The 121,896-nt window shown below is 36.9% G+C and overlaps 1 protein-coding gene across 3 annotated transcripts; it reads left to right on the top strand.

Moving 5' to 3' along the window:
- The first annotated feature begins 20,376 nt into the window (after positions 1-20,376).
- Positions 20,377-114,876, top strand: Snx13 (sorting nexin 13). 3 transcript variants are annotated; one of them, XM_051175098.1, is made up of 26 exons: positions 20,383-20,526; positions 45,754-45,866; positions 49,330-49,432; positions 52,177-52,266; positions 53,292-53,413; positions 60,182-60,303; positions 60,388-60,489; positions 61,620-61,708; positions 69,243-69,326; positions 72,459-72,597; positions 72,977-73,065; positions 75,287-75,386; positions 77,540-77,733; positions 79,007-79,111; positions 79,632-79,764; positions 82,976-83,013; positions 87,027-87,096; positions 91,716-91,855; positions 96,130-96,237; positions 97,827-97,937; positions 102,236-102,397; positions 103,477-103,548; positions 106,511-106,656; positions 106,869-106,937; positions 108,992-109,104; positions 111,456-114,876. In XM_051175098.1, the coding sequence occupies exons 1-26, from the start codon at positions 20,512-20,514 to the stop codon at positions 111,701-111,703; spliced, it is 2,877 nt and encodes a 958-aa protein (XP_051031055.1). In that variant the 5' UTR covers positions 20,383-20,511; the 3' UTR covers positions 111,704-114,876. The 3 variants fall into 3 exon arrangements, with proteins under 3 accessions (XP_051031056.1, XP_051031055.1, XP_051031054.1); XM_051175097.1 differs by having other exon boundaries at positions 91,683-91,855; XM_051175099.1 differs by lacking the exon at positions 49,330-49,432 and having other exon boundaries at positions 20,377-20,526; positions 91,683-91,855.
- The last annotated feature ends 7,020 nt before the right edge of the window (positions 114,877-121,896 follow it).

The raw sequence follows: 121,896 nt of genomic DNA, 5'->3' as shown, positions 1-121,896 counted from the left end.
TATGGATGAAGTATGAGTCCAATTTTGTGTTTTGTTCTAAAATTCTAAAATTTAAACATTTTCTTAAAAATTCATCGTTTCTTCAACTTATTTAATTTGGTATGGTTTTCATTTTCTCTGTTCTATATGTACTTGGACCTATTTCTGGATCTGATACTCTGTTCCATTGGTCTCTCTATTCATGCATACACACTCATTATTTTTTAATTATGGAAGTTTGTGGTATAATTATATCATGTAAGGCTAGCCTCAACTCATTAGATTTTCTTAGTTTAGAATTCTTATATTTTTCCTTATGAAATTTATGATTAATTTGTCTTCATCGAACAATGATAATTTCAGATTATATTTATTGAAATCAAATTAACTTTAATGGAATTTGTGCTTTTGTGTTTTGAATTTGTCTTTCCAAAACAAGGAATGGCTTTCAAGTATTTCAGGTCTACTTTCTGAATATAGGAATAGTTAAAACCTTTTCCTTAAGTAAATTTAGCACATTTTTTTCCTTAAGACTTTTAAATATTTCATTTCTTAAATTATTTAAGGGGTTATTGCTTCTATCTGTGCAAACTATCAGTTCTTAGGTTAATCTAATGTCTGCTTCCTCGTTTTTAAATTTTGTATTAGCCTTAGCATTGTCTTGGGTTCTAGATTACCAACATAGTTTTTGTAACTAGATAGTTTCATTCTTTTCCCATTCATATGCTCCTTATTTTTTCTCTTTTGATAGGATTAGCCAAAAAGTCTAATTCTGGTTGAATGGCCATCCTTGCCCTGTTCCTAGCAGTGACAAGAATGCTTCTAGGGAGTCTTTATATCTACACACATGCTCATCATATTATGGAAAAGTCTATCAACTTGTAGAACTTTCTTTTTATTCTTTTTTATTAATAAAATTTATTTCATGTGATTGTCACATCATGTATTTTGATCCCATTCATTCTCCATCCCCTTACATCTGCCCTCTGCCCTTGAACCCCCTCAAAATAAAACAAAATTCAAGAGAAAAAAAAGTGAAAATGAAATGAGAAAAAAATTAAAGTGGGGGACGGGGAGGAATTAAAAATCTCATCGTGGAAGCTGCAGTGCTACCCAACAAGTCATACTGTGTACTCCTTGGCCCATCTATCTCTGCTTGAAAGTGTTCATTGCAAAGAGTCATTGGTTTGGTTAAAGATCCCTGGTCACCACTACATATTCGATGCTGGGCCCCCACTAGGATTCTTCCTAGACATCCCGCTGGAGCCCTGTGCTATGGATATCCTGCACGTACTCCAACTGATCATAGATGGCCTGGATGGATGTTTGGGCAGGCCAAGTCATAACCCTGGGTCTGGCCCTGGGTAACTGTAGGGTTGGTCCACCAGATGGAAAACAGAGACAGCTGTCCCATGCTCATGATTTCTGGGGTGGCTCTCCCACACCTCCACTAACAGGGTTGGATCTGTTTGCTGCCCTGGTGGGATACAGGGCCTGTGTTCTAGAGTGTTGCAGTTGGTGGGGATTGGACATAGCTTTCCCACTCTTATGACCGCAGGACCAGCACTCCAACCTGTAGCAGGACCCCCCCTCCCCATGCAGATTACCATAAGACAGGTGAGAAATGGGACAGCTCTCCCATGCTCACATCTTCAGGCCTGGCTCACCCACACCTGCACTATTGACTCTGTTGTGCTGGTCTGGGAAGGCGCAGGGCTTGCTCTCTCAAGGGTGGCAACTGGGAGGGGGTGGTCGGCGGTAGTACTTTGTGGAACTTTTAATATCTAGTCTTGTGTGCAGACTGTTGGGGGAACTGGGTCCGTGTTTTATAAAAATCTTCAGAAGTGATTTGAAGGTTAAATTTCAATTGAGAACAGTCCCTTAATATTCAAGGGTAAATTATGATCCTGCACAATTATTTATTGGGTTGCATTTTGTGTAGAACCTCTGCATATAAAGATAGTCATCTCAACTCAAGATGCTTAGTTTAACAAAGAGCAAATCCCTCAAAACTTGGGAGCAATGTGGCTAGTGTGTGATCAGTAGCATCTCTGCTTGAAGTTGAATGTCCCTACAGTTCATTCACAGTTTATTCATTCTATAAAACTGCATCCAACAAGCCTATTATTCTCTGCTTTACAAATAATTCATAATTTTCTTTCATTAACAGACACTGTCTGGTTTAACTTAGTATGATATCCAAGTGAAATTTTAAACTTGTCGAGATTAAGTGCTTAGAAGAGTGCTTGCCACCTGTGATGGTTTGAAAGAAAATGGCTCCCAGAGGCCCATAGGGGGTGGCACTATTATGGGGAATGGCCTTGGTGGAGTAGGTTTGTCCTTTTTGGAGTAAGTATGTCACTCACTGGCTGTGGGCTTTGATGTTTCAGATGTTCAATCCTTGCTCAGTGTCTTACTCTCTACTTGATGTCTGTCTATCCAAATGTAGCTCTCCAGCCACCATGTCTGCCTATGTGTGGCAATACTTCCTGCCATAATGACAATGAACTAAACTTCAGAACTGTTAGCTGGGCTCATTTAAATGCTTTATTTTATCAGGCATTATACTGGCCTGCCCCTGTCACCCAGCAGAATGCACTCAGGCAGTACTCTGCTTAGCTCAGGGTTCCATGATTAATAGCAGGTGCAAAGGACCCCTTTAAAAGAAGAGGGTTTTCAACCTGAAGTGTAGTATAACTTTTTTCCCCAGACAGACACTTCAAAGATCAATCTTTGGTCTCCTTTGTACTTCAGCTTGTATTAGTACAGCCTTACTAGCTCCTTCTGTTACTTGGTCTGAGGTATCTTTAGTGTTCACCCAAGAACAGGAACGGTAGAAGGCTCAGAATAAGGAATAGGAAGAGAAAATATGAAGGTGGATGCTTAGGACTAACTATGGATGCTGCACCTCAGGAAACACTGTAAGGAAGATTTCAAGATAGTTGGATTTTTTTTTCTCCTAGGTCAGTGAGATGTTTATTTATAAACAAAAAAGAGGTGCACCAGGGTTATTAAGCTGTCTGAGCTGATACTTCATAGGCGCACATGTTTGCAAATGAAGATGAGGCAGGAGTCAACCAACAGAGAACAATTCAGCAGGCCTCTAGCAGAAATCCTGCCAGCAAGGAAGGTCTGACCTGCTCCCCATTAGGATGATCAACTTTCTAATGGTTGCTGTGCTATTTGTTTTCGATTCCTTGAGACAGGATCTTTGTTTTCCTGCCTGGCCTGGAACAGGCTCTGTAGACTAAGCTGGCCTTGAGCTCACAGGGCTCACTCTTCCCATCTCTACAGGGATTAAGGGGAGTGTTCAACTATGCTGGGCCATACTTCCTTTCTATTGATATTTCCCTATACTTCCTGGGCAACTATACTAAGCTTGAATAACTGTGTGTGTCATGTACTCGCAATTTCCTCTCCAGCGGTACAAAGGTGACAGCATACTCTTTACTGGATTGTCCATGCAAGAGTGTGCAGGGGGAGTTGCAGGCTCTTTAGTATCCATAAAGCCTTTGGTAAGGGAGTTGCCACATAGATCTGTTGGTTTGGTCTCTTATCTGCATGTCACATAGAAGAATGATGGAGCTGGTGCCAAGTTCAATTTGTTTTGTTTTCATATCCCAACCACAGTTTCCTTTCCCTCCACTCCTCCAAGTTCCCTGATACCTCCCCTCTCCCAGATCCACTCCTACTCCATTTCCTCTTCAGAAAGGAGTGGGTCTCCAAGAGACAACAGCCAGACAGGACAAAACAAGATACTGGCTGACAAGGCAAAAGTCCTCATATCAAGGCTGGACAGGGTAACACAACGGGAGGAAAAGTCTCAAGAGCAGGTAAAAGAGTCAGAGACTTACCCACTCTCTCTGTGAGGAGCTCCATAAAACAGAAAGGTAACAGCCATAACATAAGAGGACCTGGTACAGACCCATGCCAGCCCAGTGATTGCTGTTTCAAACTCTGTGAGCCTGTGTGAGCCCTACTTATTTTAATTGGCTTGCCATGTTCTGGTGTCCTCCATCGCCTCTGACTCCTACAGTCTTAAGCTCATTTTTACATTCCATTGCTTAGTTTATGACAATACTGATACCACAGTAAGGTATCTTACAGAAGAAATTAATAAGTCAGTGTGTAGGTAACAAAACATAGCAACTTCCATGATGCTCCTCTCTCTATGTGTCTCTCATTTGTGTCTTAATATGGTTTCAGTACTGTGCTATCAACCTAGCCCTGTATACACTTAAATCAATGTAGCTAACAGAGGAAGAGATTGATGAAAACAAGTACACTCCAAGAAGTGGAGCAAATCTTAAAAGTCAGAGTATGTCAGCCACCCATATGTACAAATTACAGTCTTAGACCCAGGGATAGAATTTCTTTCTTTGAGACAATTAATGGTTGTCAGATGGCAACTTAATGGCTTATGTGAGTTCTGAGAGGAAACATTAAATTTCTACTAATCATACACATTGAAAGTAGCAAATTTCTTCATAAAACAGTCCAGTTAATTTCCTAGTTTTAGCTTCCATGTGCTTATCAGGAGCCTTGTTCATTAGTCTGGTATTTTAGTCTAGTTGTATTCACGTATAAGCCTTAAGCATAGCTGACTCACTTTAGGATATTTATAATGCCGTCTCTTGGGTCTGAGGAGGTAGTGTTTTAGTTCTAAAAACCTTAAATTTCAAGCCAAATTCACTTTCAATGAAAGCACTATATTATACTATTGTATACATTATATTCCGAGGGAGATTCAAAGAATTCTTTTTAGAGCAGTAGGTACAATGAACCAAAGCTACAAAGGCTGATATACTATTTCTCAGCCAGGTGATCAGGGCTCACAGAGCCCTATGTGTCATGCTTACCCAAGCAGTAAATTGCTTTTTAGACAAAAAATAACCATCTGAAATTGCTTTAGCTTTTCCTGAAGTAAAGATATTGAATGCTTAGTATTGGGAATGCTTTATTTTGCTTTTCATCAAGTTCAATTATTTTTCTGTTTGATAGCTAACATCACAAGAGAACAAGATAGGTTTCATATATTTTACTATTTTCTCACTCATACTGAGTCCACTTTTAATTTGTCCTCAATAATAATCTGTCCTATTTCATGACTTGGCCTCTTAGCATAGAAATCTGTTTATAAGTAAGTTTAAAATATTTGATAAATAAGGAAAAATTTATGGGGATTTGTTTTACTGCATAGTATAGACAGACCAGTCTCAAACCATCCTCCTGTCTCCATTTTCAGGGTGCTAGGACAACAGTTGTGTTACTCTGTTATGCTTCAAACTGGATTCTAATACCTAATATTATTTCTTGCTAGTTATTTCTAAGAATGTATAGAAGCTATTTATTAAAGTTTTGATAGAATAAAGACACTGACTTCTTATTAGATGCTCATCTTCCTTAACATTTCATAAATAAAAAGAATAAAATATGCCTCCTAATTTAGACTGTCTTGAGAAATGTGCTAACAGTGTCACACATACACAAATAGGCTAGCACATGAAGAAACGAGTAAAGAAGAAATCAAACGAAAACTCAAAGTTCCTCTGGGATTTAAAACTTTGAGGAAGGCATCAAATCTAGTTAAAAAGTCAGGTAAAGAGAGACTCAAAGTCATCCTCAAGTGTGCATAGTTACTTCTAGGCTATTGCAAAACATGGTAAGCAAATTACAGTACACAGAGCTTGTTTTTAAATTTTTTAATTTTTGTTTCGAGTCACATGAACTTGCTGAGATTTACGGATTTATAGTTCCTTCACTAATCTGATGAACCCTGTTCCAGGGCAAAAAAAAAAAAAAAAAAAAAGACCTTAAACACATTCACACACATTTACACACAGTTTTGTACAGTTTCAGGAAGTTTGCAGGCACACAGACTCATGCCACTAGCTGCACAGTGCTTTGTACTCATTAGGACTCACTGGAAATAGGAGAGAGCTTGTAGGGGGATATTCACTTTGTCTCCTGTGGCACTGACCACGCCCGTTGGGGGTGGAGCCAGGGGCGGAAGTGTGGAAGGAGGTCTGAGCTTGGGAACACTCTCTAGCTGGCTGTTCATGGAGAGGAGAGCATCCAGTGGAACTTGCAGTTGTTAATCTGTCTAGGTTATAAGTTATTTCTACCTGAATAAACATCTGTTAGGCCTATTTGTTTATCCTGATCCTTGTTTAACTGCAACAAGAGCTGGTTCATGTTTTTGTGAGTCATCTTTAAATATAAGAGTTTGGTGGCTCTTTAGGCTGGGGAGGTAGAATAGTGACAACAGGCAGCAGAGCCTACAGGAGGAACCACACCAGCAGGACACTATCTGTTGCTCATGTCTGCTTTCTCCTCTTAGATGAGTGTAGTGGTCTCATTTTTTTCCAGAGGAGACATGGTAGAAAACACATGTCAGCATATCCATCTTTGCGAGCCCAGAAAGAACATCTATTCATCAAACCCAGAGAAGGAGTCCATCTCCACAGCGGCCTGCCAGCCTTTAATTACCACCGCCATACTCGGTTTTTCATTCCTTAAGATAAACGAAAAAACAAAAGACTAAAATGTAGAATTAGAAGAGATATGATTGTATTAAAATATTTCTGAGTCCAGCCAGCACTTTTACTATCAGAACTGAAGGCAGAGGCAAACAGAGCTCTGTGAGTTTGAGCCCAGCATGGTCTACATATATCAAGTTCTAGGGACAGTTGGAGAAACATAGAGAAGCTCTGTTTTAAAATAACAACAAAAAATGTTTCTAGGTAACTGGTTTAAAACTAAAATGGATTGATAAGTTAATAAGAGAAAGACAGCATGATCAGACTTGACTGAACATAAACTCAACTTCGTGGTTTGTTCTGTTCTTGATAATGACAGCTCTCGGGGCCACCTCCTGGAGCTCAGAAGGAGTCCAGCTCATAGACAGCCTGAGCTCCTGGTTGTAGAGGATGGTTTAGGGACTGGAGACTAGCCTAAAGTGAAAGATGATGGGTTGGCTAAATGAGAGATTTATCAATATGACTGATTATCAGGTGTCTGGAGGGAAACACCATGGTTTGGGAAAGTAGAAAATTCTAGGCTCCTAAGGGAGGAAAGTAAAATAAAATGCAGCTCGTTGTTGTTATTCATTGAGAATGCAGGGTAACCTGTAGGCAGCAGACTCCATCTCCTTAGGTTATAGTATAACCTAAGGTGGTTCATGGATATGAGGCAGAAATATATAAATCATACTGATATCCTGGCTGCTTAGTCCTTTGATCAGTTTAACTCAATGCATAGTATCAAGTATATCAATAAAAACCCCAAATGTGTGAAATTAGTGATTTACAATCAAGAAAAGAAAATTTGCTTGCATTAGAACAGAAATCTGGTTAAGATTTCTATAATTGAGGAGAAGAAAGCAGAACTCTACTAGGCTCAAGCTCTTACCTCTCCTTAAATGAGAGGGGAGAAAATTTGTTAAACTGCCAAAAACAAGCCATCTCTAGACGGGGGGTAAAGAAAAGAAGTTTTTATCAAGCATTCAAAAGTCATATTAACTCATACAACTCAGAAAGGGATTGTGGGAGTAGAGTAGGAAAAAGGAGTAAGTTTTGATTCAGAAATTTCCAGATTCAAATTGGCTTGCCAGTTATTAGCAGAGGCCTCACAGGCAGAGGAAACTTGGAGTGTTAGTCTCCGTTTTAAAACTGAGATAGCAATCCCATGCCAAGAGTTTTAAAGGCAGCAGAGACACAGCTAGCATGAAGTGGGATTTGAGGCGGTTGGCACCCTTGCTTCCATCAACTGCACTCTCCTTCTCAGCTCTCTCATTTGGCCTCATCCTTCATTAGCAACTGTTAAATTTATCTTAGTAGGTTCTATTAATTCAAAATCCCTGCTCATGACTCACACTTGTTTCTTATTGATACACATTCCTGTTCTGTTATTTCCTTGGTTTGCTTCTCTGGGTAGTCAGGCTAGAGCAATACCTGAAGGTGGCCTGACGCCTCTTGGAGTTTATTTCTTCATTTTTGAGACAGGGTCTCATGGAGCCCAGGCTGCCCCCAGACTTGTTCTATATCTTGAATTCTTGATCCTCCTGTCTTTACTTGCAAAGCACTGAGATGACAGGCATAACCACCACATAGGCTTTTGAGTCTTACTCTCTGGAATGTGTGTTTAATCTGCCATGTGCAGGTTGTGACTTCTTCAGCAGGTCTCGCCTGAGAACTGTGCATGTATTATAGATCTCTTTCAGTAATGTTTCTTACATAGAGCCATCATTCTAGGAATTATAGGGTAGAAGCAGCAGTCCTTGGGCCAGATGCTGTCTACTCTCAAGTTAGACAGTGCTTTAATCCAGGGCATGTGTTTGCCATCTGCCTTAACAACAATCCACAATAATAATCTGCCACTTAAAAAAACTGCATATTAAATAATATAACCTAGTGGATGAGTTTGTGCATCTTGAACATATACATCTCAGTGTGTAGCATGCGGTGTCTCTTAAGGGGATGGCGAGATGAGGATTCCCTCACTCCATCAATGGGACTGAGTCGGACATCCTGTCTCGATAGTCTCGATAAACAGGAGAGTCAGTCTCCTTTCAGGCTCAGGAAGAACCGAGTAGGTGAGAACACAGCATAGACACATCATAGATCAATGTATGGATACATTATGGGTCACTGCAATGGCTCAGAAGTTAACAACAACTTTTTCCTAAATGTGGAAGTTACAAATTCAATATATTTTCCCAAATTAGAGGTCGTGGTTATCATTATATCTGTTGTAACTATAAAGCTCAACAAAACACTAGGAAAAACACACACACCTTAAAGTAAAAACTCCTATTTAAGAACAAATGGCTTCTGGCCAAGCATCATCATCATAGAATGTTTAAGCCTCAAACTGGGGCAAGGGGATCTTGAGTTTGAGGGAATTTTGGCCTACATGATGAGGTCTAGGCCTGCCAGAGATACAAAATGAGATCCTTTGTAAAAACTATAAGAAACAAAAACTAAGACAAAAACCAAAATTATATGAAAAACCCCTAATGGTTTTAGGACTGGCAAGATGGCTCAGTGGTTAAGAGCACTTGCTGCTCTCCCAAAGGACCTCAGTTTGGTTCACAGCACTCAGATGAGCTGACTCACAGTTGCTGATTAGTCAAGCCCAGAAGAGGTCGACCACATTGCAATCTGGGATTATTTTTTTTGGGGGGGGGCTTATTTGATCTCTCTCTCACACACATACACAAATTTTTTTTTTTAAATAGAAAAGGTCTTCCACGTTAACATACTTGAGACGATTATAATACATAATTTACTATGTATTAATTAAGGCCACAAAATTTCTTAAATTATTTATCTCTGTCTTGGTTTTTGCTTGTTTGTTTTCTGCTTGTTTGATAAATGGTGTTGTCCTTGCTGTCCTGGAACTTGCTCTGTAGACCAGACTGCCCTCAAACTCAGAAATCTGCCTGCCTCTTCCCCCTGAATGCTAGGATTAAAGGTATATATCATTACAGCCTGGTTTTAAGTCCTATGTACCCCAGGTTGGCCTCCAATCCATAGCTGTAAGCCAGACTGACTTCATACTCCATTGATCTACCTGTCTCTGCCTCTGTCCCTAGTGCTGAAATTATAATAGTGCACCATCATATGTCTACACACAGCTTGTTGTTGTTCAGGCAGGGTTCCCTATAAGCCTTAGGCTGGCCTCAAACTATGTGCCTAATTTGGTCTAACGTGTGATTTTCCTACCTCAATGTCCACCCTTACTCCCTAGTCAGACAGTCACTTTTTTCACATATATTTGAGCAGCATGTATACCTATATATTGCATTATGCTGTTGATGACATTTCCCCCATACACTTTCTTTGTTAAATAGAGTGTGATGGTTAGTATTAGTGGTCAACTGACAGAACCCAGACTTGCCTGGGAGATAAGCCTTTGGGCATGCTTGTGGTGGTTATATTGATTAAATTAATCGAGATGGGAAGATCTGCCCTCACCCTACCCCTGTGGGTAGCACCATTCCCTTGGCTGGCATCCTTGACTGAATAAATAGAGAAAGAGGGCTGATCGTGGATGTGAAGTGATCAGTGATTCAAACTCCTGCTGCTGAGACTTCCTTGCCTTGATAGACTGTACCTTGAGTTGTGAGTTACAAGTCCTTTCTCTCTTTAGTTACTTTTGTCATAGCAACAGGAAAAGAAACTTAGATACAGAAAGAAAAAAATCACACTGTTATTATAGAAAGACAAACAAGATGGCTTGTGTTTTGATTCCATGACTGTAGGATTTAAAGGAGGAGCCAGAGTCCATCAATTATTTTTCTTTATTTGAGGCTAATTTTTTTTCAGGTAGAAATGTGAAGAGCAGAAATGCCTTCTTTAAAAGCCCTAATCACTGATGACTGACTACCTTATGTGTCATCCTAGAGCCTTCATCCAGTAGCTGATGGAAGCAGAAGCAGACACACACAGCTTAACACTGAGCCACACTCCTGGAATCCAGTTGCAGAGAGGGAGGAGTGATGAGCAAAGGAGTCAAGACCAGGCTGGAGAAACCCACAGAAACTGATGACCTGAACAAGGGGGAGTTCATGGACCCCAGACTGACAGCTGGGAAACCAGCATAGGACTGACCCACACTCCCTGACTGTGGGTGTTAGTTAGGAGGAATGGGCAGTCTATGGGGCCTCTGGTAGTGGATCAGTATTTATCCCTAGTATACGAATGGACTTTGGGATCCCATTCCACATAGAGGGGCACTCTCTCAGCCTAGACACACGGGGAGGGCCTAGGACCTGCTCTGAATGATATGACAGATTTTGAAGACTGCCAATGGAAGGCCTCATCCCCCTGGGGAGCAGAAAGGGGATGGGATGGGAGTTTGGGGAGCAGGTGAGAAGGGGAGAGTATAGCAACTGGGATTGACATGTAAAACAAGCTTGTTTTAAATTGAAATAAAAAATATTATCATAAAAAAAGCTCTAGACACCAGACGGTGAGTGATAGTAAGTGTTCCCAGTATGAATTCTGCAGCCATCTGCAATCTTTACATTTAAATAGTCAGCCCACTTTAAGTTAATCAGAAATAATGCATAAACAAGTGAGCAAATTTCATGTTTCTATTAAAGAATTACCTACCTGGTAACTAGACAATCAAGTATGTCAAAGCAGGTGTTTTATTTATTTTTTAATATATATAATATATATTATATATGTTATATTATATATATACATATACATGTATATATACATATATGTGCGTGTATATATATATATGTATTTATATATATATATATATATATATATCAGAGAAAAGTATATGTTCATTCATCCAACCCCCTAGCATTCCTACCAATATAAGCAAACAAGCCCCATTCAAGGCAGAACATTTAGCTTTCTGTTAGCAACAGAAATAACGCTTCCCCAGCAACAGGAAAACCCGAAAAAGACATCTATTTTTAAAGATAAAATGTGAAACACTCAGCAATTTGCTAATTTAACGAACAAGCCAAATTATAAATCTTACCCATCCCCAAAAGGTGAGTGTCCTATAGATAGAACAGACTGACTTCACACACCCTTTAGGGGTTGCTGCTGTTGTTTGTGTGCTCTCTGTTTTGTTGTTTTATGTCCCCCAGTTCTGTTCTGTCCGTGGATATTTGCACATGTGCTTTCACGAAGCAGGTGGTGTCTCATCTGAGGTGATAATGGCAGCTCATTACCATGCACACAACAGTTCCCAGCAGCCTGTACCACTGCTCAGCAAAGGGCTTTTGTAAAAGATGGTGATGAATATGCTTGTCAAAGAAAAGTGATAGGAAAAGCAACTGCACCTTGCTTCTTGTCAGTGACTATCACAGTTTTAAAGCAGAAAGAACCCCAAGAAGATTTGATTTGTGGCCTAGGCTTTGTCCAGTGATCACGGGCTGTAGAGCAGGGCTAATTCTAACTATATGTTTCAGTCTACCTTTACAGGAAAAGAAACTAAAACTTAAGTGGTGAGCTCTCACTTCAAGGATTTCGTGCTATTAATACCAAGAGGCAGGGCCACACTGCAAACATTCTGTTCTCAACTTTATTTTTATGCCATAGGCAATAATTACTGGGGGCACATGTGTAATTTCTCTTCCGTTTAGTTGTTTATATATTTACTACAAATAGTTTTCAGTTTAAAAATTTCACTGAAAACAAAAATATCATTGATGAAGGGGTGCGGGCATGACAGACTAACTTTGTGCCGACAAACACGTTGCTATGGAAAAATGACAGAATTCTTAGTACAAACAATTAAAACAGTCAACAACCTTAGTTGTTAGGCTACTAGGACAGGAAGTAATGTAATGGCAGTCTTTGATTTCACCCTTCCTCTGTAAACATGGAAGTAGCTGAGGTAAGCCTTATATAAGGAGCCATATTAGGCTTGGTCTAGAACTGATTCCTTTTCGCATTTCCTCCTTTGAAGAAAAAAACAAGAGGTCAAAGTCCTCACACTTGGGATTCATGTCAAGTTGGAGACAAAGATGTTTGAAATATTTTAGTTTTAACTATTACCTTAGCATTAATATAAGTACAGATCCAACAATAATTAATCATATACTTCTACATGATATGTACACATGTCCATATAAAATGACATATCCATATATCAAAGATAAATGCGCATACACATTTCTTTAACTATCAATTGTACTATTATATTTATTGTATAAAGTTGAATATTTTAACTCTCTGGCTTTACTTTTCTTCTTTGTAAGACGGGGATAATAACTGTTATTATCTTAAAGGGTTGTTGTGAAGCACTTAGAATCTATCACACAATAAAAACTTAGCAAGCATTAGGTGGTTAGGTATTACAGAGAATATGTTTATTCAATAAAATCATTGGCTGTTCAGATCTACAGACAGACATGTAAAAGCAATTTTGTTATGTACTTCACCTTATGTTTTAGGGCCACAAGAGCATTTTGTATATTGTGAAACCGAGTACATGCCATTATGCATTTGTGAAGACTCATGGAACTTCACAGCACAGAAAGCGAGATAGGACACCCCCCACAGCCCTCCCCCAAATCACACAGATCTCAGGAATCAAAGCAAACTACCACCAGGAATCTATGTTATAAATACATAAAATATCTCAGGAAGGTTTGGAAATGTTTGAGATGCGTAAAAGAGCTCATGTAGGTAACAGCTTTGTACTCTGGGTGAGAGTACATGCTAATAATTCTGATATTGCTATACATACATTTATAAATGCCTATTTGTATGTGCCTTTGGGTGTGTCAGTGTACATGCGTGTGTATGTGAGCACTAGAAGACAACATCTGGGATGTCCCCCTTAGGTGCTGTCCTCCTCCTTTCAGTGAGGCAACAGTGAAGCCCACTGTTGCCAGGGGTAACTGGCCAGTGGGCTGTGTCTGCCTTCCCAGTGGCAGGATTACATGTGTATACTATCATGCCCATCATTTGTACATGGGTTCTGATGATCCAACTCAGGTCCTCCTGCTTTCAAAATTAGCACTTAACTCAGTGAAGTGTCTCTTTAGCCTATATACACACTTTGAAATTGAACACTTAAGTAAGTGCATACAGATAATGTTGTGCCCAAATCACCCTCAAATCACCAAGAGACCCATTCTGATGCAAAAACAAAGATTCTTCTATTATTAACATGTTAACTATCTTAACTCAGGCCCTTTGTCCATTCATCAAAGTGGCTGGAGTGAGGAGGGGGTGGGGGAGACAAGCTGGGGGACCAAGAGAAGGATAATTTATTGTGTAGGGTAAGGGGAGTGTTCAGGGGTACGCAACAGTCTCAGGATTTGTGTGCTTCCAGGTTTGGTGGCCTGTCCTGTGTTGATTAGTTAACTGGTTGTGATGGCCTATAGGCCCTCCCAGGGCATGCTCTGCAAGTCACTGTTATACCACTTTTACCCTAAAGTGCAATAAAACACGCCCAGAGCTCATCAGTTAACTTCTGATTGTTTCCTTGCTATCAGAGGGCTAGAAGGTATCTGAGGGCTAGAAACTATGCACATGTGTTGAGTCAGAGGCCTTTGTCTTGGTAGGTCTTTTCTGTAGCCTGTTATGGCTGTTAAAGCAGGGGGATGAATGAGGGTCTGGTCCCTTCAATAGGAAGCTGGTTTCTCACTATTGAAGTACATAGGAATTGCACATAATTAAGGAGAGGTAACAGTTTAGAATTGGAGAAATTAGTATGACCTTTGTCAGTTTATAGATATTGATTCATATACCCTCGGCTGACCTTGAACTGCCTCAAACTCCTAAGTGGTAGCAATAAAAGTTTGCACTAGCATGCCCAGCTATGCTTAGCTTAATATAGAATTGGATGGTTATATGCAAACATACATACATAGGTATAGATACATGTATATCTGTTTTGGTTTGAATGTGAAGTGTCCCTCACAGATACCCATGTTTGAACACTTGGTCCACCCAGGGGACATTGTTTTGGAAGGTTGAGGTATCTTTAAGACTATGTGGCACAGCTAATAGAAATAGGTTGTTAGTGTGGGACTCTATCCATCATTGGTTTCATTGGACTAACTGCAATCTGCTGTTGTTATAGGTTGAGCTATAACACCATGTCATGATGGGCTGTACTTATTCAAACTGATGTAAAAGTAATCTCTAAGTTGCTTTCATCAGGACTTTTTTTTTTTTTTCCCCACAGCCACAAGAAAAGTAACTCATAGTTTCTTGGCTCTATGAGCTCCACTAGTCTAAAATGAATAATAGCCTAAGCAGCAAAAAGTAACTTCTAGAGTCCAGGTTTTGTTTCTAATATTATTTCCCAATAAATGGACATGAGGTTTCTTTAATATGGTTGACTGTAAGCTAGTCCAAGCAGCCTATGTGATCAGAAGTAGAAGAAACAGACAAAAGGAAAACAAAACCAAAATAAAGTTGCAGGGTCTTAGCCCAACCACAGAAGGCTAAACTGGATCCGAGGAAGAGTAACTGTGCCTTGGGAAGTCTAGTCAAGCAGGAACTAATTTATTGCCCCATAGCAAGCATCTTTTAAAGCAAAAAACTGCAGGGTCCGAAAATAGCCAGCCAATGGTTTTAAAGGTCAACCTATCATGTGCCTATACACCCCATGCTTTACCTAGTAAACACAAGCCATTCATGCAGTGACCTTATCTGGTTCTCTCTTGGCAACCAATCACCATTTTTTGTTAACATCTCAGGACTCACTCTCCTCACTTCCCCTCAGCACCATCTTTGACTGGCTCATGTGGCCTTCAAAAACCACACACCCCCCACAAACAAACAAAAAACCCAACAAAAACAAAGAAAGTAATAAAAAAAAAAAAAACAAAAAGCTAAAATGTACCACATCCCACCCACACTGATGTGAACTTGTGAAGGGACAAAGGGCTACTAAAAGCACTACACTGGATAAAAACAGGGGAATCAGAACAATAAATTGGTATTGAACTCTAACTAACTGTAAAAGATGTATCTATAGACCCATATCTAAATAACTGATATGATGTTTCCTGTGATCCAGTACGTGACCTCCCACCCTTGCATGGGGCGAGACACTAATTAAACTGGATGGGTTAGATGCAAAAACAGACACAAAAGAGCTGACTTGCTAGAAGGGCTTTGGGGGAGAGAAAGGACAAAAGAATACTGTGACTAAAATTCATTATTTGTATGAAACTTTCAAAGAAATGAGGTTTTCAAAATAGAGAAATGACAAATCTCTCATGGAAAAGCATTCCAAGTAGCCTGTTGATGCCTTGTCCCCAGAGAAGAGCATCACACATTTCTGTTTTCTAGGAATGGGCTGCACATCATGACTTCCTCCCTGAGCATGGTCCTGGCAAGGACTTCACAGTGACAAATATCCATTCCAGTGAGGTCCTGTGTGCTTTTGGGAAGCAACCAGTGACACCTGGATCTCTAAGGGCTCTTTCACATTCTAATTCCATCCCCCCCAACCCCCAAGCTACAGTGCCTCCACTAAAAGGCACTATAAAACAGTTTCTGTGATTAAGAATAAAATGTTTAAAGTTGTCTCTAATTTTGTGGTTTTACATACACAAAACAAAATCTTGTGTTTGCATAATGTGTATGCATGTGCTATGGCAAATGTGTGAGCAGAGGACCATAAGTGGCAGCCCTTACCTTCTACGTCATTGGAGGTAAAGTCTCTGGTGCTTTTGCTGTTGCAGATACCTGGCAAGCTGGCCCTCAAATTTCTTCTCCCTGGAGGAGAAGCAGGGTTATGGATCTGAGCTACCAAGACTAGCTTTTCACAGGTTCTAGGAATTAGAACTCAGGTCCTAGGGTTGGCATAGCAAGCATTTTATCCATTGAGCCATCTCCCTGCCAAAGTATTTGTTTTGGAAACTATTGATTGGAACACCATTAACTTATTGTACTACTAAAGTATCCAGCTTTTACATATTTGCAGTATGTCCTCCCATATAGATCTTAGTGTAATTTTATTTTAGATCTATTACTGAACAGATTTATGAACATTACCATTTTGTAGCTCTAAATGCCAGTGGCAGAAGCCCCATATTATTTCCATCCGTCTTAGTGGTGGGTTGGGTCAGTATATCCTCAATAAGAAAAGCATATGCTGGGTTATTCAAGCTTGAATTACAGCTCTGAGATTTGAATTATCCTGCTAACTCCTAACAGAAGGGGTGTACCTTGCTGTCTGTTCTTAGAATGCATGTCTGTGGCTACTATGCTCTGCCAGCCCTGCTTTGCTGCTTTTGTTCCTGGACTTTGTTGGTGAAAGTGCAATAACACCCAGTAGAGGACAGTGTACATCATCAGTGGATGACTTGCTTCCGAGTTGTTAGTGATGATATTGAAGGTTTCATCATAAAGATAATATATAATTTTGCTAATTTGATTAAGTGAATACATATATTACAACAGTGCATTGTATACCGTGAATCTGTATAATCATGAATCACAAATAAAACTAAAATTGGGCTATAGTGCTATAGCACATGAGAATTGCTGGCTAGCTGCAGTTTGTTTGGGAAGTTAGTCATATACACTTTTTCAGTTTCTCAAAGTGAAATTAGATTCAATTTGTAGAGAGCTAAATCTATAGGAGTAGTTTGTTTCAAAACAAAGAAATTGGCAATGGATATTCTTAGTCTCTGGGGGCTTAGACATCAAGGTCAGTGGCCTGTTTGTAAGTATCTAGGGCCTAACTTTTGCCTTGCCCCTCTTCTGTGACTACCTCTCCAGTGTTAATCAGGCCGATCCACACAGCTGTTGGGACCAAACCTTTTGCAGTATCATGTGCTTCTTAAGAAAGCATGTTTTGTTTTAAATTTCTTATTCACAGTCCAGCACCCTCCTATCTCAGATTTCCTTTGAACGAACTGATAAGAATAGGATGTCCTTGAGGCCACTTGGAGTGAAATTGCCACCCTTTCTAAATTGTGGTTTATGTTGTTTAGAGTTTTAAAGTTACTTGCTTCTGTAAGCATTTTCTTTTGCAGCTACATAATCCAATTTCCGTAACTTTCTGCAATCATGTATTCAAGAGAAACCAGGCCTGGTGGCACAGGCTAATCATTCTAGCTACTCAGGAGCTGAGGCAGGATTGAAAACTCAGGGCCATCCTGGGTTAGAGAGTGAGATCACAGCCAGCTGGAGGAACACACTGAGGCTATTTTAAAAACAAAAACCATGAGAGTATTGGTATAGCTTTTTCCTAGCACACAGTGAGGCATAGGCTCCTAGTAGCACGTAGCTCACAAGCCTGTCCTGAACATGCTTTAGGTCTCCAGTGACTGGAATGTCTGTTCCATAACTACAAAGAATATGCAACATTAGTTTTTTTAAAGTAGTTTCATTTTCAACAAAAAGGATTTATTACTAGTTTTCATTAGGATATTTTCCTGAGGCTCACTATTCACTTAAACACTGAGCATTCACTTTGTGCCACTTCATAGTCTAGTATTTGGGCCACCAAGGAGACATCAGTGAACACAAGAGAAATTGCATTCTATCTATCAGAAGACAGAAAATAAGAAAATAATTAGCAAACATAACTACCATGACAAAGAAAACAGAGCAGAGAAGATGGTAGGTAGAGAGAGGGGCAGCAGTTTAATGGAAGCAAGGCCAGATGTCTGTTGGTATTTGGTAAAGATTCTTCCAAATAGTTGTTGTGCTAAGGTCTTGAGTAGGGAGTACACCTGTGTAGAGAGAACAAAGTACCTAGCAGAAATAAGTTGTGTTGTAGGTGTTGGGAGGTGGGGGCGTAGGTGGAGATTGGGAAGTCATACTAAAAGATTCTGGCTGGGAAATTTGACTGGCAGGGCTGGGAATCTTGATTTGTCACCAGGCTTACAAAGTTCTGAATGCTAAAGGCATGTCATGGCACAGGTTTAGGTATAACCTTGTTTTTGCCTACACTCAAATTTCCACTCCTTTTTCCTTTCACACAGGGCCTCACTTATTCTGGGATGGTCTTGAACTTGCTTTATTTAAGTTAACAGACATGAACCCTGAATTTATAATTCTCCATTTTCTACAGCCCAAGAGCTGGGATTACAGGCAATTGTTACTACACCTGATTTATGTATAATTTAGGGCTTTGCGCATGTTCAGCAAAGGCTCCTAATTTATCACTTTTTTAAAAAGTAAAAACAGCCTTTGATGGTAGAGCACATTTTTAATCCCAGTACTCCGGAGGCAGAGGCAGAATATCTCTAAATTCTACAGAGCCTGGTCTACAGAGCCAATTCCAGGACAGCCAAGCTTACACAAGGAAACCCTGTCCCAACCTCCCCCACCCTAAAGAGTGAACATATTTTGCTTCTATGAAGGGAAAACAATGGAAAAAAATAGAACAGACTACTCAGGCCAGACAACTAAATTACCTTATTAATTCAGTAGTTGCTACTTTAAACATTAATGAACCTTCTGCATTCTTATTTACAGGTTGGAACAGTATCTTCTTCCAGGTTTCTTGCTGTCTCTTCTGGTTTCTCAGTACTAATGCAGTCTGTAATTTTCAATCTTGTTTACTATTTATACATTCATCTGCCAACACCGGAAATATATTTTACTGTATTACAGAAGGCAGAATGCTCTTGTTCCAGCAAAGGAGAAATCAGATATGACAGAGAAAAAAACAACAAACAAAACAAAACAGACAAACTACTTGCTACCTCTTGGAATGAAGCAGTCAGTCCCTCCCTGACAAACTGCCCCCTCCCACCACCACCCCCCGCCCCCCAGCGACCCGTTTTTGAAAGTCTACAGGTTGCTTACATCAATTTTTCTTTGGGTGGACTCAACAGAATACAGATAACACTGGGTTTGTAACGCATTTGCTTTCACTCACTGTTAAGAGAATTTAACAGTACATCCTTAAATTACATTTAGCACAATAGTACCACTGTTAAGGTAAAAGATTCCAATACCGAGGAAGTAACTGCTGGCTTTACTTTTCCACAATCCCTTTTATAATAAAGCTTTTGTAAGAATTGAAAGCAAGTGTTTTATTTCTCAAGTCCAAACACTTCTCAGTTTTCTTGGGGCAGAAGTTCTTCAGGAAAATTCCTTCATAGCAATTCAGGAAGAAGAGGGAGCTTTAGAGGTGGGCTGAGAAAGGTGTGATGGTCTCAGCAGCTCTAGTCACAGAATCTCGGAGTTTGGTCTCATTTAATTCGGAACTACGAACAGAAGCATCTGCTGAAATGCGCTTGTTCTGACATATAGGCAAGTTATATACAGCTTTAAAAAAAATCCCAATAAAGCTGTGGACACTGCAAAAGACACTGTTCCAACCTGTAAATAAGAATGCAGAAGGTTCATTACAAGCGGCTAGGTTGTAAGGGTGTCTGTGGAAGAAACACGAAGCCTTCAAGCTTCAGCAGGTTCAGGCCAATCAACAAGGCAGCAGCCCTAACTGTGCGGGGATCCCGGTGAAGGGGATGTGCCCGATCACATCTACAACCTGTCGCGCGCCGGGCGCAGGGCTCACGGCTCATCGAGCGCTGGGAGGGAGGACGGCGACAAGTTTCTGCTCAAGTTTCGAGAAGCAGCGCGGGCGGCAGTTTCAGATCAGCGCGCCCGGAGACGCCTCGGGCGCCTGAGCACTCTCGGGTGTCCTCGGAGTCGGGGGAGATGCGCGATGGAAGGTCCCCCGCAGCGCTGCCCGTTCCCGTCGCCGCCTCCGCCGGGGTCCCGGACCCAGGCAGCGGCGGCAGAGCCGGGTCGCGTGCGTCCCAGCGCCCGCCTCCGCCCCTGCGCGCGCCGGCGCCATGGAGACAGTCACAAGACGCCCGCGCCCGGCGCGCCGGCCAATGGGAGCGCACGTCGCGGGGAGACGCGGACGTCGCTCTTCCAAGATGGCGGCGCGTCCGTCGCGAGCAGCCGGGCCGGGGGGAAGCCAGCGACGCCGAGTAAAGCCGCCGCCCGGGACAGGACTGAAGCAGCAGTTGCCGCCGTTGGCGGCGGCCCGGGTACTTTCCGCTGCTGCCACGGCTGTTGCCATGCGGCGAGGCTAGGGAGGACCTCACTCCCCCGGGGTGTAATGATGTTAACAGAGGTAAGCGGCGCCCAGTGTTTACCTGAGAGGCGGCTGAGCGGCCGGCGCCAGCCCGTCACCGACGCCGCTCCCTCCGGGCTCTGGGCCCGACCCGCTCCGCGGCCCGGCCCGCCCGGCCCGCCGCCGGGATCCCACAAGTGCCACCGAGTGGGCGCGGTGCTGACTCGGCAGAGTTCCACCTCCTCCGGCCACCGCCGGCCGCCGCTCCTTCCCCGTGCCGGGGTCCCCGCGTCCCCGGGCTGCCGGGGCCCTTCCTCTCCCGGCTAGGGCAGCATCCTGGCGGTGGCAGCCGGCCGAGCGATTCTGCCTTCCGCCTCTGCTCCGACTGCTCCGCGAAGTGAGCCGGGTTCCTCCAGCCACACTCGCTAGTCTCGTGCCCTCCTCCTCTGCCCCCCACATCCCGTCACGTTCCTGCAGTCCCCTGGTCCCAAAGTTCAGTTTGTCACCCACCACCTTCCAGACTAGCGGATGGCCCCCTTGCTTCTCTCCCTGGAAGTTTTTCTTTTCTTTTTTCTTTCTTTTTTTTTTTTTTTTTTTTTTTTCTTTTTTCTCATCTGACCTGAAATGGAAGTAGGGCAACGATGATGAACCAATCAGTTTCCCTTTTCTTAGTGCCCACTGTCCAGTGCAGAAACCAGACTTTGGAGAAGTAGAGTTCGCCTGCACTAGCAATATTTTAGGGGGAAGAACTTAATCGGTGCGACTAGTTTAATGACCAGAGGTGACATAAGCTGTGTGACCTGTCTGTGCAGGTGTGGACGTCTGAAGCTTGTGTATTTGATGAAATCCTAGAGCCTGCTGCCTTAGGTTCTGTCAGGATCCTGGCATCAGGGACTGGTTTGGACATTTTTTTTGTGAGCTGATGTGAGGGTAATAAAGGGTGTTAATGATCAATGGGAAGCAGTCCTACGTTGGCCAGCTGAAAAATATTTGAGACAACTGGCTTTTACTGTGTTAAAAGCGATGGTACAGTAGGACACACTGGACTTTCCAAGTGTTTGGAACTTGTCTAGCTAAGAAGCTGTGTGCTTTGGTGTTTTGTCTTCATCTGTGCCCAGAATCTGGCATATATGATGCGCCTGGGAGATTATTAACTGACGAACCACACATTTCTAGGAGTTAGAAGTTACCTTAGGTTTCCCAAGTCAGTGTTGTCTATAATGTATAGTGTGAAATGTCTTTTTGATAAAACTTTTTTTGAGTTTTGATCTTTTCACAATGAAAATAGTGTGCTAATACAAGCGTAACTATGTCTTGGGTTTGGATAGAATGGATAGTATTCATTCTAAACTTCATTATTTTTATATGACTTAATGTTTCAGTAAAATATTTTGAACAGGTCAGAATAATAGTATGCTGCCTTTTGTTGCTCTGTGTGTGTGTGTGTGTGTCTGTGTGTGTGTGTGTGTGCGCGCAGCACACGGAGCCAGTGTTTCACAGTTGGCAGTTCCAAAGCACTTCTTTGGGCTGCGTCTCTAAAGACTCAGATTAAGTTGTACTTTGATCTCATCTGTGATTTTCAGTAGATATTTTATAGAGAAGCTGCCTGAAGCCAAGAGACTTGTGCAAGGCCAAATAGTTATTAGTGAAATAGTAGAAACTAGAAATCTGATTTCCGGACTTAGTTCAGAACATACCACTTTGCTCACCTGCCTTTCAGTGAGAAGTTTTCAGCTTTCTTGACCAACATCCTACTTCCTTGTCTGAATATGTCAGCAGTTGAACAGAAGAGAACTCTTTACTTGAGACCTCTTACTGGAATTGGCTTTTTAAAATCGTAAACAAAGCAAAAAGGGTAAACAGTCCCATTATGAAAACATTTTAGATACAAATGACTTTGTGTGTCTTCAAGTGGTAAGTTATACCAGCCAGCAGGTCTTTGGGTTTAGGGGATATGATTTAATTAATATTAGATCTCCGTATCTACAGTGATGCACTACATCATGAAAGGTTTTTCTATCTGTTTTATTAGTCATGTTTGGGAAGCATTTTCCTTGGTCAGAAGGCAGAGAGTTAAGGCAGATGATACTGTTACCATTTGCTTCCTGACAGAACAGGTTGAGAAGGTGAAAATAACTTGATTAAAAACCAGAGACTGAGAGTCACACTTAAGTTCTCTCATTCAAAATTCTGTGCCATGTCTCCCCACAATGTAGAATTCCTCCCACTCCCTCTCCTTCTTCCCTTCTTCCTTTCCTCTCCTCCCCACCTTTTCGTATCTGATATTGTCACTATGCTGGTCTTAATTAAAAAACAATCAACGAAGTGGTCATACATAGATATAGGATCATAATATCAGTAATAAGCGTTCATATGACACTATTCAGCTTTGTTTGCATTTGTCAAATCATATATTTAATTGAAACTTCAGAAAGGAGATAATGCGTGAGTTATTCATTAAGAACATTTTAAATAAGGCAAAAGGGAAAATTACTCCATTAAGCAAACTAATAAGTACATTGAACTTTGATACCTGTACAAGAAATCAGTGTGAACTGAAAATATAGGCCTAGTTAGGCAGTTATTGTTTTTAACTTTTTGGCTTCATTTTTTTTTTTTTTTGCTTTAAAATTTTTTTTGAGGCAGTTGAATGATTTCGAGGACTATTTTCCAGCATATGTGATAAAGCTACTTCTTAATATCCATTTAAGATTTCTTCCTCTGTTATGGTTACTATTATTTTCAGTGTTTCTCCTATAACATTTGCAAACATTTATCATGATATGTTTGAAAATTATTTGCTTAATATTTTCTGGCCTTTTGCATATTACTAGTTAACTTTACATCTCAAAAATTGGGGCTTTTTAAATGTCAGAACTTGTTTTAATTAGTGTGAATTTTCTCAGTATTAAAATATTGTTAAATATCACTGAATTTCATTAGTAAAGCTTAAAGTTTTTTTTTTATTTTAGAGGCTATACTAGGGTTATGATTCTGGGAGTAGTTTATGACAGGTGAGTAAAGGTGTAGTTGATGGAGGGAAATGTGCTAAGTTGATTCTGGCAATAATATATAGGGTTGTTTTGTGTGATCAGTTGTCAGTAGTCATTTTTGAGAATGTACAGATAATGAATAGGTTAGATGGCTTAGGTCTGCAGTTCCAGCACTTGAGAAGGGTGAGCTAGAGGAACAAGGCCAACATAGAGTTCTAAAGCCAGTGTGGTCCATATGAGGCCCTGCCTCAAAAACAGACAGATAGACAACAACCAAAAGAGAGTGAGGGAGACATTGAGACATAGAAAGTGCCTGGATGTGTATATTTCGGGCATCAAGTGAATTTCAAATAAAATAGTTTTTTTTTGATTTTTTTTAGATATTAACACTGCTGCTTTACTTCAAGGTTAACAGATAGGAATTGATGGTAAAGGCCTTAATGGTTGGACATTTAGAAGTCCCAGCTTGTTAAGGAATGAAAAGGCTTTGTGGTTCAGATAAATTAGGAGGATACTTGCTCAAAGAAAATGAAATCAGTTTTCTCTCTGGAGGACTGCTCATTACATTCCAAAGGTGATTGACTCAGAAAGAAAGTGATACAGTTATAGCCTATTGCAAAGTTATATGACCATGGAGACTTCCAGAAATGCTTGTGTTTCCTGGGGACTTATTGGATGATTGTGCATCAAGGAAGGGTCTGATCTACTTAAGAACCCTTTAAGTACATGACTGTACATACTTGGCTGCAAGCTCTACGTAAAATGGGGCTGTATTTTATTGATTAGTGTTATTTATGGTGGAAATACTCTTGGGGTCAATTAATCCTTAAACTATATGAGCTGCTTCTTTAATTATTAATTAATGGCATTGTAAAGGCTGCTAACCAGAACACGAACTCTGGAAGCTTTATGGTATTCAAGGCATGTGAAGAGGTGTGAAAAGGACTTTACAAAGGGCATGGAAGGTTTTCACTGTAATGACCCTGGTTTGCTAGTGTACACTTATCCTGTTTGGCCTGTTTAGAAGTACTAAGTTGAATATTACTTTGTTTTGTTTTGTTGAGACAGAGCCTCACTATATAGACTACAAAGCCCTGGCTATCCTGGAGCTCACTATATAGACCAGGCTGGCCTTGAACTCAGAGATCTGTCTGCTAGCCTCTGCCTCTGGAGAGCTAAGATTAGGCCATTTACCTCAAAATTTCTCCCTATTTGAAACTTCGTAGCCTTTGACCAAACGTTGCCATCTCTACCTGATGAACTGTGGTAACTAAGGCTCCTTCTTCCTGTGAGTTTATGAGTTTATTTTCTAGTCTTTATGTGAGACTGTGAAGCACTTCTCCCTTGTTTGGTTTCCTTCCTTTAGCATAATATCTTGCATATTCACTCATCCTGTAGTAAATGCTCCCTGTACTCATCCTGATAGACAGTTGATTACCTATCTGGATGTTATGAAAAGTGTCATCATACACACAGTGCACAGAATCCTTTGACACACAGTTCTTTAGATGTGTATCCAACATTTCTATTGCAGGAGAATATAGTAATTCGGCTTCGTTTTTTTTTTTTTTTAAGAATGGTTATGTAGCCTATTCCTTGACAGCTACACTAGTTTCCATGTTACTGTTGATAATAGCTATTCTGACAGGTAGATATGAAGTCTATCAAATTACAGCTTTAATTTCATTTTCCTGATGGTGAACAGTTTTTCATTTCCATGTTGGCCATATATGCACATATGTGTGTGTCCTTGCCTGTGCATGTGAAGCCAGGGGTTTTGGAAGGGTGTCTTACTCTAGTGCTCTCTGCCTTACATATGAGACAGAATATCTCTTAACCTGGACCCCACTGATTCTGCTAGGCTAATTGGCCATTGAGCCCCCTGTATCTGCCTGGGTCCATTGCCCCCAGCAGAGAAGTAACAGACACCACATTAGTGGTGCTGAGTCCAACTTCTGTGCTGGTGTAGGGGATCTGAACTCCTCATCTCTGAACTTTTATTTTGGGCCCAGTGAGATGGCCCAACACATAAAGGCATTTGCCATACAAGCTTGTTTAACTGAGTTTAGTCCCTAGACCTCTTTTGAAGGCGGACAAAGATAAGTGATTTTACAGAGTTGTCCTCATATCTCAAGACTGTAGCTAACACACACACACACACACACTCAATTTTAAAGGCTAGGTCTTTTATATTTTTTAAAAGTTTTCAGAGGTTGGACATTAACATAAAGTGATTGTTTTTTATTATTTTTTAATTCACCATACAGATATTCCCCTTTTCCTTCCTTAGGCACATTGGTCTTAGAGTTTAGATCTTCTCGTCTTAGCCTTTTGAGCTGGGGTTATAGATATGTGTCATACCATGCCTCCTGTTTACACAGAGGTAATATGGTTGCTAACAAAAGCAACTCTAAACCCAAGGCCTTTTGCATGTTATGTAAGTGTTCCATCCATGACCTTATATCCCAAGTACAGAAATTGATAAAGGATCGGGTAATTAGTGTATTATTAGATTATGATGAGAAGTGCTGTGATGTTGTTACGTATTTACAAACTTCACTATAGTTTATTTGGGGAAATAAATGTCAGGATGGGAGTGGGAAATACGTTTTAAGAGTTTTCAGACTCATTGCAGAGTGTTTTGCTGTACATCATTTAATGTAAACAGTACCTGCACTTCCATGCCCAGGTTCACAGATAATAAAAGGTTCTATGTTCGAACTCAGTCCTGTTGCTAGGTGTAGTACTCATGCTTGCTGAGGATTTGTGTCATATCAGGGTTACAGATAGGCAGAGTCCATGAAGTGAGTTAACCAAACAGCAGTGAAAACTAGGGAGCATGACCTAGAAAGGAAAGAAACTAGATTCTGTCCTTACAGTTTCCGTGTGCTGGCCACTGAAGAGCCATTTGGTGGAAAAGATAAGTGATTTCACAGATTTCTTTTCCTGAGCAAGCTTCTCAGATTATGGGTTTAAAAACGGTCTTGAAATTTTGTGGTTTCATAAACTGTCATGTATTTCTCACTTGACAATATTCTAGAATTAACTTTCAATTTCAGTCATGTTTTATTTTGATAATACTGTCTTAAATATTCAGGAGAGGGAACTTTGAATTAAAGAAAATGATAGCTTTTTAAATCATTTTAAACCTTTAAAAAGTGTTTGTAATTGAGCAAATGCATACGTTGATGGTGATGTATACTTATGTCTGTTACTAATATTACAAGAGTGAGACAACATGCAAATTAACCTGTATGCTGAGCATTATGAGGGATGAATCATAATTCCCTATTTAATGATGGGATCCTGAAGTAGTCCTTTAAACTTTGTAGGCATTATTTTCCTTCTGAGTAAAAATGAAATAATAATGCCTTGGTAAATTGATAAAAAGAAAACCAAACTCATTGTTATAGGTAATATTTGTAAGGCTTTAGTTAAAATTGTATTGAAGGTAGACTTGTTTACCAGATGAGAAGATGGTTACTTTGTGTTAGAAGAATCCGAGTAAGATCTGGTGATCTGAGTCATACTAGAAACCTGTGTTTAGAAACCTCGCTGTCATGGCTAAATTTAGTTCTGTGCCAGTTTGGCCATCAAAACTGGGGCCTTAAATTCTTTTGAGATTGAAACAAGGTATCTTATTAAAGACTGAAATTAAGAGAAAAAGAAGGTTGGAGAATGTGGTTTAAAGTTAAGTGTGACTTGGTTTACTCCTTCCACTCCAGTCACAGCTGTATGTGCATTTGGAGGGTGGCAGCTCTGATTAGGCTTCCTGTAACTGCACTGCTCTGCACTGCCTGCAGGTGCTCTGAGGGAAGGCAGAGGGCTAGAGAGAAGAGTTCTAGGAGTCAGTATTTGTCTACTCTTTCTTTCGTGGGTGTTGGAAGTCTGCTCTCCACGACCACACTAAACCTGCAAGAAGTTAAGTATCCATAGAGTAGTCTTATCACATTTTATTAACAGACTGCCAAATCCCTTACCCCAGTGAAAATGATATTTGCACCCTGGTCTGGTTGCCACATACTTTATCCATTTATTCACTTATTATTATTATTTTTTCTACTGGTGTGAGTACTTGAGACTGATGATCAAAGTTATGTTACCATAATATAAACAGAACTTTAAATTGGGTACTTCACACTAAAGTTTGTAAACTTTGTGTTGACAGAATAAAAATTAAACATCCCCCCAAGAAAAATTAGTATGGGTGGAAAATAACTTATATAAAATTATCTACAATACATTTAAGGTATCACAACAATTATTTTTCTGTCTTAGAAATTTTACATAGTTAAATACATGGCCTTATTTCTAGAACTTGGATTACCTCTGCTTCCCCCCCCCCCCCCCCCCCCCAGTAAGAGTGAGGAAAAAAAGGAAACAGTTGAGCAGGGAGGGTTTTAGTTAGGAATAGAAGTGTCTTTGTATTTTGGACAGGAAAAAAAATCTTAACAGGTTGTTATTTATCTATAATAAACTATGGATTTGATGAGGTAGATTTTTATCTTGTTTCTCTGACTGCATGGAATTCTAATTTCATGAATTCCTAAATTTTTTGTTTCTGATCAGATCTGTCTATAAAGGCTTTGTTTAAATAGTACAGGCTGATTTTCATGGTATTTTGTGGAATGTTTCAGTTTGATGAGTTTTAATGCGACTGTTAACATTTTCAAGTGTAGATGAATACATATGTAATCACTGATTTCAGAGTTAGACATTTGGAGGCAGGGCACATTTCTAAAATGTGCAGGTACTACCAGATTCTCTGGATTAAAATGCTTCTTAGTTATACAGAGCACTACTGGGTCATTCCGTCCTTCTATTTACCCATTGTTTACAGAGTAGTATGTACAGGAGAGTTTGCTGTTGGTAACCCATTCCTTCTCTGTTCAGCTGTTGAAACTAGTGTGATGATCTGCATTGCATATTCTGTAGCATGGGAAGATATTATGGGTCAACTGAGATAGTTATCCTTGTTGACTTTCTAACAGTTTGCCCAGTTTCAGTCTGGTGCATTTCTGAAAACCCTAAGGTGACTCTTGACTCCTTGGCCTTAGCCTTGTAGTTTTGAAAAATCCTTGGAAGTTGCACTCTTTAATCTTGGATTGCTTTCATTTCTGAAACATTGAGACTATTTTTAGCCTGCTTTTGGTTTGGAACAGGATAGATATGTAATTCTTTGTATTGTGTGTTTTTAAGTTTTCCCATTGTTGTTATTTGACAATGAACATATGTAGAAATGGCCTTTCAGTTCACCATCTCTTGAGGCTTGGAGGTTATAAAATGGATTGAAGTGGATGAAGTCTGTTTGAGTTGTTACATAAGTTTTATAAGGTGATGACTGACTTCAGGGATATAATGATGTACTATCCAGTGTTTCTACAAGCTATAAGATACTTTGTAGTTTGTTCTTGACTTCTGTTTCTGAACTTGAGATACACTGCAACTGTTTTAAAATAATCACTGTTTTTATGTGTTACCTTTTCTTTTTCTTTTGTATGACCTAATTGTTCAACAAAAATACTGCAGTAGTCTGATCCTGTTATATAGAAGAAACTTGGAAACTTGGTTAGAGGGAGGTTGGAGAAAGCAAAAAAAAAAAAAAAAAAAAAAAAAAAAAGAATACATAGGAGAACTAAACAATAGACTTTAGAAATTAGTGCATTTTAACTACATACAGGATTTAGAAAAACAAGTAGGCTTTGAGAATATTTTATAGTTTGTTAAATTTCATTTAACAGTCAAGACCCCCCCCCATTTCCTCAGTAAAGACCCCCTCATGAATATCCAGTAGCTTAAAAAGTTAAATAATTAACACTAATGTAAAACTGACAAATGTTTATGAACTTAGATTATGTCTGTATAGTGTTGGTTTGAATGAGAATGGCTCCCATAGGCTTATATGTTTGAACTCTTGGCCTGCAGTTAATGGATCAATTTGGGAAGGATTAGAAAATATGGCCTTGTTGGAAGAGGTATGTCACTGGGGGTAGGCTTTAAAGTTTCAAAAAAACTTTCGCCATTCTATTGTGCTCTCTGCCTCCTGTTTGTGGTTCCAGATACAAGCTTTTAGCTTCTTGTGACACCTTCTACCATCATGAACACCATAAGCCAGATTAACACTTTCTGCTATAAGTTACCTTGGCCATGTGTTTTGTCACCACCATAGAAAAAGTAGCGAGGATACTCTCTACCTATCACAAATTAATTTTCTTAAGAAGTGTGTGTACTTTTGGTTAAGAGTGATGGATGGCACTGGATTATGTGGGTTTGAATGTAAGTTTTATCATTCTAAACATTTTTTGACTTTGGTGAAGTACATAGTTTTTCTGAACTCAAGTTTCCTCAATGATAAAACTTGTATTCATAGTGCTTATCCCATAGGTTTTTGATGAGTATTGATTAGGTGAAGTAATACATACTAAGTCCTGTTTAGAACTGACATTGAATAAATATTATGCTTCATGATTATTTCTTTGGTTATAAATAGGAAGTAGTTTATTGTTTTGGGTTGTTTGTGTTTCGTTAAGACTTTAAAATGCTGAACAGCATAATTTTCTTTGAGCCAGATGACCTAATGTTTTCCTTTGTCAGTTCTTAGTAACTTTTTAACTTAGGCATTATTTTCCCAGTGTGAATTTTAAGAGTTAGATTTACACTTAATTTCAAGAGGAAATAAAGAAGGATGACACCTGTAAAATGTAAGTTGGTCGTAATCATAAAATTTGGTTAACAATTAGTTCCTTGAGTTCACAAACACTTTTAATGTAGATGATAGGAAAGAGAAAAATTATAGCATATACTACACTTTAAAAGTGTCTTTGTCATGCAGTGTTCTGATATGCAAAATACAATGGTTCTTGTAAGTTTGGTAAAATTTCATGTAAAGTAATTACAAACAACTGAAATAAAAGTCTTAGAAAGTCAAGCCGATGAGTATTTTATAACTTATTAAATTATATTGACTTTTGTTATAAGGAACCATGTAGATGGAGGTTCTTGCCTGGTCCTGTAGTCCTTCAGTTCCAAATAAACACACAGATGCTTATATTAAACTGTTTGGTCAGTGACTCAGGCTTTTTATTGGCTAGCTCTCTCTTAGTTATTAACCCATTTCTATTAATCTTAGTATTTCCATGTGTTCTTAGTTTACCAGAGAATTTTGCTCCCGTAGCAACTACCTGGTGTCTGCTTCGTGGCTCTCTCTGTCCTCTCCCCAGAATTCTTCTCATCTGGTAGCCTGACCTATACTTCCTGCCTGGCTACTGGCCAATCAGTATTTTATTCACCAACCAATAAGAGAAACATATACAGAAGGACATTCCCTCATCAGAACTGGAAGGTGAGGAGCACTAAAATTAACCCCTCCAATATGTGCAATATAAAGTTATTGCAAATAACACTTTTGCTTATATATAAATAAAAATGATGGATATTTAAGCATATAAATAATTTCAGTCTCTTTATACAGGGAGGTCCGTGTAATAGTGTTCTCAGGGAGCCTCATGTGTCTGTACAATAACTTTCTACTCAGCCGTCAAGGTCCTTTGTGGTGAATCCATGCCTGACTCTTCCTTTCTATATTTAGCCTTTTCTTTCTTATCACTGTTACTGTATATGTTGTGCACCCTCCCACAATTCTGCTTCTGTGTGTTTTTCCTCTATAATTTAAGGCGTACGGTGTTCTCTTAAGAGTTTTCTCCCCAACCTTCACCCCTTTCTTCTTCTCAGATAAATTGAAAAGGCTTCACAGAATATTTAATATCTGTAATTTTTATGTTTTTTGTTTTATTTATTTGATTGAGTATAAAAACATTTTTCATGTTTATTTGCAAGCTGGAAAATAAAATAGTTTATATAGTTTTCTTAAATGGTGCAGTTTAGTGTAATTTCTTTTCATGACTCTTCCCTGAATTTATCTTGATTGAAAAGACTTTTCCTTGAGTTAAATGAAGCCTGTTGTATTTTCAAAGTTAGGATCATTGACTTGCTATTTTTTGCCTCCACACTGTACAGACAGAACTTAAGGGGTGTAAAGGAAGTTATGTTGAGCTCTGCCAGCTTGAGAACATACCCCAAAAGTTACCTTAGTACCTGCAAATTCTCACTAAAATTCTTTTTTTTTTAGATTTTTTTAAATTTTATTAATTTATTTTTTACATTCCAAACCTAATTTCCCTTCCTACTCTCCTCCTGCTCTCCCAACTCCCCTTGTCTCCCATCTGAAGAGACGGCATTACAGAGCAGGAGCTGATTGAGAAACATGGACTTTCCAGGATTTTAATTTCATTTTTGATGCTTTCTTTCTTGCCTTGAAAAATAAAGTTGAACAGTGTTTTTCTCTATTAAAACAATTTCTTAGTTACATCAAAGAATATAATGACTCAAAACCCTATTATTCAGAAATAATTTTCTAAAGAAATGATTTAAGTACAATTTTTCAAACTATTGTTAGTAGGTATTTTGTAAAAAACATACATATTTTTTTTTAGTGTGCAGGGTTATTATGAAGGACATATTTAAAATTACTAGCAACATAATTTTTAACATTTTTAATTTTAAAAAGATTTATTTTGTATGTGTGCTTTGCTTGCATGTATGTATGTATAGCATTTGTGGGCCTAGAAAGGAGGGTTGTTAGATCCTCTGTAACAAATTATAGAGAATTATGATTTGCCATGTGGATTCAGGGAATGGAACCAGGTCCTCTGTAGGAGCATAGTGTGTTCTTAGCGTTTGAGCCATCTCTCCAAACCCTGACAACATTTAAAAATTTCACAGAATGTTCATGAAAATCCAGCTCTTTTTCCATTCTTATTTTGACTGTAGGTGAGGAGGTATCATAACTTGGAGATCGTATCATTTTTAATTCAGAAACTTGCTTCTGTTTAAACTTTGTTATATAGAGGCTTCATTTCTTCATGTAGGCAGTCACAAATAATTTTATTTATGATGTGTTTAATAGCCTAAAAGGGGTTAATACATATACAAATTTGTAACATGTTTTCACTTAATGTATCTAATATAACTTAGGTTTAGAGAATATCTTACCACAATTCATGTGAAATTTCACTGGGAATCTGAATTTAGGTTCTCAAGCTTGTACAGCAAGCAGTTTACCTGTGCCATCTCTGTAGCCCCTAGTTTTTCTATTTTTACTACTTCTAGAGAATCACCTTTTGTATTATTTTCTTGTGTGTATGCATATGAGGGAATTTTCATTAAATTTAGAAAAATGACTCAGAATGCTGTGAGTTGTCTTCTTTGATAATCTTCATTTAATTTTTAAGTAGCTTTTGTTTATTATACTCCTACTCAGTAAAAGCAGTTCCTTACTAAATTGGTTTAACACAGAATTCAGTGCAAATGGAACGTCTGGAAGTACAGAAATGTTAGTCAGTCCTCAGGAGGGGAAGTAAGGTGAAAAGGTATGTCACTGGGGGTGGGAGGAAGAGAGTCTTGATTTCTGAGGCTTTGGCTTAGAGTGCTTTATTGGAGCTGTCTTTGGTTATGCTTGTACTTACCTAGCACATAGTTTTAGGAGTATCAGGCATACCACAATGAACAACAGAGCAGACGCAGTTTTAGGTCTTCGAAAAACTTATCACGTGAGGTAACCATGGGAAAACAAAAGTAATTCCAACATACAGTGATACATGAGGACACTGGCAGGAGAGTCTTTGTCTTTGGAATGGTGAACCTTGGAGTTCAGCCTAGAAAACAAAATGCCAGAGAAATGGGCTAAAAAAGGGGGAAAAATAGGGTAATATTGGAAACTCTTAATGACAATGCAGTCAGCATAACTAACTTTTAAAGCTAGAGGACCTAGAGAAAAATCAGGTAATTTTTGCATTTCCTATACAGAAAACAATGTGAAAGGGGTGGGTGGTCCTATAATGCTTAAAGTAGAGTTGCAATGAATGTTTACTAATGTCGAAGTGCTCATTAAAAATAGAGTATGAGGTAGATTCTCCGAGTGTATTTTGAGATGACTCGGGTTATCTATGGGATAAAAGAGTTGGATTCCATGTATCCATGTGCAGTGAAAGGTTAGCTGTGCGCTGGGAATCAGTACTTTTTGTATGACTACAGATTGCAGTTACCTGGAGAATGTTATAAACATCCAGTGTCCCTAACTGTGCTTGCTGTACTTTGGAAATTATGATTCCATGGCTTCTACTCTCAGTCCTTCTGATGTAATTTGTAGGTGGCATAGCCTAGTTATAGAATGTTAAAATTATTTCTTAACCCTCTCTTCCTGAAGTATTTGCTAATGTACAAGAACTGTCTGAGAGCAGGGATATTACTATTATGTACGTGTGTGTGCTTGCGCGTGCGTGCGTGCGTGCACACTCATATTTGTAGGGAACTGCTCATGGCCTGTGACTTAAAGTTGAGGTGATAATGATAAATGGAAAATGTGATAATAATGACAAATGAAAGAATAAGTAGTCTTGGAGAAGGCTTCGGAAGAAGCAGCTTTTCCTTATGCGAGATAGAGAGATTCTTGGCATTGTGGGAGTGCTTGTGCTATGGAGCAGAGTGAGCTTTAGGAAGGAGGGCAACTGGGAAATGGATGTACAGCAAGGCAGGGGCAGGATTGACAGCAATAAACTTCTGCTTCATGGTAACAGATCTCTTAGGTTCAGAGATATTGTAAAACTATGTGTACCAGTCCCATGGTGGGTTATAATTGGACATTGGATGAATAGTCTTCAGGTGCCAGTTGAATCCTTGATACATTGAAGATCTTAGGGAGTTCTAGCCTTGTGTTCTCTTTAAAGGGTGTTGATTGATTCTATGGGACCCAAGGAGAGACTCAGGGTCTGGGCTGTTGCCCCACAGCTTCCTTAGTGAGTGTAATAGTTATCTGCTTCTTGTTCTGACAAGGACCAGCAAGGACCAGCATCTCAGAGCTTGAGTTTGTCCTAGTATACCTCTCTTTACCCATTTGTGCTGCTTTGGGGTCTGTTCTATCTGTGCCAAGTATAGAATATAGTTTTGCTGTTATATTTGTTGCTTCCCATGAATACTTTAATTTGCCCAGTCCCAGATTTGATATAATAGTATGATTTAAGACAGTGAAAAACAGTCTTTATCTAGGCAAACTCCACTTATTTCTGCATTAGGATTTTATGCATGGTGATTTGAAATAAGTTTAATAAAGAAACTTCTTGCCTTAGTCTAAACAAAAAGCTATATGGAACTAGAAATTTGTGATTGATACTGATTCGTATTGGTAAAAGAAAAACAGCTTATTTATTTGGCAGAGTCATCCCCTTTGTGGTTGAGGTTGGCTTGGAAGTCTGTGCAGCCTAGACTAAGCTTGAAATTTGATAATGCTCTGGAGTGTTTTGAGTACAGGCATGTACCACCAAACCTGTCAACCAAACCATTTTGCTAATTTTACACGTAACTTGATTTTTTTTTTTTGTAGCATTAAACTTACAAATAGGAGACACTAGACATGACTGTCAGTTGCTTCAATTTCCTTTTATAAAATGAAAACTTTTAGATGTCTGCTACTTGTAGGCTTTAAGAATTGCCCTAGGTAAATATGATGATTATGAATTTGCTTTTCAATCAGGACTTTAATCAAAGTATTTTCATACAATTTCAGTGTGTTTAGTCAGAATAAGGTAAACTGTAAAACAAAATTTGAAAATAGGTTATAGGAAAAATAAGAAAATAGTACTCTATGTGAAAACACATTTTGCACATATAGTATCACTATGTTAACTAGTAATTAAAACCCATTTCCTATGCAAAAGGTATGTCATGATTGAGCATTTTACACTTAAAAACTTGCATTACATTTCCTGTGTGTGTGCACATACGCATGCTATAACATGGTGGGAAGGAGAGGAAGTTGTTAGTCTGTTTTTTTTTCTTACACAGTGTGGGTCCAGTATGAAAGCTCAAGTCAGTAAGCTTGGTGGCAAGTGCCGTAACTAACTGAAACATTTCACTGGCCCTGTTTGTTTAATTAGATGATTTTGCATATAGCTACTTAATTTTACATGTATTTAAGTTATGAAACTCAGTAACTTGTTGAGGTTGTGACACCAAGTAGATGAAACTTGTGGTGTGCTATGGAGTTTAACCTATGTTAAAATTATACTGTTATGGGTGGGTTGTGACTTTTTGTGTGTGTAAGTTTTATATTCACAGTTTTAGATATGCTCACTTGCAAGATAAAAACTGAGGAGCAATTATGCTGTTTTCCTTTACTTCTCGATTCTTTTCATTTATCTGATGCTCAGGTGGATATGGATTTTCTTCATCTTTTGAAAACCCAGTTGTTATTTGTTATAGAATTCTTTGGGGGTGCATTGTGCAGGGTTAGGGTCTTAGTCACTGTTCTATTTCTCTGAAGGAACACTGTGACACTGTGACCACGGCAACCTATAAAAGAAAGCATTTAATCAGGGGCTTGCTTACAGTTTCAGAAGGTTAGTCCATGATTATCATGTCAGAAACATGGTGCCAGGCAAGCAGGCAGGCAGGCAGGCAGGCAGGCAGGCAGGCAGGCAGAGCGGGCACTGGAGCAGTAGCTGAGAGCTCACATCTGATCCAAAAGATGGAGGTAGAGATCTCGAGACTGGGCCTGGTGAGGGCTTTTAAAACCTCAAAACCTAGCCCTGGTGACACACCTCCTCCAGCAGGCTCACATGTCTTCATCCTAATCCTACCTACAGTCAACCAACTGTGAACTAAGTATTCTAACAATATATGAGCCTATTGGCCCATTCTCATTCACACCACCACAGTCCTGCAGACTGAACCTACAATGAAAGATTTGCCTCAGGCTTTGACAGTGAAGAGAGAAGGCTCCACTAGATACTAAGGATAAAACATGGGTAGGCTTTGCTAACTGGCTAACTGGTAGGATGATCAGATTCCAAGAGGGAGGTTTAACACAATGCTGACGTTTCCTTTAGTAATGGGATAGACATTAACCCCCTTTTTAAAGGAAAGGAATAAAGGAGATATTTGGTGAATGCAGTAAATTTAATTTTGCACATAATTATCTGTATCTTAAGTACAGATAAGTGTCTTGTTTCTTTAATCAAACAGAAATAAAATATGCAGCATGACTGTTTCTCTTGAGGCTGTTGCAGAAAGCTAACATTAGGCTAGGAATTCAAGGCCAGAGTAGCAACCTAATGAGAGACCATTTTTTTTTCAAACCAATAGACTCAGCATCAAGTAAACCTTTAGAGCACATGCAGGGGCAGTGCCTCTACTACCAACCGTGCTCATTTTCCTATGGACACCACTACTGGGTTTCATCTGATTACAGCTTTGTTGAGTTCATTCATCCCAGCTAGAATTTTCTTCTTTCTCTCTCCCAACCCCCTCCTCTCTGAGAAAAGCCAGAAATATCACTTTATAATGATTTTAAAATATTTATTTAGAAGTCAGAAAATTAGGGAAGAAAAACATATATGTTGGAAAAATGAAATGGACTTTCTGATCCCTTTCTCAGTTTTTAAATTCTTTGTGATAAATACAATCCAGTGTCATCGTCATCTACTATAATATTTTGAAATATTCTTGACAGTAGTGGAAAGGAGATGGGCTGAATTCCTGGAAAGAGATTGGCTTTTTTCTTACCTTTTATTTATTTTTTTGGTGTATTTCAATTATACCACCCCTAGTTCCCCTTTCCACTCTGTCAGACACTCCAACGCCTCTGCTGCTCACCTTCGTATTATGTCTTCTCCTCTCTCTGGAACCCCGTCTGATGCTCATCTTGCTCTGATGCTCACTGTCTGGCCCCAGGAACAGTACCTGCAGGGAGTGTTTGAGCGTGATGGCCCTGCCATATCTAGCAGACAGCTTTTCACAGCACTTCTTCCATCCTCTGGCTCCTGAAGTACTTCTGCCTTGGTATGGATATCTTGTTTAGGGCTGAGTCCAGACATAGTTTGCACGAAGGTGCAGAGGTTTCTTTAAGAGGCAAACTTCTCTCTTTCTGCTATCTCTCTGAGGAGACAGATCTCTCTCTCTGTGTCGGACTCTGTCTCTTTCTCTTTGTTTTCTCTTCCCTTTTCTTAACGCCCCCAATAAACTTTCCACAGATGTTCTATCATATGTCTGTATCCCACCCTCCAAGGGACTGCTGAAGTTTTACTCTGGCTCTGTGTTCCTAACATGTGTGACTGCTTTTGGACCCTATTCCTCTTACTGAGTCTCCTTGCCCAGCATTGACATGAGAGTGTGTGCCTAGCCTTATTGTAACTGGTTATCCATGTTTGGTTGATATACATGGGAAGCCTGCTCTTTTCTGAAGGGAAAAGAGGAGTGCTTGTGGAGGAGGGACTGGGAGAAGTGGAGGGAGGGGAAATTGTGGTCAGGACATAATACATCAGAGAAGAATAAATAAATAGGTTAATTAAAACATTTGCTGTGTATATATGCATGTTGTGCATGTATGTGTGCCACAGTGTGTGTGTAGGGAGTAGATTCTCTGCTGCATGCAAGTAGTCAGGCTTCTGTAGGAAGTACTTTAGCTCACCGTGCCATCGGGCTGCCTAGCTCCTACCCTCCTTTTACTCCAGGACAGGCAGGCCATGATCTCTAGCTCCTTTTGCCTCCAGCTGCTGAGTGCTAGGATTCTGGCACAGTCCAGCATGCTAAGTTTATATTTAACTCTTTCCCTTGCAAGCAGAAGCTATTTGATTATACATTCAACATTAAAGCTTGACACATACCTTACCAAACATTGTACAATCAGTCTGAAACCAGCCCTCAAGTTCTTTAAAAAAAAAAAAAAAAAAAAAATCTTTTGAGTGTTGAACTTTATTTTTACGAAGTCTTTATTGACAGTTATTATGATAAATGTTTTTAGTAGTTTCTTGATCTGCTAAGCCTCTTTTCAAAAATCCAGAAAGTTGTAGCAAACCAGTTTTGCATTTGTGACTTAAGAGTATTTGTGGGAAGCCTGCCACAATTGTTTATTTCTGTATACCCCCATAAGCATTTTATGTAGTTTTATGTCCTTTCTGCTTCAGAGAAAACATTCAGGAAATTGATTTTCTGATTTAATTTTTATACTATAGTTACTTCTGGTCATTAATCTGTTGATTCCATTGCTTATATTGTGGGAGCAAGGAGGAAGAATGCAGTGTAACCTAGTTTGTGTTCTGAATAAATAATACACATTATGATTTTACCTGCTATAACTTTATACTTTGTGTAGGCATTCTAGAACTGATAGACTGTAGTTTAAAAAACACAGAATTTGAGCAGATGAGTTGACTCAGTGGGTAAAGGTACTTGCTGTACAAATGAGTTTATCCCCAGAACCCATGCAAAGGCGGAAGGAACAAGTTGTCCCCTGACCCTGGGCATGACATCAGGTACACACACAGTAATAATAAATGCATTCTCAAAAGCCCACTGAATCCATAGCAGCTTGTTTTCTCATATTTTCTTTATTATTAGATTCTTGGAGTCCTCTTAGATTGTGAGAGATCATTTATTGCTACTGCTTTAATAAAAATACTAAGGACTTGGAAGTCATCTACTTTTATGCAAGTGATTGCCTTAAAAGTGTATAAAGGAAGTAATTCTATTACCAAAGAACCAAAATGTATGTTTAAGGTAAAATTTACACTTATTGTAGTTACTCTTCAGTTGGGAGGAGAAAATTCAAGAGAATTCAGAGGAAAGTGCCTGACAGAAATGTCTGTCCTCATGGGTCCTCTGTCCCTGTCTCCTCTACAGTGGTCTTGAAAACTTTGTACCAAGTCACCATCTTGAGGCGTCCTTCCAGAGAGGTACACCAGGTACCTTGAATGAGGAGAGGGAAAGAGGGTGTTTACTGATCATGAAAAGAGAAGGTTGGGCTGTTAATTCAATATCAGTATTTAAGATTCTTGTGTGACTGTACCCCCAAGTCACACTGCTTAGATGGGCTGTGCAAGGGTATGTGGAGTTAGCTGGGAGATTGCTACTATTTTTATGTGTTATTCCCCGGGGAGGAGGATGGAGCTGTGAATTGGTTATGTTTGGAGGGTGGAATGTTGGCATGGGCTGTACTGGCAGGACCATGTGTTGCTTGAAGCCATATGGTCAAGTGAAGAGGAGCACTTCCATTTAGGATCACTTTCACATATTTCTTTCCCCATATTCTGCCCTTTATTTTTTCTCCCCTCTAGTCTCTGCTTTTCCTTTATAGCTAGTAAATGGATTAATATTTAGTAAACTGGCTTGTATGTACCAGACCTTGATTGCATTATAACCTTAAGTGAGGCTTAGGAGTCTTGTCAAGGTAATATTCAATCGAAATACCTAGAGAATAGCTTCCAGCAAGATGAGGCTTGTGATAGTGCCATTTTTAGGGCTGTTTTGGTTATTGAACTATATAGAATTTAAGGTGGCATTGAATTTGTGTAAGCTTTAAGCTTCTTGGCCCTATTGGTTTGGCTGCCCTCTGCCATGTAATATATTAAAATGTACTTGGGGGCTGGAGAGATGGCTCAGAGGTTAAGAGCACTGGCTGCTCTTACAGAGACCTGGGTTTGATTCCCAGCACCCACATGGCAGCTCCCAACTGTCTGTAGCTCCAGTTCCAGGGGATCTGATACCTTCCAGTCTTTGTTGACACTAGACACACATATTATGCACATGGAGGCAAAAAATAAATAAATAAAAATAAAAAATAAAAGATAAACCCACAAAAATAAATAAATTAAAAAGATAAAAAAATGTACTTGGTTTTTATAGCCCTGATAGTAGGTTGTCCCATCTAGTGTGATTCAGATCAGAGCAGCTTGTTCACCTGCTGATCTCAAATGGCTGTTTTCACTTGGCCCTGCTTCCTGCTTGCCAAGATATTCTGAGACTGGCTGTATAATGGAATATGCTTTGCATTTATGAACAAAGCTGCTTAATTAATCGGCTATGACTTGAGATGATCTTTTCTGAGAATTCTGCATTAAAAGAGTCTTAGTGATTTTCTAGAAATGCAGTTTCTAGTATCAGTTGTATGTGGTGAATTTCAAATTTTGAATCTAAGTATGCTTTGATAGGCATAAAAATCACAAAATAAGTTATTACTATTTGCTCTACATACAGAATACTTTTTATTCTATTTCTTGGTTCTGAGACTTTGAGAGAATAATATTTTTTTTGCTTTTAAAAATCTTTGGACAGTTTCTTCTTTTAAACTCTCATTCCCTTTCTCATCTCTTCCTCTTGCCCACTAACCCCTTATCAGGGTCCCACTCCTACCTTCAAACTTTGTTTTTGCGCATGTTCCACTGAGTTTAGTTAGAGCTGCTTGCAGGTGTGTGGGTGAGAGTTTGTTCAATACTGGTGTATGAGTAACATATCAGGCTCCACCTCAGTGGTAGAAAATGACACCTATCTTCTGGCAACGAATATCAGTAGGTCCTGAGGGAGGTGTAGGACCCACAGGTCCCTCCCCCATTCATGATAGAAGGTTAGGTAGGGTCCAGTTTTGGGCAGATAAGCACAGCTGTAGTGAATGCTTGAGTGTTGTGTCTAGAAGGTATCTTCTGGTTACATATCCCTACCATCCTCATGCTCCCTCTTCCGTGGTGTTTGTCCTTAGAAAGTATCACCAAACACTTATTCTTGGCATTTTGGCTGCTTAAGGATTTCTGTATTAACTACCACTCACAGCAGTGTTAGGTGTGTGACCTTGGGAATTTAAAAAGTCCTTATACCTTAATTTCCTTAGTATATGTGCATCTATATGTGCATGCCACTTTTCTTTTTTTCTTTTTAAATGAGGCATTGTCTTATGTAGTTCATTTTGTTCTTGAACTCACTGTAGCTGGGGATGGCTTTGAACTTACATCTTCTGCTTTCACATCTGGAGTGCTGGGATTACAGTTGTGTACCCTTTCACCTGTTTGTAAACTGTGCTGAGGATCATTTCCAGGTCTTTTTCTATACTGGGAAAAAATTTACCAACTGAGCTACATACATCTCCAGCTGCTCTTTATTGTTAAACTAGAAATAATAATAAAGATTGCATTAAAATTGACCAGTGGAGCATAGACTCCTTTGTTCCTCACAGTAACAACATAACCTGGATGAGGAAATGAAAGCATGTGATGATTACACAGCTAATCATTAGGAAAGTTAAAATTTGAACTTAGGTCATTTAACTCCAGAGTCACTAATTTTGTTTTAGCACTATATGCATCTACTTATTATTTTCTAGGTCATTCCATGGAATAAATAAAGTAGTATGTAAAGTGTTTTGGTTTCCAGAGCCTTTCAGATGAGACTAAATTTACTAAGATTTATAGCTATATAATCTTGTTGGTTCTAAAGTCAAAATCATTCTGACAGGTTAGGAAAAACACTGGACCCGTCTCGTCTCTGATGCTGTAAACTGCAAGCTTGACTTCTTGAAGCTTGAGAAGCCATGGATGACCTAAAAGGTTTCCAGCATAGAGTTGTGAGTGGTTCATGGATAAACCAGCAAGGAGACTTCAGAGTTGATTTATGTATTTAGCAAAGGAAATGGGAGTATATTAAGGATTATTTTAATGTAAACGAGCCCCATAGATTTATTTCTGTTTCTTAGCATCTACATTAGGTACTTTTAAAGTTAATACTTATTTGAATTTGTGAAGATTTTTGAAATAGTACAAATTATCCAAACTTTCACTATTCTTGATCATTTTAAGAAATAATTAGAATTAGCATTTTAGCTAGTATTAGATAAATATTCAATAAAAATCTTTTTTGAATAGTGCACTGTTCTGATGTTTCAATAAGAAGTTTTTAATTTGAAATTAGCAGATAGTTATAAGAGATTAGCCTCAAAGCACATGATCACTTGACTTATTTAGTTTGGACCTGCTTAATTCTGTTAGTGTCTAGGGCTTTGGATTTTTCCCTGGGTCTAGGGATACAGTTCTGGACAGCATTTGCCTAGAGCATAAGAAACACAGGCAGAGAGTGAGGCCCTGAGTATTGCAGAGTATGGCCCAGGTCTACACAAAACATACATAGACAAAAACAAGGCAGAAATCCTCTCCTTAATTAAGCAGAGCATTGCTTTGTAGACTTTTTCTTCTGTGTAGGTAGTGTCACCAATTTACTCTTTAATTTCTGGAATCTTGTACATTACAGTGATTCTCAATATTTGTTTGAATGAATAAGATTTTTTTTAAAAAAAAAAAATGATGTGCTGTCTTTCAGATGAGAAGTTAGAGACATAGAAGAATCTAAACTTGATGTCATAGTGTTGCACACTCACCTGGAATCCCAGCTCTCAGGAGGCTAAACAGGAGGATTGCTTAGAGTTTGAGCCAGCCTGGACTGTACATATATCTAGTTTGTGGCCAGTCTGGAGGATAGTCATATCAATTAATTGTGATTACTTCTTTGAAAATATATTTAAAAAAACAGATACTACATTTTATCCATCCATTCGTTCATTCTTTATTTTGTGTGTGTACAAACATGCCACAGCATGCATGTGGAGAGGGCAGCATGTATGAGTAGGTCGTTTTTTTTTTTTTTTTTTTTTTTTTTTTGCTTGTGTGCCCAAGGATGGAACTCAGGTCCTCAGGCTTGACAGCAGAAATCTTGCCAGCCCTTTGAAAATTTGCTTAACTGAGGGAGAGGTAATTCAAACATAAGACTAAATAGATTCCTATAATTAGAACCAAATAACCTGGTAAAGAAGTATTTGAGAAGGCTCTCCTGTCCTCCAGTTACAAGCGCCTTTTTGTCCTGTGATAGCCATTTTACTGTTTAAAAAATGTATGAATGTCATTAATCAACAAGTTATTTAGTTCTGAAATGAACAAGCATAAATCTACCTACATACAGGAAGGGTGTCAGATTGTACCAGAGAAGGTGGGCTGGATAGTGTCTGAACCTTGTCTGGTGTCAGCTTTCTGGAGAGTTCATCAGAGCTCTTGGGGGAGGTTGGGGAACAGAATTTTGCATGGACCTTGGGAAACAATATTTCTGGTTGCTGGGCATCGGGCAGTATTGTGGTGAGATGTAGGTGTTAAATGCTGATCAGGCTACTTTTTCTTTATTTCCAATCATTTTATTACTTTGAGTTCTTAGAAGGAAGGACAGGTGACCATTTTTTATGTGGGTGGAATGATAGCTGATTCGAGGAAGAGAATGGGAAGATGGGGCAGAAAATTAATTAATAGCCATTCTGGTTCTGGTTATAGAGAAAAAATAAAAATAAAAATGATCAATAGTTGTGCTACTCCTGGAAGCAGGTGGTAGCAATGGCAAAAGACTGATGAACAACATAGAAGAAGATGTGAATAAATGAACAGTCCCCCCCCCCCCCCAGCAAGACACAGTATCTTAAGTAAATTCCTCCTAAGTAAGTCATGGAGACGCTTTCTGTTCCCTTTATTTAATCAGTAGTGCTGCAGAGCCATCCCAATTGCTTCTTTTCTCTGGAGGAGCTGTCCTCAGAAGGACTATGAACTTGCTCTCATTTTATTCCTCAGACTGTAAACTAAACGAGTAGAGGTGTATAAACGTGAACGCTGTGCTTCTTCTACCAGTCGTGCTTTGTATCAGCACCTTGTGCTGTGCTTAGTGCACAGGAGCAGTCAGTGACAGCTGAATGAATGCATAAACCCTTTCATTCACAGTCCATAATGTGGATTGTCTGTGCTACTATGGCTTTTGTCATTAATTTTGTTTAGTATAACATCTTGTAAAGCTTTCTATCCTTTTTTTCTTTTCTCAGTTCAGTGTCTAATTGTTTTGTCTTAAGAGACATTCTTCTCTGTGTTCCTTGATAACAGGAGACAAATGCCATCTTTGTACACATCACAGTGCACAGCAATTTGATGGAAGAGCTTTTTGAATTGAATATCTTTATTCATTATGACTTAAATTGCTGAAATCCAGTTTGCCCTCAACAGAAGAATACTTTTACTAGATAAAGCAGGGCGATTCTCTATGACCAGTGTCTTTTATTAAAGGGTGAAGATTTTGGGAATTCTTTGTTAAACTTGTTGCTAGCTTTAGTGGTACAAGTTGGGATTTTCTCGAATACATTTCCTAAGTTTCTGTGTAGCATTTGGATAAAACAAATGTACCATAATTTTCAGTGAGATAGATTATGCACTGAAATTTAAATTATGAAATATTTCTTTGTTATAATTCTTGAGATTGAATTTTAAAGTATTATCAATAATAATGACTTTGTTGCTTTACAAAAGCATCTCAGTTTCAGGAGGTCCCATTTATTAATTGTTGCTCTCAGTGTCTGTGCTGCTGGTGTTCTATTTAGGAAGTGGTCTCCTGTGCATATATGTTCAAATGTATTTCTCTTCTATGACGTTCAGTGTGGATAGATTTATATTGAGGTCTTTGATCCATTTGGACTTGAGTTTTGTGCATGGTGATAGATGTGGATCTATCTGCAATCGTCTGCATGTGGACAGTCAGTTATACCAGCACCATTTGTTAAATCTGCTTTCTTTTTTCCATTTTATATTTTAACTTCTTTGTCTAAAAGTAGGTGTTCATAGATATCAGGTCTGACAATTGGGAAACGTGCATAAGACCAAACTAGACTCCCTTAATGTAGGTGACAGTGGTGTGGCAGGGACAATATATGAGACCACTGCAGTGGGTCCAAGATCTAACACTAATGCACAAACTGACTTAATGGAGCCCATTCTATATGGAGAGATACCATGCCAAGCCTAGACACAGGGGTGCGGGGGTGGAGAGGTGTCTTGGTCCTGCCTCAACAAGATGTTGGGACAGAGTTAGTAGACTTCCTAGAGGAGGCCTTACCCTCTCTCAGGAGCAGACAGGGGAGGGAGTGGGGGCAGCAGGAGGAAAGGGAAGAGGGGGAACTGGTATTGGAATGTAAAAATAAATTAATATATTTAAGAAAGAAAAAGGAAGAAATAATTACTTTATAAACTGCTCAGTCATCCTATTCAAAACTTTTCTGTATGCTTTTGCAATTATAAATATTCTGTTATTTTATAATTTATTTCTCATGCAAGTTTTTAATTCAGTAATTCATATAACTATCTTTGTGCTACTTTGTATTATCACTGTTTTTCTCAATATTTGTTGATGATCTCTGTAAATGTATTGTGCATTGGTTTTTGGAAATAAATGTCCAAGGATGTGTTGCATTTCCAAAAGTAAATGTTTTAATACTTTCTAAAATGATAGCATAATTGTATAAAAGGAGAAATTGAAAAGTACTTAAAAGTTGTTTTTTCTAGTTCATATGAAGAATTCTTTGTTTTTATTTACTTTTTTCTTCTTTTGTTCTTTTGTTTTATTTCAGGCCAGTTTATCCATATGGGGATGGGGAAGCCTTGGCATTGTCCTTTTTCTAGTAACCTTTGGACCGTTTGTAATATTTTATTTGGCATTTTATATCCTCTGCTTTGTGGGAGGGTAAGTATGCACAATGATAATTTTATAATTTATGTGTTACTTGGTTAAATTGAAACAAAATGACTGAGAACTCAAAGAGTATGAGTTATTTGTAAATGCTATTTTCTCAAATTTTGTTTGCCAAAGTTAAAAAAAAAAAGTAAAATTAAGATACCCATTTCTATGTGGTGGTCATCATTAAAAATGAGATTTCAATGACTAAAGATGAAAATGCCTTTCATAATATGAAAATTTTTAGTGTTACTCCTGGTTTAAGATTAGAATTTCATCATTTATTGTGATGCTATGATCAGCTGAGATAACACATCTAGTTTTACATTATAGAACATACGATTTTATTGATTCAGTGTCAAGTATCAATGGTACCTTCTGTTGAATGTTTTTACTTTGACCAAGACAGTTCAGATAAATACTTGCTTCTATAGTTTTTGTCTTTATGTTTACTTGGTTTGTAGTGTTTTATGATTTCATTTAAATTGATAAACCTTTGTAAAGAGGGTTCCAGCCAAACTTTATTCTAGCTTTGTATACAGAACAGTTGGTATTAGACATAGAAGTGTAAGGAGACTCTAGATGGTGACATGCCTGTGAAACACTATCCAGTGCAGCTTAGCTAGGTAAATATTTTGTTTTTGATGTGTGTGTTTAGAAAGTCCATTCTGTAATTAGTGTATGATAGACGCTTCCTAGTTCTTTTTGAAACTATTTTTGAAACCTCCAAATGTTTGAAGGAGATTTTGAGCTTACAGTTTCAGGTGATTTACCTGATGCATGTAAACAATGACATAAGAGCTTATAAGACACTGAAGGGGTAGCTTCTGAAGCCTATCATGTAGGTTTGAAAGTCATGTTTGGTTATTTTCTAGGGAACACACTAGTGATCACTAAGCACTTCTGTTACAGACTCTACAAGACTATAGTTTTTGTCAGATTCAATATTTTCTTAGTAATTGTCTAGACACAGTATCATATACTGAAATATTTAAACAAATCTATGTCAGCCACAGGAGTCAGGTGACACAGAGTTCAGAATACCTTAATTGATAATGAAAACATTGGTACAGAATGTCTGAAACCAAATATGCAAGTCCAAAGCCAGAAGGTGTCTCTAACTATGCTGGCTTGCATGGTTATACTTTCCCAGGGTCAAGGCTGCTTTTACTGACTGGAAAGATTATTTTTCTTAAAGAGATGTTTCTCTAAATGTTACAATCTAAAAGGTAGAGAGTCTACTACTAAAATAAGCCCTTTGTCAAAGCTGAAGGAGAGTTGCTTCAAAATATTTCCCACCACTTTGGAAAAAGGAAATTTTAGCTTTAGAGACAAAGAAGAGAGCTCTAGGATGGTAGACAAGATCTCATCTTTCCTTTTTCTTCACTCCTAGACAGGGTTTCTCTGTGTAGCTCTGGGTGTTCTAGAACTCACTCTGGTTGGCCTCAAACTTAGGTACCTGCCTGCCTCTTGAGTTCTTAGGTTAAAGGTGTGCACCACGCCTACTAGGCTTGAGAAGGATTTCTTAACAATAAATTAAATACAGATTTGAGAGACACTACAGAGTTAGGAGTTTTATCAGCCCCTTTTAAAATTTGTTCATTTATTGAGGAGTAAATTTCCAAAAATGGTTCATATACTTAGAGTTCTATAAAAGTTTTAGATAAAGATATTTTGCAAGGTGTGGTGAGGTCCATAAAACCTCTTCAGATAGTGCTTAAAGTCATAGGATGGAGTGAATTCTCTTTTTGATTATGAGGACTGATTGTCCCTTCAACAAAACTTTCTGTTCAATGGATTGCAAATTTAAGCAACAAAATGGATTTTTAAAGTCAAGTGATGACATTTTATAAGTTCAAAGTTGTTTGCTAGTTTGAAGTTTTTATTAAGTTCTTATTAAGTTTTTAAAGATGTGTTTTTATTTACTTAAAGTGTATGTATGAAAGGAATATATTTTCTTGTGGGCAACCCATCTTTTTCTTTGATAAAAGAACCTAACAAGTTTTAATATGTTCTGTAGTTTATCCACCTAAAATGATGAAGATATATACTTTTTTTTCTTACAGTAAACCTAATTATTTACAGATATTAAGAAAAATGCTTCTGGGGGAAAGCATAATATATATATTTTAAATCATGGGATATTGTCAGTACTACATTATTATATTAGGACATTTTGTTGTATATATTGAGTAGATTATTTATCTATTTATTTTGGTTTTTCAAGATAGGGTTTCTTTGTAACAGCCCCGGCTATCCTGGAACTCACTTTGTTGGGCAGGCTGGCCTTGAACTCAGAGATCCACCTGCCTCTCATGTGCTGAGTTTAAAAGCATGAACCAGTTCTCATCTGGTTGGGTTATTTAATCATTTGTAGCCCCTACATTTTGACTGTGAGTCTAGCCTTTAATGGTTCAGCCATCTCTCCATCCAATTATAGCTTCTAATTTTACTTAAACATCATAACTAAAAGTATTAGCCATTTGTTTGTAATTACAAGTGCTCTTTGAACTTGCTTTCTTATTGTTGCATCATAGGCAACAATAAGACTGTTTTATCAGTCATACTCTTAAAAATACAACTTTAATTTAAATAATCATTGTATTTGTAAGTGCTCTTAATAATCAGATTAAACTGAAACAGGACCAAATAAATCTGCCATTCCACAGGTAATATGTACTGTGAATTCTTAAGATACAAACACACATGCATATAACCTCACATACTTATACAGCTATATAGACACATACATACCCTCACACATATGTACACATATATATATGCATAAACACTCACACACACATACACAATCACAGTCACACACACTCATGCATACTCATACACACAATCACACTCATATTCATATACATACACACAGACACCATGGGTACTCATATACACTCACACATACACACACATGCACACACACACATACAGGCTTGTATATATTATGTGTAGTTTTAGGTAAATAATAATAGGATTTCTTATAACCTTTTAAGACATCATCTATATTTTACTCTTTCCTCTTTTTGTGTTACCATCTCTTTCTGTGTTTACCTCCTTTGGTTTTTCAAGACATCAAGACAGTATCTCTCCACAGATTCCTGGCTGGTTTCAAACTCACAGAGATCTGCCTGTCTCTGCTTTTCAAGTGCTGGGATTAAAGGCGTGTACCACCACTGCCTGTCTGAAGGTTTTTTTTTTTTTTTTAAATGTTATTTGAGTAAAACTTAGAAAAATACTATATAATTCATTAAATGTTTCTAGCTATTATAAATTTCAAAGCCTAACAAAATTTGTCAGTTTTGATTTTCCAAATTTCTAGACTTAATTTTTAAGAAATGGTAAGTCATAGTCTGAGCAATATATTCAGTAATATGTATGATAAAGTGTAGAAATACTTTTTGTTTTTTTATAAATATGACAAAGTGTAGAAGTACTTTTTTTAATCTATAATTATTTTCCCCCCTAGGGGTTTAGTGGTTACTCTCCTGTATGGGAAAACAAACTCAGAAAAATACCTAGAGCAGTGTGAACACTCATTTCTTCCTCCAACATCATCTGGGGTTCCTAAGGTAGGTCATGTAAAGGAATGTGAAACCCCATGGTACATCTCTTGGCAGCAGTCAGTGTAACCATCTGGACGCCCAGCAAGGCTGTCATTCACATATTCATGGGAACTGCTTGATCTTCCTGAGAATTTACTGAGATCTTAAGCATCATCTTAAAAACTTATCTAGTGTTACGTGTAAACAAGTGGGAATGCAACTTTGAGAGAAATATAGAAATTGGTTAGTTTAATTTGTTTTCCTGTCTTAATATCCAACTGTCATTTATATAATTTGTAAGAATGCCAATGAATATTTTGTTTGAGAGAAATAAATTGAATAAGAATCAGAAAAATGTATGTATACTTTTGTTTAATTACTTTGAAAAGTGTAGTTTGCAATTAAGCCTCATAGTGTCTGTAGTTTTAAGAACTCAGATCTTATTTTTATCATTCTTTATAATGCGATTTTTCTGTTAAAGTAGCAGATTTTATAAATGAAGTAGGTATTGCATGCTGTGGGTACATAGGCCTCATAGTTGCTATACTACCTTTAAGTTTCGTGTGATTGGGGGGGGGTCTCAATTTATGTAGAGAATCAAATGGCTTGAATATAATGCCAGAAATTTAACCTTAAAGTCACTAATATGTAGATGAAGAAGTAAATAATGTGCAGTATTTATATTATACAAATGAAAGAATTCCACTCCCTTCTGAGGATTTTATTTTCATCAACTGGTATTTTATGAGTACATACTACTTTTTCTTCATCCTGTTTATTATAATTATTAGTACATATTAATTATACATCTTAGTGGGTTCATTATGAAGTTTCTTTATATGCATTCTTTTATCACATCCACTCTTTTGTACTCTTCTCTCTCTCTCTCTTTTCCCCAGCCTCATCCTCCTGGTCCCTCTACATTCCCTGTCATCTTTTGCTTCCACATATGAGAAAGCACAAGAGCTTGTTTACTTGTCTTTGTGTGTTTGCCTTATTTTGATTAATACATTGCTTTCAAGATCTGTCCATTTTTTTTTTCAAATGGCCTGCTTTCTTCTTCATGTACAGTAATATTTCCTTACATGCCTACACCAAGTTATTCATTTGTAGTTTGACTTTATTTTGGATGTTGTGAGTAGTGCTACAGTAAACCAGCTACACAAACATCTCTGAATACTGGCGTAACTTCCTTAAGATAAATACCATGGAGTGGTACAGCTAGATAGAATACTTACAACTTTCTTGATTACCTAAACTTTACTTTTTTCTGTTTCTTTAGAACTTCCATTAATAAATATTCTTTGATTTTTGTTTATAAGGCTCTCTAAGGAATTAGGCTATTTTTTTCTTTAGCCATCTATAGCTTTCATTCATTTGGAAGATACATCACAGAGAATAGAAAACATTTTAAGAATTAAGATTTTATATATATTGATAAAGTCAAGACTAATTATATTTTTATAATTCGTTTTTCATAAATGATACAAAATAGCTATGACTTATTATTTTAAAAATATGATTTGTAAATATAGTCTATTAAAAAAACTTACTGGTTCATATTATATCTAAAACATGCCCTTTATATATACTTGCAAGTATATAAAATAGAATGCAAACAATAAGTTTACATTCTAACTGGTACATTATTAAGGTATTTTATCAGTTGAGTGTCACAAAGCAAACATAGATGGTATAGCCTACTACATACCTAGGGGATGTGATCTGTCTCTTGCTCTAGGCAATTATCTAAACTGTGAAGTGGAACAGTGAAAATGTGGTCTAACCTTTTGTAGTAGCTTATTCCTTTAATTGCCTTAAATTTCAGCATTTGGGAGGCAGAAGCAAATGGATTTCTGTGTTTGGGGCCAGTTTAGTCTACATGGTGAGTTATAGGCTAACACAATTATATAGTGAGATCCTGTCTCAAAAAAAAAAAAAAAAAAAAAAAAAAAAAAAGAGAGAAAGAAAGAAAGAAAAGTAGAAGAAAGAAAGAAAGAAAGAAAGAAATGTGGCCCAATAAAAACATTTTAGTGTTTGGATTCTTGCTTTCAAGTAAAGAAGTTTTTTGAAGTCTGTAAGAACTTCTGTTGAACCTTAGGCTGTAAATTGTCTGTTTTTGTCTTTTTATTTGTGTGTTTGTTTGTTTGTTTAAGATGCCATCTGTAGTTTCCTTTTTGTTTTTCTTCTTCACTAGGTAGGTGATGGGAGTTTGTCAGCTTCATTGTAATGTTAATCTACCATTGTCTGTCTGGACAATATTATTGATATGTTCTTTGTCATGTGACTATGTGCTGATGCTTAGGCTTATGTAAGAGTCTCCCACTTCTTTTTTTCCCTGTTCCCAGGCTACTGATTTTTCTGATGACTACTAAAAAGTAGTGGACTGCATTTTCCTTGTTGCTTAAATTGTGTATAATTAGAATAAGTATAAAGGAAATTCCTTTGATAGTTACGATGCTCTTGGTCCCTAGAAAATGTTGACAGATTCAAAACATTAGCTTCATAGTAGGTTTGTTTGAACAATAGCAATTAGTATAACTGTCTGTTTTTAAGCCATCCCTCTCTAGCTGCATTTGTAGAAATCAGGAATAGATTCTTCCCCAACCCCGATTTCTAATTTTATTACCCTGAGAAATCAAGTTTGGCTTATACTTATTTTAACAAATTATTTATTGGCTGGAAAATAAGGGGAAGTATAATAAGAAACCAAACTGGAGATAATGGAAATCAAGGAAATACTCAGTAACATATTATGGCTTTTCCTTAAGTGCTTAGAAGAAATGAAACGAGAAGCCAGGACTATTAAGATCGATAGAAGACTGACAGGTGCCAATATAATTGATGAGCCTCTTCAGCAAGTGAGTTTCAGTATGTGGTATTTGAATTCCATCTATTGAATTTGAGATGTATTTCTTTTGTAAATACTAAGGTGCAGCTCATAGCTATTTAATGTCCTGAAATTTTATGGTAATGTTGTTTTTGAATTTTATACTTAATAATTCTATTTATTAGGTACCTATATTGAGACAGTTTATTTAACATGATAGCGATTATAGGTTAAATCTGTATTAGAAAAGAATTTTGCTGACATCTGATATTCTAGTAATTTCATAATTTAAAATGTTAATGTATCAATCTTGTTGATCAAGCTCAGTGGTTTGGTAAATTAGACTTTTGAGATAAGATGTCTGGTTTGATTATAAATGTTAGTTAGACTCAGGTAAAGAAATCTCCCTCTCAAATATTTTCTGATCATGTTTCTGATTATATAATCATTATAAATAATTTATACTTTGAATTTTTATTTTAGGAGTAGATACCTTTGTCACCATTGGGTATTTATTTTATAAATGAACCTGTAGTTACCTTGTATGTAGTTACCTTACATGACTTGTATATGTCTGGTACATCAATGGTGTTAATAGGATTAAGTTAGTTTTTGTAATTAAATTGCAAGGGATCTGATGAGGAAGTCTTCAAAAACATTTGTTTTCAGTAGTGTCTATTGGTATTACTTACATCGCATCCTAAGGATCAATGAAGTCAAACTCTTGGCATATTATAGCACTGACTATATATTTTTTTTCCAAGCTGACTATCTGAATGTGGGTAGTCATAGGTGCTGTTTTAGTTTTCTTAAAAATTGGAAGTGTATGAGTTGGGGTATCAAAATGTATTTTTGAGATGGTTTGTAACATGAAGTAGTGAAGACAGGAATTTACTACCACAATTTAAGATGTATAGAAGAATATAAGTTGGCAAGTAATTGTCTTAGTATTTTTATGTTTTATTGTTTTTGTGTTTTGCTGCTGTTAGTTTTTAAATCCTAAAAGTTGTTTGTTTTTTGTTTTTTTTTTTTTTTCTTCCTTAATGTTTGCTATAGGTTATCCAGTTTTCATTGAGGGATTATGTCCAGTACTGGTATTACACACTAAGTGATGATGAGTCATTTCTTCTTGAAATTAGGCAAACTCTTCAAAATGCACTCATTCAGTTTGCTACTAGGTAAGATTGCTGCTTATAGTTATACAAGGAAAAAAAAAAGAAAAATTCAGATATGTCATATATTACAATAGGGGAAATAACTTCCAAATGAAAGGGGATTTTTAACTAAAAGATAAGTAGAATAGTAAATTATCACTATGGGATATTATCATCACATTTTTTACATGAATAAATATTTTTCATTTCTCTTGGACATATGCACTTGATATTTCTTGGAAATATTTGCATTGTGTTACAGTGTCATCAGCAGTGTGTGAAACAATAGTTTTTCTGTCTTTGTCAGTAGTTGTTATTGTTCACCAATTTTGGTTATAGATACCTAGTAGGAGTGAGATTGCATTCCATTTTGGTTTTGTCTTGCATTTCTCTGAAAGCTAACGTTGAACATCCTCGTATACCTACTAGTTATTTGTAGATCACCATTAATGAAGCGTATAGGCATACTTTGCTCTGTGTGAAAATGTTACTTATATTTTATTACTGGCTCTACTTGCCTTTGGCTTTATAAATAGTGGAGCTGGACATGGATTACAGGTACATAACTGTAATCCTAGCACTCGTGAAACAGAGGCAGGGATATCTTTATGAGTTTAAGGCCAGCCTGGTCTATATAGAGAGTCAGAGAGAGCTTATCTCCATTGGATAGTCATGCTCATTTGTCTCTACTTCTAGTTTTTGTAGTCAATTGGTATAATTGCCTGGCTGTGACAGAGGTGAAGGACATTCAATGTAGTACTTTTTATTTGTCTCATTTAAAAAGTTTAATTATCTAGGAGTAGATACCTTTGTCACCATTGGGTATTTAAACAATTTAAAACTTACTTGCTTTATGTTAATGGGTGTTTTGCCTGCATTTATGTATATGCAACATGTGCTTGGTACCTGGGGAGGCTATCAAATCCCCTTGAAACTGTGTTTACAGACAGTTGTGAGCTGCGGTTTAGATTCTGGGAACTGAACCCAGGGCATTTAGAAGAGCAGCTAGTGCTCTCAACTGCTGGGCCTTCTCTCCAACTCTGTTATTAAGACATTTAAGAAACATTAAGTATATAGGAAATGTATCAAAGTGAAGGTTTTATAAAATAGTGTGTGCTATACAATTTCAACTATTTTTGTAAATATATATAAAACACTGACTTTAAAATAAATACAGCAAGTACTAACAGTGATCTTTGGATTTTTCAGTTTATGGCTAAATATAGCTAACTCAAGAAATTTAAAGAAGAAAATTAAATTTTATAAATTGTGTATTTTTTGTTCTAGCGATAGATAGGCAATTAGACATATGATGATCAGTAACAAAGTTATGTAGGGTGACTTTTTATGTTCTTCTATCCTCTATTAAAATTGAAAATGAAGTTGTGGCTGCCTTGATCTGGGCAGGTCCTGTGTGTACCACCCTGCAGTTCCTGGTCTGTGTGTTGTTCCTCTGACAGGTCTGCAGGACACTGTTTGCTGAGGACCTTCCCCTTGCTCATACCATTGCTCTGCTCCTTCTCTGGTGATCCCCATGCCTTGGGGAAAGAGGGTGTGATACAGATGTCCCATTTATTTGGTGTGTGTGTGTGTGTGTGTGTGTGTGTGTGTATGTACTAGTGAGGCATCACATGTAACTGTGCACATGTGGAGCCAGAGAGCTGTTGTTCTCCCCACTATTTGAGTAGCAGAGTTTGAATTTGGGTCTAGTCTTGGCAGAAGTTGCTTTTATACACTAGTCCATTGTCTTAGTGCTCTGTTGCTATGAAGAGAGAATATGACCAGGGCAATGCTTATAAAGGAAAATATTTAACAGGGGTGAGGGGGGTGGTGGGAGGGTTTACAGTTTCAGACGCTCACAATCCATTATGGTTATTGTGGGGAGCGAAGCAGCATGCAGGCAGACATGGTGCTGGATCTCAGAGATCTGCATCTTGATCTAAAGGCAACAGGAAGTGTACTGAGACATTGGGTGATAATTTGAGCATTTGTGAGACCTTAAAGCCCACCTTAACAATGACACACTTCCTCTAACAAGGCCACTCCTCCTAATAGTGCCACTCCCTTGTGGGAGGGGGCATTTTCTTTCAAACCATCATAGCCATAATGTTGGTGCAGGCTATTTTCAATCACTGTGTAGCTGAGGATAATGCTTAGCTCCTGGTCCTCTTGCCTCCACCTCCCAAGTTCTGGTACAGCAAGAATGCACCACCATACTTGATGCTTCTTCATAAACAAATTCTTTTTCTCCCACTATTGCTTGGAAAGTGATTTTGAAACTAATATTCAATAGTTTGCTCTATATATATAATCATGTTTTTATTGAATTTCCTTTTGTGAACTCTGTGTTAATTGTTATAAAAAGTTTTAATATGTATTTGTTGAGACTGAATGTCTCACCACACAGGTAAATTTTAATAAAACTCTTGTTTATTGAAACGGCTAATATCTTGAGATGAGTTTTTATACTTCTTACCATTTACCTTGAAGGATCTGCTTTAGCCTATGGTTTTATTGCCTGCTTTTATTGGAGCCTGGTTAAGGCTTGCTGCTGTTGCCGCTCATGTGGGCACTGCTGCCTTGCGTATGGTCATCTGAGTACTATGCTCATTGTATGCGGATCTCCGAGGAACTAGCTCCGTATGTGATGTTACAGTACATTCAGTAGCCATCTTGGTCAACAAAGCTATTGTTTGCTTAGTATAATTATAGCTACAAAGCTGTAAGTCTCTTTAGAGGAGACAGATCCTGGGATGTGACCTAGTGTGTAGAATTTCATAGCTAATGAATTGATGAGTCTTTAATAAAGGATGTCTGTGCCAGTCTTATATTTTTCTAGAAATAATTAGTTTTGGTGTTGTTTTGTGTTACTAGTAATGAGCCATAGACTGCTTAGAATTGACAGAACAAGCAAAGTGATTCATGCATCCAATCCAGCTTATAGATTAGTGACATTCTTTGCCTTTTAAAGGCATTAGCATTAAGTAGCTTCAGTGCAAAAAGAATTTCTCAGTGTCTGTACTGTTTTAAACCTTAAAAGAGAGAGGCAAGTGGTCATGTGTTGCATATGGCCATTCTTCAAGCTCCTGTCTACAGTGTTTTGGCTCTAAGGGTGGGGGGGTTGTCAATAAGTCATTATGTATTGAAGACTAGTGTTGAGCATGGACTCAAGGGGTATAACTGTAAATAAATCACACATATTAACTGAAGTCTGCTTTCCTGAGATTTTTGATTTTAGTTTTAATAATGAAGGCATTTAACTATATGTTTTCCAGTAAGAAGTATAAAGTGTGGTGCTAGCAGAGCTTGTCACTTGAGGGAGCACTGGAGTGGGTAAGAATCAGTGAAGTGCACCATGTGGGATTCCCATTTTAGATAGCTCTGTGTGAAGCTGAATTGGACTCTGCAGGTAGATGTGGGAAAGCAAAGGGATATATGTGGCGAGAGGCTAGAGATGGACAAGCAGAGGGACTTTGTGTATGGAATTCCTAATTGGTCTAAGTATTAAAAATTCAGAGTCAGATACAGAGGAAAATGCTGAGAGATCAGATAAAAGAAGGAGCAAGCCACAGCCATACCTTACCTTCTTAGCATCTCAGCAGGCAATAGTAATTTCTTATTTTTCCCTACTTATATCCTGTTTCTGCCCAGCTATCCTACTTCCTGTCAGTCTGTACAGACCTCCAGACCTCTATGGTTAGCTAATGGCAAACTCCATTCTGTGCCCCCCCCCCCAGACAGGCTTTATTTGTACAAGCAAGTTATCTATCACCACAGTACTTGTTTGTTCAGTGGCACCCAGATGTATTTGAAGAGTCCATGTAACTTTGAGGATTATAGTGAAAGCCTGTGTACAGAACCGACAGGGAGGAAAACTGAAATTGATGAAGAAATAAACAAGGGTTTAGGTATCCAAGATTGGTGAGACTATTGGAATAGCAGTGTGTGTTTGTTGGAGAGCTTGAAAGCCTCATTTTCTATCATGTGTGAATGACTGTTAGAATAGCCATGTGTACTGGAGAGTTTATAAGCTTCTCATTTTCTATTGCTATTTGTATATCTGACTGCAGTATGGAAGACTGAGCAGAGGGGATTTGTGCGATCATAGGTATGGGAGTCCTAGAAACAGGGCAGTGCTGAAGAGTAAGACCATGGCATTAGAGACAGAGATGAGGGCATGCTTGGAGAAAGTGATATGATTTGGCTTTGCGATTGTGCTGAAGTAAAAATACCATCATCTTATTTCAAGGCTAGCTAACTCTGATTTTGCAACCATTTTATCCAAGAATATCAAAACTGCTGTAGCATATGTACTTGTTGATGTACTTGTTTCTTTAGGTTAGGGCACATTGTAGGTTTTGTATCTGTGAGATAAAACATGTTCTTTTAAATTCAAGGAGTATTACATTATAATTAACAATATGAAAGTAGTCAGATTCATGTGTGATAACCCACATATTTTTAGCACAGTAGAGGTGATGTGGAGGAATGTTGTAAACAGAATGAGCAAAGAGCTTTAGCATTGGTCATAACTTTAGTGCGATTGATATTAGGAGTTCTCATAGGAGACTAGATCATGAATGTGTAGCTGAATGTCTCTTATTAATATTCACTTCTCATTTCTTACATATTTATCATGTACCATTTTATAAAGTACTCCATTGTTAAACTGTTGTCTGCCTTTGTCAAGACACATATTAAACATTTTTGGTATAGTATCCTGTTTGTAAATGGAAAATAATATTGTTTTTCTTTTTACAGTGTTTTTTGAAGAGTAGTTTGGAGTTCAGATTTCTCTTAGATTTGTATGTAATTGTAAGAATATGAAAACAGAGGTAGTGTACTGTGTTTTTACCCTCATATTTATATTTTGAAAAATAGAAATCTAGAATTAAATGTTCGAAAATTCTTTATTAAATGTTTGCATTTGATTGTTTTATTAATTTTAAATGTCTGGTGTTCAAATGAATTGATATGGTTTGAAAGGTTCTCTAATTTTGGAACGATTCAGTCAATTAATAATTGGCATTCATTTATAAATGAAAGCAGGTAAGAAATTTATGTTTTTTTTTTTTTTTTCCCCAAACTAGTTAGAAGGAACCTTTTATGGAATAATTTAGCTAATGGCCTATAGTGATTACACTATTTTACAAAACTAAAAGTTGCTGACATTGATTGTGACTTAAATGGTTTTTATGGCTATCATAGTTGCTGCTGGCCTACAGTTCAGTGTGTAGCCCCAGGCTGGTCTCTGATTTAAAAACCTTCAGCTTTTGGTTGCTTTGGGTACATGTGTGTCAACATGACTGGGTCAAATTTAAGTTTTTTAAATAAGGGCCTGGGGAAGGACTCTGACTGCTGGGCTCATGTTTTTATTTTAGATTTTATAGAGAGACATAAAATATTGTTGCCAGGCTTATTTGCATGCTTAAACTTATGCTTATATTTTGAGACTGTTGATCCTTTCTCAGCTCCTAAAGATTGGGGACACTGCCTTTGTTGTTTACTGGTACTTTACTCGACCTTCTCATGTCTGCCAAACTATAGCAGTACCTTTTCAGTGCATAGATGAGGGTTGTTTTGGAAGGTAATCTGTAATTCTCAGTGCCATCGCTGCTCTTCAGGGTTCCCTGTTAGCAGCTCTGTTTGGATGTGGAGTTTATGGAGAGTCACTTGTGAGCAGCAGACTGCTGTGTGGAAGTTTGGCAGCCAAAGCATTTTGTCTGTGTCACTCATGCGCCATACTCTTCAATCACTTGTCTTTCTGTTTTTGTTAAGACTGGTTTATTTGCTAGCCTCTGGATTTAAAAGGAAGGAAGGGAGAGAGGGAGGGAGGAAGGAAGGAAGGAAGAAAGGAAGGAAGGAAGAAAGTGATAAGCAACACAAGCAAGCCATGAAGTGACTGCACAAGTTGATTATTGTATGTGCTGTCAGTGTTCAGTGAATGTATTCTGTCCTAGTCCCAGCCCTGTGTTCTCTCATGGCCCAGCATCTTCAGGAGTATATCAGGAGTATTTGTTTCTTCTAGGTATGTTCCTAAAAATGTTAACAGAAATGTGTGCTGTTTTTGTTTGACAAGTTATTGAAATGTTTCTTTAAGTTTGTTGCTGTTGAGGTAGAGTACTAGATGATTTCATAAGACGAATATTCAACATTGTATTCTGAAGAGTTTTATACATGTTATACTTACCACCATCTTTTAGGCCAGTGATTCTAGATGTCTCATTTTTTTAGTGGTCATAGTTTTAAGTGGTAGTATATACAAGAAATAGTTTACTATAGACATTTGGTTTTAGAACATAGATTGTGTAACTAAAAGAAAGAGTGGAAATTTTAGGATGGGTCAAAAGAAAGCAAGAAGTGTCTGAACTATTCATAAGGAAATAGAATCATTTTGAATCTCTCAGGTATCTGAACTGAGAAATTATATGATGTATTCATGGGCAGGCTTATTTCAGATTTAATTGTAAAAAATACTATATTTACCAATTTTAAGAATTTAAATTATATTTTTATGTTTTTGGATATTAATTAAAATGTTGTCAGGAGACTAAGTGAAATAAGAGCTGATATACATAGAGTCTAATTTCTAAGATATAAATAAAAATGGTTAAGGAACAAAATCTGCACATGAGGAATTGGAAGGGTTCTGAGTACCTGTGGTTCTTGCAGAGGACATTTGCCTCTCACCGTAACTAGCAGCTTGCAACTGCCTGTAACTCCAGATCCAGAGAATCTGACACATGCCTGCAAAGCATTTATATAATGATTTAATGTTTTTTTTTCTATAAGGTCAAAAGAAATAGACTGGCAACCTTATTTTACTACACGCATTGTAGATGACTTTGGCACTCACCTCCGAGTATTCAGAAAGGCTCAACAAAGAGCGACAGAGAAAGATGATCAAGTAAAAGGTACTGAGTTTATTCCATTTGAAAGTAAGGATTTAAAAATCTTTTATCTCTTTCTACATTCTCAGTTGTTCCTTGTTGTTATAGGTACAGCAGAGGATCTGGTAGAAACCTTTTTTGAAGTTGAAGTTGAAATGGAGAAGGATGTTTGCCGGGATCTAGTGTGCACTTCTCCCAAAGATGAAGAAGGTTTTGCTTTTAATATAACTCTTTTTGTGAACAGTCTCAGGTTAGAGACAAGTTAGCAGAGCCAATCTTAGGTGGTGTTGTTCTTGCACAGAGGAGACGTGACTCTATTGTAACTCTTACACATAGCCTCTGCATGTTTTTCTCCTCCTGAAGGTTATCTTTAAACAACAGAACACTTAACATTTTAAGAACTACAGTAATTTTTATTCTTCAATTTATTATCTCTACCCTAAGAGTATACCTGTTATGCTAAACTCTTTTCTAATTAATTTCAAATAAAATATTTAGATTATTATGTGCTGTTTTATTTGTTTGCCTAGTTACTGGAGTGTTTCTTAATGTTCAAGTAAAATTTCACTTGATGGGAAGTTAGACAAATTTTAGTCATAAGTTTTTAAAATTTCAGTTTAGTCTCACAATTAGACTTTTACTATTTAGAATATATTTTTACCAATGGGATTAGCTGATGAATTGTTTCCCAGGAAGTGTCCATGTGGGAACAACTGTAAAGAAGCATTGGTAGTTCTGGGAGTGATTCTTTTTTGTTTTGAGAACACACTAAACTGTTTTCTTACCTTTTCTATTTTTTTCTTTCTCCCTTTTCCCTTTTTATAGTTGTTATTAAGTTCAGTTTTCACTGCCAGTCATTAACATTGTGTGAAATAATAGTTAAATAACAAGTATATGCACTGGTTTGAAGTATTTGCATGTGGAGCTTTCTTAAATCAGTAGACTAGAAGTGCATATCCCTGCATTGTTATTACATGTGGGAATAATTGTAGAAGTGGTCTTTACATGCACAAATAGCTTGTAATAGCACAAATAGTATGTAAAGATAGTACATAATAGAAGTGGAAAGTGCATTGTGTATTTAAACTGTCTCTAAGAAAAACAATTTTACCATTAAAATTTCTCAATGATTAATAAGGCTGGTTCATACTGATGCGAGTTTGATTAATGAATAGTAACTATTTGGAGAATGGTGAAGACAACATAGTGAATACTGATGTGTAAGTACAAAAGTAGGAAGCTGTTATGAACACATGCCATTTAAAAATGTTTCTTATATTAAGAATAGGTAAAGACTTTAGATTTTCTAATATTATTATGGCTACTTTTTCTGTTTTTAGGATTCCTAAGGGATTTGTGTGAGGTTTTATTATATTTATTGCTACCTCCTGGAGATTTCCAGAACAAGATCATGCGATACTTTGTCAGGGTAAGCGTAAATTCATACCAAATAATGACGTAAAGGAACTTAGAGCAGTAGTTCTCCAAATCCTTGGCCTCAAAACCTAGTTAAACTTCAGAATTATTGAAGCATTAAGAAGCTTTTTAGAATGTGATTCTTCTATCATATGTCTGTATCATAAAATACAAAACAAAATGTTGAAACAGAAGAGCATGTAAGTACATCCTTCGGTAGCTGGTACATCAGTGACATGCCATCTTGTCCCTTTTATAGCCTTACTATGTACTTGTTAGAAAATGAGAATGAACATGTAAATATGGTTTTAGTATCATTTTGAAAATGGCTATGACTCAGTTCACTTTTTGAAAAAGGATTTTGGATCTATGGCCACACCACCCTAAACACACCCACTCTTGTCTGATCTCATAAGCTAAGCAGGGTTGGGCCTGATTAGTACTTGAATGGGAAAGATGATCTTGTGGACCATCTGAATTGCCCAGAGGTCACTGGCCAGTAATTTGAGAACTGCCTTAGAGCTGGGTGCTTTAATATATGGTCATAATGTGGGTAAACTTTATTTTAATAGAAAAAAGATAGTGTTTTTTCATCATGTCTTCTCTCAGAGATCCTCCCCACATCCCTATCCACCCCACTTTATATTCTGTTTGTGTCTCTCTCAAAACTAGCCCCCCCCCAAAAAAAAAAACCAAGAAACACAAAAAACTTCCACAAAAGGGAAAATCATAACAAAGTCCATCATCACTAAACATGTCAAACAAAATGAAATGAAACAAAAAGTCCACAAAAATACGATTGAGTTTGTTTTGTGTTGGTCAAACACTCCTAGGCATGGGGCCTTCCCTGATGTGTGGTTAATGTGCCTAGTGAGACCCATTACAGATAACTGATTTTTCTCTTTGCCATTGGCATCAGTTACAGTGCTAGGATCCTGTCTGTCTTGAACCTGTGCAGGTTTTGTGTATGCTCCCTGTCTTTGAGTTCATACATGAGTCCTGTTGTGAATGGAAGATAATGTTTCCTTGAAGTAATCCATCACTTCTGGCATTTGAATTCTCTTTTCTTCTTCCTTTGCATAGCTCCCTGAGTTTTGAGGGGAAGAATTTGGTGAAGATATCACATTTAGGAATTAGTGATCCAAAGACTCAATCTCTGCATTTTATCCAGTAGTTGGTCTCTTTGTTAATTCCATTCTACTGCAACGAATCTTCCCTGGTGTGGGTTGAGCAAGGTACAGATCTATGGGTATATAATAGTATGTCATTAGGAGTTACCTGATTACTGTGTTTCTTCAGCAGAAGAATAAGTAGTAAGGTTTTCTTAAAGCCATGATTTATCTAGTCTCAGGTTTTTGTCCATTTACTAGTGTCAGGTATGGGCTTCAGTATCACAGAAGGAGTCTTAAATCCAATTAGAAAGTGATTGGTTATACCTGAAACATTTATACCATATTGTACCAGCTCATCATGCAGGCAAGTCTCTGTTGTATGTCTCAGGGTTTGTAGCTAGGTAATACTGAATATTACTTTTTTTCCTTCAGTAGCATGTAGAATATCTTCCAATTTTATGAACACTAGGCACTAGGGGTAAAGCTTCTATTCAGATACTGGCTTAGATCTTCCATGTTTGATGACATAATTAATTGTTGTCTTCAGTAGGACCTTACCATCAGTTTGTATGGAGCAACCAAATAGCTTTCATAATGGGTTGTAATGTTTAGGGCATTCCATGAGGACTCTTTGGCCAACAAGAGAGATAGACTTTTAAAAAATTCCTTCAGTTTTAGAGCTTTACTCAAACTAGGTTAAATAGATGTAACATTTTGAGACAAACTTTAAAATAAAGTCGGCTGTTCCAATTTGGAACATGGCTAAGATGAGAGCAGTGTTCCTGAATTGTATTCTCTAATTTAAATCTTTTGTGTAAGAGTGTACAAATGCAAATTTCTGGCTTTGGCTGTTGGTTATGAATGAGATGAGAAAAGCATATCCTGATGAAGGGGGTTTAGTGAAAGTACATTTGCCCAAAGTGCAAACTCATAATCACCTTACACATTCTTCTACAAAGTACACAGCAGTTCTGCAACCTTGCTTTTATGTCTATATTACTCTTGTTCATTCTGTATGTACTACATGGTTTCCAACATCTGTGTAGCTTGGTTTTAGTGTACTTCACCAGTCTGTTGATGACAGAAGTGTAAGAAGTAACTGGTATGTTTTTATGGGAAGAGTATGATAGAATAAACTATTCATATAAAAGCCAATTACTGGGCTAATCATTCCAAAAGGTGGTTAATTCTCATCATGTCTGTGACTAGATTCAGGTCTACATTATTTTTGAACTTTAATAATTTAAGTCCTTCAGTCCTAGGCCCTGTTTTTACACATTCTGTAGCTTTAAACACTGTCCAAATGGTGATTACCTTTACCTTTGTATCTTTAGCCCAAACTTCACTCCAAATTCCATGTTACTCTGATCAGCTTCTCATGCGAAATTATCGTGGAATAATAAGAATCAGGGAAAACAGATAGGCTAAATAGATGTTTATTCAGGGAGAAATAACTTACAGTGAGACAGATGAACGCCAGCAGGTTCCAGTCCCAAGAATGTCCCCGGATGCTCTGTCTTAGTTCAGGAAGTGAGAGAGCACCGGGGTTCCTTGACCCCAGACCTAGTTCTTCCAGGTCACATCCGCACTTGTCCCCACTCCCATGGGCGTGGTGAGTGCAACAGGTGTGGACAGAGTGAATATCTCACTACATGAAGTAGTTACTTGATTAACTCAGTTACATTTTAAACTTCTAAGTGTCCAAAATGAAAGTGCTGGGGCCGGAGAGATGATTTCCTGGTTAGGAACATTTGCTGTTCTTGCAGAGGACCAGAGTTTGATTCACAACACCCATATCAGGTAGCTCTCAACCACCTATAACTCCATTCCAGGGGAGCCAGTGCCTTCTTTAAGCTGCTGAGGGTACCCACAGTCATGATGGAGCAGCTGTACATGTAAAAAGAAAAAACAAATCCCCAACGTCAAAATCGAAGTCTTAATCTTGCTTCTTGATTCTTTATCATGTCTGCAGTTTAGCTTTTTTTTTTTTTTTTTTTTTTTTTTTAAATTTCAGTGAGTATAATATCACCACCAAGCAAGTTTTTCACATCTGGGGTCCCTCTACACTCTATGTGATGTAACTTTTATCTCCAGCCTTTATGACATAATGTCAAAGAAAACCCAGTATGTAGTGGATTCCAGAAGGGATTGTTTTCATGAATGGTTCAAGTAGGGGAAATAATAAAGCTCCACAGTAGATCTAGAACTAATTCTGAGTATAAGAAAAACAAGTGGACATTCATAGTCAATAATGTGGAGGTCAGTGGATCGAATTAGGCTTTTATTTTCCATTCTTCTGCTGGTGGATATCTGGTCTTTATACAGTTTCTGGCTATTATAAATAGAGCAGCAGTGAACATGGATGAGCAAGTGTCTGTAATAGGCTGTAGAGTCCTTTGAGTGTACTCCCAAGAGTGATAGTTGGATCTCAAGGTATATCTATTCCCAACTTCTTGAGAAGCTGTCACATCGATTTACAAGATTGTGCTCCCACCAGCAGTGGATGAATGTTCTCTTTATTTCACATCCCTACCAGCATGCCAGTTCACTTTATTTTTGTAGGTCAGGCTGACCTATTTAGTGATGGCACTATCCATGGTGGCTGTGCCCTCTGACATTAGGTAGCAATTAAGAAATGGCTTACAGACATGGCCACTGGCCAATCTGATTTAGACAGTTTTTCAGTTGAGCTTCTCTCTTCCCTAGTGACTCTAAGTTTATGTCAAGTTGTTGTATGACGCTAACTATGATAGAGGTATATGAAAGATAAGGGGTGGCTATAGGTAGATACCTATATTAGGATTCTTGCTAGAGGTAGGCCAGGATGATCAGACACCAAGTGTGAGGATTGAGAAATTTGATTAGATATTGAGTGTGGAGGCATTGTAGCTAAACACCTTTGGTTGGATTCTTACTAAAATGTATGCTACAAAGATGAAGAAAGGTTGAGGTTGAATTTGGAAGAGGGTTCAAAACCAACTAGAGTTTGGTTGAGGATAAGAACTTTGTCACCAGTCAGTTCTAGACAGATTCATTTTTACCTCCATGAAGGACTATTTTCTTTTGTTGGTGATGGATTACATGCTCCTGTAGAGCCAAGGTTGGAGATGTGCTTTGTGAAGTGATGGCATTGTTTAAAAATATGCAGGAAGCTAGTCAGCTGATTTGTCTTGCTATAGATTGCCTTTTGGCCAGATTGGTCAAATCTAGTTTACTACAACACTGCATTCAACCAATTGGTTTGTTCATTTCATTTACCGTCCTTTATCAGTTTTCTTTTCCCAGGAGTTAAATAGTTAAATTCAAACTTTCACAACGGTTAAATAATAGGTTAAGAGTTATTTCTGTTGTACAGTTTTGTGTGTGTGTGTGTGTGTGTATTGTTGTTATTGTTGTTGTGTTGTTGTTGTTGTATAGATTGTACAAGCACAATATTTGTCTGCTGTTTAACTAACTGCCTCTACGTTCTTTCCATTACTGTGTTTTATTTACTGAAGGATTCATGGCTTCAGTAACCTGAAATTTGATGTCTTAGGCCAGCAAGAAGGCTCAGTGGGTAAAGGCATATGCCGCCAAGCTTGATGACCTCAGTTTAATCTCCAGAACCCACATAGTGGAAGGAGAGGCCATGCAAGTTTTCCTCTCCACACAGTGGAAGGAGAGAATGTGCAAGTTTTCCTCCACAAGTGCTGCTGAGTTTGTGTACCCCCACAAGTGTAATAAAAGTGTGAAAGGAATTGGGGGTCTTAAATTCAGAATTGCAAGCTGGAGGCTGCCTACCGAGGGGCACAATAGAGTCCTGAGACAAACCTATGATTATTAGCCAGCGATTGTGTGAAGAGAATTAAAAGGCCAGAGTGATTTTCTAAGACTGACACACTGATAATATTAAACATAAAATCACAATTATTTCCAATCTGTTGTTTTCTCACTTTGAAAAGAAACTCTGAAAAATTGATTTTTGGGAACTGAATTTTCTGCTTACAAAGTACATTTTAGAATTTGAACATGTAGGTCAGAAACAGAACTTGAAGGAATTTCAAATATAATATATTTTTAAAAAGAAGCTAGAAAATTCAGTGGGGTGGCTTATGCCTGTATATTCAAGTTAGGAGGCTTAGGCAGGAGGAAAGTCATTCAGGGTTATCCTCAGCTGCATACAAATTTTGAGGCTGGCCTCTGTTGCTTGAGACTCATAGAAGTAAAGAAATGAAAAGTTAGAAACTAATTATATTCCTTATAATCTAACTGTAAACTACCTCAATTTCTAGAAATTCATGCTGCCTGCATTACTGCTTGTTAAAAGTATTAATTTATCATGAGGCAGTAGTTATCAGCAAAACTGTCTATTCATTCAGGATTATACACAATATTTCTATGAAGAAAAAGACAGATGTCTTTGAATATATATATATATATATATATATATATATATGTACTTACATATATATACATATGCATATTCACATAAATATATGAAAACAAATGGTACTAATAAATTAGAGATTTGCCAAGAGAATCAATTGGCCTTTTAGTTAAGAAGATGAATATTTATTAAGTTAGCATTGCCAGTATTGTCAAGAAATGAATTTTGACAACTTTAGCATCATGGCCATCAAGGGATGGTTAATAACCACTAAAAGTTCTATGTTAGTAGTATCAGTTTTTAAGCCTTCATTTCCATTCATGAAATAAAAGCCCATTTTGGATTTAAATAGTTTTGAGGAGTGGTAAATACATTTAAAGATAGTAAGTAACTAGGTTAGTTGAGGAATTCCACTTACTACTGTATCAGAAATGTAAAACATAATAACAACAAAAAGTACTTAGAGACAGATACTGTAAATACAGATGTGTTTTAAACTTAGAAGTAAAAAATATTAACAGCTGTAAGAGTCAGGGCACACTTAATAGGATTATTGTTTTGTTGTTGTTTTTTAAAAACATAATTTCTTTATTGATGTTTGGGAATTTCATATCGTGCACCTTAATTCTGCTCACCTTCTAGTCCCTGCATATCCTCCCCTCACCCCTGCAGTGTCCCCAAAAGAAAATTAAAAACAAAATCAAAATAAAACAAAGTAAACAAGCAAACGGACAAAAACAAGGACAAAACAAAACAGAAAAAAAAAAACTTTCTTCACTTCTCCATCTTTTTCACCGCCCAACACCTCTTCATTCATCCTGGTGTCATCAACTTAACATGTGTCAATGGTCTGGTTCAAGACCTCTGGTTTCTGGTACATCATCATCATTGGATCCTCAGAACTCCACGGGGATATCCTGAAACTGCTCTGAGTACATTTTTATATGCAAATTTTATGTTTTTATTTTTTTCCTTTTTATTTATTCTTTGCAATGAACACTTGCAAGTAAAGATATATAGATAAAAGGGTTTATTTACTGTGTGGCTCACTGTCACACTACAGCTTCCGTGATCTATCTATCTCTCTCTCTCTCTCTCTCTGTCTGTTTTATTTTTGGGGAGTGAGGTTGCAAGGGCAGAGGGTGAATACAAGGGACGGGGAAATGAATGGGATGGAGCTGTATAATGTGAAAGACACGAAGGTTAATTGGTTCTTGAGAAAGACATTAGAGGGAGGGCAGGGCTGTAATAGACAGGCATAAAAACTGCTAAAAATCGGACTGTTATCTAGAGATGTGAGTGAATTTATTGGGAAAGTAATCAAGTAGGGAAACATTTGTATACTGGCTACTTAGATGCGCCAGTGCTGATACTACATGGTGCTTGTTCAATCTCATCACTTGAAGCAAGCAGTTCTTAAAGTGATGTGTGTCTTCTCTGTTGTCTTTTTAGATACATTTAATGTAGATGTTTAAATCCATCAATACCTTATGCTAATGTTTTGTCTTTTAAAAATTCACCCAAATACTAATATTTCAGAGATGTCCTTTTTTTTTTTTTTAATTTTTTTATTCTCCTCTGGTTGTCATAGAGAAGTCGCTTGCTCTCTCTATCTATCCATTCTTCTATTATATATTACATCCTGACCTCAGTTTCCCTCTCCACTCCTCCTTTCCACCTCCTCCTAATGTTTGACTGTGATCTATGCATCTTCACTCATCAGTTGCTGGTGAAGCCTGTCTGGTGTTGATTATACTAGGCTCTGGTCTACGAATATAGCAGAGTATCATTAGGAATTATTTTATTGACTCGAACCTCTAGTTCCTGGCTCTCTAGGCAGTCAGGCTTGGGCTCCCTCTCATGGCATGAACCTCATAGAGATGTGTTTAAGTTTGTATTGATACTTGTATCTCATTAATTTTGATGTGTGGATAGTAGCTCACCTTTTATAAGGCTGCACTGAGTCCATGTTCCGTGTGTACCATAACTCTTACTTGTGTTTCAGGAGATTTACACTGTGTTAAACTTGACAAGACGCTAAATTAAGTTTTTTTAAAATTTATTTTTAGGAAATTCTTGCACGAGGAATTCTTCTTCCATTAATAAATCAACTCAGTGATCCTGATTATATTAATCAATATGTCATATGGATGGTAAGTGCCTTTTAAAATTGTGACTTGTATTTGAAGCAGGTTTTCAGCAGTAAACATACATTTTAGAGATCAGAGTAATTAATCAACAGTATATTAAAGAAATAAATGCTATATTTTAAAGCGCTCTCTACATTTGTAGTATCTTCTTTACTATTATGGTGTCATTATTATTTATTTTGAAGTAACAGCTTTTGCTGCCTGTGTATATAGAGATTAATAATTTTAACTGTGATCATACAGGTTGCATACAGGTTCCTTATCTAAAATGTATAAGACACTCATCTTGCTGTATGGGGCATATGTTTTTAATGTGTCCATTTTCTGGCTTTATTTCTTGCTTTTTGTTAGTTAACTATAGTATTTAGTATTTTATTTTAGTACCCCCAAATGGCTTTTCAGCTAATGTGTCTCCTCTCTTGTAACTATTTCAGTAGTAGTAGTAGTTGTTTTTTTTTTCTTTTATTATTATTTTTTTTTATTTTACATGTCGATCAGTTCCCTCTCCCTCCCTCTTACTCTCTCCCCCCTCACATGCACCCTGACCACCCTCCCCTCCCATCCCCCCACCCTAATTCCACATGTAGGGCAATGCCATCCAGGTGGGGTCATGTATATCTGTCAAGTCATTTGAAGTAGGGACTAGGACTTCTCTCCTGTCTCTAGGTTAAGGGGGATGTGTCCGCAAGGTCTTTTTGTGCACCAGGAATACATCCTGGTTCAACTGTCTGGAGTTCCTTAAACTGCTCAGTCCTTCTAGCTGAGACCCATATTCAGGGGGCCTGAGTCAGTCCCATGCTGGATTCCCAGCTATCAGTCTGGGGGCCTGTTAGCTCCTTCTTTTCGGGCCAGCTGTCTCTATGTGTTTCTGCAGCCTGGTCTTGTCCTCTCCCTCTGCATCTGGATTCAGTAGTTGTTGTATAAATTAGAGTGAGCCACTTCATATGCAGAGAGCAGTGTTTCCCTCTCTCACATCCAATGTGAGCCTTGGCAATATGATCATTTCAACTCCCTGTCACGTGCATTTTATATATCTGTACACATTTATAATTTATTCAGTAAGTGCAACTTAGGCCTTTTGTATTACTGTTTTTTAAAAAAAAAACCTAAGGAAAAATAAAACTACTAATACTCACCCAGATATGTATCATTTTTAATGATCCTGATTTTTCTTAAAATTCTAAATATTAGCTTGTTCCTATTTTGTTTTACTCTGAACAATTTCCTGTAGGATTTATATAATTTTCAAGATTTATGGGCATCAGTAATTTTGATCTTTGCCCTACAGAAAGTATTGGAATGAACTTTGCTTATCATAAAATATATTTTACAAATCCGGCATTGGTGGCACTTGACTTTAGTCCCAGCACTCAGGAAGCAGAGGCAGGTGGATCTCTGTGAGTTCAAGGTCAGCCAGTTCCAGGGCAGGCTCCAAAGCAATACAGAGAAATCCTGTCTTCAAAAACCAAACCAAACCAACCAAACAAACAAAAACCCAAAGTAACAACAACAAAAAAAGCTTTACCATAAGATCCCAGGTTATTTCCATATTCTCTAGAGTTTGATGGTTTTATTTCAGTACTTTTAAAGCTGTGTGGTTGGACAAATAAGTTTGTCTTACTCTTCTTGTTTCTAACGAGAAGTGTCACTGCCGATTGTGTCTGTCTTTGTGGTTCTGTCCTTTTGCAGTCCTGAGTTCTTTAGCTTTTTGTTGAGAATGACAAGTAGCACAGATGTTCCTCTGTCTTTTCACAGCTGTTGCTTTGCCTAGTTTAAAGTGTCTTGTCAATCACAGTGATTGGGATTATTTATTCATTAAATGTTCTGTTATATGTGATAGCATCACCATGATTAAGTATAACATAGTTTTATTCTCCATTCCTTTCCAATAGTTGCTGAATGTGCTTGTATGGGACATCTATGTTCTTTATAGGTTTATGAGTGTTCATCTCATCTTTATCCTTACTCTGCCTTGTAATCTTTGTATATTTCCCTGTTATTATATTTCAATCACTTCCACCTTTATAAAACCCTGTCTTGGTGTTGTGTGGGAAACTTTTCCTGGGAGACACAACATGCATATGTCTATTTCAGAAAGGGAAACCATAGCACACCAAAGTAATAATTAATTACACCAAAGAAACCAGTGAATTATTTTGGGGACTACTAGTAGGGCAGTGGACAACGGGTTACTTCCAAGGAACAGAGATGACTTAAAGCAACTGCATAACTGAATAGTCCACCCCAATATTGGTGATGACTCTAAAGAGCTGCAGGTCTTAAAGGCAGCTCTGCCACTTGATGAAGTCTTTTGGTGTGGTCTGGTCAGTTTCTTCCCCCAGCACCCAGTACCCAGCAGTTACTGCCTGCTTTGTAAAGCTGGGGAGGGCTCTAGAGAACCTTCCAGCAGTTAGCTTTCTCAGGCACGAGCCTTACTTACCCTCTGAGGCTCACTCAGGAGCTGCCTTCTCCCTCCTGGAGGTGGTGTTTCTCTGGAGGAAATGCTATACATTATTTGACACCACACTTTAAGTGTTGGCCTTCCTCAGATTTTTGCTGTTTTGAGTATGCGAGCTGTGTGATAGTTTTCCTTTTCAGTCCACATTCGTTCTCTGTGCTTCCCATGCAACTTCATGGTCTTGAGTGTTACCTCTATGTCAATAACTTAGAAATCCCATATTTGCCTAGTCTTTCCTGAATTCTTGCTTTTCATATAAAAGTGCATACTTAATGTTTACACTTGGACACTTAATCCTTCTTCAAAGCAATTTTTAGTGTTCTTTATTTCTCAACTCTTATTTGATTTCTCAGCCAATGTTTTTGGTACTGTTTGTAACAAATATATCTTAACTTAAAACATTACACAAAGAACTTTATAATACCTTTCTTACCAGCCCCCACTGTTGCCATGTTTTACTTGTACTTGTTCTTTTCTTTTCTACTTGATTGCCTGCATTTGCTTTTTATATTGCAGCATAGCATATTGTTTCTGTTTGAACCTAGTGACGTGATTTCTTTCAGAGTAAAAAGTCCAAACCCTTATAATACTCTTACTCCATTATTGCTGTTCATCCTCTGTTTTTGAGGTCTCTTAGTAATCCATCTCCTACCTGTTCTTTAAAACTTTATTTTCAGATCCGTGATTCAAATTGCAACTATGAGGCCTTTATGAACATTATTAAATTAAGTGACAATATTGGAGAGTTAGAAGCAGTCAGAGATAAGGCATCAGAAGAACTCCAGTACCTTAGATCTTTAGATACAGCTGGGGATGGTAAGTGATTCTTTACTCTGAACAGTGTTCGCTTCAAGGACTATTGTATCCTTAATAAAGCTTTTCATTTACCTAAATGGAATTGGAAACATATGGCTTTTAAAGCTCAAATCAAGTCTTCCTTACTGTATTAACATGTTCTTAGAGTAAAAGCATTACTCTCTAAACATGGGGATGATATTATTGCGATTATCCCTAAACTTAATAGGTATGATTTAATTTAAAGTAAACAAATAATTTTATGAAACAATTTCATAGTTTTATATTAAAGCAAAGTTGCTGTATTGAATATTTTGTTGAATTACAGTAAATTTATGTTATGTATTTCTGAAATATCATAGCTGTTTTTTTTTAGCTCAAATTGAATTTTTTCTTTCAGATATTAACACTATTAAAAATCAAATAAATAGCTTATTATTTGTAAAGAAAGTATGTGATTCAAGAATACAGCGGTTACAGTCGGGCAAAGTAAGTATAAAATACTTGTGAAATAACTTTAGTTGTAAATACTTGATTATTTGTGGTTTAATACGGATCAAGAAAAACAGATAGGCTGAATAGATGTTTATTCAGGGAGAAATAACTTACAACAGAGACAGATGAACACCAGCAGGTTCCTGGTCCCAACGATGCCTCTGGATGCTCTCTATCCCTGTCCTGCAAGCAAGAAAGGACTCTGGGGCCCCTTCCCCAGACCTAGTTCCCCCAGGTCACATCTGCCTCTGTCCCCACCCCCAGTGGGCGTGGTCAGTGCCACAGGTACAGACAAAATGAATAGCCCACTACACTTGATAGTGATTAAAATCCTAGTTTGTGACCAAAGGTAGAATATTAACTAGTAGAGCAAGGGGTGTGTGAGGGGGGGGGGAGGGAGGGAAGGAGGGAGGGAGACGAGAGTAAGTTTGTGTGTGTGTGTGTGCGCGCGCACACACACACACACACACACACACACACACACACACTTTCTTTAAGTGCGTGTGGAGACTAGAGGTGCCTTCTGTGGTGTTTTCTTCCTTATTTTAAGATAGGATCCCTCACTGAACCTGGAGCTGACCTGCCACCTAGAGTAGATGGCCACTGAGCTCAAAGAATAACACTATCTCTATGCTCTCCACCCCAGTGTTTGGGTTGCAGATACAAGCCTCTGTGTCTGGCCTTTTCATAAATGAGTCTTGGGGATCTGAACTCAGGTCCTGAAGCTTGCATGGCAAGAACTTTGGCAAATGAGCATATTCTTAGCCCCCAAAAGATACTTTCATATGCTAGAGTATGGCATATATTGTGTAAAGAGGTTCAGGAATGCTGATTACAGCAATGCCTGGAAGTCTGCCTTCTGTAGTGCTCCCAACCTGCGGATCTCTGTTGAGCCCATGGACATGGGTTTCAGTATTACAGGCTCTGTTAGAGTTGTCAAGAAGAATAAGGTCTGCTTTAAGAGATAGTAAGTGAAATTTAGATGACAAAAAGGTAGAACTGATAACTGAAATGAAACCCTTGATGATGCAGCACAAAAATAAGTATGAATCACTCAAGTACTGTTAGAAGCAATGGAGACTTAATTCGTGGGGCATCAGCACACATGCTACCAACATGTAATGTGAAAATTGTCCCATTAGGTAATGGTATACAGCATGCTATGTTGGTCTGCTGCTAGTCCACAGTGTTTGAATAAGTTGTCACGAAGTCTACTTGGAGATGACTTGAGATGAGTCTAGAAGGGAATATGTTGATGGTCATCTTGTGCTTTTACGTGTGTTCTCCCTTGCCTCCATTGCTGAGATAAAGCACTGATCTAAACTTAGGGAAGGAAGACTCCATCTTAAATTTTTATGCTACAATACATAATAAAGAGGAGGGCAAGAATAGGAGTAGAAGCCATGAAAGAGTGCTGCTTCCTGACTTGTTCTGTGGCCCGCTCCTCTAGTTTCTTACACAGTGAAGACTCAACCTGTCTAGTGACGTTACTGCACACAGAGGACTGGGCCCTCCCACAGACACCATCAGTGAAGACAGTAGCCTACCTTTGTGATGTGTGTTTACCTTTTCTGTGCAGTCAGTTGTGATAAAACCCAGCAGGATTGCTGTATGGCTGAAGTGGAGTAATAAACACGCAGACTGTGACCCACACAGTGCCCAGCACTAAATGCCTTTTCTCTAATTATTAAAGTCCCCCTTTTCGATAGCTATTTTATTCTATTACTTTGACTATGTAGTTCACTATTTATAGTATTTGAAAAGAAATAAAATTTCTCTGTCAGTAGCAGAGGTTTTACACTGTTAAAAGCAACATTGCTCTTTGGAAATGTTTTTCCTATTAGATAAATTCTAATCAAAATGAAAAGTAGTGAGTAGTTGTCAATACATGAATCATTCAAAAATATTCTTTCACCTTTATTTCCTGAAGTGTTTGTTTTACACTAGAATATGTAGAAGTAAGGAATACATGAAAACACAATGATACAGCTTGTTTTATATTAGAGGAAATGAATGATTATTCTATTTTAAGTGATTATTTGATACTATCTTCTGGAATGAGCAGGGGTATAGAGCTACTCAGCAGAGTATTTTATTGGGAACTGACATGCTGAAGGGGGATCTTTGTCACAGTAGACTGTTGCATTTTCCTTATATAAACAACCTACCCTAATGATTGATTGAAGTGCTAACCTGTATTCACTTGTATCTGTAGGAAATAAATACTGTGAAGCTAGCAGCAAACTTTGGGAAGCTTTGTACAGTCCCCCTGGACAGCATTCTTGTAGACAATGTTGCACTACAGTTTTTTATGGGTAAGTAAAACTTTATTTAAATAATATAGACATTAAGGTTTTTGGTTTTAAACTTGTGTAAAATATAAGTAACACAAAAATTCTAAAACTTAAGTGTATAGTTGAGTGATACTAATTACATTATTAAGGTCCCAGCATCCTCATCTGTGTCTTTAAAATGGCTCGCTCAAGTGGTCAGCTTACTTTCTTAACATAGTCTCGGGTTCTTACATGTTATAGCATATGTCAGAATTCCCTCCTTTTTAAGACCATCACATACATGAGCACAAGTGTGGGTGTTTGCATGTGTGCTCACCTCCCCTGCCACCCACTATCTATTCATCCTCATGGGAATCTTAACTTGTTTCCACAATGGAGCTAGTGAGAATGAGGTTGCAATGTGTGTGGATGCATAAGCAGCTTTTAGAGATTCTTCTTCAGTTCTGTCATATAACCAGTGGCATTCATGAACGGTAATTTTCTTACTCATTGTTTGAAGAACCACTATACTTTTTTCAGTATTTTACATTTCAGCAAGTTTAACCCCCAGGTCTTTACCCTGGCTTTCAGAATTTGGACGGTTATTATTTTGCATTTCAATTTGAGCTCACATTTTTTTCTTTTTTCTTTTTTGCTTGTTTGTTTTGTTGTCGTTCTCGGAGACAGGATTTCTCTGTGTAACAGTCCTGCCAGTTCTGGAACTTCTTTGTAGACCAGGCTGGCCCCAAACTCAGAGATCTTCTGCTTCTGCCTCCTGAGTGCTCAGATTCAAGGCTTGCACACCACTGCCCAGCTCATCTTTTTCTCATTAGAAACCATAGAGGTAGATTTTGGGGTGGGGGACGGTAGGGGAGAGATAAATAAACGCTTTTCATAACTAATGAACGTTTGCCAAACTATTTTTAAAATAAATCAGAGAAGAGTCAAGTGTGGCTTAAATTCATTGAAAAACAATACGTTATTGGCTCAATACTTGAAAAGTAGAACTATCAGAATTCAGAGAACAAGGATTTTTATGAGTTGTATAGCAATGCCATGGCCAGCCTGAGCTACATGAACTCCTGTCTCAAAACAAAAAACATAATACTTTATTGGGAACACATGATAGGTGAAATATTTTATATTCATATATGAATAAGATACTTTGTTTTATGCTATTTTCAATAGTACTTACATATTATTTTGTTAATATTACATTAATTATTTTAACTGGTAGACATTTATGGTATACTTAAATCTTTGCATCATTATTTGTGTGATCAAAGTATATGTGGTTTCATACAATACTAATCTTAATTTTAATGTATCTTGAAAATTACATATTATTTAAAATCTTTATTCAAAATAATAATTGAATGTTGATGAAATAATTAGTTATTTAAAGATATATATATATATATGTATATATATATATATATATCACATTCACTAGGAACTTATCATCAAGACATGATACTAAAAAGCTTTAAGTTGGACATAGTGATTTATGCCTATACTCAGAAGGATTAGGTAGAAAGACCTTAAGTTCAGGCCAGCCTGAACTGCTAGTGAGATTCTGTCTCAAAAACAAATAGGAAGCTTTGTCCTGGTTCCTTTATAACTGTTATTTAGCTTAACCAATTTACAATTAACTTTTGACATTAGAGATTTACTAAACTTTTTGCTTTTATTTATTTTTTTTTAATTTTTGAGATTAATATCTATTATCATTTCCTCCATTCCTTCTTCTAAACTCTACTATATACCCTACCTTGCTCTCTTTCAGATCAGGGACTTCTTTCTTTTCTCATTGTTGTTTCCTACATATATGGTGTGTGTGTGTGTGTGTGTGTGTGTGTGTGTGTGTGTGTGTGTGTGTGTTAATACATAAATACACCCTATTCGTTCTGTATAATGTTACGCTTAGGTGTGTTTTCAGGGTTTCCCATTTAGTATTGTATGACCAAGTGTTGTGCTCTTCCCTGGGAAAGACTGTCTCCCCCAATCTCAGCTTATCTTAATTGCCTGTAGTTCATTCTGTAGGTTTGCGGGCTTGTGGGCTTTCTCTGGTCCATGTTAGTATGTGAAATGTAGAGTTTGGATATTTGAAACTGTAACCCTTCTTATTCATCATACATTAATATAAACCTTTTAGGTGGACATTACTAACTGTTGCCATGGCTTTCATTTGGTAGACTACATGCAGCAAACTGGAGGTCAAGCACATCTCTTCTTCTGGATGACCGTGGAAGGATACCGGGTTACAGCTCAACAACAGCTAGAGGTTTTATCAAGTCGTCAGAGAGATGGAAAACATCAGACCAACCAAACCAAAGGTCTGCTAAGAGCAGCTGCTGTTGGAATTTATGAACAGTATTTATCTGAAAAGGTGAGGGTTTATTGTGGTCACTATTGTCTATCTTTTGCAGTACCACTCATAATACTCTGTGGGATACTTACTGTATTGGGCAGGATGGCTTCAGTGACCTTGCCTTGTTTAATCCTAAGGACAGTTTCCTTTATATTTTTATTTTCATTTTTCAAGAGAAGAATCCAGTTTTATAAAATCAAATTAGTATGCCCAAGTTCATGGAAATACTAAGTGACCAAGTCAAGACTGGTATTTATTTCACATTCAGGGACATGATAGACAGAAATCAGAAGGATGTAAGAGGTAGGGTGTGTAGAAGTTCAGAGAGAGCTGCAGATGGAGCTTAGCAGTTCAGCACTTGTCTAGCTTACACAAGGCCTCTGGTTCAGTCCAAATATCATATAAAAAGAAACATCAGATTTTGTATTTCTGCATCTGTTGCTTATGTTTTGAAATGAAAATTCTAGTAACAAGTTACTGTTTTCAGTAAACCTTTGTTAATCCTAAATAGTGATCTTGAATAACCTTATGCAGGATTCTCTCCAGTTTTTCCAATTTGGGAATAAAGCCTCATAAGAGGAATTTTGCACAATAAAAATGAAGCATTAAATCTGTCTGCCAGGGCTGGAGATATGGCACAGCAGGCAAGAGCACTGGCTGCTCTCCAGAGGGCCCTGGTTGATGCTCAGCACTATAGAGCAGCTCACAACTGCCTGGAACTCTACTTCTAGGAGTACAATACCCCCTTCTGAATGAACTCTGTGGGTACCAGGGGTACATGTGGAATACAGAAGAACTACTTAGACACAAAAAGTAAATAACTTTTTTTTATAAAGAAAATTAATTATTTTGATACACAATTTTGAATCTTCCATTCTGACTAATTGGGTGACTATGTAATTTGAACTCATCTATTGTGGCTGAATATGGGCTGTCACTTTATAGACAGAAAGCCATAAAGAATAAGAAAGCAGCTATATTCATTTCAACTACATTACCTTTCCCATTCATGTGCTGTAGTTAGAAAAGAAAGCCTAGTAAAATCCTCTTTATAAAAAGTAAATAACTCTTAAAAAAAAGACACAAAATCTTTGTTAGTCTTCTGTAATCTATAGAATGAACAAAACATGATCTATATTCTAGCTTTCTTAAACACTAGAGCACCATTGGTAAACTAGTGATTCTTATCTGCCGACTACTTAAAATGACATGATTTTATTATTAAACTCCTATTATATACTGCTTACTTATATTTAGAAATTATAAAAATTATCATTTTTTTCTCTGTTAGGCATCTCCAAGAGTTATTGTTGATGACTATTTAGTAGCAAAATTAGCAGATACTTTGAATCATGAAGATCCAACTCCAGAAATCTTTGATGACATTCAAAGAAAGGTATTGATATTTTATGTTTTTTTGAAAAAAGTATTTCTGTGTACATACTGTTTTTTTTTTTTCTTAAAGTAGAATAGTTACTAAAAAAAGATATTAGGGTTGTAGTAACTCTAATTGCAGGAATGTAAATGACTTTTATTTCCTTGAATGGCTATTGGGAGAAATTCTGTTTTGGGGGTGGTTGCTTTTTTTACTCTGAAGTAAGAGTGAGATACTAAGAATTCAGTAAGTAAATACCTCTATATAAAAAAGAATGCCTCAATAATTCATCTTAGTATAAATCTTCATATATGTATTTGTTTCATAGAAAACACCACTTCCTAGAACATAAAAATGGCATAGTATTGCCTAACTTATATTAGACACTGAAGTGTCCAGAATGTCATATTAGTTACAAAACTGACACCTTTTAGATAATAATACATTATAGAAAATCATCAATGAAGCTTTTTGATACTTTATGTAGCAAAATCATTAACTAATAGGGATTAAGTTTTGAATACCTCAATTATTTCTACAGGTATATGAATTGATGCTACGGGATGAAAGGTTTTACCCTTCCTTCAGGCAGAATGCACTCTATGTGCGGATGTTAGCCGAGCTTGACATGTTAAAAGATCCTAGTTTCAGAGGATCAGATGATGGGGATGGAGGTAAGGTAGTGTGTGTGTGTGTGTGTGTGTGCGCGCGCGCGCGCGTCTGTCTGTCTGTCTGTCTGTCTGTCTGTCTGTCTGTCTGTCTGTCTGTCTGTGTGTACACTCTGTTTACCAAAAGAATGAGCTTTTAAACATAATAAAAGATGTTTTTAAACCTCAAATGTAAATTGTAGTATATTTTAAAGTATATAAGGGAATGTAAGAGTAAGAATGTTTTCTTAACATGGGTCATCAAAAATATTTTTATGATTTCCCTTTTGCTAATCAGTGATCATGAAGTGATACTTCTGCGTGACAGAGTTATTTTGAAGACTAAGTGAGTAAAGGTGTAATACTGACAGTTTGCCCTAGGCTATCAAGCGATATACAGTGTGATAAATTGCTTTCTTTAATTGTGTCCCTTTCTAAAGCTTACACACTGTGGATGGTTTTTTTCACTTAGAATCCCCCAAGTCATTTATTCCAACCTTTTGGTTTTTTTCGCATGGTGATACTGAGAGTGATTGACGTGCTCTAGCTCCAGTGTGATACACACTTGTAAGAATCAGAGGGTATTTAGATTTTTTCCTTCATTCTACTGCTTACTGCTTGTGTGGTGCAGTTTATTTGCTTTAAGTCTCAGTTTATCAGTTGTAAATCTGGAGTAATATTCCATCACTGTACCATAGTTCAGTCATCCTTTTTAAACAAAATTCTATGCATGAAAATGTCTTATGAATTAATGCACAGGTATAAGGGCTGTATAAGTGGAAATGGTGGAGCAAGAGGCCTTCAAACATGAATTCCTAGATCCAGTGCTCATTTTACTGTGATGAAATTCAGGGACTTTGTTAAGGAGCAATTAGCAATCTAAGATTTGAACTGGCTTTAGAGCTAGTACGCTCTAAATAAATAAGCAATGTAAAGATGAAGTAAGTTGGAAAATTTAGAACCCATTTCTGCAAGGAATCCTTTTGATTATGACCATTTACTTATCTGTAGGTTTTTGGGACAAGACTATTTGAAAACAGAGATATTAATCTACTAGAAGTATTTAAGCCTTTAGTTACTATTGTGTAGTTAAGGGAATAGTTTATTTTTGAAGGGTAATACTTTGTGTGGGAGAAGAATAGTAAAATTGTAGTTTATCTGTATTTTTTATTGCTGCTGGAAAATGTTAGATCTTTTGTGAAGTTTGAAAAAGCAATCTCAGCTCACCACACTGAAATTACGATTGTAAAGTGTTTGCTTTTATTAATTTCATCCATTTGGAAATGTTCTTAGTAATTTTGAAGTGGATTTACTGTGTAACCCAGAATGGAACTATATAAGTTGAGTTGTGATCAAGTAACCTGTGCTATGTGATTTATAATGCTGATGGTACCTAGGTATTCTGTGTGAATAGAATTGGCTTATTGTTTCAATTTACCTCTCTAGCCAGTCAGTCCAAACTGTGTACTTACTTTAAACATAAATTATGTTAACATTCTTTGGGTTTGTTCTAAAGTAAATACACTTTTCTCATGTATCAGGTTTTGAGTGACTTCACATTAAATCACTGGTTGCAGTTTTTAATTATACATACATACATATAGTTTGTGTGAGAGAGAGAGAATTTTGAGAGAAAGAGACAGACAGACAGACAGACAGACAGACAGACAGACAGACATGTGGAGGTCAGAGTACTACTTGCAGGTCAGTTTCCTCTCCTTTCACGCATAAGGCATCCCATTTATGTGTCAGTTTTTTAGGATAATGCTTTGCTTCATTGCTTTGTAATACCTTAATATCTTAACTGATAGATTTTTATACATTTCATACACAGAAAATACTTAATTTTGAAAGCCAGCTTTAAAATTTTGTTAGAGAAATAGTGTACTATGCAACATGATTTTTAAATGGATATCAGCTTTATTATCTTTGATATTTGGATTTCAGGTCAAACAGTCTCAAGTTGAGTTCTTACTGCTTATGTCTCTCTATACTATGATTTATATCTTTGGTGACAAGGCTTAAGAGGCTGCCAGACCACAGAAAGGGTAGGAAACATTTAATCAAATAATGAGGACACTCATTCACTCACTCATTCATTTATTTATTTTAAGAATCATCTGCTTATGAACCATAGACCATTTCTAGTTGAAATTCCCATTTGTTTTCTGTGACCAGAGATCTGGGGAACTAAGAAGTGTGCTTTGTATTGAGTTATTCAGGATAGTCGACAATACCTGCTGCCCCTCTTAGAACTGTACAAGTAATGAAGTCTGTTTAAGATTCATTTAACTAGTCAAATTTATACATTTACTAAGGCTTGGAAAAGGTACATTAACTTTAAATTGTATATGAGTAGTGTTTTACAATTGCAGAGACACCTTAATTGAAAGTTAATTTGCTTAGATATGTAGTAAAACCCAAAGGGAAAGAAGAGATTGCTTCTCATTGGTGTCATTAATCTCTATTTGTCTTATTTGCTGACATTTATTTACATTTTTTGGTTCTTACCCTAACACTTGCATTTCCCCCTAAGACTTAAACAAATTTTATTAAGTCAGCTTACAAAGTTGTGAGTCTTGGCATTTTGTGCACGATTTTCTCCATTTCTGCTTCTGTCTCTGTCTCTCTATAAGCACCCATCATCAAGCTTAGTGATATTCTTCCCTAACCTTCATTATAACCTTCATTGTTTTTCATCATTATTGCTTAATTAGATGGCATTACATACAATGATTTCAGAATCTAGACTGCAATGTTTTGTGCTAAATTTATGAGGAAACAATGGAAGATTACATATTTTTAAAACCCAAACATTTATACTGTACACTAAAGACCGATATTATTATCATTTTTTTTTAATCCTCAGAGACAGAAGTAAGAACATAATTCTGCAGGTACCTAATGGACTTCACTGTGAGTTACCTGCATTGCATAAACAACATCATATGATACATGAGAAAAGGTGTAAAAGTGATTACTGATTCTTACTGGTACTTACATGTGACTTTGTGTGTGCCTGTCAGATGTATGCATAGTTTCATTTAAATGTCTGATTGGCATGGTAGGTGGAGATTTAAGAGGTAGATATTTAGAAGTGTAAAACAGCTTTATTTTGTTGCTCTGCTTTTATATGAGCTGTGTTAATGTTTAAACCTACATAAAGCAATAGCTTGTACAGTTTTTGCTGTATATTAAGCAGTATTGCTGCATTTTGAGCTTTCTTTTCTTTTTGTAGAGTCATTTAATGGATCTCCTACAGGAAGCATAAATTTGGTAAGTACTATAAATGGGTACTTTAGTAGTACTTGGAAATAATGTGACAGGCTTTTGATACTTGTAAATAAGAAGCTTCAAGCTGCCCCATAGAATGAAAACATTGTTGTGCTTTTAAAGAAATGTTAAGTTTGTAAGACATATGTAACTTTGAATTTTCATTTGTAAAAAATGGGGATTAGACCACATCTGTGTAGCTACAGATGAGTTCTCTAAGGGGATTGATTTCTTATCATAGCATATTGGAAGCAGGGTAGGGCATCTCTGTGATCTCAAGGCCAGCCTAGTCTATATAGTAAGTTTCATGCCACCAGGGTTATATAGTGAGGCTATATCTTTAAAAGAGAAAAAAAGGAATTATTTTGTCATTTTCAAATAGTATACTCACATATTATTATCCTTAAAGCTTTCTCTTCCACTTCTTAGAGAAAAAATAAACTTTCAACTTAGTTACTGTTCTATTGCTGTGAAAAGACACCATGATCAAGTCAGCTCTTAGAAAAAAGCATTTAATTGGGGCTTGCTTACAGCTTCAGATAGTTAATTCATTATCATCATGCAGGTGAATTGTGGCATCAGGCAGGTGGACATGGTGTTTCGTCTTGATGTGCAGGCAGAGGGAGAAATTGTACCAGGTCCTTGCTTTTTGAACCTCCAATCAGCTCCCATCTGACTTGGAGACTGATTAGTTTTGAATTCTTGGCCTAGCTTAGGCTCGTTTCTGGCTAGCTCTTTTAACTTAAAATAAAAATATCCTATTTCTCTCTATCTGCCTTTTCCCTCAAGGCTTATTACTTTTTCATTCCTTCTGTATATCTTACTTTCACTGCTTCTCATGTCTGTCTGGCTGGTGGCCCTGAGCATGTCCCTTTCTTTGGCCCTCATAATCATCTTTTTCAAGCTTCAATTTCTCCTCCTGCTTATGCTCTCTGTCTTTCAGCACTGCCTATCCCTTTCCTGCCTAGCTATTGACCATTCAGCTTTTTATTAGACCAATGAGGTGCCTTAGGTATGAAAGGTAAAACAAATGCAGCACATCTTTATACAGTTAAACATCTTTACATCATTAAACCAAAGTTTAACACACCTTTACACAGTAAAAGTAATATTCCGAAGCATAAACAAATGTAACACTTCTTTACATAGTTAAATATTCCACAAGGGATCAGGCCTGGTGTGAGCTTGGGAAACCTCAAAGCCCATTCCCAGTAACACACTTCCTCCAGTGAAGCCACACCTCCTCCTCCTTCCTAAACAGTTCACCAACTGGGAACTAAGCATATACACATATGTACCCATGGAGGACATTCTCATTCAGCCTACCACATATGTGTTAGAGTATGTGTCAAAATAAACTCCTTGCAAAAAAGGGTTTTTTTTTAAATTCAGAATTTTATAGCAATTACATTTTATTAGAGAATTAAAAATGATAGGTTTTTAGCATATAAACTCCACTGACACTTGGTTTTATGTTCAATAATGAACATATTTTTTCTCCTATATATCTGGTCTCGCCATTGACTAACTTAATTCCTAGAGTCCTGTAAAGAGAAAGTACTGGCGTTTGGTGAAATAGTTCATAGTTTAGAGACAGCCCAGAGGTAAAGGATGGCTTTTTCTCTTACTTTTCATCTAAATTTTCTAATAAGTTCAGAGGTTTATTGTGACTCTTAATGAGTTTTGAGATCTGCGGGTAGCTATACTGTTCCTTATTTGGAAATGATCTAGTGGAGTAAATGTTCTTTTGGACATAGAGTATAACTTGCAAAACAACTGAAACAGATCAGTCATAGACATGCCAGATTCTTTGTAACTTTGAAATGCTTTATAAACTTTTTATTTGTTATATTTAAAAGTGTCATAATGAAAAGGAATTGTTTTTAGAGCATTTAGTGTTAGCAGTAACTTTCATCATATACATATAAACTTTGCAAATCATGGAAACTTTTCCCAGTTTGAAAATTTCTAAAATTCATATTTATACAAATGTTTAAACAGTAGTGCTTTTAAAAGTTAAGAGAATTCCAGAAATCTCTGGATCAAAAGTAACATCAGAAGCCAGTTCTTGTAATTTTTTTTTTCATAAATCTTTTAAATCCAGGCCTTGATGTAGCTGGAGTCACTCAGATTTGTTTTCTGATATGAAGTAAAATTCTAGTGAGTGGATGAATTTTAGAAATATGATTATAAAAGCATAGTAGTTGATTGTGATATACTGAACAGTGAAGATACTAAAAAATCATCCAGTAGAAATTAGCAGGTAAATTATTCCTGCTATCTCTACCACTGACATTGTGATTGTGTTTGCTGAGCTAGCAAAGAAAGCTTGTATTTTTAGCCAGGCACAGTGGTGTCTGCTGATATTGTCACACTAGTCTGGAGACTGTAGCTGGAGGTTCATTTATTTGAATCTTAGACTTCTTTGTCAACCTGGACAACAGTACGTAAAAATGTCCAAGAGGGAGAAAAGAATTCTAAGTTTAATTTTTGCCATAACATAAAATTAGAAAATAAAAATAGGACCATTTTCTTTGCATGAAGTTTAAGAACATTAGTTCAAGGATTGCTTTATAAGCTGTGGTTATTTTAGGGTAATATTAATGCACTTGTTTTAAAACCACAATTTTCTTTTACCAAAGTACTTTTTCCAAATTAGATGTGATTCTGAATTTAATACTATTTTACCATTTGGAATTTCATAGTTTAGTTTTTACTTACTTGTGTATGATAATTACAACAATATTTAGGAGGATTTTCTTATCATTGTGTATAATATAAAAGGGGATTGTTGTTATGCTTAATTTTGAAAAATTATTGGTGCTTTTTTGGTGCTATGTTATTGAAAGGACTTACAGTTTTTAAATTATAGGTAGATACCGGATATGTAAAATAATCTTATAGCTAAATTGTGCTGCTTCTATTAAGAAAATACTTTAGTGTGAGCTTCATGAATACTTACGTATTTTACTTCTTCCCAGAATATTTTCACCTACTCTGTGTCCTAACAAAGGTGTGGAACATTAGTACATTAAGACGTATTAGAGATTAAGTGCAAAGGGTTTTTTGTTGGAGCCAGATGATGGAATGCATGTTCTATCTGCTAAATATCAAAGTCTATGCCCAATAGGAAAAAATGTGTTGAGCATAAGCACATTGTGCAGTCAGTCTTAGGTAGAGGATAGCAATTATACCAGAGAGTGGTGGGGGTCACTCTTATCTCTGCCATCCTTGTTGGCATTCAAGGGAGAATCTTGCAACAGAGTCTTCAAAAGGCAGCTTCAGGTTGCTTTGTTTTGTCTTTATGTGCCCTGTCTGCCTTGGCAATATGCTGGAGGTACGGATAGGAGGAGGGGGATAGGGAGTGGGATGCATGTGTATGTAGCCAAGTAATTTAAAACTTAAACTTAAATTAGTTTAATAGTTAAATCAATTGTTGATCAATCAGTAATGATTTTGTTTGTAGAATTATAAATTTTGCTAACAAAAGTCTTAGTCTGTACTCACTTCCATTTGCTAAGTAGTCACAATGGCTAATTACTTTAATAAGTATTTTTCTATATATTTTACATATATAGTCATTAATCTCACATACCCTATGATGCAGGTGTCATTACCCTCCTTTCGTGCTAAGTAATCTAAATTAACTGACTATTTCTCAGTTAGCAAAAGTGCTAACGACTGTAAGTCTGTTGGTAGTGTACTTTACCATTACAATTGTTACTGTAAAGAATTCCTGGTTTACCTGGGTTTTATTTTCTTCCTTTATATTGTCTGTAATTGAAAATAAGTTACTGGATATAGATAAGTAATGAAGAAGCTATTGTGATATGTTAGTTTAGCTTCTTTATCTAGCTCTCTCAGTGTAAATGCACAGCATCCTGGTCTAAGGTATGGGGAGGTGTGGGGGCCATGCACATGCTATAAAATGTGAGGAGACAGGAATGGTAGACCTTTGATAGAGAATTCTTAACACTTTTCCTGTAAAATTTTGTTCCCTAATTTTGTTCTTCCAGTCTTTAGATGACCTTTCAAATGTGTCCTCTGATGACTCTGGACAACTTCATGCCTACATTTCCGACACTGGTAAGAGGCCTTGTGCCGCAGCTACTACTGAATACGGGTGATTGCAGCATCCCAGTTACTTTTACATTTATTATTGCATTCAGAATTTTCTGATTTCTTTTTCTTGAAGCACATTCTTCATTAAGTCCTGTAATGTTTGGTTGCTTGTGTATTTGTATGTTTTTCTTCTCTAAGGTTGCCAATGTTAACATTTGAAAATACTTACTTCTAAGCACTTTATCATTTCAAGTAAACTCTAGAGCTAGTCTTTTCCTTTCTTCTTGACTCTTGCTGACACTCACTTTTAGAATTCCCACTTCTTTTTGACAGAGATCTTCTGTCTGTATTTGCTTTCTTCTAATCAAGAGCTGGCAGAGACAGTTGGGTAGATGGGACTTGGATACATTCCTCATGAAACCTCCCAGATGCTTTAATGGTTTGAGCAACCTAGGACCTTGCATAGTCATAAATAATGCTGATGAGTATTAGAAATGGCAGTTTTCTCCCTGGAATGTTTTTGTTATACTTAATGCCAAATTATACAGAGATGCATGTCTCAATTAAATTTCTTTAGTTTTAAATTTTAGATTTTGAAAAGAGATTTTGATACATAAGTCTAGTTTAAAAAAAATGATGATCTGCATTTTTAAAGATGGCTTTGTTTTCTTATTCTCAGTAGACTTATTATGCCGCCTCTTATCTGCTAGATTTCTGGACTAAGTTACCATCAGTTGTTCCTTCACTTTTAGATGTCACCAGAAAACACATTGTTAATTAGATGTCTTGTTATTTCCCTTTAACTTTTGAAGCGGTTTTCCTTCCATACATTTTTAAAGAAGCCAAGATAGTCTTCACATTCTTTCTTGGCTTGTCTTCTAATTTAAGGCTGTCTTTTCATGTAATAGTCCTTTTTATTTCTGATAAACATTAAATTGTATATCTAGAAGAGGGCATTCATGTCTGTCTCTTGTGTTAACATTCCTCTTTTTAGGCTGTTCTGACTTTCTAGTTTAATTAATTGTTTATTTTTCTACAGTATATTGTTCTTTAAATGCACAGAAGCATAAGGCAAAACATTTTTAATAAATGGCTTTTTCTGTCATTCAAAGTCTGGGGAAGCTACATCATATAGTGGGGTTAAGAACATAGCTTTTGACCAGTTGCCTGGGCTCAGTCTTTAGTCTGCAACTTCACTTAGAGGAGCTCCTGTGAGGTTTCTACTGGAGGAATTTCTTCACTTGTCTAGTGGAACCTTGATAGAAATGCATGTTTCGTGGGCTAACTATAGGTGTAACTAACTACTGGTAATTGGTTATGTGTGGCAGACATCATATATTGTTCAATATTGATTTTTTTCCAACTGGACACTGATCCATGATGTCATGTCATTAACATTTCTGTTATTGAACATAAAAACTACAGTTCAATGACCTGCTGCTCCGAGACTGGTCCATGACCTCTAGTGTCTTCTTTTTCCTTCAACAAAATTATCTGTTTTCTGAATCTTAAAAACATTAACCTCATTATTCCTGCTGTTGTCCATGCACCTGGATAGTCTCTTTTCCCTAACAATTGTAACCCCTCTTGATTATCCTTTCAAAAGGGATTCTACTATGTGTGCTCTGTCTTGTCTGTTCCTGGTGTCTCCTTGTTCTCACTAATTTGTAACTGGCTATAGTGAGCTGCCCAATGGGCATCTGCATTATCTTTTCCAAACATTCCTGGCACACAATTGATAGAGCCAATTCTTTATTGTTCTGGCAACAGTGCTTAGAAAAGCCAAATCTTTAACTTGATGAAAAAGCAGTGTATTATTTGATATGCCTGAGTCTGTAAGAGGAAGTTGATGGTAAAGTATGAGCAGTGCACACAAATAAAACATGTATGCAGAATTTGATGACCAAAGTATTTCTGTTACTAATATTATCTTCAGTGTAATTTCATTGGCCAAATAAAAAGTACTGATATTGTATGTACAGGGAAGGAAAGACAGTTTTGAATAGGAAGTGCAAGTTTTAGTTATAGTGAGGCTTTCTGTGTGTATATTTGTCAGTATAGATACCTACTTTTGTGTTATTGAAATAATTTACTAAGAAGGTACATAGAAACTCCTTTGCTACATGATTCAAAAGGTAGTAAAACATTTAATCAGATCTAAAACCTCTCCTTTCCCCTTCTCATAATTGTAATATATTATTATAATTGTAATTATCATTGTAATCTATTAATATATCAGTTGTAGAGTTTTGACTAATAGTCTAAATTGCCACAATGTGTTTCCACACATGGCAGTGTTGTAAAAGTAGCTTAAGAAGTATATAGGTACCATAGACCATGAGGAAAAACATGTCCTGGGAAGTGAAGATGCTGTGATACCTAGTGAGGCTCATAGCAACGTAGAAACCGCCATCTTGGTTTTGATGGCATTCTTATGTCCTCAGTTTAGAAAAAGAAGAACTGTATCATTTACTCAGTGTCATAGAGGGCAAATTTATGTGAAACAAGAACTAGGAAATCTTAGTTTAGATTCAAGTGTAAAGCAGAAATGTGAAGTCACATAGGGAATGATAAGTGATATCCCCCCAAAAGTGAAGCATTAGTATGTGATTAGTATGTGCCTACGTGCATGTAACTGCATTTTACTGTCCTCTAGTTATTATATACCCCAGCATCGCAATCCACAGAGAGTTAGTATAGTTGCCACGCCCCACCCACCCAGAAGTCACGGCACATTCATTCCTAAACATCTTCAGGTAGCAAAATCCACCCACAGTTGCTCTGTTCTCATATATGAAGTCATAGAGTATTTCATGTGACCTATGCATCTCCTCATGTTTTGAATCATCACTGGATTGGTAACCCAATGCAGTGAAATGCTATCTAAACGACTAATGTACTATAGTGCCTAGAGAATAAGAATAAAGATCCAAAAAGTCTGTACATACCAGTATGCCAGTACAAGCATGTTTAAAAACTATCTTAGTTGCTCAGTAGGCTGAATTTAAGTGTACAGAAGGCCACCTGTGTGAAAATCACTTATTAGAGTGGTGACAGCTTTCCTGGTACATTCTTTCATAATCCTGGGACACTCAGATGCATAAGCTTGAAAGTAAATTTCAGAAAGCTCCAGGAAGAAGTAGGAACCATAAGGGAAAGCTATGTTTTTGAAAAATCAGAAATGACAATCTTACTAGTCCTTAAATATGTTGAAAAATATTCAGAAGAATCAATCCTAAGGCAAGCGTGAAAAGAAGAGCCAAGGAAAGAATGTAAATTAAAGAATACAGTGATTGAAATTAAGATGAATGCCCAATTAAGAACTAAACTGCCATGGTGCCTGCCACACATGGCAATATTATAAAAATGACTGAAGGAAGAAGTATACAGGAGACATATGCCATGAGGGAAAATGGTGGTTCAGTTGGTAAAGTGCTTGCCACAGAAGCCGGAGGGTCAGAATTTAGATTCCTAGCATCCTTTTAAAATCGCAGCACTGCAGCATGTCTCTGGAAACCCAGTGCTGCCAGGTGGAGAATGGAGTATCCTTGAGGCTTGCTGGTCATCTAGTCTAGTCAGGTTCTGTGAGAGACCCTGTCTCAAACAAACAAACAGAAAGTAGAGAGACAGGGAAAGATAGCCAATGTTAATCATTGGTTTCTACATGAATGTACACACATGCTTGCTCTCCTACATGTATACACACTATGAAATACACATGAGAACACAGTGAAAGAGACTTAGAACAGTGGTTCTCAAACTATGTGTTACCATGACCCTTTTGGGCGTTGCATATCAGATATCTTATAGATCACGTATTGACAGTACAATTCACAATAGTAGCAAAACAAGAGTTACGAAGGAACAATGAAGTAATTTTATGGTTGGGGTCACCATAACATGAGGAACTATATTACAGGGTCACAGCATTAGGAGGATGGAGGACCATTGCTCAGGAGTAGAACAATAAGCCTAAAAAGACAAGAGCATGTTTCAAAGTTCTTCTCTTTACCTAAGTTAAGACTAATGCAAAGTAGAAGCAGATAACACCTTTAAAGGCTCTCTGGCTTGCATGATATATGGAAAGCCAATAGGGTGAGTGTTTATTGATTTATTTATTGCTGCTGTTATTGCTGCATTTGAATTGTTGGGTGTAATTGGTAATTCTTTTGAATTACCAAGAGATAAATTGTACCCTGTGGCTTTCTTGTTGTTAATTGAACAGCCCATAGTTAACTATAAATAAGATGTAAAAGCTTATTGTTTGGTTTTCGGGGTTTCTGGTGTATGAAGTGTATAACAACCCCCTGCTTCACTCTGAGTAGTATTGTGGAAGCATTCTTAATGATAAGTAAAAGCTCGTAGGAAGAAATTCATTGGCCAGTGATGTCATCATACTTTTAATTTGTTTTATGTTGTAGTCGCCTTTTATAATACCATATCATGTGAACACAGAGGATTGGGATCTGTTTTATCCTTTGCTGCCATTCTTTTGTCTGTCATTTCAAATTCTTCATTTCATGTTGTCTTTTTTTGTTGTTGTTTGTTTTTGTTCTTCATCTTCCTCCTTTTGTGTCTTTTGTTCCTTTCATTTTGTTTGAAATGACTAGTATATGCTGACTATGACCCATATGCTGTGGCAGGCGTTTGTAATGATCATGGCAAGACATACGCACTATATGCCATCACTGTACATCGGCGCAACCTCAACACCGAGGAGATGTGGAAAACCTATCGGCGTTACAGTGACTTCCATGACTTCCACATGAGAATCACTGAGCAGGTAATGAGATTTGTGACGCTTGTGGCCGTTATAATGTTTCTTGATTCAGCTTTGGATCTACATTTCTCAAAGATGCTCACACTGAGTAAAGTTAATGAGAGAAAATAGGTACTGAAATTTTTATAATTGGCAATATTGGTGGCATGCTTTTGAGCAATAAGCCGCTAAATCAGATGTGGAAACTTGAAACAGTCTAACTTGTTTTAAAGTGGTACTTTAAAATGGAAAAGTTAAGTGAATGTATACTTCCAATCTACCAGAGAAAACAAGTGGATGAATGGGGAAGGGATGGGGATCCTGTGTTCTGCAGAAGTTTGGTTTGCAGCAGGGAAGGAGACTGATAGAACTCATTTGAACACAGTGGTGGTTTGGGAGGCTTAATTCAAAGCTGTAGTTATTTTCAATGGTACTTTATCCAACAATGTTGCTAAAATCTGGATATTTTGCTTAAGTTGTTATGAACCACAGTCTAAATTGAACCTGACATTAACCAAATACTGTTTGTAAATTCTTAATAAGTTTAATCATATTTTGTAGAAGTAACTATAAAGACTTTTCAAGTCCTTATTATTTTTGAAAAGCTATTTTTTCTTCTTGTTAGCTTAGAAAAACAATACCAGATGAGATGCAATAGGTAATCTGTGGAGCTTATTTTCACTCTTTGAAAGTCTTTGATTGATTTAAAATTTTAGTTATATGAAGAGTATTAAGCCAATAGAATAATGATAATACCTAATTGGATTTTAATCAACTTTGTACTATAGAAATCAGAAAATATCCTTTTCAGTTAATATATTTGGAAAAATATGGTTGGTACCATTATAATCTCATGAAAATATTTAGCAGATAGGGTAAGATAAAACTAAGAGCTTTAAATTTATTAAAAACAAGGTGTTGATCAACTTCTGAGCGTCAGTAATAGGACTGTTTGTAATGAAATAAGTAATTGTCTTTGGGCATGTCTTTTCATTTATATTTTCCTATGTTAATAGACCTTTTATGAAGGAGTCTCCAAATCACAGTGGAGAAAAACTGCTTACTTCTTATCAGACCATTGTCTAAAAGCAGGCAGCTCATATAGCTCTTTCATGTACTTGTCAGTCATCAGTTTTTATAAATTAATGGCCAAGAATAGTTTGACACTGCAAATTAATGAAAATTAGGTTTTATGCAATTTTTTTCTCTTAACACAAATAAGGAGTGCTTAAAAGTGAAATGATTTTAAAATCAGTTTCATTTTGTTTAATTTATTGAGTAATGTTTTTTTCTCAGTCTAAATAAATGAACTATCATTTATTTTCTTTAAAGACATTAATAGTCTTACATTTCCAAAGGTTGATGAACTTAAAAGTTAAGAATTTAATGTTGTATGCATTTAAAAATGGCCTGAACTGCCCGTTCATTTATTTTATAAATATTTATTAAGCTTTTCATATGTGCCTGACTCTCCTGAGTTCTAGGAAAATAACAGTGAACAGACAGGCAGTGTCTTGACTCCAGGAGTATGCATTCCTGTAGATATTGTGTGTCTGTTTGCCGGAGTAAAGTTTGTATGAGTGCACAGATACCACCCCTGTGCCAGTGGTGGTCCTAAATATTCATCTTACAAATCATTTGAATTACTCTTAACATAATTTCAAATCTGCTTCATCAAATTTCTAGTGGTGTATTAAGAATCTAAACCAGATATGTTTAGTGTTGAAAGATACAATCTTTGAGCTTAGAGTATCTGTGATTTATATTTAGTATATGTTATTTTTAGAAGACATTCTGATTTAATGTGTCAGTTCTTATTTTGTGGACATTTTCCATTTTTCTCATTCTTTAATACTCCTGTATGTGTGTTAGGTTATACAAAATTTGTTGCTTTTTTCTGGTGACCGTATTTTGGAATACTGATGTCCAGGCAGATAGCTTACAAAAGACTATGTCTCTTTAAAGTCTGGACTGTCTATTTTGTGATGTTAAGATATTGTTCTTGTTTGTTAACACTTTTTAAGTTTATAGAGAAAATGTTATTGTAACGACTACTGGCATTTTTGTTCATAAAATACTTCAGACTGGATAAGTCACACAATGGAAATAATTCCAGTGCTGGAAGCCTGAGGGCCAGAGTTGGCAGGTTTGGCTTCTCCTCAGGCTTCTCAGTTGTCTCAGACAAGGACGGGTCCTCTTTCCAGTGTATGTATGCATTCCTAGTATGTGCTGGCCTCCTATGAGGAGACCACAGAGTCAGGTTGACTTACAGCATAAGACCCTGTCTTATATGAGTACAGTATAGGGTACTAGATGTGAGGCCTTCAGCATGTGAGCTTGGAGAAATGTGGTTCAGACCCTTGCTCTTTGGTAAGAAAGGAAACTGAGTGGGTAATTTAGAGTCATATGCATAAATAATATTTTAGGAAATTGTCTACCTTCTAAAGCTGCATAGGATTTTGACCTTCACAATTTAATTTTTTTTTTTTTTTTTTTGCCAATAACACATTTTATTAAGTAACTTGCTGTGGTGAATAGTAATCAAAATCTATTTAACCAAGTCCTAATATTTAAAGAGTACATATTTATGGGAGAACCCAAATGCATCTCTTTTCCAAATCTTTTGCTCAAATTTTTTTTTTTCATTACCTTGCTATAGCCTTTGATCTCTGTGCTATTCTTGCTTGGTTTAATACTGACAAGAAAGAGCTCAGTGATTGCAATAGAGGCTACAGGGTGACTTTAACTATGGAGAAAACATTTCGAGACCCCCTGAGGATTAGTGAAACTGTAGCTCGCGCTGAACTGTATGACATATGGATTGTTCACATTAACTAACTTATCATGTGTCACCAATGTAACCTTTGCAGAATGAAGTGCAACAGCAAATCTAGCATGACTCTCTTTTTTCATTTTCATAATTTCACTGGGAGAAAATTCATTCTCACTGCAGACTTCTGCAGCCTCAGCATATTATTCCCCATCGGTTAAGATCACCTTTTCTTCTTCTTCTTTTTTTTTTTTTTTTTAATTTTTTTAAAAAGGGTTTTATATATGTGTTCAACAAAGACTTATTTCATTTGGGTTATATGTAACCAAATTTGTGAGTTATCACACTACACAGAACTTTGAACATTTTGCTCCTGTTTTTTCTTCTTGATAATGATAGAAGCTAAAGAATAATGTGCAATGAACTTTTTTCATGTTTCTACTATAAACAACCATTAGATATTTCACTGTGTTAAATAATTTGTCAGAATCTTCCAGTTTGTTGTGGAAAGGATTCTGAACCTTATACCTTATTCCTCCCTTCCTCTCCCATCCTCTCTCTTTCTCTCTCTCTCTCTCTCTCTCTCTCTCTCTCTCTCTCTCTCTCTCTCTGTCTCTCTCTCTCTGCCTCCCCTCTCTCCGTACCCCCCATGTGTGCAGTAGGAATTGGTTTTCTTCATAGAGATAATGTATTTTAAACAAAGGATGATTTTAAAATCTTGGCTTGCTTCAGTGTATGTAATATGGAAAGAGGAAGGAGACTGCCTAAAGCTTCAGGTACTGACAGTTGGCCAGGCCATTCATAGTTAAATCATGCTCCTAGGCCTTCTTAGCAACCACTATAGTGACAGCTTGTCTTTGAGGAGGTGTAGTAGATTACCATCATGGACCATGAAGATGCACCTAAATGCTAAGTCTCTAAATGCTACATTGCTATTTTGCTTTAACATGGTCTTTTTCATAGCTTGATGCATGAGCTTATTTTCCATATGGTGATGAGGAAAGTTTATTAATGTTTATTATAGTTGTATACAGAGTTGTTATATAGTTGCTGCCTATACTTAGTAATTTGTCTTCTCTGCCTTTTAAAAATATATTTATTTATTTATTGTTTTATTGTCATAAATATTTAATTAATCTTTATTAGATTTTTAAAAAGCCATAATGTTACAGCATTGATTAAAAATTTACATATTTAATACTGTTCATGAGTCAGATGGTTGCTAAGAAAAGTATTACTGTTATGAAATTTTGAATAACCCTAAAATTAGAACACCAAGATGAAACTTCTTATGGCCAAATGCCCACCTTCATCAGTTACCTACCTTTGTGACCCCTCATCCCATACTCATTAGGATAAAGAAAGGTAGCTGTTTTGGGGCTTTGGGGATAATATTTTCTGGATGGTTTGTTTAGTGTAAAAAAATATAACCTTAGGTTATCTGAGGATATTTTGACATGTAGGGAAATTGTTATGTAGAAATTTTTTCTCTTAAAAAGAGAAGTATTGAATATATTTTGTCTCCTAGTTTGAAAATCTGTCAAGCATATTAAAGCTTCCTGGTAAGAAGACTTTTAACAACATGGACAGAGACTTTTTAGAAAAGAGGAAAAAGGATTTAAATGCCTATTTGCAGGTATGACCATTTTTCTATTTCTCATAGATGTCATTTGCTATCTCTCTCTCTCTCTCTCTCTCTCACACACACACACACACACACACACACGTAGGTTTCTTTATTAAGTTATTGGTGCAACATATGCTTGGCATGCTTATGACCATAGTCTCCATCTCCAGTCTTATTAATGGTAAGAACAAAGACACAACTGCATATTTTGGCTGTAATAGTGGACTAATAACTAATTTTGAGTAGTATCAAATGTGATATATAGTCTTTTTAGTAGTTTATTAACTACTTCTGTGTTTAGTGATAAGACATTTTCTTTTAAGCACTCAAGACTTGTTTCCTTATGTTTAGATGAGTATGTGTAACATGTTTTTCAGATTATTATAGATATATCATATGGTATACCTAAAAGTTCAATGTTCCCAGGTTTTCAGGTTGCCACAAAAACCAGTACATGTCTTTGTTCTCCGAATAATTCAAGAGAGGAATAGAGCTGAAGATGCTTCTTGGATCCATCCTCTTGGTCATAAAATTTCCTCATAGGAAATAACAAAACATACCTTATAAGTTACATATTACACAGGCTGGTAGCATGCCCAGATACATTTTATACCTGAATACCCAGAACTTTTTCAGTTTATCCTAGTTTGTATTGATAATGTTTTTGCGTGTCTCAGAAGTGTATCACCGCAGTTGATAGTGTTCATTACTTAGCTCCCTGTCTTCCACAGGAGGATTAGCAAACTATAGACAACAGATAAGCGCCTGTTTGGAACCGAGAACTTTTATCTGTTGCCTGTATCTGTTTTATTTTCTTTCTTTTTTTATCCAAACAAGAGATTTGAATAGTTATAGTAGGTACTCTGTGGTCATAACCTACGTAATTACTTAACGGCTCTTTAAGAAAAATAAAATTAGAAAACTCCTCCCTTAGAATCTAGTGAAATTTAAAAGCTAATATACTGAATTATTTTCTTCGTACATTTTTAAAATTTCTTCTATTAAATATTCACATCTGTGACTGGCTTTGTTTGTGACTACAGTTGTAATTCTCTGTTACGGGTGCTGAAAAGACAGGAAGAAAAGTAGGCAAAGGAGCTGCCTCTAACCTCGAACCTGCTGAATGCGAATGTTGCTTTTGTAGAACTCTATTTAAACTTTTTCCTTCAAAAATAATTCAGTTTTAGTTCCAGTAAGATCCCTATCAGTTATGTGATAAAAGTGACTTCCCAAATGAGGTACTATAAGTCTGTTTTTAAAGATGGCTCTACTGTATACTTTTAGCTCAAGAACTCAGTATATCACAACTTGTGGTGTAGAAGGAATTATGCTAGATTATGAAGTTCATTAGAATTTATGTAAGCAGTATTTTGTTTTGGATTTTTTAATAACATTTGGAAGTTTTTGTTTATATCAAAATTCTATATTCATTAATGTTAAACTTTAGCATTATTGTGTAAACAACACAGTTTTTCTACTGTGTTTGAGTTGTGGAGTCATTAAGTAGAATAAAGTTAAAGTATGATTCTGACTTTTTATAAAATGAGATTATGAATAATAAGTTCCACTGTCTTAATATGGCTTTTTTTTCCTGTTAGTTACTCTTGACCCCCGAAATGATGAAAGCATCCCCAGCTTTGGCTCACTGTGTGTTTGATTTCCTTGAGAACAAAGCCTACAGTAAAGGGAAAGGTGATTTTGCTCGCAAGGTAGGCATGCTGTTGAATTTCCTTTTAAGATAGATTTTTATGGTTCCTTTTTAATGAAAAAAATACAGATTTGCACATGTTTTAAAATGATATGTTAAGTGCAGTGTGTCATTACTGACTTCCATCAGAGCACTGTTGCCTGGAATGTCTGTTAATCCCAACGACCACTAATCCAAAACATCATGGCCAAATTAATCAAACTTCCTTTTATTTGCGTACATGGGCTGTCTCTTCCTAAAAGAGGTCTTCAGGAGATCAGTTTGGATGTGAGGAAGATAAGGTTTTTATTGCTCAGGGGCAGGAGGTTTTCAAGTGGGGGATTTGGTGGACAGAATAGGTGGGGTTACAGAAAGAGTACATTAGCATGAAACAAAGACATGACTGCAAGGTGATCATTAGGTAGTCATAACAACCTTTTGAAACAAATTTTTGAAACAGAGACATAACTGTCATTTCCTGGAACAGGCAGTACAGAACCATTTGTACTTAAGGTTGCAGGTGGGGGACAGCCAGTACTTAAGACACAGATTTAATTACAAACAGGAATGAGCCTCATTTGTCTTTGACTATAAAATGGCTTTTAAATAGTCCATTAGGAAAAGTTTTGCCTAAAATAGGTACAAGTTTTTCGTTATTTTAAGTTGCAAATGTTTTTTATTGGGAGTAAATGTCTTTTATTTGAATTAAAGCTGAGAAAAAAAATGTTAATTAGAATGTGTTCCGAAAGTATTTTTACCTACTGAGTGCAATGCTTTTTATTTAAAATATGGAATCAGATCTGCTTTTGGAATTATGTATTGTGGTATGAACAGAAGCCATGTGAACAGGCCTTCAAAGTCCTGTTCCTTCTTTGCTAGCAAATGTGTTTGCATTACTTTTAATTTTGGTACTTTAGTTTTCTTAAGAAATGAAGATGTAAGTGAAGTAAGATATTATTCTGTGTTTAAGCATGTCTTACAGATAACTAGCGAATGTTCACTGTTAATTATAAAAGCAGCAGCAGCAGGAGTAATAGAATTTAGAAAGGTGTGTATTAACTCTTTGCAAATTTTTGGAAGTCTTAGATGATTTTGAAATAAGAACTGAAAAGTTTCCATCATCCTTCTAAGTCCTTCCTTGTCATTATAAGTAGAAAAGAAGTTAAGGAATTGACACAAAATAATATTAGGAATTATAAGTAGGGGTTCATATGATTAGATTGGTGGATTTTAACTTCTTAATATATCTTAGTTAGGGCTTATGTTGCTGTGAGGAGACACCATGCATGACCATAGCAACTCTTAAAAGGAAAATGTTTAATTGGAGCTGGCTTATGGTTTCAGAGGTTTAGTCCATTACCATAATGATGGCTTCAAACTGGCAGACATGGTGCTGGAAAAAGATATGATGGTTCTACATCTTGATCTACAGGCAACAGGAAGTGAACTATGTGCCACACTGAGCACAGCTTGAGCAAAGGAGACCTCAAAGCCCACCCTCACAGTGACACACTTCCTCAAGCATGGCCATACCTACACCAACAAAGCCATACCTCTTAATAGTGCCACGCCCTTTGGGGGCCATTTTCTTTCAAACCACCAATAATGGATGTTAACATTCCTACGTTGAATGTTTTTAAACATTCTATATATAGATTTCAAAATAGTAAGTGCATATATTATATATGCATGCATACACACGCACACACACACACATGCATGTATATTTTTATACTTTTTTCCCCCAGAGTGGTACGTTCATTATTCACCCTTAAATGTTTATAGAGATGTGTTCCAGTCTTCTAGGTATTTTCCTTATTTTCTGTTTTATGATTATATTAATTGTAACTAAATGATTGATAGTCTTCTGAGATAAAAGAAATTTTGTGTTAAATATACACTCTTTTTAAATAATCAGCAGTAGCACACATATGTTAATTGCATATTATATTTTTAATTATTAGTAAAAAAATAGCCTTCTAAGTAGCCATTAAATAGACTACAAGAATTTTATGAGAGGCTTTTCACAACTTAAGAAATACCTTAGAAACTATTACTTTTGACTATTCCTTTAAAATAAAACCTGTAGAACAATTCATAGAGTGCCACGCAGCTTTTCTCTCAGTTTGATATGCCTTTTTAGCTACTGTTATATTGTGATGTGAAATCGTTTTAGCCGTAATAAGAAGTATTAAATTTAAGTTAAAATTCCATTGTGTGTCCTGTTGCTAGAACAGAGAGCTGTGTAGACCTGGCCACTTGAAGAACAGGCAGCTGTGTGAGTTAGATGTGCTTGCACTGGCGCTCCATGACTTACTCCTGTGCCTCAGTATTTGAAAGTTTTTTTCTTGTCAGTGTTCAAAATATTTCAGAATACTTTCTAGGACTGTTTTAAAACAAGTCCTGTATTTGTAGAAGTAGTCACAGAGTGGACTCTTATACTTGTGAAGTTCTCTATATTAGAGAGCTGCAATTTTCTATGTAGTTACATGTTTAAATATGACACCTATTTGATAGATATTTTCATAAGGTCACACAAGAGTCCTCAGCAATGTTGGGACATCTGTCAGCAGTGGAAGCAAAGCCACTTTCTTGCCCAGTGACTTATTTTTGCCACAAGCTCCATATGGAGTTTCTTTGATGCCCATCATTTTCTCTGAAGTAGATTGTTGCTGCCATGAGCAGACATATCACATCGTCATTACAATAAATAAATAATAAAAATTTTAAAAATATCTATAGATTGATGAATTTGAAGTTTGAAAGTGATCTGTCGATCTAAAATATATCTCTCTTTGATCCTGTCAACATACCTAATATGACTACAAATTCACTTGTAATAGGTGACTAATTACTAACCTGTATTTCATTATTAACAATAGCTTTCAAGGACTAGAAATTTGCATTATATTGTTAAATGAACTGTATAGATATAATACTTTGAACAAGATTAGTAATGCATGAACAGTATGTTTTAACCAAATCAACCTCAAATTTGTGTCAATATACAAAATTTGTATATAATAAAAAAATTCCAATCAAATATAAAATATTTAAACTAGTAGTTTCTTTTTAAAAGTAGCATATCTATATCTTCCCTTTTTTCTTTTCAGAGTAGATTTAGTAATTTAACCTTGTATTCTATCATATCCATATCCCCCTTTTATCTTTTTAAAAGAAGAAACCTGAATCTAATCCCCTTTGTTCAATTTTCTTCCTGACTGTAACTAATAACAATTGAATATTCCATAAGCACTATCAGCTATATTAGTGGCCATCTTACTTACTTTTCTATATTTTGTGATAAAACATCAAAGCAACTTTTAGATGAAAGAGTTTATGGAGCTTATGTTGTCAGAAGTCTAGAGTCCATCGTGTCAGAGCAAAGGCATGACATGAGGGACAGCTGAGAGCTTGCATCTTCATCTGCAAGTGGGAGGCAAAGAGCACAGTGCAAATGATATGACTATATACCTCAGTGCCCACCCCAGTGACACACATCCTCCAGCAAGTCCATATTTCCTAATCTTCCCAAACAGTTCCACCATCTGTGGACCAAGTATTCAAATGTATTGCCCATTCTCACTCAGAGCATCACATATCTGGCCCCCATAGGCTTGTGGCATTTAGTCCCCATAGTCTTTCACAGTCTCAACACAAAGCCAAAAGTCTAACTGTAAGCACATATAAGTATTAAAAAGTAAATGACAAACTTCCAACATGTAATTTCAGAGAATATACAGTACCATTCCAAAAGGGAGGATTGAAGGAATAGTGGTGAAATAGTAAATTAAAGCAGGACTGAAATCCAGGAGGGAAACTGCAAATCCTGTAGCCCTTGTTGCGTGTCTGATGTCAAAAGGCCTAGGTGACTCCACTCTTCTGGCTTTGCTGACCTCAGCAAACTTCTCTCTTTTGGCTAGTCACACAGTCTTCGTAGCTCTTTGGCAGATGTCTCATGGTATGGCAAAAATCTCACCATTGCTTTGGATTGTAGTAGAAGTATGAAATGGTTAATCCTACTTGCATCGATTTTTGTTTGAGAATGTATTCAGAATTTCTTCAATAAGTAAACAGTGAAGGCTTATATTCCTATCCTAACAGTATCTTCCTCAAAGTTTGAAATCATGTATATGCATTGTCAAGATACATTTTTAAGGTATACCAAGTAAACGGTGTGTGTGTGTGTCTAATTTTTTTTTTTAATGCATTGGCATTCTATTGATTAGAAAATCATTTTGTCTTCCCATGGTTGCATTCTATATTTTCTTAGGCTTCTTAGTTGTGTAACTGATCTGAATAATTTCCTTTTTGCTTTAGATGGATACTTTTGTAAATCCACTTCGCAACTCTATGAGGAATGTTTCAAATGCAGTCAAATCCCTTCCTGATAGCTTGGCAGAAGGAGTGACAAAAATGTCAGACAACGTAGGCAGAATGTCAGAGAGGTTAGGCCAAGACTTAAAGCAGTCATTCTTTAAGGTAAGAAGATTCTAGTGGTATGTAAAGCAAATTGTTGTTATGTCAGCTAAAATGCATTGTGCTACTTCCTGAAACTGTCAGACATAATGCCCATAAAAAAAGAAAAGCTAAAGGAGAAAATTTATGTCAGAAGCAGACCAAAAAAAAAAAAAAAAAAAAAAAAGAAAGAAAGAAATCATCAGTCTATTGTGCTAGAATTTTTATAATTAATTTATAATAAATATATAAAATTATCAAAGTTAATATCAACTTATTACACTGGGCTGTTTTGATTCTTTAATGGTGTGTATTTCTTTGAAAATAATTAGTTATATTTCCAAATGAGTTATACTTAATATTCATTCATATATGAAGTCTAATTTCTTCTGATTCAAATAGTGGAGGCCAATCTGATCAAAGTCAGGAGAGGCCCTTCCCTGGTCACTGTGTTGCTATGTCCTCATGTGCATACCCCTGGGCGGTACAGGAGTTAAAGGAAGCTTTTTTACACTTTTAAAATAATTTTGGCATAGTTTTTTTGTTTGTTTGTTTGTTTGTTTGTTTGCTTTGGATGTTACCAAAGCTGAAAAAAGACAAACTATAAACCTAACAATTGAGTTGTTGTATTCCATGTGAATCTGAATGACTCATATATGTATTTATTGAACACAGATTTTCCCTAGTGTTAGAAGCAGTACCTTCTCTGTTAAACATTGTACTTTCAGCGATGCTCTGTCCTTAGAAGATGTAGTCGAGGAAAAGTGAAACATTGACATCAGTGATACAAAAAATGTCCTGGTCTTAATAGTCTTTCTTATGTTTCCAGATGTTTTTCACCTAACACTTTTTTTCCTTCTTCCCGCTCATCAAGTTATTGGTTAATGTCTTAAACCTATTAACATAGTTTCATGAGGTCTTAGAGTAAAAGCAGACTGGAGCTCTGTTCCCTGGCCATGCTGACTTCAAAGTTTAGAATGTTAAGATTTGTCAGTATGTTGCACCAAAACTCAAATCAAATGCTGGTGTTTGTTTTCATTGATAATGCTAGATTTTTCACTGTGCTAGTGTGTTAACTTTTTAATTTTATTTTAAATGTATAGGTGCCTCCTTTAATTACAAAGACTGATTCAGATCCTGAACATTGTCGAGTCTCAGCTCAACTTGATGACAATGTGAGTTGATTTTATTCTATAACTTTATTTTAGCATGTTTGGCAGATTTTTTTTTTAAAAAAATAAATGTTTCCTTCATTCAGATTCATATATTGGGTTAAATATAGTGAATTCTTATGGACTGAATATATTTCTGCTATCAGCATTTTTAATTAAAAAAAAACAAACAAAAAACAGAAATTACCAGGGCCCTAGAAAACATTATCCTCCCTTGCTGTTCTATCCTCCTCCACCATTGATTTATTGATCTCTTTTTACCCTGCTTTTCATACTTTGTACTTGACAATGAAACTACAAAGGATATACTTCCATAGTCTGTTTTGTTGTTCAACTTTGTGATAGTCTTGCATGCCATCATTTACTTGTTCTTTCACTATTCTTCTGTCTTTGAGTATGTGTATTTAATCTTGTAAGTTGGATTATGCATGGAACTCTGTGAATAGTTTAGTTCATATCTTAAAATTGAAAAAAATAAATACACTTTCTTCTACCTAAAAATTCAATTCCTGACTCATAAATATATATATGTAAATTAAACTTTAGTATGTGCTACTAAATACCTTCCCCAAACTAATTGTACCACTTTCATTGTAACTAACAGTACATAAGAGTTTTACTCTTCTGCATTCTGCCAAGAGTCAACATTTGTGTCTCTGTAATTCAGCCTTCTCGTAATTGCACGTCACATAGATTCATGTATGTTGGTCATTCATTCAATGTGCTGTCTTGTGGGTGTCTAAATCTTTTATTCATTTTTCTGTTGTCACAACTCTCTTTGTTTTTGTGTTTTTTTATTAGTGTGGATGCTGCATAAATCTGAGTATGAGTCTTTGTCACATGTGCTCTGTGTGTGTGTGTGTGTGTGTGTGTGTGTGTGTGTGTTGCTTTTCTACTCTGTATTAAATTGGCATACTTTAGGGTCACAGTGATGCTGCCTGTGGTTTTCCTTTATCATGGCAACATTTAAATTTGCACTTTATCTCTGACTAATTGTATGTGTAGATTGGACAAGCATTCAGCTGGCCTAAGCAAAAGTCCCACTGTTGTCTTTCTTCCTTGTTATCTAAGTGTTATTCAGGTTTTGTGTAGTTTTGAATCTGTTTCGAGCTCTGGTCTCTTAGGCAGATTTATCTTAAAGCTACAGTTTCTTTTTTCAGTTTCCAGATGTATTAGTTTATAATAAACTGTCTTGATTGTTACTTTTGCTTCTTCAAGTTCATTTTAGAGTACTTCATGAGTTTAAAGTATAATACCTGTAATATCTTTTACTATGTGGATTTTATAATTTTACTTTTTTTGAAATAATGTCTTTTTCTCAGACTTACGTTGTTATTTATCAGATAATTGACCAGTAATTGAATCACAGTAATGAAATGAGTCCCTTTTCCTCCTGGTGTGTTTTAGTTATAAACTGTCCATTCATGGTATCAGTAACTGTTTTCTACTGGCACGTAAAAGCATTCTAGCTGGTTTTTACTATTATTTTGTACTGACTGGAGGCTTTCATGATTAAAGTTTATTAATATATTTTTTCATTTTTAATAGATAAAAACTCCATATAACATATTCTGATCATGCATTTCCTTCCCTCAACTTGTCCCAGGTCCTTCCCACAATCCACCCACAACTCCACAACCTATGTTTCTTTCTTCTGTTAGAAAACAAATAGGCAAAGAAACAAGACACCCAGAATTTTTTTTTTAATACAGAAAAATCACAAGAAACAACACACATGCACAAAATCCCCAAACCATAAAAACATAAAATTAGAAACCATAATATATAAGCAAAATATGAGACAAAAAATATTTTCTCTGAATATGCCAAAAACAAATGGACTGGACATTATAAATGCAATTCTTACCTCATAATTGTTCTTATTATATAAGTTTACTCTGTTAAAGTTTAAAATTTTGTTTTTATTTAGACAAAAAGGGGGAATTGTTGTGGAAAAATCTTTTTGTACACTGTGAAGATATTTCTTTGTCAAGGCACCTTCTGATTGACTTAATAAAAGAGTAACTAATAATATTTAGGCAGGACGAGGTTAGGTGAGATTTCTAGGCAGAGAGAGAGAGGAAGAGAAAATGAATCTAGGCACAGGAGAGATGCCAGAGAACATGAAGAGGAAACAGGAGGTACAAGATGGAAGAGAGGTAAAAAGCCACAAGGCAAAATGTGGATTAATATAAATGAGTTAATTTAAGTTATAAGAAGAGCTACTGGTTTGACAGATTTGTTGACCCCTCCTGGAAGACATCACCCTTCCTGTGGAGTTGGGGGGGGGGGGGATGAGATGGGAGGGAGAGAGGGAAAGAGGGAGAGGGAACTGGGATTGATATGTAAAATAAGAAAAATAAATAAATATAAAAAAAGAAGAACTAGTGGAATAAGCCTAAGCTATTGGCTTTCATAATTTAAAAAAAAAATTATGTTAACTTTATGTGTACTAATTAAATTATTTTTGATTTGCTAATTGTATTTACTATTAATTATACCAATTAAATAAAGTATACTAATAGTAATAATATACTAACTATGCCAATTAAACCATAAAATTTCCCTAAAATTATGTTTTATAATGATAGTTTAATTATTTACTTTAATTTCTTTTTTAATTAAGCAAAACATATTCTTTATTTCATCTGTTAAATATTGATTATAAGAATACTTTTATTTCATTGTTAGAAGCTGGGTTTCTCTGTGTAGCCCAGGCTTTCCTGGAACTAGCTCTATAGACCAGGCTGGCCTCAAACTCAGAGATCCATCTTCCTCTGCCTCCTGAGTGCTAGGATTAAAGGTGTGTGCCACCACTGCCCAGCCAAAATACTTTTATTTATGAAAAATATCAGAAAATAATTATCAATTTTGCTATTACGTTACCAGGCTGCTAAAAGTTACAACTAAGTCATATTTCTATAAATCATCCTGATTTTTTTTTCCCTCTCATTTTTTTCCCCAGGTGGATGACAATATTCCACTTAGGGTAATGCTTCTTCTAATGGATGAGGTGTTTGACTTAAAAGAGAGAAACCAGTGGTTGAGAAGGAATATCAAAAACTTACTCCAGCAGCTTATTAGAGCTACATATGGTGACACTATTAACAGGTAGCCGTTTTGCCTGCTTTCCCTCTTAGACTTCATTCCCATGAGTGAATGGTTCTGCATTGTCAAAGACTTTTCCTTAGGGCTTTTCAAGATCATTAACACTCTTCTTCTCTGAAGAGGCTCATCCTCACTCAGAGTGTTTCTATGAAACTTGGCTGAGTTTCATTTGCCTACTAAGACTCACTCACTTACTCAGATTTCTTTACTTTCAGAAAAATAGTTGACCATGTTGACTGGATGACCTCACCTGAACAAGTAGCTGACTCGGTGAAGCGTTTCAGGTATATCCTAAGATGGCATTACTTCTTCACATAATACAGAGTTTAGCACTGCTAACACAATTGTCTTTACCTTAATGGACTTTGTTTCTGTAACACTGGTTTTGATGAGCAAACTACAGGAAAACCATAATACACATTTGGGGCTGGGGAGATATTTTGGACAATAAAGGCACTTGGCACACCAGCCTGGGGACGTGAATTTGATCCTCAGAGTCCACATAAATGTAAACGGAGGAGTCTGCTAGTCTGCAGTTGTCCTCTGACTTCCATGTGTGCACTGTGGCCCATGTAACCCCCACACAGATATATACACCACACTTATGAACACATGATAATTAACATAGATAGGCATTTATTATAAGGAGCTAGTGCCTTTTCCCCACTAGACTAGCAAAGATGCAAAAGGAACATTTTAAAAATGATAGTGATATTTTTATCGAATAGAATAGCTTTACGATCATGGGAATAGTATTAGAAAACTGGGCATGGTGGAATTTGGAATAGGAGCAAGAGAACCAGAGGTTAAAGATCAGCCTTGACTGTGTTGTAAACTGAGGACCAAGCCTGGGCACTTGAAAACCCTGCTTCAAAACTTTAATGGTTTGTTTGTTTGCTTGCTTGTTTGTTTGTTTTTAATCATAGAAATCAGTGAAGTTTTTAGAAAATTGTATCTGTTACTGGCTTAATTTTTAAATATTTGAGGACAGTACAAGTACAAAATTGACATGGTAATTTTTATGTTTATGCTACAAAATGTAGTGAGAGCACTCTGCCTGTCAGTCACCAAGAAGGGAAAGATAAGATGCAGTTTCTTCAGAAGAGCATAGAAAGCAAAAAAAAAAAAAAAAAAAAAGAATGAGCCCCTTCAGTAAGTGTGAAGACAGACAGTGAATAGCAGATCTTGTCATCTGTACTCAGGTGTTAGCATAGGTTACCCCTCTGTAAGTAGGAAGACAGACAGTGCATAGGAGATTCTGGCTTCTGTACTGAGGTGTAAACATGTGTCAAGAAGGAAACTGTCAAGTGTTGTAGTAACTTGCTTTTCCATGAGTTTATATCCTTTACATAAGAGATGGTTTTTGTCTTCACTTGCTGTGAGATTATGAAGAATTAGAGAAGGAAATTAGTTTGTCCAAAGACTCTGGTGATAGAAAGGGAGGCATCTCCTTTTCTTCTCAGAAGCTAAGTTTCTCCCATTTGTACTGTTTTGTTTCCAGAATTGGTCTAACTGCCCCGGTGTGTTCATTTAGTTAGGTTAGGTCAATTCTTCTGTATTAAAGATTCTCAGCCCTGACTGTAGATTGTATTCAACTGAGGAAGTTTAACCCTGTGTGGATCCTTTTTCCAGAGATAATTATGAGATTGTCTTAATGGGTAGAAGGTCTGCACAACAGTAATGGTTTTATCTCCTTAAAGCCAAGGTGTTTCTAGTGCACATTAAGATGATTATGTCCAGTTGTAATGGGTGGGGCTTAGCAGTTTTGAGAGGGTGCCTCAGGGTCAAAGGTGGACTCTGGTGGGCTAGGGAATCTCCAGACCTTTTCAGTCCAGGTCTCCTTGGACCAAAAACATCAAGAAGTGGGATGGAACTCCATTGAAAAATGGAGAATATGTTTGTATGGCATGCACTGCATTCACAACTTGAGATTCATGCCGGCTGAGTTAGATGGGGATCAGAATGGCATAGCCAAGAGAGACTGTTAGCTGCTAGGCTTTCCAAGTTCAGTATGCTGTGGGTGGATTAGGATAAGATATTCACTTCGCAGGGGCCCACTTTGGAGTTTAAGTGTCTGCCACGTATTGATCCACCTATTCCCATTTTCTTAGTGTTTGTGAAGTACTGGGGGCCAGAAATTATCGGCTACTTTTTGTGCATATATTTTTTTATGCCTAAATTGAAACCTGCCCTTGGATGATGTTTGTTATTTGTCTGTATAAAGGTTTAGAAATGCTATCTTGGTTTGAATATTTCTTAGCATATTGAAATGATGTTATCAACTATTATCATTTGAAAATGAAGCTACTTACAAACATTATTTCATTTTCTTAAATAGAGATGCATTTTGGCCCAATGGCATTTTAGCAGAGACTGTTCCATGCAGAGATAAAGCTATTCGAATGAGAACAAGAATTGCAGGAAAAACAAAATTATTTGCAATTATGCCAGGTGAGTTAACACATTTGATTAAAATTTGTTTGTTTGTTTTTTTTTTTTTTATTTCTTATGACTTTTTGACATTGACACTATGCTAGCTTAGCTCATTTTTGTTATAGTGACCACCAGATGATGATTTACTAGCTACTGGGCACTAACTATGCTAGGCATTTCTCATACATTCTAACAAATCCTCTTAACCTTCCTTTGAAACAAGTCAGTATTAACTTTACCATTCTGTGTATGAAGAAACAGGCTCCAAACCACCCACCCACGATTTGTAGTTAGTGAATATCAGGATTCTGACTCATCTTCGAATGATAAAAAGCTTACTGTGCTGTTTTGAAAGGTTTTGGAAATTGTGTAAAGAAAACATGACAGATGGATGGGTTGATACAAATATGAGTATGATCTGGGACTTGTAGGTCATGGCCTGTTGGGGTTTCATTTGTTTGGTTTTTTTTTAAAGAAAGACATGAGTGTGGCTGAGGATGTTGTAGTTTGCTTAGCAGAGTGCTTGCTTAGTGTACACAGAGCCATGTGTTTGATCTAGAGCACCACATATAGCAAGAGTCATGCTTTTGATCTTACATGAGGCCCAACTTAAAGAACAAAGGAAAGTTTGAAGTTTTCAGAAAGAATGTTTAACTTAGAATACAAGTCCATTTACATACAAGTAACTGATTGATCAATCGTTAATCCTTATTAAAACATAATTCTCGAGTGAGTGTTTTTGGTCTTATTTGAGTATTTATTTGTGATACTACTGTATCATTAACATAGATTTACTTGTCCTTTTTTCCCCTCTCAGAAAGAGAGCCTGTCATCAATGGGCTTTTATGGCCTAGAGATGGTGATGGTAGTTTTGTCCCTGTGTCATAAGTATCTTTAAAAATGCATAAATATAAATAAATGCCTAAATAGATTTTATGCCTAGATACATATTCTACCTTTGATTTAATTGTGCATGTAGAGAATGGACAAAATGGATTTGTAAGTTCTTTTGTCTGTTGTTACCTGCTTTTCTTCTTATGGCTTTACTTTGTTTCTTTCCTTCATTTTCATATTATTTTTGAGGTGGGGTCTCATGCTGTGGCCCTGGCTGGTCTGATACTTACTGTGTAGTCCAAGCTGGCCTTGACCTGAATGTAATGCTATTTCAGTTTTCAAAATCCTGGGATTAAAGACTTGAGCATAAGCTAGTATGCCTGACTTTTCTTATGACTTAAAATTAGATTTTCAGTGTTTCGCTTTCTGTCTTAACTTAGAAATTTGCCACATTGCTGTTATAGCTTCCCCAATGTGTGGTTAAATACAGTGGCAGAAAGTAAAGGAATGGCACTTTAGAAAAATTAAAAAGAAACAGTACCTCAGGCTGTTCTTCACTATACCTTCATAATAAAGCAGATTGTGCAGTGCCCTGACACAGCTCCAAGAACTCATAGTCACGTAGGTACTTGATCGAACTGGATCTAATTGTGAGCGAGGCATGTGTGTATATTGCTTTACTTCCTAAAGCTTATGTCCTTTTAGGGGAAGACAACAAACAAGACAAATAAAACATAGTGTGCTAGATAGTGATCAGCTCTAAGAGAAAAGTTACACAGTAGAAGAGAAGCGGCCATGTCAGGTGTATTCCAGCTGCAGGGGGAATTGCCAGGGTAGCCCTTGCTGTGAAGACGACCTCAAGAAGTTGAGGGTAGATGAAAGCTGTGATTTTGTGTATACTTAATCCTATGTTTTGTCACATATTTATGCTGAATTATAGTGTATCTCTGTTAGATACAGACCTTTTGGAAGTTACAAGTTTTTGTATTTTTTAAAAATTTTAATTTTAAAAGTTTGCAAGTAAACATCATATACAAACTAACCAGATCCAGAGAGTCTGTGTATGTCATTGAATTTCTATGTAGTTAGAATAGCTGCTCTTTCACATTGTATTCATTTTTATGCATTTATCTACCACAAAAAAAGAAAAGAATAAAAATCCACAGCAGAATTAAAAACTAGAAAAGCAATCAGCTTTATAAGGATATTGATTATTAGAAGTCTTCATTCAGTTGGGCATAAAAGATAGTGAATATCAAATGGGAAATAAGAGATAGGATTTTGACTATAATCTGAAACCTGTGAGGATGGCTCTTAGGTTCCTGTGCTATCTATAATGTAGGTGGGTAGATGATGCTAGATGCAGATGTGTGTGTAGGCTTAAGACTGGTATGTACAACTCAATAACTGGATACCTATTGTTTATGAGTTACTCTGCTGTATGCTCTTTAGATTCCTGATTTATGATCATAATTTAGGCATGTATTTCCTTTTTCTGAGGAATGAATATATGTATTTTTCTCTACTTTATACAGATGAACTGAAGCACATTATTGGAGCTGAGACAACACGAAAAGGTATTCTTCGTGTTTTCGAAATGTTTCAGCACAACCAGTTAAATAGGAGAATGGTGTATGTCTTCTTAGAAGGCTTTTTAGAAACCTTATTTCCACAGTATAAATTCCGTGAACTTTTCAACAAACTTCATTCAAGATCAAAGCAGATGCAAAAATATAAACAGAAACTTCAAAGTACTCAAGCGCCTTCTTTACAAAAAAGGTGACACTCCAACCTGTAAAGCTGGTGTTCATTTTGTCCAGGACTAATGGCGTGGACAGATCATCTGCAGTGTAACTCATATACACCAGTCTCGAGTGTCTCAAAACAGATCATTAGTACATCCACAAGACTGGTTCTTCTCATTCTCATCTGTAATCCAGCCACTACCAAGAGAGATTCCTGTGTCTTAAATGATTTGGTGCATAATTTGCAACATTGAGAGGATACTGCCCCCATCTCGTTCAAGAATGGAGTTGGTCTCTTCTGTTCCTGATGAATCAGCATTCTCCACCAGTGACGAAGTGCCAGAGTGTATGTGTGAGTGAGCACTAAGGGAAGCACAGAGCAATGGGTCATAGGTCACAAGTTTGCAGTGTGTGATTGGGAGAGGTCTGTTTCCCTCAGTGATCTTGTGGGTCATTGTCAGCATTTTGCTATCATGTGGGTCAGCAGGTGAGTGATCTTTATAACAATTGTTTCAAGGTCTGGGAAAAGTGACAGAATGCCCTTAGTGTAGGAAAGAACCCTTTCCCAAAATTACAGTTTTGTTGTGTAAAGTAAAGCACTATAAAATAGAACCAATCAAAACTAGAATTTGATTGGATTTATTCTTCATTGGTGTAGATTTTCATTGATTTTTATGTGCTTTAAGGGCTCAGCTTGCTCTTGTGGTACTCAACTCTCTACTTTTCCTTTGGCATTCTGTGCAGAAGAAGCATGTGGTAGCAGCTCTCTTATAAGTTCATTTTTTTTTTAATCTTTTAACAGATTACTGATTATATAGAAGGGGAATTATTTATTGTAAGAACTGCCAAATACATTCTGTCCTTCTAAAAATTGGAAATTTAAACAGTACTCTATTAAAAGTTACCATATGATAACTTTAATCATTTGATCTAGACATGCCTTAGGTAACTACCATCATAGCAAATCAAAGGATTAATGAGCTTATAGTCCTATGTAAACATACAAATTCCTAATTCTACTATGTGTACATATATGAAAATAAATAATGAAAACAGAACTGTACTATTTTTTAAAATATGCTTTTATTTATATTTCGCATAATGTAAAATTCTAAATAAAGCTAGTACACAAAACCCTTTGGTGTATACATTTAACTCCCTAATATAATTTTATATATCAGAGAAACAAAGTATCTTTTCCAGTTTTGGAGCCTTTACATTTCCTAATGTTTCCCCATTTTGTCCATTAAGAAGTCTTCATATCCCATGTATGCAGGATTTCTGTGCTTTTAAAAACTTCCCATAACTAAGGGTTTGGATATATCAGCTCTGTTTGTTTTTAAAATATTTAACACTAAAACTTTAAAATAGTGAAGCTACTTTTCAGACCACTGAGCCAGCATCCTGGTATTAAAAGAATGTTTGGGTGCTTACAGTCAAGGACAGAGTATTGATATCCCTGTTGTTTGGGAGCTTTAAGATTGGAACCCGTTATTCATGTCTTGCTTTTATCTAGATCCTTCTCACCCAGGAAAGCCTGTGAACAGGATGAAGCCTTCCTGTAAAACTCTGTTATAGTTATCAGTGCTGTTGTGCATATTTGTAGTATGCATATATTCAGCATGTTGCATGTTTTTCAGAATTACATAAGTAAAATCCTTTTCTTGCATCTTGCAAGTAAGAAAAGATTGTTTCTCCGGTGGAAGAACTGTTTCTTGTACTCACGATACATCCTGCCCTTGCCCTGCCATCCCCTCCCTCTGCCCCATGCTTAATTGGAGTTGTCAAACATGTCTGTAGGGACCATCTGCAGGCCACAAGTGCAGTGATCCTCATACATACCTCTGCCCATTTCAATTCTATTTTTACATGGATAAATCTAAGTATATACAGAAGGATTCATGCAAGAGCCTAATGTGTACATATGAAATGCATTTCTATATGAAGTGAGAAAACTGACTGTTAACCAGGGGGAAAAGGTCAGATAAAATATAAAGCGCCCTGCAAGACAACTGCAATCATACCAAAACAGAACAAAGAAGAACAAACAACCATTTGAATAATTGTTTTTAAAGTAATTTTTTGAGAGGAGTTTATATTTCAGGAGCAGAAATGTTAGATGGTTACGTGTCTGCACACCTGTGCTTTACAACAGAGAGTATGGCCATGCTATGGCTGCAGATAACCAATTGAGTGACTTGGTCTAGCTGGGTAGAGTATTTAACCCAGAAGCCAAGTACAGTGTACCGCATGTAATAAAGTTGTTGTATTTCATGCATCTACTGCGCATATGAACACATACACGAAGAGGCTTCATGTCTTCTCATGTTGAGTTTCTGAGTGCTTCTAAGTCAGTGATGTTTTAGGCAAAGACCTTCAAAATTAATCATTCTTTTGGGTTTTCTGGGTTTGTTTGTTTGTTTGTTTTCAGGTAATGTGCAACTACATAGAAACCATCACAGCTTATTCACCTAAAGTTTGTATGACTTAAATGTAGCACTCAGATGAGAATTTCTTGTAATTAGGGTATTCCATGTAGTTGCTGGAAACAGTTGTGCCATTGACCAGTGGACGAACTTCCTTAGCCTTAATTTAAAATGAAACAAAAAAAAAAAAATCTTCAATATTTCAGTTTGATCACTATAAGTTTGTGCTGCAGGTATTTGGGGGGATAAAAAAAAACAGTTAAATGTGAATGAAAGTGTACCTATAATTTTTTAAAAATTAAGAACAACATAAATTTCACAATCTAAAGTTTTAATTTTGTGCAATATTTTCATTTAATGCATGTTTATTTGAGTAATTGTAAAATAAGTACATTTTTAATGTTTTGAGATATAGTTCTTTTAATCCAACAACTTCATTCTGTTGTTGCTGCACCTTAATTAAGGACTTGTTTTAAAAGTCTTTTTGTCACTCCTTGTAAAATTCTTTTTTAGTAGAAAATTTTGCTTATGGGAGCATGGCTCCTGTATTATAAGGGAAAGCTAAAGCGCACATTTGTGGATTTTAATTGTTAGAAAATGACCTTGTGCATATCATTGTATGTGTCAGTTGCCCATAACTGCTCTGTCCCTGCTTTCCTTTAACAAAGGGGAAATCATCAGAATGTCAGTTATTTTTATTAACTAAAAAGATTAAAATTTTTATTTGTTTTGTGTTATGTTCTGTCCATGAGAAGATACTAATAAAGTATTAACAAACACTTTCACTGAGTTTACTTGGCAGTATGTTATTTTAAAAATGCTTGTTCAGTAGTCTTGTTTGTATAATCTTATGTTCTTTCATTTCAATTTAGAAATTGAGCAGTCAAGTTTCAGGAATATAGATGAGCTACTGAATAGTTAAAACTATCTGGATTTAATTTTTTCTTTTATGCAGTCTTAAAGAAACTATATTTTACTGACACCTAAAATTATGTAGTGATTTTCTAAACAACAAAAACTGAGAAATAGTAATCCATTAGCAAGTTGTATTTTATGTCATTTGAAATTCACATTTTTAGCTGGTATTTTAGACATGTTCTATTTTAAAAGATAATTGATTTGGCATTCAGTAATGTGCTTGATTGGTTAAAAGGTGTTTAGCGTTCTTGGTCTAGATCCATAGACTGCTCAGATAGCAAATATCTATTACCTCACTAGGAAATGGCTGTAAATATCAGTCCCTTTAAGATGTGCTCTGACTGGACTGGCCACAGTATTATACAGAGTGCTACAATGGTCGCAGTCCAGAACACTGTACCAAAGGCTCTGAGAGAGCCTTTGAAACTTGACCTCCACTTCCCCTTTCTTCAGCTTCATTGATCACAGAGTCTTTGGCATAATAAGCACTGTAAGGATTGTGTTGAGCTAGGAGTATTCACTGGAAAGTTGTAGTATCTTTGGTTAGGAAGTATAAATTGTACTGAAACAACAAAAAAATGAGCATTTGGGATGCAGATTAACTTTTTACATTATTTGTAGTATGTCCAGTTTTGGAAAGAAAACAGAAAATATGTTAAGTTAATAGCTGGTTTTACAATGTTAAGTAAAATTTGGCTGTGAGTCCCAGAATAACTAACTCAAAGAAGGGAGCTAGATTATTTCCTAAAGGAAAGTGAGAAAGAAAGATGCTTGCCACAGAATTCTTTGTCCTGCAAGAATCAAGCCAGTTGTAATCAGAAAAATTTATGGAGAAAAAACACAGAGTTCAATTCATGTTTGTGCTGGACATTAACCTGTGTATATAATGACAAATTATGTGCTTGATTCAGGAAATTTTGTAGCAGGTCAGGACAAAAAATGTACTTCTCAAATCATGTTGATCAGTGCAATATATGAGAAATATGTTAGATGTGATCTTTAAGCTGGGGTGATCTTTTACATATTAGGAATGGAATAAAACCACAGAGATATGTGTTGGAAGTCCCTACTGCCCCCATTTCACTAGCAACTCCTTGGGCCATAGCAACATGATAGGTAAACTAAACAAGACAAGGCTTTTCCTAGAGTGTGGGATTGACAAGCTTAAACTGCTGGTGGTCTCTCACGGGGAAGTTACACAAAGATGTGCTTAAATTCCCCAGTAAGAACTTGGAACAAAATGTGGTATTTGGAGACTTTGTGCCCAATGTCATTCTTACTCATTGGCTCTCTGCTTTTTACCAAAGGTCCAGACTCTTAAGGATCTCTGTATGAATTTGGTTTCCACACAGTCAGGGTTTAATGAGCTGCTTTGTTAGTTGGAACACTCCTACAACCAAGTTCTCAAGACAGCTGAGAACTGGGGCCAACCTATCAGCAGGATTTCTTTCAGGGGAAACAGCCAGGCCAGCTCTGCTGTCTCCTTAGCAGTTTATTCCAAGGAGGGAGGAGAAGTTATACAGTGCTGGAGCAGTCACACCCTCAAGTGCAAATGTAGTAGAAAATGTTTACCTGAAGGTGAAAGGAGAGAATGTCCAATTGATAATGTTTGTTGGAGTCAAAGCAACTGGAGGACGAGAGACATGGATTTCCAATGAAGATTACCAGAGCCAGCAGTGAACCCATGATCCCAGCAGCCTTAGGATATACAGGTAGGTACTGTTTTGGCTTCTTTAGTTTATAGATGGGACTTGCTTGTCCAGGGGAGTTCTAAAGGTTCTAAAGCAACCAACCCCAGATGGTTTGTTTGGCTTCTCAACACCGGCACTGGACATTCTGGGCTATTTCATACCTGTGCACCATGCCTGAGAGTCATTGTTGTTAGAGCAAAGACCTGACAAGCTCAGGTGACCCTATCACAAGGTAGATGAATGCTAATTGCCTTAACTAGGGTGGGGTGAAGGCAGAAAAAAAAAAAATTTCCTTTATCTTCATGTCATAACCACTCCACCCCTAGGCGTTTAGGGCATAAAGATAAATGCTGGCTTTCAAGGACCATGGAGGTGCAAGACAAATGATTATATGAGATCATTGGTTCCTTAGCTCACCTACTTAATAACCAAGTAGCTGGTATTTACAAAAAAAAAAAAAAAAAAAAATTTCTTTGACAATTGGATGTCCTACTGGGATGCCAGGCGGTGGTACTGCCAAATGCCCCTCATTGGCCTCTAGGCACACCTGGGATGAGCTCATGCTGACTCTCTTTTCTGTCCTTCAGTCCCTCCCTGTGTTTCCCTTGGGTCTTCGTAAACTTGGTTCCAGTTTTGATTAGTGAAAATCTGCTTATCTCTTAATTGATAGGAGCAGTGTTCAGAGCTGTGTTTTTGTGGCTCGATGCTTTATCAAGGAGCCATTTGTCTGTCTGGTTCATCTGCTTGTCCTGAGGACTGATCATCTCAGAGAGCGACTGGTCTCTCCTGCAGGATTTAGTTGTTTATGTTTAATGAGCCTGCATCAATTTCTTCTGTATGTGGTAAAGACATTTTGTCTTACTTACAAAGTGCTGTGAACTTTAAAAACTGGTTAAGAAAAGTGGTTTTTGTGTTTGGGGTGGGGGGGAGGGAGTAGCTCTCTGCTGTTTGTTTCTGATTTTTGGTTTATGGATAAAATGTAAAAGTGCATGTGTGGGTCTATGTGTTTTGGGTTTTCACACATGAATGTAAATGAAAAGCCTTTTTGTTTTGGGGAAAGTAGCCTCCACAAGTAGTCCATGTATTTTTTAGTCCTTGTATTTGCAGCCAGTATAGACCCAGTGTAGTGTCCCTCAGTCTCTTAATGTGGTGCAAAAACTGGTCATTTCTCTGCACTACCGAAGATAATCTGAAAAGACAGACTATTAAGTAGGAAAGGATGCATATAGAGATTTAGGAAGAAAATGAAATTTGTCTTCTCTGGTTTTTGAATACTTGAGGCAGTTGTCCTAGGTTTTCTAGTGACCCCAGTGAGAATGTGCATGTAGTCAGGAACAAGCAGGAACATCTGAGAGACTGCTTCTGTCCACCTTTGGTGGAACTTTGTCACTTCGGATTAACCTGTAGCATGTTGAACAGTTTTACTTCTCTTTTTCATCAGAAGGAAAAAGATGAACCAGATTGTGGGCAGATGCTTAGTGCTACAAGCAGAACATGCTTATATCCTGAAATAGGAAGACATCTATCACTAAACTCTCCCAGCAGCTCTAGTCAACTTAAGACTCGTCTACAACTCTTACCCCATGTTAGAAATATTCGAGATAGACTCTTACTATGTAAATCAGGTTGATCTCACTCTGCCTCACAATCTCTGCTGTAACCTTCTGAGTATTCCATTTACAAATATGTATCACCACACTCTGCAGGTTGTCTTAAGTTTAATAAAGGCAAATTGACATAAATGGACCACTTTAAGTAGGATTGCTCTAAGTTTAAGAGAACCAAATAATTTTTAGAATTCAAAACAACAAAACCAGTAGTGGGTAAGTTTGTTAGCCCACCTGGTAAAGAAAATGGGTGGGGAAAGTTGCTCATGGTTTAAAATGATGGTCTCAATGGCTGGTTTATAAGAAGTGAAGATGCATGTTATCAAATAACTGCAAGAAGAATGCAGTTTGATTTTAAAATAAAATGCAAAGTCTTTATAATTTGATATGTAAATATTGAAGAAGCTCAGGTAATGCTAATCAGAATGCTTGGCTTTATTATATAGATTTGATAGTTTTCAGTTAAAGTAACCATGGACATCAATGTTTTTTTTTAACTGCTGAGTAATACTCCATAGTGTAAATGTACCACATTTTCTTTATCCATTCTTTGGTTGGTTATTTCCAGGTTCTGGCTATTACAAATAATTCTGCTATGAACATAGTTGAGCAAATGAAATTTGCAGGCAAATGATGGAACTAGAAAAAACTATCCTGTGTGATGTAACTCAGACCCAGAAAGACAAACACTACTGGTGTGTACTCACTCATAAGTGGATATTAGATATAAAACAAAGGATAACCAGGCTACAATCCACAACTCTAAAGAAGCTAGGTAAAAAGGGGGACCTTAAGAGGGGCACACATGGAGGGCTCCAGCAAGGGAAAATAACTTAAGATCTCCTGGGTAAACTGGAAGGGGGGTTATGATATGATAAAGCTCAAGGAGAACCTTGGCAGATTCCATGGCAGCTGAGCATGATGACCAAGGCAGAAGGATAGACAGAGCTTAAGTGAGAAGTTTTATTAGAAAGGGTAGGAAAGGAGGAAGGGAAGAGAAAAGAGGTAAAGACACAAAATGGGGATGGGGAGGGAGACAGGAGAGAAGAGGGAGACAGGAAAAGTCCTGTCTTGTCTACCCCCAGGGAAAGAGCAGAAAAAGAGCCTAAGTGGATGGAGTCCTTTTTCTTAAAGGGTCCTTTGCTCCTGCATGCACACTATGAAATCATAGAACCCTGGGTTAACCAGCGTACTGCCTGAGTGCATTCTGCCAGGTAATGGGCAGGTCAGCATAATGCCTGAATCCTTAAAATGGGAACATGAGGGATCAAGAAGACCCAAGTTGGGGGAGGCACATAGGGGGAGAGCAATGAAAGAGATGTCTTGACCCATTATTGGGTTAAGGAGAAACTTGGTGCTAGAGAAATTCCCAGGAATCCACAAGGATGATCACAACTAAGACACCTAGCAATAATGAAAAGTGTGTCAAAACTGGCCTTCCCCTTTAATCAGATTAGTGACTACCCTAATTATCATCTTAGGACCTACATCCAGTAACTGATAGAAGCAGATGCAGTGACCCACAAGTTCAGTTGTGAGGGAAGGGGGATCATGTGAACAAGGGGGATCTAGACCTTGATAAGGAGAACCATATAGACAACTGACCCAAGCTAGTGGGAGCTTGTGGACTCTGGACTGACAGCTGGGCAACCTACGTGGGACTTACCTGGACCCTTTGAATGTGGTTGACAGATCTGTTGGGGTTGGGGGAGGATGCTGGCAGTGGCACCAGGACCTATCCCAGAGCTATAAATGGGCTTTTTGGAATCCATTCCTTATGGTGAGATACCTTGCTTAGCCTTGATACAGGGGGAAAGGGCTTGGTCCTGCCTCAACTTGATATTCCAGACTTTGTTGACTCCCCAAGGAAGGCCTTACACTCTCCCCGCCCCATAAGGAGTGGATTGGGGTGGAAAGGGGGGGGGACTGAGGTTGGTATATAAAATAAAAAATAAAATTTTTAAATAAAATACCATAGGTACTTGTCCTAAAGTGAAAAGCAACATTACAGTTTTTATTCATATGAAACTTGATTCTATCTTCCTACTGGAAAGCCCAATTTGAATCCTGAATTTCCTGTGTTGATTAAATGCTTCGAGGAAAGTTTTTTTGTTTTCCTGTCTTCACAAAAGATTTAAGATTCTGGTAATGGGGAAAAAAAATTTAAAATGCACTCAGTGATCCCCTCCCCCCAAACTGGAATTTAATTGGTCTCATAAAACATTTGCGAATACCTCTAGACTCAATATTTCTTGAATACATATGGATCTGATGATACCCTTCCACCATTATTCCTTCTTATAGCCTTCCTACCCACACCAGTCCCCCATTTCTTTCCAATAACTTCCCTTCTATCATTATGGCTTGTTTGTTGCTCACTGCATTTAATTAGGGCCATTTGCATGAGAATGGATGGAGTTTATTTCTCTGAGCAAAGAGAATTTAACCAGCAGCTTCCACAGGAAATATGAATTACCTCCCCCCATTCCAGTTCCTCACTGACTTTAACAGTAATGTTAACAGTGGCATTAACTTGCCTCCTCCATGGTAGTATTGGTAGCCCACACTGTAAGACTTGTACAGGTAACCACTGCTCTTGTGAGTTCATGAGTGCAGCAGGCTAGTCATGTTCAGGAGACATAGCACTCCTTCCCTTCCTCTGGCTCTTAAATTCTTTCAGCCTTCTCTTCTGTGATGTTCCCTGAGCCTTGGAGGAGGTAATACAAATGTCACATTTTGGTCTGAGCATTAGACAGCCGTTCCAATATCACCAATCATGAGTGTAAGATAACCACAGACAACTCCCAAGAAGTAGCTTCTCTGACCAAGGCTGGGCCCAACACTAAGTTGTAGGTATAAAGGCTAGTATTTAGAAGTCAGTTTGACATGTCCACATACAAAACTTACAGTAGTAGGCTCCCTGTAGGGCCTGTGACCTCCCCAGACATGGGCTTTCCACTAAACTTTCAATTCCAGGTATGAGTTCCCTCTTGTGGAGCAGGCCTGAAATCCTATCTGAATGCAATTGGTTACCCCAGTAATAGACATTGCCACTATTGCACCAATGTACACATCTTTCCTGGCAGGTCAATATGGTACTTTCAGAGCTCATGATTTCCTAAGACCATTAATGACTTTTCCAATAGTCTACATAGCACCTTTAAGCACTATAAATGCTAGCAGAGAAGCTTCCAGCTCAGCTCCTGCTTGTTTTCTCTATGTCCTGCAACCAAAATGTGCGGTGCCTTTGGCAGTAGGGTTGTATCTAGTTCTATTGGACAACCTAGAACAATGGCAACGACTTATATTGTTACATGGGTGTAGATCATGAGTTCTCCATGGTAAGCAACTCACAAATAGGTATCCTGTGCTCAGCACTGGAATTTGTGCTTAGTATCCATTTTTGGTGGTCATATCTGGAGAAGTTGCTATTTGTATTTTAATGAGTAAAGGCCATTGATGTTACCATAAAGAAAAAGTGTTGCTCTGAGGCAGCTTCATAAAAGATGATTTCCTCTGGAGTTACAAATTATAACATGGTACATATTGATATCCTATTCAGTGTAATTTTTGAATTTCATCTGTGTTG

This window comes from Phodopus roborovskii, unplaced genomic scaffold, assembly GCF_943737965.1.
Source record: "Phodopus roborovskii unplaced genomic scaffold, PHOROB, whole genome shotgun sequence".
Taxonomy (NCBI): Eukaryota; Metazoa; Chordata; class Mammalia; order Rodentia; family Cricetidae; genus Phodopus; species Phodopus roborovskii.
Note: the sequence above shows the minus strand (reverse complement) of the source record. Positions and strands in the feature narration are given on the sequence as shown.

Coding starts and splice junctions, on each gene's coding strand:
- Snx13 (XM_051175097.1), top strand. Junction 52,267..53,291: donor TTGATGAGCCTCTTCAGCAA/GTGAGTTTCAGT, acceptor TGTTTGCTATAG/GTTATCCAGTTTTCATTGAG. Junction 72,598..72,976: donor TTTAGATACAGCTGGGGATG/GTAAGTGATTCT, acceptor TTTTTCTTTCAG/ATATTAACACTATTAAAAAT.